The sequence below is a fragment of the Mustelus asterias genome, chromosome 12 (assembly GCF_964213995.1).
Source record: "Mustelus asterias chromosome 12, sMusAst1.hap1.1, whole genome shotgun sequence".
Lineage (NCBI taxonomy): Eukaryota > Metazoa > Chordata > Chondrichthyes > Carcharhiniformes > Triakidae > Mustelus > Mustelus asterias.
Window position 1 is genome coordinate 78240517 of NC_135812.1, and position 121896 is coordinate 78362412.

At 42.7% G+C, this 121896-nt stretch overlaps 2 protein-coding genes and 2 non-coding genes across 4 annotated transcripts; 2 read left to right on the plus strand and 2 right to left on the minus strand.

Annotated features, from left to right (window-relative positions):
- Positions 1-31676: 31676 nt before the first annotated feature.
- Positions 31677-90444, minus strand: cfap52 (cilia and flagella associated protein 52). The gene is made up of 14 exons (XM_078225989.1): positions 90384-90444; positions 88758-88957; positions 85208-85344; positions 83435-83563; positions 82550-82649; positions 79823-79939; positions 77091-77191; positions 71366-71536; positions 61549-61697; positions 61292-61437; positions 57175-57326; positions 53157-53259; positions 40412-40523; positions 31677-32336 (listed from the first exon to the last, which is right to left on the minus strand). Exons 1-14 carry the CDS (start codon positions 90442-90444, stop codon positions 32161-32163), a joined length of 1854 nt encoding a protein of 617 aa, XP_078082115.1. The 3' UTR covers positions 31677-32160.
- A 1379-nt stretch (positions 90445-91823) lies between these two features.
- On the plus strand, positions 91824-91895 carry trnaq-cug (transfer RNA glutamine (anticodon CUG)). Its single transcript has one exon. It is a non-coding gene; the product is annotated as a tRNA-Gln (tRNA).
- Positions 91896-92981: 1086 nt separating this feature from the next.
- Positions 92982-93053, plus strand: trnaq-cug (transfer RNA glutamine (anticodon CUG)). Its single transcript has one exon. It is a non-coding gene; the product is annotated as a tRNA-Gln (tRNA).
- A 2750-nt stretch (positions 93054-95803) lies between these two features.
- Positions 95804-121689, minus strand: narf (nuclear prelamin A recognition factor). Its single transcript, XM_078225474.1, has 12 exons — positions 121366-121689; positions 120943-121081; positions 120712-120795; positions 120488-120631; positions 115833-115965; positions 114529-114663; positions 109223-109341; positions 107002-107131; positions 103904-103976; positions 103657-103794; positions 101675-101832; positions 95804-97727 (listed from the first exon to the last, which is right to left on the minus strand). The coding sequence occupies exons 2-12, from the start codon at positions 120967-120969 to the stop codon at positions 97486-97488; spliced, it is 1383 nt and encodes a 460-aa protein (XP_078081600.1). The 5' UTR covers positions 120970-121081; positions 121366-121689; the 3' UTR covers positions 95804-97485.
- Positions 121690-121896: the final 207 nt, after the last annotated feature.

The following is a 121896-nucleotide window of genomic DNA, read 5'->3' on the forward strand; positions in this document are numbered from 1 at the left end:
TGAAGTTACTTCAGTCTCATCCAGTGATATGATAGGAGGGCAGACGTTCTGCAAATATTTTAGATTTTGCCAAATCCGAGATCAGTGCTTAATATGTTCCTCCTACCTTGTTATTTTGATCCATCCCTACAGCCTATGACCTATCGTTGATTTGCTTCCTGGGAGCCTGGCTTTTCCTTCGCAGTATCTTCAGTGGGCTTGCCGTACCTTTTAAGCTGTTTGGCTCATGTGCTGTTCTTCAAGTGCTCTTCAAACAGAGAAATAAAATGTCTTGCTATTCAGTTGCTCCTTCTAGAATTTGTACAATTATGTGCAACAAAGCAAAACATTTGGAAACAAATCATTTCTGTTTGAATAGCATTTTGTTCAAAAAGCCCACGACTAAAATGTTTTATCAGAGTGAGCCATGAATCATTTAATTAGATGTCAAGAACAGACATGTTCCTTTTTCTTCTTGCTCATAGACTCAAGGCAGAGCTATCAACATTGTTGAACGTTAGGAGTACGATCGTCATTAAAAAGAGTTGGATGGATTGCAGGCCCATTTAAACGTACAGAGTGGGGCTATTTGTTCAGCTAAGACGTCTCAAAAACAGGTTATATTGTTAAATAAGTAAGTCTCTCACCAAATGTGTGAAATGTGACAGGTCTTTCAATGTCATTATTACCAGGAAATGTTACCATGGAAACATCTAAGAGTTTTATTAATCGGGGACATTTTCTTGTTACAGCAATAATTTGAAACAATGTAGGTGATCATTACCACAGTTTATGTCAGCTTCACAACTTTGGTCTTTGTCAAGTTGAGTACAAGATGAAGTGTTGACCTCCTTCTACCTGTCCATCAGTGTGTTGTTGTGTTACAACCTTGTGATTATTTAGAGGAAGTATCTTGCTTGGCTGAATTATCTTGTACTTCCTGCCATTGAGTAGCTCTGTAGGTGATTTCATGACAGCTTTGAGAGGTGTGGCCCAGAATGACAATAAGGCAAGATTAGTGTCTTCCTTCATCTTCTGGCATGTCATGAGACTTCTCTTGACTGTCTGGACGTGTCTTTCTATAAACCTGTGTCCCCTTGGGTAATGTGGTGACGAGGTGATGGTGTTGAATCCATACTGTTTAGTAAATTCCTTAAATTCTTCAGAGGTGGACTGGGTTCCATCATCAGAGATTATTCTTTCAGGAATTCCTGGCTCAGCAAACAGCATACTAGTGAGGTGATTATTGTAGCTCTCAAATCTTTCACCTTTCTAATGAAAGAGAACTAATATTCTGCGACTGTGAGATGACATTCTTGACAGTGTGTGAATAAATTGGCTCCCACAGTACGCCATGGTCCAGCTAGTACTTCGGTAGCTATCATCTCTTTTTACCAAGTACTTCTGGCATACACAGCATGTAGATATGATCCTTTCGATATCTTTGTATTTGTCTATCCAGTACACAGCTGACCTGGCTCGGAGCTTACACTTATCCATTCCCACATGGCCTTTACGCACCTTCTGAGAATGTTGTCTCTGCATGGTATCCATTATGTTTATTCTGCACCTGGCTACCAGATCCAGTGGATGATGGCCACTCTCCATCATGAACTTTTTCCCACAGAGATATGTATGGAATTGCTCACATTTATATATGACTGACAAAAGCTCTCATTCTACGTTGGTACATCTGGTCTCATCTCATATTAGTGTTTTGGATGCGAATGCAATGGGATTTCCGTCTTGTAACAGGGCTTCTCCCAATCCTTTTGTAGAAGCTTCCATTTGGAGAGTGACAGGGCTGTTTCTGTTGTGGCATGACAGACTTGTCTCCTTGCGTTGTACCTTTCTGAATTTGCAGAAACTCCTCTCATGAGACTGACTACTGGTACTCCACATCTTCTCTCACCAACTCTTGTACGTTTTTGCTGTGTTCTGACATGTGAGGTATGAAAGAACTCATGCACTGGATCAAGTCAAGAAAACCTCAGCTCTTTCCTCTCTTTTGGAGCGTCCAGCTCATAGAATTATAGAATCCTTACAGTGCAGAAGGAGGTCATTCAGCCCATTGAGCCTGCTCTGACAACAATCCCACCCAGGTCCTATCCCAGTAACCCCATGTATTTACCCTGCTGATCCCCCTGACACTAAGGGGCAATATTTTAGCACAGTCAATCAACCTAACCCGCACATCTTTGGACTATGGGAGGAAACCGGAGCACCCAGAGGAAACCCACACAGACACAGAGAATCTGCAAACTCCACAAGGTCACCCAAGGCTGGAATTGAACCTGGGCCCCTAGTGCTGTGAGGCAGCAGTGCTCACCACTATGCCACTGTGCCGCCCAGAGGTTGCTGTGATATTTTTGGGACCTGGCTTCACTTCATCAGGTGTGTACACCATTCTGAAGAACTGGCATTCTGGCACTTACACAGCGCATTAGCTTCATCCCAGCTTTCCTGGTTCCTTTTTCCAAGGCTCACAGCTATGACTTTTTCATCTACACTGGGATGTTGTGGCAAACTCCCTACTTCTGGTCCAGAGGTTTATTCAGGGAATCAACAACTCAAGACTACCAACTTATTATTTGGACACAGCACATTTATTCAGCATTCCAAATTCTTACACTCAGTAAGACTTATACTCACATGTCCATGTGGGAAAGGCTGCTTGGGTTTGTCTGAGAATTGGAATGGAGTGAGTGATTAGTTCTCTCAAAGTAGCAAATCAGTCTACTTTGTCCTGAGCTAGCTAATTATTACCTTGGAGCACAATTTCTCCTGTTTCGCACTGTGCATGCTGCTCCAGTGATAGACTCTGAATAGGTTGAACCTGCTTTCTTGAGGCTCACTGATTGGCTAGTTGTCTGTTAAGAGACGCCATGAGGGGACAACATCAGCCACGGCCAGTTGGCCCTTTACTGGCTTTGTCATCCTCTTGGATATTGACAGTCTCAGCAAGTTTTGACTGCCTTGCGTAGCTAGTCCTTGTTCTTCAGCCCTTACATGATAAGACGTTAACTCATCTCCACCAACTTTTCGGTCTTCAAGTAACCATAACATATGGCACGTCAGTTACAAATTTAACCAAATATTTATCAATACTTTGATCACCTTGTTGATTCCAGACATTCACTTTCCTTGAGCAATAGCACAGTTACACCACGTTCCAGATTTGGCACAAAGACACTTGCTCCCTACACTCAGTTATTTATGTACATCCTTTCCTCTTTGCCAGGCTACATATAGCTCACGGGTTGGATGGTGGGGTCGCTTACAATCTGAATATAACCAGTTGCACCAACTGTTCCTTTGAATCCTTTGTGTGTGTCTCGTCTGCTTTGTGCTGGAACACATCCCAGCTCACTATAAGGCCAAAGATAGATGCAGGAATTTGTAGCATCCAAAGGGTTTGTTGAATGTTATCGACAGCAAAGATTTCTCATCAAGTATCACGTTCCAGTCAGCACATCTGGTGCGGGCTTGCTGTAAATGTTTTGCCTCTGCTGCAGTGCTGGTGTAATCTCCTCCAGTGTTGGAGTAGAGTAGCAAGTTCTGTTTATGGCTTAATTAAGCTCTTTGATCAAGTCAAATTCATAGCCATGTACTTGGCTTCTTTCTCACCACAATGGAATTTACTCCATCTGTAGGCTCTGCGAGTCTGGCAATCAATTTTAAGCTTTCCTTTTTAAAATTTTCTTTTGATAATTTACGTGGAGAATAAACCTCTGGCTCCTTCTCTGGATCAATGTAATACCACAAACCTTCAAAGCATCCAACCATCTCATTAAATCACTCGAAATACATTTGTACCACTTCTTCCTTTCTTCTGATCAGAGGGTACTTTTCTACAGACATACTACCTTCAACCTTTTAGTGATGCCTCCTTCATCTCATGAGATCAGCTGCAACTCTTTGCAACTATTCAACTCCGGGACAGCAGGACCATCTGATTCACTGACATAGAACACGCAGTTTTCATCTTTTCCCACTGATTTGGGTCCTTCCTAGTTACCAGCTCTCAGCTCCATCATCTGTCCCCAGCATGATACTGCCCAGTCTCCATGCATCTTTCTTTGGGGCATCTTTGGACTGTGGGAGGAAACCGGAGCACCCGGAGGAAGCCCAGGCAGACACGGGGAGAATGTGCAAACTCCACACAGACAGTGACCCAAGGCCAGAATCGAACCAGAGTTCTTGGCTCTGCGAGGCAGCAGTGCTAACCGCTGTGCCACCGTGCTGCCCCTCAGTTATTGAGAAGGTCTAAACCTATCTCCCTTACTCAGAGAAGGATGTAACTGAACCTTGTCTCTTCGGTGGTGCAATTTAGAAAATTATTGAGTACCAATCTGCACTTTTGTTTAGACTTCTCAAATGCCTCCATGACACCATCAGCCTTCCAATTCATCATGGCCCGGTGCTGTGCATTCATTGTTATGGTGGCCATTTTGTTTTTGCATGATTCCCTCAGGGGGGGATCTGTCTCTCTGGCACTAATTCAGGTTGATTTTTCTCAGTCTAATTCAGCATTTATTTCATTTACAATGCTTGGGTTTTACACACAGACACCTGCTGCCACCATGTGTCTGGTGTCTTGTGGTTTCCAGAAGTCTGATATAATCACAATTTTAGTGACAGATATCAGAGTTGACATCAAATGTATTCATCCAGATCTTTCCACATGCTGTGGAATGATACATTATTGCATTGGTACACTGGCCAGTGGAGTTGCAAGTGATGTGGCATTTTGTACATATGCCTACGCAAACCAATATAGTTTATAAATCGTTCTGGAATAATATGGCAATGTAACAGAGGTGATAAGCATTTGTGTACAGTAATTTCCTTCTGGAACAAACTCTATTTCAAAAGATACATGCAGAAGGCAAAAAAGACACTATTTTGCCTGAACTCTTTCTGGAAGCTTCTCTGATCAGGATCTTTCCAAAAGACAATGAGAGGCAAGGATTCCTCCGTGGAATCATAGAATCACAGAATCCCTACAGGGGCAGAAGGAGACCACTTGGCCCATCGAGTCTGCACCAACAACAATCCCACCCAGGCCCTATCCCCATAACCCTACATATTCACCCTGCTGATCCTGCTGACACTAAGGGTCAATTTAGCATGGCCAATCAACCTAACCTGCACATCTTTGGAGTATGAGAGGAAACCGGAGCACCCGGAGGAAATCCACGCAGACACAGGGAGAACACGCAAACTCCACACAGGCAGTGACCCGAGGCTGGAATTAAACCCGGGTCCCTGGAAAGGAGAAGGTGCAGAATGTAATATTACAGTCATAACTAGGGTGTAGAGAAAGATCAGCTTAACATAAGGTAGGTACAAATGTTACACGCTTGTTCACGGGCAGTGTTGAAGAGGTAACAGAGAGGATTGATGGTGTCAGTGCTGTTGATGTGGTGCACATAGACTTTAAAAGGCATTTGATACAGTGTTGCACAACAGGCTTGCAAAGTTATAGCTCCTGGAATAAAGGGCAGTAACATCATGGACACAGAATTGGCTGAGTGACAGGAAACAGGAGGTAATGGTTAATGGGTGATTCACAGGCTGGAGGAATTTGCATAGTGGAATTCTCCAGGGATCTGTATTGGGACCCTTGCTTTTCCTGATATATATGAATGACCTAGAACTTGCTGGATAGGGCACAATGTCAAAGTTTACGGATGGTATGAAACTCGGAAGCACTGTGAACAGTGAGGAGAACAGTGTAGAACTTCGAAAGGATATAGACAAGTTGGTGGAGTGGGCGGACAGGAGGCAGATAAAAATACTTCTAGACAGTAAAGTGTGGAGATTCATTTTCAATGGAAGAACATGGAGCGACAATATAAAAGAATTTCTAAAAGGGGTGTGTAGGAATGGAGAGACCTGGGTGTGTATGTGCATAAGTCACAGAATGTGGCAGGTCAGGTTGAGAGAGTGGTTAATAAAGCAAGCAGTATCCAGGGCTTTATTAATAGGGACATAAATTACAAGAGCAAGTAGGTTATGTTTTTGCTTAGATTTATTGTCACATATATTGGTATACAGTGAAAAGTATTATTTCTTGCATGCTATACAGATAAAGCATACCGTTCAAAGAATACATAGGGGAGAAGGAAAGGAGAGGGTGCAGAATGTTACAGACATAACTAGGGTGTGGAGAAAGATCAGCTTAATATAAGGTAGGTCCATTCGAAATCCTGATGGCAGCAGGGAAGAAGCTGTTCTTGAGTCAGTTGATACGTGACCTTAGACTTTTGTATCTTTGTCCCTGACGGAAGAAGGTGGAAGAGAGAATGTCCGGGGTTTGTCGGGTCCTTGATTATGCTGGCTGCTTTTCCAAGGCAGTGGGAAGTGTAGACAGTGTCAATGGCTGGGAGGCTGGTTTGTGTAATGGACTGTTCACAACCCTTTGTAGTTTCTTGCGGTCTTGGACAGAGCAGGAGCTAAGTTTAAGTTATGTTTAAGTTTATTTATTAGTTACAAGTAGGCTTACATCAACACTGCAATAAAGTTACTGTGAAAATCCCCTAGTTGCCACACTCCGGCACCTGTTGGGGTACACTGAGGGAGAATTTAGCATGGCCAATGCACCTAACCAGCACAGCTTTGGACTGTGGAAGGAAACCGGAGCACCCGGAGGAAACCCGCACAGACATGAGGAGAATGTACACACTCTGCACAGACAGTGGCCCAAGCCAGGAATCGAACCCGGGTCCCTGGGGCTGTGAGGCAGCAGTGCTAAGCACTGTGCTACTGTGCTGTGATCCATCCGGAAAGGATGCTTTCTATGGTGCATCTGTAAAAATTGGTGAGAGTTATAGCGAACATGCTGAATTTCCTTAGTCTCCTGAAAAAGTAGAGGCGTTGGTGGGCTTTCTTGAACTTCTATAGGACATTAATGCAGCCTCAGCTGTGTCCAGTTCTAGGCACCATGCCTAAGGAAGGATGTGAAGGTATTGGAGAGCGTGGAAAGAGGATTCTTGGGAATTGTTCCAAGAAGGAGAATGATGTACTATCAATCACGATACGAGGACTCCAGTGAGTGAGTGAAATTAACAGGCTTTTATTCACAAAGAACAGGAGCACACCGTTGTAGCTGACCTGGTCTAGACTGAGGTGAGGAGGAGGAACCATCACCTTTATACCTCGCTCTGGTGGAAAGGGAGGAGTCTCAGGTGGAAAGGGAGGAGTCTCGGGTCAGGTGCAGCATGGGTGTGTCCAGGCATACACATGTAGTTACAGTGGTTCACCACAGAGAACTTCAACCATAAAGATGGACTGGAGAAGTTAGGACTGCTTTTGTTGAAGAAAAGAAGGTTGAAATGAGATTTCATAGTGTTAAAAATCATGAGGGGTCAGGCAGAGTAAATAGGGAAAACTGTTTCCACTCATGAAAGGATCAAGAACGAGAAGGCACAGATTTAAAGAAATTAATGAAAGAAGCAAAAACAGTGAGTGGCTAACAGGTCAGGAATGCGCTGCCTGAGTGTTTGGTGCTGGCAGCTTCAATTGCAACATTCAAACATTGCTGCAAAGGAAGAATGTGCAGGATCAGGGGGAGAAGGAGGGAGAATGACACTAAATTAATTGTTCATTCAGAGAGCTGGTGCAGACATGATGGGCCGAACAGCCTCCTTATACGCTATAACAATTCTGTGATTCTGTGAATACATTCAGTTCGCCTGGGACTAGACAGGACCCAAGGAGGAATTGGAATATATTTCACAAGATGTAATGAATTCTGAGATGAAGAAGTCTTTGCAACTCTCACCACCCCACAGGGATTATCATAGCAACGCAGTAACGAAGCAAGCAAGAGAAGGTTTGAGTTAGGGGGAATGGCCATTTGCACACTTGCGGTGATCAATTGAATGATAATTGGGCAATTTTTTGGGGCTCACTCCAAACCCAACAAGAAGCTCAAGACAAGAAATACCTCAAAACTGTGTAGATGCTAAAAAGCATTAAGTTGATCTTTCTCCACTCCCTAGTTCCGACTGTGACACTACATTCTGCACTCTCTCATTTCCTTCTCTACGAATGATATGCTTTGTATAGCGCGCAAGAAACAATACTTTTCACTGAATACCAATACATGTGACAATAATAAATCAAATCAAATCGAAATCAAGCAAGAAACTTGACATTTTGCTTAGGTATAATACCCCTTCCATTCTATCATGTGCCATTAATGAAAGATAGAATTAATAAAACAAATGAGAGAACAGTTTCTCTGTGCCATGTGTACTTGTTCATGCAAAGTAGAAATCCCCTGAAGATATTTTTCTCCTCTCCCTGGAAACAATCAGTTTTCAGGAGTTTTCCATTCTTGTAATTGCTTTCTGCTCACTGTGGCCACGGACATGCCCATGCTTTGATTTAGTTGATGAAGCAAAGGGCATGTCATCTATGTTAATAACACTGGAAGATTTTGGAAGCACAAGGCAAACAAAGTAGGTTAGTTACACTGGGAAATGTACCATCCAGGCTTGTCTTCCATTTGCTTTTCACACAAACTCCCCAGAAGACAATGTGTGTGTATATTAATCACAGTTTTGCTCCTGGGACCATTTGAAGGATGCGGCATGCCGCGTTTCCACTGTTACTTTGTGTGCAACTTTTTAATTATTTATTGCACCAGTTGCTGTTGCTGCCACGTAAGGTGGAGAAACATAAATATGAACAATGTCACTCATATGCCTAAAGCCAGGCTCTTCGGATAGTAGCATGCAAACTTGTAAACCTCCCTCTCAACCTACAGTTTTCACTTTGCATTTGGTCATGTCTCACTCCTCTTTCAATTCTTGCCCAGTATCTTATCCCCTTGTGAATCACACGGAGGTGTTTTGTGTGAAATTAACATATGTTTGTTACAGTCATTGATTAATTCTTAGGAAGTTTCTTTCTCCAATATTTATCAGCCATGAAAACATTTGAAATAAATGAACCAAAGCCTCCATTAAAACAGCAGAATCTCCCATGAGCTAATTAATCATTGATTCACCAATATTTAGAAAACCTAACTAAAGATATAAGTGTAAAATAACAAGCAATAAGTTAAAGTTAATTTATTAGTCACAGGTAAGGCTTACATTAACACTGCAATGAAGTTACTGTGAGATTTCCCTAGTCGCCAAACGCTGGCACCTGTTCGGGTCACTGCGTCTAACCAGCACGTCTTTCAGACAGTGGGAGGAAACCAGAGAGCCTGGAAGAAATCCACGCAAGACACGGAGAGAACATGCAAACTCCACACAGACAGTGACCCAAGCAGGGAATCGAACTCAGATCCCTGACGCAGTGAGACAGCTGTGCTAACCACTACACCACCATGCCACCCCATTATACAACAGCAAATCTTGCTGGAGTGGGGCACTATTTATCTTTTTTTTGCACTCTTCAGCTTGACTGTACTGTGTACTATAACGTATTGAAAGCACAAACTGATAGGAAGGTAAGTGGGTCCCTAGGGAACAATGGGACCAATAGTGTATACCTTTTTTACCCAAAGTAAACCTGTATAAATTCTACCATTTTATTTGTAGCAAAGACATGTCGGTTAGGCAATGATAAATTGCCTGTGTATGTGTCCATTTGTGCAGTTTGTGAATGAGCATTTTCCAGCAGATCCTGCAGTCAAAACTGATGGCAAACATCATGCTTTGCACCCCTTTGGATCCCACCAGCAAGACTGATTCGCAATTGCTTCTTAAATGTTGCGAGAGTACCTGCCTCCACCACCTTCTCAGACAGTGCGTTCCATATTTCCACCACCGCCTGGGTGAAACTTTCTTTCCTCAGATCCCCTCTAAATCACTTACTCCTCCCCTTAATCCTGTGCCCTCTGGTCTTGGACACCTCTGCCATGGGGAAAGGATCCTTACGATCTACCCTATCTACGCCTCTCATAATTTTGTCTCCCTCTACCAGATTCCCCCTCTCAGCCTCCCCTGCTCCAGGGAAAACAAACCCAACCTATCCGGTCACCCTTCATCGCTGAAATTTTCCATCTCAGGCAACGTCCTGGTAAATCTCCTCTGCACCCTCTCCAGTGAAACCATGTCCTTCCGATAGTGTGGTGACCAGAACTGCACAGAATATTCCATCTGTGGCCTAACCAATGTTTTATAAAGTTGTACCAAGACCTCCCTGCTCCTATATTCTTTGCCCAGGCTAATGAAGACAAGCATTCCGTATGCCTTCTTCACTATCCTACCTACCTCTGCTGCCACCTTCAGGAATCTATGGACTTGTACCCTATGGTCCCTTTATTTCCCAATGCTCCCTAGGGACCTACCATTCATTGTGTATATCCTACCCATATTAAACCTCCCAAAATGCATCACCTCACACTTCTCGGAATTGAATTCCATCTGCCATTGCTCTGCCCAACTTACCAGCTGATGAATATTAGTCTGTAGCCTCAGAATCAACAACACCACCAATTTTTGTGACATCTGCAAACCTACTACTTACAGCTTCTACATTCACATCCAAGTTGTTAATGTACATAACAAAAAGCAAGGGTCCCAGCACCGATCCCTATGCTGCACTGCTGGTCACATGCTCCAATGGCAAAAGCAACATTCCCACCATCACCCTTTCCCTCCCATTAACAAGCTAATTTTAGATCCAATTTGCCAACTTGCCTTGGATCCCATGGGCTCTAACCTTTTGGACCAGCCTCCCACGTGGAACTTGTCAAAGGCCTTACTGAAGTCCATGTAAACCGCATCAACTGCACTACCCTCATCAATATATTCAGTTACCTTTTCAAAAAATTCAATTAAATTAGTTAGATAGAATTTCCCTCTAACAAATCCGTGCTAACTATCCCTGATCAATCCTTGCCTTTCCAAATGTTGATGAATCTTGACCCTCAGAATTATTTCCAATAATTTCCTTATCACTGATGTTAGACTAATTGGCCTGTAATTACCACATTAGCTATCCTCCAGTCATCTGGCACTACACCAGTGATGTGGAGATGCCGGCATTGGACTGGGGTATCTCTGCTCTGGAGCAGATATCCACTCCATCTGATGAAGGAGCAGCGCTCCGAAAGCTAATGGCATTTGCTACCAAATAAACCTGTTGGACTTTAACCTGTGTTGTTAAAACTCTTACTGTGACTACACCAGTGGCCAGCGAAGAATTAAATATCTCCATCGGGTCCCCTGCAATCTCCTCCCTTGCCTCCCATAGCAACTTGGGATACATCTCATCAGGCCATGGGGATTTATGCACTTTTATTCCTGCTAAAATATCTAATACCTCATCCTTATTAATTTTAACATGCTCTAGAACTTCACTGCACCAACTGAAATCTCCAGCTACAACGTCTTTCTTCTTAGTGAATACAGATGAAAAATATTCATTTAAGACCTCGCCCACATCCTCTGGTTCCACACACAGATTGCCCCTTTGGTCTCTAATTGGCCCACTCTTTCTCTGGTCATCCTCTTGCTCTTAATAAACTTTAAAAATGCTTAGGGGTTTTCCTTAATCTTATCTACCAAATATATTTCAAGGTCCCTCTTTGCCTTCCTAATTTCTTTTTAAGCACCCCCCTACACTCTCTATACTCCTGAAGGGGTGGCACGGTGGCACAGTGGTTAGCACTGCTGCCTCACAGTGCCAGGGACCCGGGTTCAATTCCGGCCTCAGGTGACTGTCTGTGTGGAGTTTGCACATTCTCCCCATGTCTGCGTGGGTTTCCTCTGGGTGCTCTGGTTTCCTCTCACACTCCAAAGCTGTGCGGGTTAGGTTTATTGGCCATGGTAAATTGACCCTGGCGTCAGGGGATTAGCAGGGTAAATATGCGGGGTTGTGGGAGTGGAGCCTGGGTGGGATTGTGGTTAGTGCAGACTCGATGGGCCAAGTGGCCTCCTTCTGCACTGTGGAGATTCTATGAAGGGCCTCCTCTCTTTTTAGTGGCCTATACCTACCATATGCTTTTTTTAAATCCAATGCCATCTATTGGAATATTTTTGAAACCCTGGTAGGGGTTCCTGCCTTTGCCTTCTTCAACAGATGTTTTAAGGTCTGCATGGTACTTTCCACCATTCCGTGGGATTGTGGATACTTGGGACTTGACACAGTGTGGCAAAACTCCTAGTCCTGCCACACTTAGTGCCTGAGAATTGTGGATCGTTGCCTGAGATGAGCACTTCAGGTATGCCATTGAAAGCAAGAATTGATTTCAAATGATATCTTACAATGATGCTCTTACTATCCTTTCTCAGCAGCACAGACTGGAGAAGCTTTGAGTAATAACCCACTGCTAGTAGGCACTCACTGTTTTCAAATGTGAACAAGTCCACTTTGATTTTCTGCCAGAACCCCAGTGATGGTGATTGATTTAGGTTTCTCCCTCCCTTTCAGCTTTTGATTTTCAAGTATCTTTGCAAAGTTTTCCAAGTCTTTTACAGTGAAGGCAGACACAAAATACCTGTTCAAAGCCTCCCCCATTTCTTTGCTTTCTATTACCAATTGTCTGGACTCACTCTCTGGGGGACCAACACTAGCTTTAGTTACTCTTTGCCTTTTAAATATTTAGTAGAAACTCCTACTACTTGATCAACTTTCTACTCAACTTTCTCCTGCTTAATTCTTTTCGTCATTCTTTGCTGGTTTTTAAAATCTATCCAATCTTTTGACCTACCATTGATCTTTGCAGATCTGTACAGTGTTTCTTTCAATTTGATCATGTCCTTAGCTTCCTTATTCAGGCATAGATGATGCATCCTTCTCAAAGTCTTTATTTCCTAGTGTTTTATTTTAATTAGTGTCACAGGTAGGCTTACATTAACACTATAATGAAGTTGCTGTGAAAATCCCCTAGTCGCCACACTCCGGTGCCTGTTCGGGTACACTGAGGGAGAATTTAGCATGGCCAATGCACCTAACCGGCACGTCTTTCGGACTGTGGGAGGAAACCGGAGCGCCCGGAGAAAACACACACAGACACAGGGAGAACGAGCAAACTCCGCACAGTGACACAAGCCGGGAATCAAACCCAGATCCCTGGAGCTGTGAGGCAGCAGTGCTAACCACTGTGCTACCATGAGGTAAGGAAAGTTGATCCTGTCGGAGATGTGAAGTTACATAATGAGCTTACTTGTGTGGTTAGATATCTTTGAGAGTACAAAGGCAAAGCTAACAATAAACATGAACCTAAATGGATTACTAAATTAGTTCAAAGTGAAATAAGGAGAGAAAACAAATCTTACAAAAACCCCTCAGGCGAAAAGGTAAGGGTGAATGTGGGTGAATTAAGGAAAACACAGAAATATGCTAAAAGTATGTCCATGGGGCACAGCAAGATCTAGATAAAGTATCTGGAGGATACAAAGCATAAAAGTAAGGCTTCTTTCATCATCAATAGTAGGAATAGTGTGTGACATGAGTTGGCAGCTATAAAAGAGGTAACTGGATCTGAAACAGAGATGAATGTTCTGGATGAATACTTCCTCCAAGTATTCACAAGGTGAGATATGAGTACCATTCCTTCCCGAAGCAGAGGTAACTCAAGTAGAATTAATTACCAGAAATAAGTCAGATGGAAGGCCTTACAGAAACTTAAGCTTCTATCACATTTCGTCATTGGCCATCTGCTTTTGCTTGAGATCAGTCTTCTGGTATTCTATGGCCTGCCCAGTTTAAGCAAATCTATTCTGTAGCACGATAACCAAAATTGAATACACTTCCGCCTAGTAACTTTGCGCCCACTGAAGATGGTGAACTCACAGCCAGAGATGTTGCCACTAAGCTCAATGTAAAAGCCCCTATCATTACTTCAGAATGCTGCAAATCTTCACCATTGATAAAATAGTTACTGTGAATCATAGCCCAGAACTTCCATTCCCCAGGAATGATGGTGGTACCCAGGATGCACTGGGGGAACCCTTGGATGTCTTGACGCATGGACTGCGCAGGAATTGACTGGAAAGTTTCAACTTCCCATTGGCAATGACCCTGCACTGTGAAACAACCAAAACTCAGAGATTTTAAATCAAAGACATTGGCTGGTTCATAGAATCATAGAATCCCTACAGTGCAGAAGGAGACCATTCAGCCCATTGAGTCTGCACTGACAACTATCCCACCCAGGCCCTATCCTTGTAACCACATAATCCCCCTAACACTAAAGGGCAATCCTATCCAGACCTGTTCCCAAGTATTTACCCTGCTAATCCCACTAACCTACACATCTTGGGACACTAAGGGGCAATTTAGCACGGCCAATCCACCTAACCTACACAACTTTGGACTGTGGGAGGAAACCAGAGCACCCAGAGGCAACTCACACAGACAGTCACCTGAGGCTGGAATTAAACCCAGGTCCCTGGTGCTGTGAGGCAGCAGTGCTAACCACTGTGCCACTGTGCCCCCCCAGTTCTGACTCTCTTTGCAGAATAGTTACCTAGAAAGAGTTGGAAGGATTAAAACCACTTCTAACTCCAAGGTTATATTACTGACTGTCCTAATCTACCACTGGACCCTCTGATTACACCTCCCACAACCCTGACTATTATCCCAAGCCTCTGACTCTCCTCGATCCATCCTAATCCCCCCGACCCATCCTATTCCATCCCTCCCCCACCGACTCATCCTATCCACTTACCTTACACACTTACCTTCTCCCTGGCTTCTCAGAGTAGTTGGCACCTTATATTGCAGGACTGGAAAAGGGTGATGGATCAAGGGAAGTGTGAGTCAGGATACAGGCAGTAGAGTTTTGGTTGAGCTCAGGTATATGAGGATGCAAGATAGGAGACTGGTAAGGAGAACATTGGATTAGTTGAGGTGAAAGTAACAAAGACATGGATAAGGATTTCGGCAGCGGATGAACTGATCAGGGTGGAGTCAGACAGTGTACAGTCTTGGTGATGGAGAGGAAATGGTGTGGGAAGCTCATCCCAGCGCCAGAAAGGATATCGTGGTTGTGACCTGCCTGGTTTATTTAGATGCTGAGAGGTTGTCTCCCCTTGTGGGAACGTCTATGACCAGAGGATATAATCTCAGAGTAAGGGGTCACCCATTTAAGACAAAGATGAGGAGGAATTTCCTCTCGGAGGGTAGTGAATCTGTGGAATTCTTTACCACAGAGAGCTGTGGAGGCTGGGTTGTTAAGATTGTTTGAGGCTGTGATAGACAGATTTTTAATCAGTAAGAGAATCAAGGGTTATGGGGATGAGATGGAAAAGTTCATTTGAGGATTATATCAGATTACTCCTGATCTCATTGAATGGTGCAGCAGACTTGATGGGCCAAATGGCCTATCCCTGCTCATATGTCTTATGGTCTCAGTAATGGGGTTTGTAGTGGGGACTGAAGACAATACCTTCAGTCTTTCCATTATTTAATTGAAGAAAATTTCAGTTAACCCAATACTAGATTTTGGACGAGGAGTGCGATAAATCTGAGGGTCAAGGGAGATGGGAATAAGGTTGAGTTAGAGGTCATAAATATACACTTTGAACTCGCCATTATGTTTTCAGATTATGTGACCAACAGTACCACAATTAAGTGATGAAAGAAGATAAATGAAATGATGAACGCACAGAAAAGTAGATGCGACCTAGAAAAGATGAAGATGGAAAAGGTTACAAAACTGTGCCACAGAATGGTTATAGGAGATCTTGTGGCGCAGGTCTGGTATCCCTGCTTTGGAGCCAGAAGCTCCAGAAGCTGATGGCCAAGGTGTGTTTGTAAGCCGGTCAAACAGTTTGACTGTGTCAACTTGCAAATCCTTCCAAAATGCCAATGGCTGGCAGTAGGAGTGGAAGAGACTCCTGGTCAGCCGTACCTGATGCGGAGTGGCGTCCTTCAAGCTCTGGCAACCTGTTCCCAGAATGATTAGCTATGGAAACAGACAAACGTCTGCCTTGGTGCACCACTAGGTACCGGATGGGAAGAGAATTGGGGGACTAGTAGTTATAAGGAGGCTCCCCTTGGAATTGACAAATCATTAGCTTGAACTAACCTATATGGAAATTCTTTGGATATAGAGATCTCTGACACTGCCTTTCCAGTAAAAATGTATTCCCTTTAGGAACAGAATTACCATCACTATAATTATCTTGGAATGTAAGTTTTCTGAGCATAGAAACCTCTGATCCAGTGTGACTATTATGCTGCAGTGAATTACAGAAACTCTTTGTTAAAGTCCATTCTCATGTTAAATACATCAGTGGGAAAATCCCATTGAATGAGCTCAAATAAATGTACTTGTGGTGATTATTGCCTCTGTGCTAAAGTCAAACAGCAGGCTATAAATGCTTTTGCCAAATTTGCAACACATACTTAGAGATGAAAATCAGGTGATAAGTTTTGTACCACACAAGCAGAAGAAGTTTCTATGGTTTTGAGAATTTATGACTCTGCATGAGTTAAAGAAGAAGATTTATCTTTGATACTGTTCCATTACAAACTTCTTTGTTCAAATGTACCTTCTGCTTTGGGGACGGCACGATGGCACAGTGGTTAGCACTGCTGCCTCACAGCGCTAGGGACCAAGGTTCAATTCCAGCCTTGGGTGACTGCGTGGAGTTTGTACGCTCCCCTCATGTCTGTGTGCTCTGGTTTCCTCCCACAGTCCAATGATGTGCAGGTTAGGTGGATTAGCCATGGCAAATGGGCAGGTTTACAGGGACAGGGCAGGTGTTTGTGCCTGGGTGGGATGGTCTTTCGGAGAGTCGGTGTAGACTCAATGGGCTGAATGGCCTCCTTCTGCACCGTAGGGATTCTTCTTTTTCCCAAATTCTTCCATTCATGGGAGACGTTCCCATGAGACGTGCCTACATCAACAGCATTATCCTTATCATCTCCTCAAAAAGCTCCAGCAAGCTAATTAAACATGATTTTCTTTTAATTAATCCATGCTGGCTTTCCATAATTATCCTGCACTTGTCGAAGTGACCATTGATTTTGTCCCGAACTATAGTTTCCAGAGGTTTCCTTACCACTGAAGTCAAACTGACTGTTCTGTAGTTGCTGGCTTTATCCTTGCTCCCATTTTTGAACAAGGATGTAACATTTGCAATTCTCCAGTACTCTGCCCTGTGACTAAGGAAGACTCTGAGATTATCATCAGTACCTCTGTAATTTCCACTCTCACTTCTCTCATTACCTTTCCCTCAGTTCCCTTAGTACCTACAGCAACTTCATTGCAATGTTAATGTAAGCCTACTTGTGACACTAATAAATAAACTTTAAACTTATTTGCATCTCATCCGGTCCTGGTGATTCATCGATTTAAAATAAAGATAGACCTTCTAACACCTCTTCCTTTTCAATTGTAAAGTTTACTAGTGTACCAGTCACCATCTCTTTCACTGTGGCCTGGGTAGCATCTTCTTCCTTTGTAAAGACAGATGCAAAGTATTTGTTTAATACCTGCGCTATTTCTCCTATCTCTATGTAGAAGTCCCCGTTTATTTTTATATCTCTAATTGGCCCTACTCTTTCTTTTACCACCTTTTATTATTTACATGTTGATAGAAGACCTTGGGACTTGCAAAGAAGATTTACGAGGATGTTGCCAGAACTAGTGGGCCTGGGTTATAGGGAGAGGTTGGCTAGGCTGGGACTTTATTCCTTGGAGCATAGGAGGACGAAGGGTGACCTTATTGAGGTGTATAAAATCATGAGGGGTATAGATAGGATGAACGCACATAAGGCAAAGTTTTACGGCCTTGTTTGTCCTGAAACTGTAAAATCAATGGACCTTCCCATTGTCTGCCCCTTGCCCGCTCTGATTCCTGTGGCAGGCAGGGCAGTAAAATTCCAGCCATAGTCTTTTTCCCAGGGAAGGAGAATTGAAAATTAGAGGGCTTATAGGAACATAGGAATTAGGAGATAGAGTAGGCAATTCAGTCCTTCGAGCCTCCTCCACCATTCTATATGATCATGGCTGATCTCCCTCTCATCCTAACTGCACTTCCCTGCCTTTTCCCCATAGCCCTTTATCCTGCTTTTGATCAAATATTTATCTTTCTCTTTCTTGAATCCACTGATTGATTCTGCATCCACTGCACTCTGGGGCAGTGAGTTCCATGGATTCACAACCCTCCGTGAGAAGTAGCTTCTTCTTATCTCTGTCTTGAACCTTCCCCCTTTTACTCTACAACTATGACCTCTTGTCCTAGAAGGGGGAACATTTGGTTAAAATTTACTTTATCAATCCCATAGAGTACGGGCGGCACGGTAGCACAGTGGTTAGCACTGCTGCTTCACAGCTCCAGGGACCTGGGTTCGATTCCCGGCTTGGGTCACTGTCTGTGTGGAGTTTGCACATTCTCCTCGTGTCTGCGTGGGTTTCCTCCGGGTGCTCCGGTTTCCTCCCACAGTCCAAAGATGTGCGGGTTAGGTTGATTGGCCATGCTAAAATTGTATCTTAGTGTCCTGAGATGCATAGGTTAGAGGGATTAGCGGGTAAATGTGTAGGGATATGGGGGTAGGGCGTGGGTGGGAATGTGGTCGGTGCAGACCCGATGGGTCGAATGGCCTGTTTCTGCACTGTAGGGTTTCTATGATTCTATGATTTCTACTTTCTGTAACTCAATCAAATCTCCCTTCATTCTTCTGCACTCCAGCGAGTACAAGCCCAAGCTACTCAACCGCTCCTCATACGACAGCCCCTTCAAACCTGGAGTCAATCTAGTGAACCTTTTCTGAACCTCCTCCAGTGCCACCACATTCTTCCTCAAAGAAGGTGACCAAAACTGAACACAATATCCCAAGTGTGGTCTCACCAATGAATTGTAATGAATTGCAATGAATTGTAACACTTCTCTACTTTTATACTCTAGGCCCTTTGCAATAAATGCCAAGAATCTATTTGCCTTCCTTATAACATTCTGCACCTGCGTACCCACTTTCTGAAATGTGCACAGAGACACCCAGATCCCTCTGCACAGACACCTTTTGAATCTGTTTCCCATTTAAATAGTATTTTGCCCTTTTATTTTTCTGGCCAAAATGGATAACCTCACATTTATCCACATTAAACTCCATCTGCCAGATTGTGGTCCATTTCCCCTAGCCTGTCAATGTCCATTTGTAAACTTATTATCTCCTCAGCACAGCCTGCTTTCCCACCTGCTTTCGTGTCATCAGCAAATTTTGTTATGTTACACTCTGTCCCTGCTAGTAGATCATTGATATTGATTGTAAATAGTTGTGGTCCGAGAACTGAACCCTGCGGGACCCCACTAGTTACAGATCGCCAACTGGAGAAGGACCCATTTTATCCCAACCCTCTGTTTTCTATCAGTCAGCCAATCCTCAATCCAAGCCACTACACTACCCCCAACCCCTTGGGATCTAACCTTCTCGATCAGTCTCTTGTGTGACACCTTATCAAATCCCTTCTGGAAGTCCAGATAGATCACATACACAGGGTCCCTGTTATCTACCTTGCTGGTTACATCCACAAAGAACTCTTGCAAGTTTGTCAAACAAGACTTGCCCTTCACAAAACTTCTAAAGTAGCCAGTTCTCTGGTTGGCTCCATAACATGCTGCTCTAAGGAACAGCATGACAGCTGACACTGGTGAATTGAGCTTTGCATTTCCAGCCGCTCAGTCACCTCCTCCTCAATGATTGACTCCAACAGCTTTCCCACCACAGAGGCCAAGCTGACTGGTCTATAGTTTCCCACTTTTTGCCTCTCAACTTTCTTGAATAAGAGCGTCACATTAGCATGTTTCCAATCTACCGTTACCTTTCCGGAATCCAGGGAATTTTGGAATATCATAACTAATGCATCGACTGCTGCTGCTGTCACCTCCTTTAACACTGTAGTGTGTAGGCCATCAGGTCCCGGGGACTTATCTACTTTTAAACCCTTCAGTTTACTGAGTACCTTCTCCCTGATTATATAATTTCACCAAGTTCCACTGTATTAACTGTAGTTTTTGGGACAGAATTATTATCTTCCACTGTGAAGACAGAGACAAAGTATTGGTTTATTGCACCTGCTGTTGCCGAGTTTCCCATTATTGCACCAAAAGAGAAAATGCTGGAAAATCTCAGCAGGTCTGGCAGCATCTGTAAGGAGAGAAAAGAGCTGACGTTTCGAGTCCAGATGACCCTTTGTCAAAGCTTTGACAAAGGGTCATCTCTGGACTCGCAATGTTAGCCCCACTTGGGCCAACATAATCCTTAGGCCTGCATAATTACCCTTGCCCAATGCTAAAACTCGAGTATGTGATTCTGTCCTCTTATGTCCAACCTGAATTTGGAATTCTATCATGCTGTAATCACTCCTTCCAAATGGATCCTTAACCATAAGGCCGTTAATCAATCCTCCCTCATTAGATAATATCAGATCTAAAGTAGCCAGTTCTCTGGTTGGCTCCATAACATGCTGCTCTAAGGAACAGTCCCTCATACACTTTATGAACCATTCCTCAAGGCTATCCTTGCCAAGTTGGTTAATCCAGTCAATATGCATACCAATAATTACTGTTGTGCCTTTTTTCAAGTCCTCCTCATTTCCTGTTTTATAGAATTGAATTATAGAATCCCTACAGTGCAGAAGGAGGTCATTCGGCCCATTGAGTCTACAACGACCCAGACCCTACTCCCATAACCCCACATTTTTACTCTGCTAATCCCTGACACTAGGGTCAATTTAGCATGGCCAACCAACTGAACCCGCACACCTCTGGACTGTGGGAGTAAACCAGAGCACCCGGAGGAACCCCACGCAGACACAGGGGGAATGTGCAAACTCCGCACAGACAGTGACCCGAGGCCGGAATTGAACCCAGGTCCCTGGCACTGTGAGGCAGCAGTGCTAACCACTGTACCACCAAGCTTATACTATGCCCTACTTCTAAAGTACTGTTCAGGGGCCTGTAAATTACTCCCAGCAATGTTTTCTTTCCTTGCTTCTTATTTCTACCCAGACTGACTCAACATTTGGGTCTCCAGTGCCAATATCATTTCTGAATACAGTCTTCATTAATCCTTAACCAATAGAGCAACTCCGCCTCCTACTCCTTGTTGCCTGTCCTTTTGGAATTCTGACTGTTCTTGGACACTGAACTCCCAGTCCTGATTCTCTTGTAACCATGTTTCAGTAATCCCCAACAGGTCATACCCATTCGCCACTATTTCTTCTGTCAGCTCATCAACATTGTTTCGTATACTGCGTGCATTTAGGTGTTTAAGGTGAGAGGGAAAATATTTAAAAAGACACCTTAGGGGCAACTCTCAACTGTCCTCTGAAATAGAGGTTTGTGGGTGTTGCTGGCTGAGCACAGCATTTATTGCCCATCCCTAACTGCCCTCTGAAATAGAATGCCCTCTTTAAGTACATAAGAACATAAGAAATAGGAGCAAGAGTAGGCTATCTAGCCCCTCGAGCCTGCCCTGCCATTCAATAAGATCATGGCTGATCTGATAGTGGTTTAGTTCCACTTACCCGCCCGCTCCCCATAACCCTTAATTCCCTTATTGATCAGAAATCTATCTACCTGTGTCTTAAACATATTTAACGAGGTAGCCTCCACTGCTTCAATGGGCAGAGAATTCCAGAGATTCACTACCCTCTGAGAGAAGAAGTTCCTCCTCAACTCTGTTCTAAACTGACTCCCCCTTATTTTGAGGCTGTGTCCTCTAGTTCTTGTTTCCTTTCTAAGTGGAAAGAATCTCTCTGCCTCTACCCTGTCTAGCCCCTTCATTATCTTATATATCTCTATAAGATCTCCCCTCAGCCTTCTAAACTCCAACGAGTACAGGTCCAATCTACTAAATCTCTCCTCATAAGCTAACCCCCTCATCTCCGGTATCAACCTGCTGAACCTTTTCTGTACTCCCTCCAAGGCCAATATATCCTTTCGCAAACAAGGACCAAAATTGCACATAGTACTCTAGTTGCGGCCTCACCAGTACCTTGTACAATTGCAGCAAGACCTCCCTGCCTTTATACTCCATCCCCTTCTTTGGATGTCTTGTGCTCACCAGGGAAGTGTGTGGTGACAGTGGGGAATAGAACACCCTCATCTTAAGCAGCTTAAGACAGCATTAGTTAGGGATGGGCAATAAATTCTGGGCCCAGCCAGCAACGCCCACATCCTGTAAAATGATTAAAGAGAAAGAAATTTAAAGCAGGAATCATAGGACACCCAGTTTAAAGTAAATTAGATACAACTCTGTATCAGTTGTACTTTATTTTTTGTATTATTTTGTCTTGCACTCTCCTCAAATGCAGGCCTTGAACCGTCATTAGGGCATGGTTTTGCAATTGCCAATTGCTTTCTCAGCCTTAGCCAAGGGACAATTATTCACAAGTGAACCTTGACAGTGGCGTTCAGCAGGACACATGACTGTGGAGGGCATCAAAGCGGATCTTGATCATGTTCTCATTCAGCATCCACATATGCTCGCCTCCAGCAGAGGTCACTGCATAGCTATCAACAGGAAGAAATAAAAATAGAACATTCTGCACAGGTACAGAAGGCCAGTCAACATGGGCAGGACAGATTAGGAGTCATCAGGCTTTCATCAGTCACACATCAAGATGCAAATCCTTCAAACTAACCAACAAGCAGCTGAGTGAAAAATGAGGCTTGCGAAATGCACCCTACATCTCAAAGATGACAACTGAATTATAAACAAAACTATTGTTTTGCTATACTTGTGTGGTATCTTACAGGAACTGTCCTGGAACATTTTTCAAGGAAATGGTAGCTTCTAAAAATATGAAAAATACTCTTTGGAAGACTTATTTACTCTTGTGCTCAGCAGGGAGGCGTGCGGTGACAGTGGGGAATAGAACGCCCTCTTTTAAGCAGCTTAAGACAGCATCAGTCAATGTTCAATCAATCACAGTAGATGCAGAATGATGCTCTCTCTATTTGGCCCCAGGCCTGCAACAGCCTTTCCTCCTTCTGATCTCTGCGAGTGAGATTGTAAGTTATGTTGTGGACTAGAAACCCGATTAATTCTGAGAAAACTTAATTTTAAATAAAACTTTTTACAGTCAGTGCACATTCATGCTGAATGAGAACGTGATCAAGGTCCGCTTGGATGTCTTCCACAGTTCTATGTCCTGCTGAACGCAAGGTTCACTTGTGAAAAATTGTCCCTTGTCCAGAGCTGAGAAAACAATTGGCAATTGCTAAACCATGCCCCAATGAGGGTTCAAGGCCTGCATTAGAGGAGAGTGCAAGACAAAATAATACAAAAAAGTACAACTGATACAGATTTGTATCTAATTTACTTTACACTCGGTGCCCTATGATTCCTGCTTTAAATTTACTTTTCTTTAAACATTTTACAGGATGTGGGCATCACTGGCTGGACCCAGCATTTATTGCCCATCCATAACTGATGCCCATCCATAATTGCCCTCTATTTCAGAGGGCAGTTGAGAGTCAATCACAGTGCTATGAGTCTGGAGTCATACGTAGGTCAGACTGGTTAAGAACAGCAGATTTCCTTTCCTAAAGGGCATTAGTTCCATTAGCTAGGGCTGGACTTAAAAAGTACTTACCCCAGCGGGAAGCCTTAGCACCAATTCTCAGCACGGTAACTCATGCATCACACAGTTCCCTATGGTGCATATTTTCTTCAACCAGACATTTGTGTTAATCACTGATAGTGTTTTCCACATTGTTATTTATTATTTTCCGATTCTTCCTTTCACAAATCTCATAATATATTATTTTATCATTAACATTATCCTGTTTCATAATGAAGCTGTTCAAATGAGAGATCATTTCGCCATTTAGTTCGCCTGATGACATTTTAAGGAGTCAGATCCAGAGCTGGTGTCTTGAATGCTATTTTTCAATTCTTCATCAACCTATTTCGTACCTAATTTAGGAGGCATTTCTGTTTTCTGCATCTAAACAAAGGCTTTAATGAGTTTAAAGGGGCAGGGGGTGGCATGGTGGCATGGTGGTTAGCACTGCTGCCTCATAGCGACAGCGACCTGGGTTCAATCGCTTCTCGGCCTTTTGGCTAAGATCAAGTGTGGTCTGCAGATGCTGCACTTGGTCGTGGCCATTGGGTTGCATTTAAACTTCATTTTCATATGAAGTAATTTTTAAAAGTGGCATCCCGGCCTTTTAGCTAAGATGCAAATGAGCTCAAGCCTTGGAGGAGGAAACCTCCCCCTACTCCAATCAGCTTGGCTCATGTAGATCAGGCCCAGGACAGGGTAAAGGGTTGCTTACCCTGTCTTGTCAGCTTGGATCGGAAATGTCTTGACTTGTTGAGACTCTGAATTGGATTTGATTTGATTGAATTGGAAAAGTATATTAAAAAAAAATTCCCAGCTTGGGTCACTGTCTGTGTGGAGTTTGCATGTTCCCCCCGTGTCTGCATGGGTTTCCTCCGGGTGCACCGGTTTCCTCTGAAAGACGTGCTGGTTAGGTGCATTGACCCAAACAGGCACTGGAAATGTGGCAACAAGGGGAATTTCACAGTAACTTCATTGCAGTGTTAATGTAAGCCTTACTTGTAACTAATAAATAAACTTTAGCCAAGAAACCCATGGCCAATTCTATCATAGAATCATATCATAGTGCAGAAAGAGGCCATTTGGCCCATCGAGTCTGCACCGACCACAATCCCACCCAGGCCCTACTCCCATATCCCTACACATTTTACCCGCTAATCCCTCTAACCTACACATCTCAGGACGCTAAGGTGCAATTTTAGCATGGCCAATCAACCTAACCCGCACATCTTTGGACTGTGGGAGGAAACCAGAGCACCCGGAGGAAACCCATGCAAACACGAGGAGAATGTGCAAACTCCACACAGACAGTGATCCAAGCCGGGAATCGAACCCAGGTCCCTGGAGCTGTGAAGCAGCAGTGCTAGCCATTGTGCTACCGTGCCGCCCATTAACTATCGTTAGAGATTCAATCAGCTGGATTTAAAGTTTTTTTAAATTCATTCATGAGATGTGGACGTCACTGGCTAGGCCTGAAGTTATTGCCCATCCCTAATTGCCCTTGTTCACAGGCCATTTAAGAGTCAACCACTTTGCTGTGGGTCTGGAGTCACATGAAGGTAAGGATGGCAGGTCTCCTACCTGAAGGACTTTAGTGAATCAGGTATGTTTTTACAGAAATGGTTTCAAAATTAGACTTTTAATTTAATTGAATTTAAATTTCACCATCTTTCGTGGTGGAATTTGAGCCCTGGTCCCCAGAGCATTACCCTGGGTCCTCTGGATTACTGGTCCAGTGACAATACCACTACACCATCACTTCCCTTGTCTTAGTCAAGTTGTTTCTAATCCCTGTATCTATTGCATTTTGTGGGCAGACGGGCTCAAACAGACTCACAGGAAAAGACCACACTGTTAATGAACTCAACTAAAAGCACAAGGTCAGCCACCAAATTTTGTCCTCTGTAAACTGGGTCTTATTCAAAACTTCACTGCTGGTGTTCTAACTCACACCAAATCCAATTCACCTTGCGTTTGTTGATCCACATTAGCTCCCAGTTAAGCAACACCTAGGCCATGATCTGACCATTTTGCTCTGCCGGCCGATGGGCGGGGTGAGCCAGTAAGATCACGAGAGAGCCAATAAATTGGGTTCACACTCAATTTCTCACCTCTCGTGATCTTACCGGCACTGGATATCCGGCGAGATCAGCCTTGCAACCAAAAAGGGCACGAGGCTGATCTCAGTATTGAAATTCTATTCAAAATAGAATTTAAATATTACAAGTGAGCCCGGGAGGCAATCGTCCAAGCTCACTTGCCTCTGTGGCCTCGCCAGTGAAGGTTACACCAGCAAGGATCACGCCTGGTCCGCATCAACAGGACCTGTTGTGATGGCCTCACGGGTGGGAATGGAGGCCATTGTGGCCCCTTCTGGAAGGTCAGGGCGGAGGGGGGTGCCCCTTGGGTCGTGCCAGGCTGGCAGTGCCAGGCACCAGGCAGTGCCAAGGGAGCATGGCCTGAGGGGTGGGGCCAACTGGAAGGGGGTGGGGCCTAAATGGGCAGACCAATCTAGAGGTGGGGATCATCTGTGGAGCGGGGAGGGAGGGCATGTGACGGGGTGGGGGGCGGAAATCGGACAGCCCGTGTGTGGTGTGGGGGTCATCAATCCGGCAGAACACAGAGATCTGCATATGCGCAATGACGCCCTCTGCTGCAGTCTGCCGGCTTTCAGCGAGCTTAGGCTCTGCCCCTTCCCCTGCTGGTGGGAAACAGATCTTGTTTTACTTCTTTCACAGAGTGAGGTAAGATTCCATTTTTTTACTCGCGCAAAAAAACTACGTTATTCTCTCCTGCCAGAGTGACGCTGGAGATCAGAACTCTTTCTCTGTCTCCTCCCTGGCCAGCTCGAGTGCTCTGTCCTCAAATTGCATGAGGGTTCTGAGCTCCAGCATTACTCCGGCTGGGTGTGCTTGCTCATACTTGCTGTGGTTGACTTTGTCCTGCAATGACACATATAGGGAGAGTTTGGGCCGGACTATCGACATTTAAGATGATGATGAGGTGTGCCAGGCATGGGTCTTGAGTGGCAGCTGGAGTGTGAGGAGTATGGCAGTGAGTAGGGGGAAACATAGTGATTTGGGGAGGGGGAGGAGCATCTGCAGACAAGTGTTGGCAAGTGTCGAAGTGGCTGGGTGAGAGATTAATGTGGAGATGGGAGGGGTGTGCAATGGGAGCCAGAAAATGATGGCATGAGGTTGACTTACCCTGGCTGAGCTCAGAAGATTGTTCATCTTCTCTTCGGCACTGCTGCCCCATCCTCCTCTGCAGCGAGCTTGCACTCACCAGGGCTGCCAGTGCATCCCAGGCAGGATGGTGAGCTTGGTGGGAGGCCTTCTCCTGGAGCAGAGGTAGAGTGCATCCCGCCTCTGCTGCACTCCAAAGATGTCCAAAGATGTGCTGGTTAGGTGGACTGGCCATGCTAAATTCTTCCTCAATGTACCCGAACAGGCGCCAGAGTGTGGCGACTAGGGGATTTTGAAAGTAACTTCATTGCAGTGTTAATGTAAGTTTACTTGTGACTAATAAATAAACTAACATAACTCCATCCAGAAGTCTGTTGAGGGCTATCTGGCTGCAACCCCCTGCAGTCACTGTGGAACAAATGCTGGGGAGTAATGGGGAGCTGTTTGCATCCAGCTCCCCAGTGATTGGCATGATTAAGTTCAGCCGTGGCAGGCAAAACAGAGGGAGGCCACCACGGGCGTGGTGTTATTTTGTTGGCCATAAAAACCTTTGTCAATGAGGCTCAAGATTTGGTCAGATATTGTGTCGGAATCGTAGGTGCAATTCACTCCATTTTTCTTGTGGGAACCAGCACTTTGCCAAATTCTGGTAAGCTTGCTCCCTTAGTCATTTTTTCAGGAAAATTACGCCCTATGTAATCATTCTAATGATTTTCAAGGACCCATTCTGATACATGCTTTCAAGTCAGTGGCTGCTCCCTGTTCTCATGGTGCATTAGGTCTTGGGCATCTCGTTGAGGGCAGATTCCTTCTTCCATTCTCACACTAGTTTTCACTAATATTGAATTCTGATACTGCAGCAGTGATTTGACAAATTCACAAATGTTACGACTTTTAGCTTGAAATCAGATTCACACTTCATTCTTTTTGCAGGAACAACATTTCTTTTTGTTGGTCACTATATGCAGCCTGCTCTGTGTGGGCATGTCTTAAACTCCTGCGCACCTTCTTGGAAACATAGCTCATGTTGTCCGCTTCATGCCATGTGCTGACTTATACATATGAACATATGAAATAGGAGCAGGAGTAGGCCACTCGGCCCCTCGAGATTGTGCTTCCATCCTATAAAATCATGGCTGATCTAATTTCAACCTCAAATTCACATTCTAGCCTACCCCCAATAACCTTTCACCCCTTTGCTTATTAAGAATCTACCTACTTCTGCTTAAAGATATTGGCCAAAACCCTACCACCTTACTCCTCCCGGAATCGGGGCAGGCGAGGTACCCAGAACAGAAATCTCTGTTGGCCTCAGGCGGGATTTTATGATCTCGCCCAAGTGAGGTTGTAAAATCCCGCCCATTGAAAGAATCTGTCTCGACCAGCTTTCGAGGAAGAGAATTCCAAAGTCTCACAACCTTCTGAAAGAATTTTTGTTTCCCTCATATCTATCTTAAATGGGCTACCCCTTATTTTTAAACAGTGGTGCCTAGTTCTAGATTCTCCGACTGAAAAATTGAGGCTGACTCCTAATGTGAGCATTTTTAAAATTCATTCGTGGGACATGGGCGTCACTGGCTGGCCAGCATTTATTGCCCATCCCTCGTTGCCCTTGGAAGGCAGTTTAGAGTCAACCAGATTGCTGTGGCTCTGGAGTCACATGAAGGTCAGACCAGGTAAGGACAGCAGCCCTAAAGGACATTAATGAACCAGATGGGTTTTTCTGACAATTGACAATGGTTTCATGGTCATCAGTAGATTCTTAATTCCAGATATTTTTTATTGAATTCAAATTCCACTAACTGCCATGGGGGGAATTTGAACCCGGGTCCCCGGAACATTAGCTGAGTTTCTGGATTAATAGTCCAGCGTTAATATCACTAAGCCATTCGCCTCCCCTCATCCCAAACTTGCATTTATTAGATGAAAAATGGGTGTTCAATTTTATACATCGTACAAAGGCCCAAACGTGCTGTTCGGCACTGGAAAATGGGGTTGGCCTATATGCCGGGTTGACTCATACCTAGTGATGTGCGGTATTATAAAAGTTGTAATGAACTCTGTTATAATTATTCTTTTGTGAACAATGTTGGTTTTCAACCAATTATGTACCATGACGGAATTGCAGCAGCCAATTCCACGCTAAATCTCAGACTGAAATGCTTAATTTTTATCATGCTGATATCCCATTAATTATTCATTGCGATTTCCAAATAAATGCAGGCAAGTGTTGAAGAAAGCTGAATGAGGGCAGCATGGTGGCACAGTGGTTAGCATTGCTGCCTCACAGTGCCAGGGACCCGGGTTCGATTCCTGGCTTGGGTCACTGTCTGTGCGGAGTCTGCACGTTCTCCCCATTTTTGCGTTTGTTTCCTCCGGGTGCTCCCATTTCCTCCCACAGTCCGAAAGACGTGCTGGTTAGGTGCATTGGCTATGCTAAATTCTCCCTTAGTGTACCCGAACAGGCGTCAGAGTGTGATGACGAGGGGATTTTCACAGTAACTTCATTGCAGTGTTAATGCAAGCCTACTTGCAACACTAATAAATAGACTTTAAACTGTCTCTCACAACCGAGGCAGATTTTGATATTGTCTGGTCAGTGTTCTGGTATTGTCAAGAGATGTATGGTTTTTCGTCACTGCAAATAGAGAGCACCATGAATGCGATGTGCTGATCTGAATATTTAATGTGTCCGCAATTTCGACAAAACATGCTGTGAGGCTCACTTCACAAAGTTTACCCAAGAATGTGTTACACGCGCCCATTGACTATTTAGAGGTCAACCGGATTAAGGGTGTTCTCTACTAAGCTTGAATTTGAATATAAAATATTGGGTATCATTCTCAACGTGTGGTCTCCAAATCTCAACATCATTATGCATCATTAACAGTTTTTGTTAAGATTTAATGTCAAAGAAAAGTACCACCATTACCTACTCCATAGTAAATCAAACTGCAAAATCATAGTTTCTAATTGTGAAGGGCTCACATCTGCGATGTGAACTGCTCAAAAGACAATGGAACAGTTTGCAATCTAATTTTCCCACTGTGGCACAAAACTTGGTTATATTCTGAATTGGAAAAATAAAGTCAATTGCCTATCCTGAATTGCAATTTACATGCTGTCTGCACCTCATATTTCTGCTGAAAGTTATCCTGAATCAAATGCCAGAGCTCTTTATAAAATATTTACGTGTATATAAACTACACCAAGGAACATGCAAGTTCTGACAACATTCCCAAACTACATGAGTTTTGTTATTAGTTGCATGAGCCAACGATTTGAAACATTCCCACCGGAAACGGATTGCAACAGTAATTGGCTTTACAGGCCAGAAGCAAGTTCCTTCATTAGACTCGCAATTTAGGTGCCCTACCAGGGTTTGCTTATTAACGATTTCAGCCACAGACCAGACTGTATATATGTATATTAAGCAAGTGACTAAAATATTCCTGACCACGACATGAATATGTTGTATTTACAACTTTTGCTTTTGCACTGAATCCACAAGGAAGTTCTGGAACCGGAGGTTCTTGTTACATCTGTGAAATGGGTGCGTTTAGTCATGGGGTTTTAAACCATACTGTCACTCCATTAAAACACCGTGGAATTTTGCCAAATAGCCAAGTTAAATTCTGCCTTAGCAGTACTTGAAGTAGCGTGGTAACTTGTCTTGTGACAAGGATATGTTTCCTATATAATAAAAGGCCACCAAATCAAAGCATCTGACAACCAATATTTAAGTATCTCATAATACTCTGTAGTTGCTTTAATACAATTTACTAATGGTCATATTTGTTCTCAGTAAATATTACAATACCTTTGAATTGAATTCAGTAAATAAAAATGTGACACAAACATTGGCTTCTACTATTTTCTTGTGCAGCGACAGTTATCTGTGAAGAATTTGGGATATTCCTCAAAGTTAGATATGGATCTCAAACCAGACATTAAATAAAGCATACATTTCTCAAAGTATGTAAAAGAATTGAAACAATTTATGATAATGCACAGAACATGAAACACTTCATAGGCAGACAGATCAAAAGTGATTTGAGCTTGAATCTGACAGATTAAAATTTCTTCTCCAGAATGTCAATGATGTACATTTATTGCGGTTAAAAGAGCATTTCCATGTTTCAATCATTCCTATAACATATTTCGGGAATCTTGCAAAATTAAGTAAATACAAACATTTTAAAATTATTTACACTACTCACTAATGAAAATAATAAAAGGCAAATTAGCCTAAAGTTTCCTGGATTGATTATCAGCATTTTGTTCAGTTGGTCTTTGATGGAGAGGCAACTTCCAGCAGTATCTTGTTATAAGCTGTGCACTGCCTGAAGGTTTGTGGAACAGACATGAGAAGCTTAAGTGTGTCCCCCATAAGCTAAGTCAGCTGTGAGCACATGTAAGAAGTAAAATTTAACTTGTTCAGTAAAGGGAGTAAATGTTAAGGTACTTTTTGAGAACATTCAATCATGATGTTGGGACCTGATTTTGGGGCCCTGGGTTGCTCAAATATGTGTTTATTGATCGAATACATGCCAACATTTACCATAGCAAAGTTACAAGGCACTTAAGGTTAACCAGGTTGAGGTGATATGTGGGTTGCCATTCCTGGGGCTGATAATTTGCAGTCTCATTCCATTTTTGCAACTCATCCATCCTGAATCATGTGACTATCCCCTTCAACAAGGATAGGCGGCTGAACTATTGCAACAAAATGAATCGTTTTAGGTAATTGAGATATATAGGTCGCAGATCAATACAGCCTAATACTTCATTAAAATAGTTTATCAGCTATTTTCTTCAAGCCTTTGCTCCATTCCCCATGGAGATTGCAAGAAGGCAATAACTTTGCAAGGGTACATTCCTTTCTGCACTCTAAGAAAGTCCATTCTTTAAAACTGGGTTAGGCTTTATTACACGTAATGGGCAGAGGAATTATTTTGCCACAAGTTTATAATTCATTTTTAAAAACTTTGATATTATTTAAAGATACCAGGTGTGGTGCTGTCAAATTATGTTTTTATTTCTTCTATAAGTTACAGTGTATTAAAAAATTTTGCATTATTCAATATCATCAGTACATTGAAACAGACAGATGTGGAAGATGCTACTTAAAAGGTAATGCATAACTGCACGGATATCAATTTTTACTGATTTTACACAGTTAAAAGTTATTAAAGTGGATGCATTAATTGAACTCAGTTTTTACAGAATCACAAAATATTTAATGTATTTAAACTTCAAGTCATTTACACCTCTGGAAAAAAGGATTTCTCCCAAAATTATTTGATTTCCATTTTAACAATTAAAGATGCTAAATTTTCATTAATGCCTAAGGGAAGGAAGTATTTGAGAAAGGTACCAACAGAACGGCCAAGTCTACTTCTCTGAAAGCCGATATCATGAAAATCTATCACTGAAACTTAAAAAGTCAAAGATGGAATTCTGAAGCAATACTGTTTTGTGCCAATAAAAGTGTGCTGCAAATTAGTTTGTATGAGGATATCTCCATCGCAGAATAGCTCCATCAGAACTCACACTGATCATGTGTCTCATGGAGGGAGAGATCTTAATACGGTTGATGGTTCCACTGTGACCCACTCCAATGTGCGTAACCTCACCTTCGTTGTACCCCCAGAATTTTATCAGTTTATCCTCACCTCCTGATTTGAAAAAAAACATGAAGATTCAAGTAAATAATCAGAACAAGCATGATATATTATGTGGACATTCATTATACTGTGGTAATGATTTACAAATTACACAGAATATTAACAGGCTCAGACGAGTATAATTTAGAGGAATATTGTGGAGCATCAATAAATAGAATGTTTTATTCATGTTGCACCTATTGTAGATCCTTCTGGTGTGCTTAATACACTTTACCTAGAAGGCCATTAATACAATAATTAGATTAGAAAATACATTGGAGTAAGCAAGTTGTTGCAGTTCCAAATTGTAGTGTCTCTGACAAACAAACTGGGCCTATGTTTGATGGGTTTCAGGGAGCTTGCAAAGCAAAGGTTAGCTGCTTTCAAACAAGAAGGAGGCTAAAAATAGAGAGTGGGAGTGAGTCATCTTGGCTGTTCTTTTATAGCTATCATAGCAGGTAGGCACAAACCTGGGTACAGGACATCTGTCTGTATTCTAAAACAAGCAATGATGTTCTACATCATCTACATACACTGTGAGAAACTCACAGCAGGATATGTAATGGATACATTAAAAAGCAAGGCTGTCAAGTGTAAATGTCTTGTATATTAATTCTTTTTAACACAATGGGTGGGATTTTCTGGCCTCATCCCGAAACCATAAAATCCCACCCAAGGTCAACAGACCTTTCCATGCGCCACCCCTCACCCGCTCCAGTTCCCGTGGCAGGCCGGGCGATAAAATTCCAGGCAATATAACTGAAATATTTTTATGTGATTAGTTGCTTACCTACTTGATGCCAGATTTAAGATGGCAGATTTAAACAGAGAAAGAGATTGTCAAAGAAAGTGAGAGAGAGAGACCTGTTTCACTGCAATTTATTGGGAGACTGCCCCAAGAAGGGCATGAACCTGATTAACGTGAATTTGAATCTATTAGCATCTACTTAGCCTGGTTAACGTTGCATCTTTGACCCTCATTGAATCTTCCCACCCACAAGACGTGACGTCTCGCCGGCGTGATTTACTACTGCTTTTCAAAAACAGGAACCAGATGCCTTGATCTCCGAGAGGGAGGAAGGAGGTGAGCACCACTGTCTCCACTGAGCACCAGGGAGTCCATGGGCAACTCTGGGAAGTGGGGTATGGGGGGGATGTTCAGGTGGCTCAGGGGTGGCCAGGGTAGGGGGAGGGGTGTCAAGGGTGTCTGAGGTGGGGGGGGGGGTGAGAGAAAGGGGAGGGCAGCTGCCAGGGGTATAACGTTGTCCTGCGGGGTGGGGTTCATCGTTAGTGTTGGTGGTCCTGGAGTCCACTTTCAATGCTGTGTGAGTATGCAGTCTGTGACATGGGAGTCTGGGGCAGGGGTGGCTGCTGGGCACATGGAGTGGGAGGGTGGGGTGTGATGAGAGTCATAGAGCCAAGCCTAATAGGCTGAGTGGGTGACATTCATGAGACTCGTGCTCAGGGCACTAATTGGCCATCAAGAATTAACCTTATGTTAATCTTTGTCTCGTCACTGGACACAGGTGAGGTCCCAGAGGATTGGAGGATAGCCAATGTGGTCCCGTTATTTAAGAAGGGTAGGAAGGATAACCCGGGTAATTATAGGCCGGTGAGCTTGAGCTTCCGTGGTGGGGAAGTTGTTGGAGAAGATTCTTAAAGATAGGATGTATGCGCATTTAGAAAGGAATAAACTCATTAACGATAGTCAGCATGGTTTTGTGAGAGGGAGGTCATGCCTCACTAACCTGGTGGTGTTTTTTGAAGAAGTGACCAAAATGGTTGACGAAGGAAGGGCCGTGGATGTTGTCTATATGGACTTTAGTAAAGCGTTTGACAAAGTCCCTCATGGTAGGCTAGTGAAAAAGGTTGGATCCCATGGGATAAAGGGGGAGGTGGCTAGATGGGTGGAGAACTGGCTTGGTCATAGAAGACAGAGGGTGGTAGTGGAAGGGTCTTTTTCCGGCTGGAGGCCTGTGACTAGTGGTGTACCGCAGGGCTCTGTATTGGGACCTCTGCTGTTTGTGATTTATATAAATGATCTGGAAGAAGGAGTAACTGGGGTGATCAGTAAGTTTGCGGACGACACAAAACTGGCAGGACTTGCAGATAGTGAGGAACATTGTCAGAGGCTACAGAAGGATATAGATAGGCTGGAAATTTGGGCAAGGAAATGGCAGATGGAGTTCAATCCTGATAAATGCGAAGTGATGCATTTTGGTGGGAATAATGTAGGGAGGAGCTACACGATAAATGGAAGAACCATAAAGGGTGTAGAGACGCAGAGGGACCTGGGTGTGCAAGTCCACAGATCTTTGAAGGTGACGTCACAGGTGGAGAAGGTGGTGAAGAAGGCATATGGCATGCTTGCCTTTATAGGACGGGGCATAGAGTATAAGAGTTGGGGTCAGATGTTGCAGATGTATAGAACGTTGGTTCGGCCACATTTGGAATACTGCGTCCAGTTCTGGTCGCCACACTACCAGAAGGACGTGGAGGCTTTGGAGAGAGTACAGAGGAGGTTTACCAGGATGTTGCCTGGTATGGAGGGGCTTGGTTATGAGGAGAGATTGGGGAAACTGGGGTTGTTCTCCTTGGAAAGACGGAGGATGAGGGGAGACTTAATAGAGGTGTATAAAATTATGAAAGGCATAGATAGGGTGAACGGTGGGAAGCTTTTCCCCGGGTCGGTGGTGACGTTCACGAGGGGTCATAGGTTCAAGGTGAAGGGGGGGAGGTTTAACACAGATATCAGAAGGACATATTTTACACAGAGGGTCGTGGGGGCCTGGAATGTGTTGCCGGGCAAGGTGGTGGAGGCGGACACACTGGGAACGTTTAAGACTTATCTAGACAGCTATATGAACGGAGTGGGAATGGAGGGATACAAAAGAGTGGTCTAGTTTGGACCAGGGAGCGGCGCGGGCTAATTGTTCCTTGTTTCTCGTTTCAAGGCTTCATTCTATGATCATCTTGCTGGTGCCAGTACAGAGCGAGACTGCGGATAGTTGGGAACCTGTCTCGGGGGCAGGGAATTCATATGGTGTTCGTGGAAGTGGAAATGAATAGGGTTGGGAAGCATTTTCCGATCAGGGCCAGGGTGATCTCCTGGACTCGTTTCGATCGCCTCAGGGGGTCGGAGAGGAATTTCCCACATTTTTTTTTCCCCATATTGGCCCTGGGGTTTTCACTCTGGGTTTTCGCCTCTCCCTGGAGATCACATGGTCTGGAATGGGGGGGTGGGGGTGAGTTAATAGGTTGTGATGAACAAAGCATCGTAGCTGTGAGGGACAGCTCGGTGGATAGGATATTGGTATGTAGATAGGCTGGAAAATTGGGCGGGGATCCTGGATTCAGGATTCAATCCTGGACCGGGGAGCGGCGCGGGCTTGGAGGGCCAAAGGGCCTGTTCCTGTGCTGTATTGTTCTTTGTTCTTTGTTTGTTCTTTGTTCTTACCGGTGTCAGCTCCCCACAATCTCATATTGAAGGATTGGGATGAATCCTCAGGGTTTAGGGCTCAAAGTTTGGTGGCACAGGATCAAGAGGCAATGGGGTCACTTCTCTGCCAGGACCCCAACAACTGCCAGTCAGGATCCAGCAGCCCCTGCAAGGTGAGCATAGCCATCCAGTTAACCTTGGCCAGTCAGGGTGAGGGAGCACAGGGCCCTCCTGTAAGAACCCCCGGTGAGGTTAAGGGAGGGGAGATCCAAACAGAAGGGTACAGGCAAGTCAGAGTGGGTGAGGTTCTGTCATGTTCTGGAGATGGGAGGGCACCCGAGTTGTGAGTGTGTGATCACTGCTGGCGAAGCTTTGGGACTGGCTGCCGATAGGTCAGGAAAGTCAATCGGTCAGGGGAGATAATGATGGTCAGTAGCTGTGACACCAAGCACTCTCTCTCTCTCTGTCAACCCTCGCAGGATTGTGTGCAATGCCAGGATGGAGTCAGTGGAGCTAGCTATCTTACTAATCACTGTGCTGGAGGAGCACAGACTCCAGCAGCACTGTGCAGTGGCTCTGAGAGGAGACCCTGTAGAACAAGAGCTGCAGGGCACGATCAGGGGCTGGGGGGAGCACAATCTGTGTGAGGGCACAAAGGCGCTGAAGAACACAAAGCGTCTACCCCTTCACGGAGCTGTCCAACACCTTCTGCCGTCAAAGACTCCGCCTTACAAAGGAGACTGTGTGGCACTTATTTCAAATAAATTTCCTAATAGGTTTAAAATCAGCACAGCTTACTCAGTCTGATGTTCTATGCGAATCTTATATTCCCTTATCAATGAGTTCCTGCTGCTGAGACTGGTATAACACAGTAGTTTTACACTGACATCACATATATGCCACACAGGTCGATAAACAGCTGTAGAGCAGCCCAGAATGCAATTTGTTCAATAGAATGAAAAAGATTTTGATCAGTAAAGACGTTAAGTAGCTTTTCAGTAAAATAAACAAAAGATAGAAAGAATAAAAAGGTTGAAGCAAATCTAAAACATTACTGTGAATCAATAGAGAGGATGTCATCCCCAATCTAAGTGAAGAATAAACAATTTATACACAATAAAAATACAAGAAATTGGAGCAGGAGTAGCCATTTGGCCCCTCGAGCCTGCTTCACCATACAATAAGATCATGGTTGATCTGGCTGTGGGCTTAACCCCTTTTGCTGCCTGACCCCAACCACTGTTGACTCACTTGTTAGCAAAAATCTGTCTAACTCAGCCTTGAATAAATTCAACGGTCCAACCTCCACTGCTCTCTGTGGAAGAGAATTCCAAACATGAATAACCCTTTGAGGGTACAAATTCTTCCTCATCTCCATTTTAAATGGGAGACATCTTATTTTAAACTGTCCTCCCTTGTTCTAGATTTCCCCACCAGGGGAAACACCCTCTCAGCATTTACCCCATCAAGCCACCTCAGAATGTTACAAGTTTCAGTAAGATCACTTCTCATTCTTCTAAACTCCAATGAGGATAGGCCCAAACCCATCAATCTTTCCTCAAAAGACAACACCTTCGTCATCCAGGAATCAGTGAACCTTCTCTGAATCAGTTCCAATTAAGTATATTGTTAAATAAGGAGAACAAAGCTGCACACAGTACTCTAGGTGAGGTCGCACCAATGCCCTCGACAGTTATCACAATGCTTTTCTACTATTATATTCCATCCCCCTTGCAATAAAGGCCAGCACTCCATTTGCCTTCCTAATACTCGCTGTACTTGCATGCTAACTTTTTATGATTGATGTGCAAGGATACCCAAATCACACTGTACCACAGCATTCTGCAGTATTTCTCCATTTAAGTAATATTCTGTTTTCCAATTCTTTCTGCCAAAGTGGACAACCTTGCATCTTCCCACATTATACTCCATCTGCCAAACTTTGTCTACCTATCTATATAATTTTGCAGATTCTTTGTATTCTCCTCACAACTTGCTTTCCTATGTATTTTTGTATCATCAGCAGATTTGACTACAATTCAGTCTGCTCTTCATCCATGTTATTATGACAGAGTGTAAATATTTGAGGCTCCAGTACTGACTCCTGTGGCACTCTACTAAGTAAAGTTTAACCAAGCTGAAAGTGACCCATTTATCTCAACTCTCCAGTTGCTGTTAAATAACAAGTCCTCTGTCCATGCTATAATGTAGTATATCCTCCACAACACCGTGAGTTCTTGTGTGGTAACCTTGTATGTGGTAGCTTACCAAATGCCTTTTTGAAATCAAATACTCTTCAGCTGGGATCCTCCGATTTCATTCACCCCGGCACCACTGCCAGTGAGATCACAGAATTTGGTACTTCGCCAAAACTGCATTCGCTGCAGCGGGACTGGAGAATCCCAGCTTCAGGCGAGCTCGGAGAATTCCGGCCAACATGTACTGGTTTTGTTTCATCCACTCTGTGCGTTACATTCTCAAAGAATCCTAATAAATTTATCAAACACAATTTCCCTTTCACTAAAACATGTTGACTCTGCCTAATTGTGTTATGATTTCTAAATATCCTGCTCCTACATGCTTAATAATGGATTCCAGCACTTTCCCAATGGCAGGAATTGGGCCAACTGGCCTATGGATTCCTGCTTTCTGTTTCCCATCTTTCTTGAGTAGAGGTGTTACATTTGCAGTTTTCCAATCCAGAATCAAGGGGATTTTGGAAGTTGTACTACCAATGCATCGACCATCACCTAGGATACAGGCCATCAGAGACAGGCGAGCTGTCAGCCTTTAGTCCCATTAGTTTTGTCAGTATATCTTTCTCTGGTGACAGTGATTATTTTCAATTTCTCACTCCCTTTTGCCTTCCGATTTTCTGCTATTTTTGGGATACCTTTTGTGTCTTCTACTGTGAAAACAGAGACAAAATACTTATTCAAAGTCTCTGCCATTTCCTTGTTTCCCATTATTAATTCTTCACTCTCAACCTCTTAGAGACCAATGCTCACTGGAGTTACTCTTTTTGTTTTTAAATATTTTTAGAGACTGTTCCTGTTTGTTTTTCTATATTCCTTGCTAATTTTCTCTCATACTCTTCTTTAGTCATCCTTTCCTGGTTTTAAAAATATTCCCAATTTTCCCCTAATCTTCACAGCATTATAAACCTTTTCTTTCGATTTGATACTGCATTTAACTTTAGCCATGGAGAGTGCATCTTTCCCAGAGTTTTTCTTTTTTAGTGGAATATATCTTGGTGCCTTCAACACTGAGATTAGATCAACATCTTAAAGTACATCCTTGTTATCAGTAGTTTTTTTCCAACGATGTGAAGTTTAATTTTATGAGGTCTTTATTGAGATTTGTGTTTACGGTGCAAAGGTGAATCTATTCCCTGTTATTGATTTATAAAGATGAGTGTATTGTAGGATTGCATTTTGATGTTGTTGCTTTCCAGACTATTGAGAAATAATTTAGATGTGATCACTGAAAACTTATTTCACAATTGTTCGCACTTCAATTTAAAAATCATCATGTACCAATAGCATAGATTATTTTGCAATCGCTGTATACATTAAGCACTGCTGTTAGTTAATAGCAGAAACAAAGCAGAGAAAAACTGTTCATTATGTTAACAACAGACACATATCCATAATGGCATACCCTGCCTGGCAGGCAGCAATCTAGAAATATATGGTCACTTCAAAACTGCTTTTTGAGGTTATTCCATGAACACAAGACATATGGGGCAAAATCTTACCAAAAAATGGCCGTGTTGTTTCTGGCAAGAAAGCCGGCGTACTTCTCTCCAGAGAAACACGCTGGTTTTCTCTCCAGGTTTAAAACACTCTGCCTCAAAAAATCAAGGGGGCATGTTTCATACCGTCATGCGGTGGGGAGGGGGGGGGGGGGGCAGTGAGACCTCAGCACACAGACAAAATCCGGCTGCACTGAGATCGGGGCACCATCTTCAAAGGACGCCCCAATCAGAACAGCAATAAACCTCCCTCCAGCCCCAGCCCACCATGGAAGTCTCAGGGGCTCCTCTCAACCCACCCCCAAGTGGGGCTGACACTTGACCCCCCCATCCACCGATTGGAGCCGGCACTCAACCACACCATCCCTCCCTCCCCCCCCCACAACAGTTAGTACTGGCACCTACTCCTCTTTCCCCCGATCATCGGCTCCTTCCCCCAGCCCCACCCCCAACACCAGCCATCACCGGCCTTGCACATTCCACGGCCACTGCCTGGCCATGTTCCCCTCACCCGGGAGCTATACTTGCCTTTATGCCCCCAAGGAGACCCCTATGACAGATTCACATCTCGGTGAATCTGTTGTAAACATGTCGGCGCAGTGTCAATATACGGCAGGGGTCAATATGTGGTGAGGGGGCAGGTTAATGATATTAAAGTTTATTGAGACCATGTAAAGCAGGTTCATGCCTATTATGGGTGTGAACCTGATGATGTTGTCGAGGGGTGGGGAAGATACAAAATCGCGATCTTGCCAGCGAGATCTGCCACTTCCATATCTTGAGCCCCCACAGGCATTCACATGGATGGTGAGCATGGGCTCAAGATCACCCCCATAGAAAATTACTTCTTAGATGATCATTTTCAGCCAAATCATGGTTGGAGATTTTTCTTACCAGTAACAAAGCAGTCACCAGTTGCTGTGATGTCCATTCCATTAACAGAACCTGATAAGGAACCATCCAGTTCTCTGATAGCTGATCCATCATACACTTCCCAATAACCAATCTGAAATAAATAGCAGCACTGTAGTACTTCTCCAACTGGAACAAAAACACTTTCAAACATGTATAAGCTAGCCATTAATTCAGCATTATTTCACTTTAAACTGTAAATAATTCCTCACACATATATGGAGTGGCAGTTTTCCACAAAACAGCATTTTTCCTTACTAAAAATCTGTCTTTCTGCCAGTTCTCCTTGGAACAGTTCTCAGTTTAATAACATGAAATGGAATTACCACCTCTTATCTCATGAAGAGGAGCTACATCATAAAACGCAGTGGTTAGAACGGTCGGAGGAGAGATGCAATGTAATAAAGCTTCAAATGCAAAGCTCAGAAAAGTTGGGTTGGGTTTAAATTCAAGTTCTTTCTTCTTCTAAACTGATGACAGAATTAAACGACATATGCTTTATTTCCCTCCGGAGTAGAAAATAAGGGCACCAGCCTTTTCTTAGTTTGAATCAATTGCCCCTTAGTCTCCTATTGTGGTTTAGTTCCAAGTAATTCAAAATAATATTTTTTTATATTGTTTATCACTTTATCTCTGCAATATTCCACTCCGGCTTCCTATAAAGTTTGTTTCATTGTTTATAACATAAGTCAGCATTGCATCTGTTTTCCAGATTACCTCCAAACTTGTATCTGACTGACCAGAACTCCACTCCCATCATTATTTCCTACACCAGCTCTCTTTGTATAGGAGAATGCCAATTCAGGGCTGACAGTCCCGTACTTTCACGTAATATTGGCTGCTATTTGTTGCTGCGCTGGGTTTACTTGCTTGAATTCCCTGCTTTTTTTCCTCAGTTTTTAAAATTTTAGAAATAGCCATGAGGATTTCTAAATCTACTTTATCAAAAATATACAGGATAAGGCCTTCATCCCCCTCACGAATTGAAGAGATCAAGAGTGGCTTGCAAATCTGGTGCAGAGTGTCATCCTCAAACTGTAGACCATGTATGTCCATGGTGGTCAGTTTAGTTTTAGTATGACGGCGAAGAATTTTCCGTCTAGGTTGTATTTAGTTCTGACACCAGGGGGCAGTTGATTTTGATGAGTCACGGTCAGATAGATTGTAAATAGTATGGAGCTATCACACAGCATTGCTTGACGCCAGTCTGGACTTTGAAGGTGTTTGTTTCAGACCTCTCACTCAAGGCAGTTGCAGTCATGAAGCATGATCCTAGCATATCCAGTCATGAATGGTGGTGGACAAGTTAAGCATTTAACCAGCAGAGGAGGGTCCACAAATATCCCCATGCTCAATGAAAGGGAAACCAAGCCTCAGTGTAAATGGTAAGACTGAAGCATTTGCAGTCAATGTCAGCCAGAAGTGTCTAAAAATGATCCATTTCAACCCTTTCCTGGGGTTCTCAATATCAGGATGACATACTTCCACTAATTCAATTCACTCCATGTGATATGAAGAAATGGCTTGCAAGCAATGAATACACTGTCCATAGTCTTTTTGTTTTATTCACTCATGGGATATGGGTGTCGCTGGCTGGCCAGCATTTATTATCCATCCCTGGTTGCTCTTGAGAAGGTGGTGGTGAGCTGCCTTCTTGAAACGCTGCAGTCCACGTGCTGTGGGTTGACTCACAATGCCGTCTGGGAGGGAATTTCAGCATTTTGACCCTGCGACTGTGAAGGAACGGTGATATATTTCCAAGTCAGGATGGTGAGTGGCTTGGAGGGCAACTTGCAGGTGGTGGTGTTCCCACGTATCTGCTGCCCTTGTCCTTCTAGATGGAAGTGGTTGTAGGTTTGGAAGGTGCTGTCTAAGCAATTGGTGAATTGCTGCAGTGCATCTTGTAGATAGCGTTGGTGGTGGAGGGAATGGATGTTTGTGGATGTGGTAACAATCAAGCGGGCTGCTTTGTCCTGGATGGTGTCGAACTTCTTGAGTGTTGTTGGAGCTGTACCCATCCAGGCAAGTGGGGAGTATTCCATCACACTCCTGACTTGTGCCTTGTAGATGGTGGATAGGCTTTGGGGAGTCAGGAGGTGAGTTACGCGCTGCAGTATTCCTAACTTCTGATCTGCTCTTATAGCCACTGTGTTTATGTGGCGAGTCCAGTTGAGTTTCTGGTCAATGCTAACCCCAAGGATGTTGACAGTGGGGGAATTCAGTGATGGTAACACCTTGAATATCAAGGGGCAGTGGTTAGATTGTCTCTTATTGATGATGACTATTGCCTGACATTTGTGTGGTGCAAATGTCACTTGCTACTTATCAGGTCAAGCTGGATATTCTTCAGACCATGTTGCATTTGAACATGGACTGCATCAGTCTCTGAGGAGTCGCAAATAGTGCTGAACATTGTGCAATCATCGGTGAACATCCCCACGTCTGACCTTATGACTGAGGGAAGGTCATTGATAAGCAGCTGAAGATGATTGGGCCTAGGACACTACCCTGAGGGACTCCAGCAAAGATGTCCTGGAGCTGAGATGACTGACCCCGCACAACCACAACTATTTTCCTATGTGCCAGGTATGACTCCAACCAGTGGAGTGTTTGTCCCCTGATACCCATTGATTCCAGTTTAGCTGGGGCTCCTTGATGCCACACTCGGTCGAATGCGGCCTTAATGTCAAGGGCTGTCACTCTCACCTTACCTCTGGAATTCAGCTCTTTTGTCCATGTTTGAACCGAGGCTGTAATGAGGTCAGGAGCTGAGTGACCCTGGCGAAACCCAAACTGGGCGTCACTGAGCAGGTTATTACTGAGCAGATGCTGCTTGATAGCATTGTTGATGACCCCTTCCATCACTTCACTGATGATCGAGGGTAGACTGATGGGGCGGTAATTGGCTGGGTTGGATTTTTCCTGCTTTTTGTGTACAGGACATACCTGGGCAATTTTCAACATTGTTGGGTAGATGCCGGTGTTGTAACTGTGCTGGAAGAGCTTGTCTAGAGGAGCAGCGAGTTCTGAAGCACAAGTCTTCAGTATTATTGCCGGAATGTTGTAAGGGCCCATCACCATTGCAGTATCCAGTGCCTCCAACCTTTTCTTGATATCACGTGGAGAGAATCGAATTGGCTGGAGACTGGCATCTGAGATACTTGGGACCACTGGAGGAGACCGAGATTAATCATCCTCTTGGGACTTCTGGCTGAAGATTACTGCGAATGCTTCAGCATTATCTTTTGCACTGATGTGCTGGGCTCCTCCATCACTGAGGATGGGGACATTTGTCGAGCCTCCTCCTCCACTGAGTTGTTTAATTGTCCACCACCATTCATTACGGGATGTGGCAGGACTACAGAGCATGGATATGATCTGTTGGTTGTGGGATCACTTAGCTCTGTCTATCATTTGCTGCTTATGCTGTTTGGCATGCAAGTAGTCCTGTTTGGTAGCTTCACTAGGTTGACACCTCATTTTAGGTATGCCTGGTGCTGCTCCTGGCATGCCCTCCTGCACCCTCTATTGAACCCCAGGGTTGAACCCCTGCCTTGATACTAATGGTTGAGGGAGGATATGCTGGGCCATGAGGTTGCAGATTATGCTGGAGTACAGTTCTCATGGTAGTTATCCAAACATCTTCAGCTCCTTTGTCAATGATCTACCATCTAGCATAAGCTTACAACCATCTTGTCAAAGACCATTAGCAATGGGCAACAAAACATGCTTGATGAGCAAATGAAAAAAAAATATATCTAATCCTCTATAAACCTGCCATTCTTATCTGGTCTGGTGTGACTCCAGAGCCACAGCAATGCGGTTGAGTCTCAACTGCTCTCTGAAATGCCTAGCAAGCCACTCAGTTGTACCAATTACTACAACATCTCAACAAAGAAATGACATCAAGACATTTAACTGAGTGCAGTATTAAGGAGCCATAGCAAAAATTGAAGTCAACCCAGCCCTCGGACATCACTGTAAGAATTCCTCAGAGTAGTTATCCAAATATCTCCAGCTCCTTTATCAACGATCTACCATCTAGCATAAGTTTACAACCTCTTGTCAAAGACTATTAGGGACGGGCGATAAAACATATCTGATGAGCAAATGAGAAAAAGATATATCATAGCCTTTCCGAACCTGGCCTTGTGCGAATCCCTGATTTTATTCCTCCAGCCTTGGCTACTGTGCTTCCAGCTGCCTGGGTCTAAGCACTATCGCTTACCCTTTTTGTCTCTCTTTATCTCTTTCTTTCATTAAGACATTCATTAAAACCTAGCTCTTTGACCAAGCTTTTGATAATCAACTAGTACTTTATGTGGTTCAGTGTCAAATATTGTTCGAAAACACTCTTGTGAAGCACCTTGGAACATTTTACTATATTAAAGGTGCTATGTAAATGCAAGTTGTTGTTGTATATAAATTTTAAGCTTTCCTCAATGTCAAACTGTTTCATATAGTTTTAATTTGATGCACTAAATGAATTTGTTTCAAAGATTCATATGGTCACAGCACAATTTTTAGTGTGAATTCTTATTAAATACAACTCCAGGCTAGCAATAATACATATAGACAACAGTTCAATAGTATTTAGTCATGGCCATCAATGGCATTCTACTTCCAAAGCTACCTCTAACAACAGGATTCCAAGTAAAAGAAAATTTAAAAAATCAACCAAATCTAAATTTTAAATCAGCAATCATCTGGAAACCACATTTTGAAGGTCATACAATTAGAGATGGCAAGTAGCTAAAACTAATTTATTTAACTGCATTTCTGTCCATTTATAAAAACATCAAAGGAGTGACCTTTTTAAATTTCAGATGAGAGACCTGACTGACAATGTTAAATCATCTACAAAGTTACAGGTAAGCAATTTCCTGGACCGTATGCCAGAATTCATGCAAATCTAGCTGATGGGAACTTAGGCTGACAACTCCAGAGAAGCTTGTGACCGTGCCAGAATATAAAAGTCATTGTGTAAGATAATTTCAATGTAACCAAGAGGGGCCCCAGAAAATCTGGACAGAGGATTACAAAAGCATGGGAAAAGACCATTCCTGAGAGTGAGGTTTGGGAATTGAATCAAATTAGCTGACTGCTTGCTCTCCATCTTTTGTTAAAAAATAAAGTCCTTCATTCAATTGTCATTCTACTATCTCAAAAGCATAGAGAGAATTAAGCAGCCAAGAGAAGTCTCGCAGGAGATGGGCCTGTCATTCTAAGGAAGAGCACCTGCAGACCCTCTCAGAAGACGTAGAAACCAGGTGAGACTACATCCCGACAGCAGGAAGGGCAAGCTAGCCGAGGAACCTTGAGGAAAGTGGCATGACCAATGAATGCTATTTGCATTAGCCAAAGAACATTGGAGCAGTGGTGTAGAATATTCAATGAGCTAACCAGGTCAACAAATCAATAAACATCATGAAAGAAAAATTGCTGTGAAGTTGCAGGAATCGAGCCACAACGTTTGGTAATACCTCCAAATCTGAAACTTCAATCAAAGCAAAAGATTGCAGAAGCTGGAATATGAAACAAAAACAAATGCTGGAAAATCAGGTTTGAGCACTAAAGAAAAGTCATACGGACTCGAAATGTTAACCCTGAAACTTCAAGTGACTCTTTGTAATTCCCACCTTTGCCTAATTTGCTTCAGCGACAACTGGCCGGTCACTTGTGTTGGTAATAAGTCAGTATCACAGTGGATAGCAGCAGATTTTTGGCTGAATCCCCAAATGTGCTGGTGCCTGCAACCAAAGCCATCTCAGCTCCAAACATGCAATCAGCCCTGCCTTGCTTAGATATGTCATGGAGGCTTAAGCATGTGAGGCCATTACATCTGATCAAACCACTGTTCAGATGGAGTTGTTCATTGGCACTGGTCTTCAAAGCCTCCGTCAGAAACCTCCATCTCAAAACTTGAGCCTCTCCTTGGAAATTAACCCTGGGACGCATGATAGGATTTCTTGCATAGTTTGCTACTATACAACACTTCACATCTCAAACGAGTATTCCTTCTATAGCTGCAGCAAAAGGTTTGACTGTTTTGTGGTGGAAAGGCAGTCCAGTGAAAGCTTTATACTTGGGAATGCTACCTCTGTGGGGAACTGCAGAGTTGTGTAGTGTTGCATGGACCAGTGGGTTCAAATATCATGTTGAGCCTTTTTAAGACTACCAGGATGCATCCAGTTCTTTGGTCAACAGTACAGATTGGTGGATGTCCTTGTGGGTCTGGCTTGGCCAAATGAGGTGCACAGAAATTCAAGGTGAGTAGGATTTGAAGGGAGGTTTTTTCTGACTGCTTGCCTCTGCTTTGCAATCTGTGTGCATCTGGGTGGCCTCAAAGAATGTTCAGTAGCTTCCATGATCACCGAGCATTGCAAATTAATTGTATCATGAATGAAACAATAAAATTATCGCTTCATTTTTATTTATATTGTGCATACATACCAATAGCTTAATGGAATGTTGACCTGTATCTCAAAGAGGTAGAAACTATGGCCAGAATGTTACCGCCATTCACACCAGCTGCTGCAGTGAACAGAGATTTGGCTGGATGTCAAATTCTCCGACCTCGCTGCAGTGGGAACATGGCGTGAACGGCCAGTAAGATCATGCCCTAGCTTTCAGTTGTACGGAGGTTTGTGACCTCACCAGGAGTTGTGCATTTAAATAGGTGCAATAGGATCAGGATATTGCTTTAGATGATCAGCCAGGATCAAAATGAATAGCGGAGCAGGCTCGAAGGGCCGAATGGCCTACTCCTGCTTCTAGTTTCTATGTTTTGCTACTGCGGATGTTGGAGTTCTGAAACAAAAACAGAAAGTGCTGGAAAACACCGCAGGTCTGGTCGTTTCTGATGAAGAGTCATATTGGACACGCAACGTTAACTCTGTTTTTTTCTTCATTGATGCTGCCAGTTTGTTGAGTTTTCCAACACTTTCTATTTTTATTCCTGCATTTATGTTAGGCAGGCATTGCACTTCAGGAAGGATTTAGGGCCCTTGGCAGTGCTACAGTATAGAATCAAGAGTAATACCAAGCTTCAAGGTGTAAATTACAAGGGTAGATTGCATATCCATGACTTGCACTCCTATGAAGGTTGAAGGAAGAATTGAAGCATTTAAATGATAAAGGCATCTGATTTCTCTGTCTTTATCCTATTTCTTCTGGTGGGCCAAGCAGAATAGTGGTATGTAATCTCCAACTAAAGTTGGCCATTCAGGACTGAATGGGCTGTATTTGCTGCCAACTCAGTGCATGTGCAACTGTATTGTTTACTCTGTGACGTTATAGGGAGTGAGGGAGTAGGCAGCAGCCAGGACAGAAATAAAGGAAAATAAACTGCTATGATATCTTTGGTGAGGAATCTAGGATTTAGCCTCTGGACAAGGTTCAGCGTTCTGACCCACTAACCCGAGCTTCTACACAAATGCTGCAGGATCTGCTCATTCTACCCAACATTTTCTGTTTATAGGTTATTCTTTCTGTATTTTACCCTTTTGCATGCTTTGTTATTGAGGAAAATTACGTCAGGCAACTGGAGAGCTAGCACAGACTAATAAAAATTCTGCAGTATTCAGTGTGCAATGTTGTGGGATGTTTTACAGCTTAAGTCTACACTACAGCTAGTCTCTGTGGGACCGGTTTATATTCGGATTTCTTACCTGTATGACTGCAGTTCTCCACTCACTTTATTGATCATGCCATATTAATTTATAATGGTGTTTTATAATTTTAAAATAGACCCTGACACAGCTCAAGTTTGGAAGAACAAAATCCATTAGTGGTTTTCTGTGCATGTGCAGACAAAAGTGCCTGCACAGATGGGTATTGGTGGTCATCTTTGTGGCCATCTTTCATTGGCAGGAGACACAGTGATTAAGATGCACTATTTCACAGAGGATAGTGGAACTGTGGAACACATTTCCTTAAAAGGCTTTGTATGGTTAGTCAAATTGAAATTTTGAAGACTGAGACTGATAGATTTTTATTAGATAAGGTTCTCATATCTGGAGAACCTGGGCAGCACAGTGACACAGTAGCACTGCTGCCTCACAGCACCAGGGACCCAAGTTCAATTCCAGCCTTGGGTGACTGTCTGTGTGGAGTTTGCACATTGTAAGCGTGGATTTCCTCCGAGTGCTCTGGTTTCCTTCTATTTTTATTTTATTTGATTTGATTTATGATTGTCACATGTATTAGCATACAGTGAAAAGTATTGTTTCTTGCGTGCTATACAGACAAAACATACTATTCATAGAGAAGAAAATGAGAGAGTGCAGAATGTAGTGTTACAGTCATAGCCAGGGTGTAGGGAAAGAGCAACTTGATGCAAGGTAAGTCCATTCAAAAGTCTGACAGCAGCAGGGAGGATGCTGTTCTTGAGTCGGTTGGTACCTGACCTCAGACTTTTGTATCTTTCTCCTGATGGAAGAAGGTGGAAGAGAGAATGTCCAGGGGTGCGTAGGGTCCTTAATTATGCTGTCTGCTTTGCTGAGGCAGCGGGAAGTGTAGACAGAGTCAATGGATGGGAGGCTGGTTTGAGTGATTCCACATTCCAAAGATGTGCAACTTAGGTGGATTGGCCATGCTAAATTGCCCCTCAAGTGTTCCAAAATGAGTAGATTAGATGGATTAGCCATGGTAAATGATGGGATTGCGGGGATAGGATGGGGGAGAGGGCCTGAGTTAAATACTCTGGCAGAGAGTCGGTGCAGACTCAATGGGCTGAATGTACTGGGCAACTGCAAATAGTCTAAGGCTAAAACCGCTGGATCACAGCAAAACTGATAATACAGACATTTCTCGTAGGCCACAATTTTTGTGTGTTAATCTATGCCAGCCTATTATTTTGAGGAAGCACTGGGGGCAGAGCTATATTAATGAGTGAGTGGCTGAGAAGTTTAGTAGACATATCTCAGAAGCATCACAAAAATATCAAGGTATTTCAGAATTTTATTGTATAAATGGCATTAATCAGTTTTGTGCAAAAATTATGCAATTATGCTTTTATGCTACTGTCATATCAGAACGTTCTTGGAAATTTTGGACCTAAATGTTTCATTTATGGTTCGGGTAAAATTTGGTTTGAGCTATACTAAAGCAATATGTTCAAATTATCTCCCACTATACCAGCAAATTGTAATTACTTTTCATTTTAAATTTATAGACAGGTAATGTCAAGATGTCAGGATATCAACAACATTCTGCGAAGCAGATAATTTGAGCAAGGCAGACATAATGATGGAATCATCTTATTAAAAACATAAGTTTCAGTGAACACAATTAAATGTGTGGAGGCTTTGGGGATTACTTAAAATCACCAGTCATTGTTAATTAATTGTTGAAATTGTAACATGTGTCATTCCTTCAAATAAAATTCAGTTATCCTATACTCCCTGGTGGAAACTACTTTGAAGGGACATGGAGGCAAAGTTATAACACTGTACCACTGATGCTCCAAGCATGCTCCCTACATGCATTATATTACCGAAGTTACACCAATCAGTGAGGATGATCTTTATTGGAGCAGTCTTGAAAGAATTACTCTGGGAGTTGAATTAGCTTGCACAGGCACCCAAACCATATCTTCAGCTCCCCGACCATTCTTAGGCTCAGTAACTCCTCCAAATTAGTTCAATTATCTAACAAGCACGTTATCAAGCTAACATCATAAAACAATGGGATGCAATATACATAAAATGAGTCCGCCTTCTTTTCAATCGTTTCAGTCAGCAGCTTCATCCAGTAAGAACAGAACAGAGAGGTTGTGGTCTTGATCACTAGTTTTAATGGGGTTATCTGATATTTGCAAAGGTAAAGGAGTGGGGCAAATAAGGACAGGCAAGGGGCAAGGCTGAGGTATTAAATGAATACTTTACATTTCTCTTTACCAAGGAAGATGATGCTGCCCAGATTATGGTGAAATTTGAGATAATTCAGACACTTGAAATTGATAAGGATGGGGTATTGGATAAACTATCTGTACTTAAAGGCACCAAGATTGGATAAGATGTGTCCAAGGATACTGAAGAGAGCAGAAATCACCAAGGCACTGACCATAATTTTCCAGTGTTTCTTAGATCCAGAGGTGATGTCAGATGACCAGAGAATTGCAAGTGTTAAAGGGTGCAAAGATCATCCCAACAGCCACAAGACAGTCAGGTTAATTTACGTCATGGGGAAGATTCGGAAAAAAACAATGCAGGAAAAAATTAATAGTCACTCGGGTAAATTTAAGGAAAACCTGCATAGATTTGTTAAGGGCAAATCATGTTTCTCTAACTTACTGGAGTTTTTTGATGAGATAATGCTGTTGATGCCTGTACATGGACTTCCAGAAGGCATGGACTTCCAGAAGGACACCTTTGTCAGGCTCCTATTTATTGACTACAGCTCAGCCTTCAACACCATTATTCCCAAGAAACTCATCTCCAAACTCCGTGGTCTGGGCCTCGGCACCTCCCTCTGTGACTGGATCCTAAACTTCCTAACTCACAGACCATAATCAGTAAGGATAGGCAACAACACTTCCTCCACGATCATCCTCAACACCGGTGCCCCACAAGATTGTGTTCTCAGCCCCCTACTATACTCCTTATACACCTATGACTGTGTGGCCAAATTCCCCTCCAATTCAATTTTCAAGTTTGCTGACGACACCACCGTGGTGGGTCGGATCTCAAACAATGATGAGACAGACTACAGGAATGAGATAGAGAATCTGGTGAACTGGTGCGGCAACAATAATCTCTCCCTCAATGTCAACAAAACGGAGGAGATTGTCATCGACTTCAGGAGGCGTAAAGGAGAACATGCCCTTGTCTACATCGTAAGAAGTTTAACAACACCAGGTTAAAGTCCAACAGGTTTATTTGGTAGCAAAAGCCACACAAGCTTTCGAGGCTCTGAGCCCCTTCTTCAAAAGCTCCTCGAAAGCTTGTGTGGCTTTTGCTACCAAATAAACCTGTTGGACTTTAACCTGGTGTTGTTAAACTTCTTACTGTGTTTACCCCAGTCCAACGCCGGCATCTCCACATCTTGTCTACATCAACAGGGATGAAGTAGAAAGGGTCGAGAGCTTCAAGTTTTTAGGTGTCCAGATCACCAACAACCTGTCCTGGTCCCCCCATGCCGACACTATAGTTAAGAAAGCCCACCAACGCCTCTACTTTCTCAGAAGACTAAAGAAATTTGGCATGTCAGCTACGACTCTAACAAACTTTTACAGATGCATCATAGAAAGCATTCTTTCTGGTTGTATCACAGCTTGGTATGGCTCCTGCTCTGCCCAAGACCGCAAGGAACTACAAAATGTAGCCCAATCCATCATGCAAACCAGCCTCCCATCCATTGTCTCTGTCTACACTTCCCGCTGCCTCGGCAAAACAACCAGCATAATTAAGGACCCCGCACACCCCGGACATTCTCTCTTCCACCTTCTTCCTTCGGGAAAAAGATACAAAAGTCTGAGGTCACGTAACAACCAACTGAAGGACAGCTTCTTCTCTGCTGCTGTCAGACTTTTGAATGGACTTACCTTTGCATTAAGTTGATCTTTCTCTACACCCTAGCTATGACTGTAACACTACATTCTGCACTCTCTCGTTTCCTTCTTTATGAACGGTATGTTTTGTCTGTATAGCGCGCAAGAAACAATACTTTTCATTGTATGTTAATACATGTGACAATAATAAATCAAATCAAATCATTTGATAAAGTGCCACACAACAGACTTGTGGGCAAAGTTAGAGCACATGGAATAAAAAGGACAGTAGCATCATGAATACAAAATAAACTGAGCGACAGGAAACAGAGTAGTGATTAATGGATGTTTTTGGGTTGGAGGAATGTTTGTAGTCTAATCCCCCAGTGTTCAGTGTTCGGACGCATGCTCCTCCCAATATATATTACTGACAAAACCTTGGTGTATAGAGCACAATTTCAAAATTTGCGGATGATATGAAACTTGGAAGCATTGTGAACTGTGAGAAGGATAGCGTAGAACTTCAAAAGGATTTGGACAGGTTGGTGGGCAGATAGGAAGCAAATAAAATTCGATACAGTAAAGTGTGGAGTGATTCATTTGGGTTGGAAATATGTGGAGAGACAATATAACATAAAAGGTACATTTCTAAAGGGGTGTAGGAGCAGAGGGACCTGGATGTATATAAGCATAGGTCACTGAAGATGGCAGGTTGTGAGGGCATTTAATAAAGGATATTGTGGCTTTATTAATAGGGGTATAGAGTACCCAAGCAAGGAGGTTATGTTAAACTGATATAAAACACTGGTCCGGCCTCGTGGAGTATTGAGTCCAGGTCTGAACACTGTACTTTAGCAAATATGGCATTAGGGAGAGTGCAGAAGAGATTCAGGAGAATAGTCCCAGGGATGAGGGAGCTTCTGTGGAGAAGAGAAGGTTGAGTGAAGATTTGATAGAGATATTATTCAAGTCACGAGGGGTCTGGACAGAGATAATTGGGAAAAACTGTTCACGTTGGTTGAAAGATTGAAAACAAGAGGGCAGAAATTTCATGTAACTGGCAAAACGGAAGCAATGGAGACATGAGGAGGAACTTTCACACACAGCGAGCGGTTAAGATCTGGAATGCAACACATGAGAGTGGTGGAGGCACGCTCAATCGAGGCATTCAGGAGGAAATTGGATTATTTTCTGAAAAGGAAGAAGGTGCAGGTCTCCATGTACAAATCTTCTTACCTTCCTATCTTTTCCACTTGTTATTATTTGATATTCCTCAGGATGGTAACACACACATTTAAAAAGGGTGTTTGCCAAAATCATTTGATTTCTTGCATAGCGTCTGTAGGTAATAAGCAACATGTAATTTAGGGATTAACAATAAGTACACTCACTTTTCAAAGGTAAGGCTGGGTTTAAGATTCATCAGGGATAATAAAAAAGCTCCACTTACCCTATCCCCTTCAACCTTTCTCTTTTTACCCCTAAGAATTCTGACTAGTACAATGTTACAGTTCAAGCCCACAATCCACACTCGAGTGATGAAGCACAGGCTCTGAATGTTTGGCTATGTGCTGCACATTTTGAACATGATCTCCATGCAAGCTTTTTAATATTCAGTCCCTAAATAATAATCATTCACAGGAATTCTTTAGTACAACTTTGCCTTTATAGTGCAGGAGTCATACACAGCATGCCAATCAAAGTACTCCTGCTCCAAGTAAAATCTAGAAATGACTTCTAGACTAAAGTTTGAATAAGGCAATGCTTCCAGACTGGTACATGTGTTCACCAACAGAATCATTGGATTTCTACAAATGCAGAATGCCAAACTATTCACAATTCATATTATAAAGCCAACACCACCATCTGCTGGTAGATAAGTGTGAATACAATTTCTCAGTTGCATTTGCCGCATAAATAAAATAATTGTTATTCCAAGGGAGAAAACATGGTTGCAGAGGTTGGAATTCTCTGGGGGTAAGGGGGATGGAGTGGGTTCTATGACAAGATGATAGAGTTTAGATTCAGCAGCAAAGATGACTCAAAAAGGTCTTTTTATCTTGACAGGAAAGCTATTCAGTACCATCAGGTTAGAAGAGTCTTGAAAAGCAGAATCTTCACAAATTAGACTTGTTACTTTTATTTTTAAACAAAACACAGGGGATTGTGTCAACTTGGTTCATTGCTAGCACTTCACCTATGAATCACAATGGTGCAGAATCAAAACTGACTCCAGAGGACTCAGTTCATAATCTTAGCTGGCAATCTAACTGCACTGAGAGAGTAGTGAATGCCACCTTTCAGATAAAACATTAAACCAAGGACTGTCTACCCTCTCCAGTGCATGTAAAATCATTCAAAAAGAACAAGGAGATCTCCTTTATTCTTCAACAAACATAATTAAAAACACATTAACTGACCATGGGCGGAATTTTCCACCCCTCTGCCCCCCTCCCCACCTCTCCCCCCCTGCCCCGCCCCGCCCTGCCCGCCCCCCCCTGCCCCCCCACCCCCCCTCTCCCCCTCACCTCCCCCCCCCTCCCCCCCAAGACCAGAAATTCCCACCCGAGGTCGATGGACCTTTAAACAGTCTGCCAAATTTTCTGTCCCACCCACAATGATTCCCATTGGGATGGGAAATTTCCGGCCCCGATACCTTGCTGTTGTTGTGGGATGTGCTTGTGAACAAATTGACTGTCAGGTTTGTCTATACAGCAACAGTGAGTACATTTTAAGTGCACTTCATTGGCTGTGAAACACTTTGGGATATCCTACTGATGTGAAAGGCACTATATCGATAGAAATTTGTTCTTTCAAGTATCAACAATTTATAGAAACTGGTGAATTTTGCCATTTGAAAAATTTCCACTCCCAAGTTTTCTTTTTCAATTTATCAAAGATATCTCTCTCTTGTACGCATAGTCAAAAGCTATTTTTGATTACTTTGATCTCATTCTATTGACATTCTTTGTCTTACTGTCACATCTGACCTGAAATGGAATTACAGCATCATCCAATGGTAAACCTGTCTCCAAGGATTTTGATTTCAGCATCAAGATCTAATTGTCTCTGGATATATTTCTACATTCCTGACTACGAAAAAAGGAAATAAAATGCATTTCACTGCTATCCCATTTAATTGTCCAAACTGTCTATCTCTTAGCTGCAGCTTTTCTTAAGTCTTGCTCCTTTGAACTGAACACTAAAATGGTCACTTCCTCTCTCCTTTCACCCCACCATTGGCAGCTTTACTTTCAGCCATCTAGACTCAGTTGGCAGAAGTTTCCTGTCCCGCCCGCCACGGGAATCGTAGCAGGTGGGACAGAAAGTTCGGCAGACCATGCAAAGGTCTGTTGACCTCAGGTGGGAACGTCCAGTCTTGGGGCGAGCATGGCCGGAAAATCCCACCCAATGACTTGGAATTTTCTCCCTACACTCCTCCATCTTTCTATCTCCTCTTCTTTTAATACCATTCTCGAATCTCATGGGGCGAATTTTCCTGTTCCGCCTGCCACGGGAATCATAGCAGGTGAGGGGCAGACCATGGAAAGGCCTGTTGGCCTTGGGTGGGATTTTCTGGTTTCGGGGGAAGGCGGCCAGAAAATCCCACCCCATATCCTTAAAAAAGCTTTTAGTCACCCCCTCCTAAAGCAGCCATTTTTGTCTCATCACACCTCTGTGAAGCACCTTGGGATGGTTTTTGATGTATATAAATAAAGGCTACTGCTGTTTCTGATCTTAAATAACTATTAAAGATTGAGAAACACATTACAAATGCAGAATACATGATAACCTTTGTCCCAATGCACAGGAATATCATACATGCTAACTCTTTCAATTACTGCAAAAAAAAACAAAGATAGCGTAACTTCTCAAAAGGTGTGTGAGAAACAAACTGAGTTTTAACAATTACTTTAAAAGTTCAAAGACTGACTGAATTTTGAACCTCAAATGTATATTAAGATATAAATCTCCAAAAGTCTATAAATCTCCCAAAGTGTGATCTTAGTTCACTCAAATCCATCCTCTTTCACAGTGTTAAAATCAGAGTTAGAATAGAACTAAGTCTATTTTCCAACCATGCAGTGGTGAATTTTGCTTCTTGGCCCTGATCAACTACCTGGACCATAATTTTAAACGCCCCCTCTGCCTCACCCCACCCAGTCGGAAGGCTATGCTGAAGGGGTGAAAATTTTAGAAAATGTGGTGGAACACCATGTAAGAGTCCTGGTTGATAGAGATTGGTAACAGGTAACTGATTGGGATGGGCAAAGGTGCAGTCAATTGAGCAGTGACTGAGGCTAGTGGTTCAGTTGATAGGATATGCTTCTGATGATACATCCACTGATCATTCATGCTCAGTCATTGAATTTCTTGCGATAACATACCCAGGTCTTTGAGAGGTTTGACTTCCAACTATCTGTTCCTAATCCGTTCTGAGAATGTGGCTGGAGGGCCTCTTGGTTCCTCTCCTCCTCTCAAATGACTTCTCTCCTCCTTTTCGTCTCCTCTTGTAAGGTCTCCTGTGCTGTGTCCAAAACCTTAGAGCTAGCTGCCATTCAACAATGTCTCCCAGGTCAAAGTCACTTCCAGCATGACTCCAACCCCAACCACAGTACACTTGAAGAGGTGCCTGCCAGTTTTAAGCAGTGCAGGCAAGCTTTAAATGGTGCTCACCGCTTATATTGGCCTCCTGCTGATACATCGAACAAGGCTAGTGATGGCTGGACACTAAAATCATTGAAGTAAGCAGGCAGAGCAGTGTTGATGTGTTGCCTGTTTCACAATCAATGGGCGCAGGTGAATCCTGCATTGCTTCCTGGTGCTACTGAATTTAGATCTCAGAGCCTTTTATTTGAAGTCAATTGAGAGCCTCTCAAAATTGTAGAATCCAGAAAGTAACATACAATGAATGCAAGACTCTCAGCCTAATGCAGTCTACAATACTATGTTGTTATTTTACTAAATAGTTTTGCAAAGATTAGAGACAAGTTTTTGTGAAGTAGGGACAGACAATTGGAACAAGTTGAAAATGGGATAGCACTTATATTGTTTTTATGTTTGTAAGTAATGGGAATCAAAAAATATTGCCCAAAACCGTAGATTTTTGGAGCCTCAAAATTACTATTGCTGTACAAATGGTGACTTAAGGAAACCCAATGAGAGCAGGACCATGAAGTGGGGATACTGAATGTGCACATTGCTCATAGAGTCTTATACATTTGAGAATGATGTTACATTTTCAAAAACTTACATTATATCCCAGATGATACAAGTGCCATCAAAACTTGCCGTTACACATTCTTGGTCATTTTTCTTCATTTTAATGCAGGACACAGTTGATGTGTGCTCCTTCAGGCCCGCAGTAAACTTCTGACTCTTTGGTGTAATTTCCCATACCCGCACCTAAAATCAGAAATGTAAAGATAGTTTTGAAATGGGTAATTAGAATGGTTAATCATTTGGAGATGGGGAGGCAGAATCTACATGAGTGGAATTCAGTGGAATATAGACATAACTGAAATGCAGAAGAATATGGAGTGTAAACTCAACAAAGGCTGTAATATGTGAGCATTGTGTTATCACCTGGCCAACAACTGCTATTGCTGTTTGTAAGGTTATTGGGTGGTATGGACATGACAAACCATTTCCCACAGAAGCTACTTCAGCAAACCGTTAAATTCTGCTCCAGTGTCAGTTTCGAATTTAAGTTTTGCACTGCTGTGAGCAATATTTAATTTAGCAGAAATGTCACCTTTCCCCAGTCTTGCAGTAGAATGTTTTCAGAGGCTCAGTGCTTTGGCTGCTGTGATTGACCTTCAGTTCATTGACTCTGTTCATGTTCCAAACATTGGAGGAGCAGCCAGTTGCAATGTGGCTAGTGGTAGTGGCGGGTTGCTGTGACTTGGACCTGCAACAGTTGGCAAATCGATTCCATTTGCCACAATTGTCGCACCGTCCATTAAATGCGAAGCACGTGCTCCTCTTTTGTGCCACCACAGTTCGGGCAGGGTGTGTTCTGTATCGCGAAAACTTCTGTTTCCCGTCTTAGTTCCTTGGTGCTTCTCTCTAACTTTTCACTTATCATGCAGATACTGATGGCGGACTCTAACATGAGATTTCTTTCTCAGAGCAACTGTTTGTGCACAGCATCAATATGTATTTTACAGACCACGTGGCCTCTCACGAGTTAGTCGGTGAGGGTACTTAAAGTGCACTTTTTCGCCAGGATTTTCAAAGTCGCAGTATATGATTGTACAGACTTGTCGGGTTCCTGGTTAGAGGTGTTAAAAAACATGTCTGTCCAAGATTATGGGGGTGATTATCCCAGTCCGCTGCGCTGCTCGGAGGCCGTTTCATGGGTTTCCCGCTGGGCGCCATGGCCTCTACTCGTCTCCGAGACTATGTTTTTTGCCGTAATTTGCTCCATGTCAGAAATCAGCATGGAGCTGATTATCATATGGAAATATGATAATCATATCATTATTATCATATGTTCATAAATGTAATCAAATGGATTGAGTGTCAACCTGCAAATCCTTCCAACATGCCAATGGCTCGTGGTAAGAGCAGGAGAGACTCCTGGTCAGCCATGGTACCCCTCAAGCTATAAGCTCCTGGCAACAGACTAGCAACCTGTTTCAGGAATTACTAACTATGGAAACAGGCAAAAGTCTGCCTTAGTGCACAGATGTGGGAAGAGAATTGAAATTGGAAGGAGAATTTTAGTTGTGTGCAAATGTGTGGGAGCAGCATCATAATACCACTTTCAATAAATTCTGCTGGGCAACTGTGTGGAGAGAATGACCACACAAAATGGAAGTAGGTTTTGTGGGACAGCCAACAACTTGCTTTTGGCACAACTGGGCAGCAGTCTGACATTGCAGACACTGACAATGCTCTTCCTGATAACTCTCCTCAGAATTTACACCACTGCCATGCACAATTTCCCTTTGATTTGGAATGGGCTTAAATTAAAAGGTGAAAGTCTCACCCAGCAGTTGTTCAACAAGTAAACAGCAGCTAAATAAAAAATAAAGGCCGACATTTTCCAGCCATACTCGCCAGTGGGATCTTCCAGTTCCCGGCAGTAGGGGGATGCATAGAATGGGAAACCCCATTGATAGCGGATCAAAAGATCCCGCCATCAATCATCAACCGATGGCAGGCAGCCTCCGCAGCCGCGGATCATGCCACGGGAGATATGGAAAATCCTGCCCAAAGTCTCTTCTAATTATTTTAGCTATCTAAAGTTAGCTGTAAAGTACGGTACCCGAATAGGGCAAATTAAAAGTAGTAATTGAAAAGGAAAACCCAGTTTGACACTACATGCACAAAGAGGAGGACAAATCCAATCCAGTTGTTTACTGCCCCATCAATCGTCAGCAATGTGATAAAAGGTCAGGGGGTCATCTGCACCCGAAACGTCAACTCTTCTCTCTCGTTACAGATGCTGCCAGACCTGCTGAGATTTTCCAGCATTTTCTCTTTTGGTGATAAAAGGTGCTGTTGACAGTGCTGTTAAGGGACACTTAATCACCATTAACCTGCTCACTGATGTTCAGTTTGAATTCCACCAGGCCAATTTGGTTTCAGACCTGACTATAACCTTGATCGAAGCATGGACAAAAGAGCTGAATGCCAGGGGTGAGCTGAGGTGAGAATGTCTGCTCTTGACATCAAGGCAACATTTGATCAAGGTGGCATTTTGAAAATGTAATTTGTTCATGTGACATTAGCATCACTGACAAGGCCAACGTTTATTGCCTGTCTGGGTTCCTCCATAATTGAGGATGGATATGTTCGTGGAGTCTCCTCCTGTTAGTTGTTTAATTGTCCACCACTAATAACAACAGGATGTGGCACAACTGCAGAGCTTTGATCTGATCTATTGGTTGTGGAACCACTTCGCTCTGTCTATTGAATGCTGTTTTTGCTGTTTAGCATGCACTGGCACGGAGGCACAGTGGTTAACGCTGCTGCCTCACAGCACCAGGGACCTGGGTTCAATTCCTGGCTTGGATCACTATATGTGTGGAGTTTGCACATTCTCCCTGTGTCTGTGTGCGTTTATTCCAGGTGCTCTGGTTTGCTCCCACAGTTCAAAGATGTGCGGGTTAGGTGGATTGGCCATGCTAAGTTACCCCTTAGTGTCAGGGGGATTAGCAGGGTAAATACGTGGGGTTACGGGGATAGGGCCTGGGTGGGATTGTGGTTGGTGCAGACTTGATGGGCCGAATGGCCTCCTTCTGCACTGTAGGATTTGATGATAATCCTGTGTTGTAGTTTTGCCAGATTGGCATCTCATTTTTAGGTATGCCATGTCATGCTCTTCTACACTCCTCATTGAACCACGGTTCATGGTAATGGTACAGTGAGGAATAAAGCTACAGACTGTGATGCCATACAATTCTGCTCCTGTTGATGGCTCACAATGCCTTATGAACTACAAGATATATTCTGAATCTGGGATTGCTCTCCTTAGAGCACAGAAGGCTGTTGTTATGGATAGTTGTTCAAAATTGTCTATGCTTTTGATAGAGCAATTAAGGCAAAATTGTTTCCACTAATAGAAGGGTCAGTCAGTCATGAGAGAATGCAGAAAATGGACAAAAGGACCAAAAGGGAAAATACTTTTTTCCTTACACAGCAAGTTGTTATGATCTTGAATTCATTTCACTTTAGAAGGGAACAAGTACTTGAAAAATAAATAAAAATGCAGGGCTATGGGGAAAAAGCACAGAAGAGGGACTGATTGTTTAAAAGTTTTAAGTTTATTTTATTTTTTTATTAGCGCCACAAGTAGGTTTACATTAACACTGCAATGAAGTTACTGTGAAAATCCCCTAGTCACCACACTTCGGCATGTTCAGGTACACACAGGGAGAATTTAGCATGACCAATGCACCTAACCAGCTCATCTTCCAGACTGTGGGAGGAAACTGGAGCACCCGGAGGAAACCCACGCAGACACGGGGAGAATGAGCAGACTCTGCACAGACAGTGACCCAAGCCGGGAATCGAACCTGGGTCCCTGGCGCTGTGAGGCAGCAGTGCAAACCATGCCACCCAGAGTGTGGAGAGCTCTTTCAGAGAGCTAACATATGCATGATAGGTGGACTGGCCTCCTTCCGTGCTATAAGATTGTCCATCTATTGCTTACTTATTCTGTGCCACAAAATGGAGGACAGGCAGGCAACAGTTTTAAGAAGTTAATCAAAACCACCAGTTAGCTGTACTTCAATATCATCCTGTAATATTGGAACCCAGTAAATTATAATGGCAAACCTCTATTGTGTTATGCAGCAGTACATCAAGCACAACCCAATCATAAAGACATATATTATTAGACTGTGACATGTTGTACATACCTGTCCTTCACCACCTCCACTGATGATTTTCTTGCAGTCACTAGTGGCAGTAATTGCTGTGACACCATCTGGATGAGCATTGTGGATTGTATACATTAATTTGCCTGTCTCTGGTGTAAAAGCACGAATTTTCCCATCATTCCATGCTATGAAAAGTTCAAATCGGAAAATAACTCAAAATAAGACAAAATGTTCCAAATGTAGGAGGATGAAATTCTAATGGCTTTAACAGTTTGGAAAAAAATACTAGTACCTACCGCTAATAATGCTTCTTCCATCTTGCATAAAATCAATGGCATTGCAAATCATATTTGGCACAACAATTCGCAGAAGTTCTTTATTGGTGGGGGTATGCCAGATTCTTATTTCACCCTTAGAGCATGTTCCAAACAGGTCTGAGGTTCCACTATATTTGGAACAAAGAGACAGTAACATAAAGAAGTCTTCCTTCAAGGTTTTCTTTCAATATTAGCTGCAAAAAATCATGATTAATTGAAGAAAATATCCTGTACAATTCATTTGGCTTTTTTGTACATTTACGATCTGCAAAGAGAGCGATAACTATTAAACGGAAATCTGAACTTCCAGTTATGAGAGGAAAGAATGCCACGCGACAAGATATCACATTTCAAAACTTTTACTGAGACAAATGGAACAAAATACTATTAACTAAACACTATTTTCATTTCGCAGGCAACTTGTATTTAAATTACCGAACAGAATGTGCTTCTACTTTAAATGACATCTGAAAACTCCAATTTTGTTACATTACTTGGTCTCTTTAGTATACATCCAATTCTCCTGGAACCAATCCAATGTAATTTACAGCTCCCAAGGGTTTATTTCTGTTCTTTCCCATCTTATCCTACAGAGTGAAACATTTTCGACGGAATTCCCTTTAGCTCCAGCTAGGAAAAGCCTCTTGTTTTAACTCCTCACAAACTTGATCTTCAAACTCTGCGTGTGCATGTACCTGCGTTCTGTATGAATTCAGCATAATGAAGGACCCCACGCACCCTGGACATTCTCTCTTCCACCTTCTTCCGTCAGGAAAAAAAAACAAAAGTCTGAGGTCACGTACCAACCGACTCAAGAACAGTTTCTTCTGTGCTGCCATCAGACCTTTGAGTGGACCTACCTCGCACTAAGTTGATCTTTCTCTACACCCTGTAACACTACATTCTGCACTCTCTCCTTCCTTCTCTATGAATGGTATGCTTTGTCTGTATAGCATGCAAGAAACAACACTTTTCACTGTATATTAATACATGTGACAATAATAAATCAAATCAATTCTTGGGTCAGAATTTTCTCTGCTTAAAGTGCAGGTCTGACTGACTCTATTTCTTTTGCTTCTCACCTCCCAGCTGGTTATGGACCAAACAAGACCAACTGCTTCCCGTCTGTGATTTTCTTTTGGTTTTATAGGGAACCCTGATCTGAACATACCTTCCTTTCCCTGTGGCAACGGAAAACATACGAGTCCTGTATGAAATTTTGAATGTTAATTAACTATCTCTGATCACAACTGCCTTTTATCTGAGAAACAAAGGGACAGTTTCCAGCACAACTGCCTACAGCCTGATATTTAGGAGACTTAGGGTCTCCTCATTGTGAACTTGGAAACAGTAATCATTGTCCCCAAATGGAAATACCTGGCACCTTTCTCTCAACAAAACAATCTGGATCTCACTGTCAGGCGGATCCCTGCATAGGTCACATGATGCCTTTCATGTACTCTAAATTTAAAGATTCAGCTCCAACTAAAACACTCTATAAACCACAAAATACAGCCCTGAAACAAAATAATCCAATCAACCTCACAATTGTAACAGTACATTTTGTTTTACCACATTAATAGCTTGGAAGAGATATTGAAACAATAAATAATGTACAAGGGGTTGTATTAATATAGTTTAATTTATACTGTTTGTCATTTCAGAGAGCATTTTAAGAGTCAACCACATGCTGTGGATCTGGAGTTATATGTAGGCCAGATCAGTAAGGATGGCAGATTTCTTTTCCGAAAGGACACTAGTGAACCAGTTGGGCTTTTACAACAATCATGGTCATCATTAGACTTTTAATTGAATTCAAAGTTCACTGTCCGCCATGGTGGGATTTGAACCCAGGTCCCCAGGTTACTGGGTCTTTGAATTACTAGTCCAGTGACAATACCACATCACCCCTGGTGATGCCAACATGCACCAGTTTGCAGGGCATAAGGAAAAAGGATACAGACCTGTAAGTGAGGACTTTCTCACCGCATTGCTCACTTCCAATGCATCCTCTTAAAGTGTGACCTGTCTCCGATTGGGCTGCTGATTGGCAGCAAACTTTGTGCACAACTCCCAATCCTGCAGAAGAAACTTCAGCAACCAAGGACTATCTAAGACAAACAAGCAAGAGGGCAATTCTATAGACAGAAGCAAGCTTCTGCCTACAACAGGTGGCATTGCACCAGACACTTGTCACAGCTGCAGAAGGGTGACATGGTCTGGATCATTGACCTTGGGAGACAAGGAACAGTCCTCAAATGGAACGAGGACCAACCGTGGTCCTGCCAAATTAGCACCGTAGAGGGCACAGTCAGACGTAATAGGAGGAGTCTCCACTTTCTTGCGAGACAGTCTTCCTCCATTGCACATTGGAATACAATTGGTGAGGATACCCAAACACTAGCCCAACCTCCAAGCCAACAGCAAGGACCAGAACCAACAGAGCCTACCACTCTTCTAACAGAATGGCAAACGAGATGTGGAAGGATTATAAGACCTCCAGGCTGCCTGAATCTCTAACTTCAAGGACTTGAAGGGTGGGAAGATGGAATAGTGAGAATGTTGTTAATACTAATACTGTATTAGCAATAATGTTAGAATTGCATTAAAGTTGTAGCAATAAGGTAAATTCATAAGCCTTATAACAATGTAAGACTTGAAGTAAATTGAAGTAATTCTATATCCATAGGATAAAGACTTGGGGGGAGGTGTAGTATAATGGTCTGGTATATACAGGGTTAACATGGGCTGAGAACAGTACTGCCCACACAGTGATGTAAGAAGGCATATGATTCAGTAAGGGTCAATGTGGCATTGAGCAGAGACATGTTAAGATCTGGACATGGAGCAAGTTCCTTGCCTGTACTTTTTAGCGTATATATGTACATAGTTACAAGGCGTTAAAAAAGATTTGCTGTCATAATACAGAAGATTACAAAGACTTCCTTTACAGATGCATTCTGTCACAAACTGCATTACAATACAAGGAGTTGAAATTACAAACTATATTATACTGCTTCTTGCTCTTGTCTGAATCCACAGTCTTTCCTGATGGGTGAGGCTGATTTTCCTCACCACAATGCCAATGTGCATTAGTATAAGGAAGAAAGAGTAGAGACATGTAACATCCTGCCTTATTTTTCCATTCCATGCATTTCTGGTGGGTTAAGTGGAGGCAGGTCCTCTATGGCACAGTTGAGAGATTCACTCTCATGTTTAAACAACACAGGAACGTTGCGCTGTTATCTCCTGTATCTTCTTCTATCCTTAACGCTTGTTCATGGCAACTCCAATCAATGCTCAATTTAATTAGGCACCGAGGGCTGCCGTTTAGAGGCCGTTCCTAATCCACATTTTTGAATCTTGTTTTTGTGCTCCATCTGCTGGCATTTGGTTGTTATGAGCCTTTGAGCCAATTGTTTTACTATTTTGTTCTGTAGCACCACTATTGATATAAATGGCTGATGTCGGTGGCGCACACCCTACTGAGGAAGCTGTACCAGCTGATCTTCAGACAATGAGTCTGTGATTGCAATGTTACGTCTGTTGCCCAAGCACTAATTATCTCTACTCTCTTTCACATGCACCACAGCCAAGTGTCCCAGGGACACAGGAAGCCAGCCCCAAATCTCCAGCCCCAAGGGCACCACAGATGAAGATTTTGAGGACTTACTCGTCAAGGATCTGTCACAGCACTCACCAACACCAGCGCAGAGACACACACCATGGTGGAACCTAGATGTAGAGCAGACTTGGTCTAACAATCTGGAGAGTACAGCTCAGATTCTGGTCCTTGTGATCTTCCCAGGGACCACCCTGAGAGGGCAGTTGTCCTTTGGAGTGTGCAGCGATTAAAACTGCAAAAAAGACCTGTGTTCCCTGATGCCTGTCCGTGGAATGAGTTCTTGAAGATACTCATTAGAATTTAGCAGTTTCCCTGTCTATTACTCTCAGTCCTCTGTCTGTAATCCTTGATCTCATTGTTATGGTTGTTTCTATCTCTGTTAGCCTCTGAGTCGTATCAGGTGGATATTCCTATGCCCCATGTAGAATTTACTCCTCCCCATCTTGAGGCCCATTGTATCGTGACAGATAGAGACCCTCACATGGGGCCATTGAGTGCCCATCCTTACACTACCTGTTCCCAATCTACAGCCTGCAGATGCTTCCTCTGATTGTGACTGTGCCATCTGCGGCTGAGTATTAAGCCAGAAACCCCCAGACCACTGTGTGTGAGGTAATGACTACACCCTGCACATCCTGCACACATTATGCTGATCACCAGTGATAGTGGACTAACATCCCTCCCCTGCTGGACTGGGAAAGGACTGTCTCTGGAAACTCAGTAATGTAGGCTGAAACACATCTTCACTCTGCAATCCTCCCACTCTGGCACCAACTCACGTACGTCCTTCTGTAAAAGACTTCCACTCAATTTTTCTTTATTCATTTGTGGGACATGGGTGTCACTGGCTGGCCAGCATTTATTGCCCATCTCTAGTTGCCCGAGGACAGTTAAGAGTCAACCATATTGCTGTGGCTTTGGAGTCACATGTAGGCCAGACCAGGTAAGGACAGCAGATTTCCTTCCCTAAAGGACGTTAGTGAACCAGGTGGGTTTTTCCGACAGTCGACAATGGTTTCATGGTCACCAGTAGATTCTTAATTCCAGATTTTTTTTATTGAATTCAAGTTGCACCATCTGCCATGGGGGGATTCGAACCCGGGTCCCCAGAACATGAGCTGAGTTTCTGAATGAATAATCCAGCGAAGCCACCGCCTGTCCTAGGACCCCAACTTGCTTATGTCCTTCTGTAACAGACTCTCTCCCAATTCAGGCTCAGAGGACGCTTCCCCCCTGCACAGCCCCTTCCCCTACCCCAGTCAATACCTGAATGCACCCTTTTCCTGTCTTCTTCCGCAGTTGTGTGTCTGAGTGCAACCTTTCCCAGTCTTCACTCCTCCCACCAGTTGTGCCATGTCCTCCAGCCCCTTCCATTTCCTCTGCCTTGTTCTCTCCTCACCCTTTGTCGGGCCTTTGCCCTGCAGCACATTATAACCCACCCCTGCCTTACTGCTGGTCTGGTATATACAGCCTTGCCTCTGTAACCGCTCTTGGAAGCAAAGTGGTATTGCCAGCGAAGCCAGCAATGAATCTGAAGTGCTGCGAGCGCTGAACAATACAAGGTAAGCAAACAAATCTCAAAGTCATGAGGGAAGTGCAGGTTGCCAGGTACACGTCATTTATATATAGCTGCTCACTGGTCCAATTAGACACAGGGGTGAGCTGTTGATACAGCGTGGGGACATGATTCCAGTGAGCTGCCCTGATAATAAGCATTCATGATATTCTAATATATTCAAAAGGCGATTCCAACAAGGCATGGTGGGATAAGAGTGCCTCCATTGAGGGCAAGAGCAGATGATTGCAACCTGTTTTATAAGCCGATGGGGAACTCTCATCCAATATTTACTCCCACAATATTTTCCTCTCCCACCTGCCATTATGGCCACTTGACATTTGGAAAAATTAACTGATAGGTTAAGATGTCTGTTGTGTCTTTCTGAAAGCTTTCAAATGTTGCCACTGTGGCGTGCCTCTTTATTGATCTCACTCCTTTAAATTTCACTTGGATACAACTGTACTGTCCCAAAAGTAGCATAAATTCTGCAGAGACTAATTCACCTCCTGACTCTGAAACCTGTCCACAATCTACAAGGCTCAAGTCGGGAATAAGAACAAAGAACAAAGATAAAGAACAATACAGCACAGGAACAGGCCCTTCGGCCCTCCAAGCCCGCGCCGCTCCCCGGTCCAGGATTGAATCCTGAATCCAGGATCCCCGCCCAATTTTCCAGCCTATCTACATACCAATATCCTATCCACCGAGCTGTCCCTCACAGCTACGATGCTTTGTTCATCACAACCTATTAACTCACCCCCACCCCCCCATTCCAGACCATGTGATCTCCAGGGAGAGGCGAAAACCCAGAGTGAAAACCCCAGGGCCAATATGGGGAAAATAAATCTGGGAAATTCCTCTCCGACCCCCTTAGGCGATCGAAACGAGTCCAGGAGATCACACCGGCCCTGATCGGAAAATGCTTCCCAACCCTAGTCATTTCCACTTCTGCTTTACGAACACCATCTGAATTCCCTGCCCCCGAGACAGGTTCCCAACTATCCGCAGTCTCGCTCAGTACTGGCACCAGCAAGATGATCATAGAATGAAGCCTTGAAACGGGAAACAAAGAACAATTAGCCCGCGCCGCTCCCTGGTCCAAACTAGACCACTCTTTTGTATCCCTCCATTCCCACTCCGTTCATATAGCTGTCTAGATAAGTCTTAAACGTTCCCAGTGTGTCCGCCTCCACCACCTTGCCCGGCAACACATTCCAGGCCCCCACGACCCTCTGTGTAAAATATGTCCTTCTGATATCTGTGTTAAACCTCCCCCCCTTCACCTTGAACCTATGACCCCTCGTGAACGTCACCACCGACCCGGGGAAAAGCTTCCCACCGTTCACCCTATCTATGCCTTTCATAATTTTATACACCTCTATTAAGTCTCCCCTCATCCTCCGTCTTTCCAAGGAGAACAACCCCAGTTTCCCCAATCTCTCCTCATAACCAAGCCCCTCCATACCAGGCAACATCCTGGTAAACCTCCTCTGTACTCTCTCCAAAGCCTCCACGTCCTTCTGGTAGTGTGGCGACCAGAACTGGACGCAGTATTCCAAATGCGGCCGAACCAACGTTCTATACATCTGCAACATCTGACCCCAACTTTTATACTCTATGCCCCGTCCTATAAAGGCAAGCATGCCATACGCCTTCTTCACCACCTTCTCCACCTGTGACGTCACCTTCAAAGATCTGTGGACTTGCACACCCAGGTCCCTCTGCGTCTCTACACCCTTTATGGTTCTTCCATTTATCGTGTAGCTCCTCCCTACATTATTCCCACCAAAATGCATCACTTCGCATTTATCAGGATTGAACTCCATCTGCCATTTCCTTGCCCAAATTTCCAGCCTATCTATATCCTTCTGTAGCCTCTGACAATGTTCCTCACTATCTGCAAGTCCTGCCAGTTTTGTGTCGTCCGCAAACTTACTGATCACCCCAGTTACTCCTTCTTCCAGATCATTTATATAAATCACAAACAGCAGAGGTCCCAATACAGAGCCCTGCGGTACACCACTAGTCACAGGCCTCCAGCCGGAAAAAGACCCTTCCACTACCACCCTCTGTCTTCTATGACCAAGTCAGTTCTCCACCCATCTAGCCACCTCCCCCTTTATCCCATGAGATCCAACCTTTTTCACTAGCCTACCATGAGGGACTTTGTCAAACGCTTTACTAAAGTCCATATAGACAACATCCACGGCCCTTCCTTCGTCAACCATTTTGGTCACTTCTTCAAAAAACACCACCAGGTTAGTGAGGCATGACCTCCCTCTCACAAAACCATGCTGACTATCGTTAATGAGCTTATTCCATTCTAAATGCGCATACATCCTATCTCTAAGAATCCTCTCCAACAACTTCCCCACCACGGACGTCAAGCTCACCGGCCTATAATTACCCGGGTTATCCTTCCTACCCTTCTTAAATAACGGGACCACATTGGCTATCCTCCAATCCTCTGGGACCTCACCTGCGTCCAGTGACGAGACAAAGATTTGCGTCAGAGGCCCAACGATTTCACCTCTCGTCTCCCTGAGCAGCCTTGGATAGATTCCATCAGGCCCTGGGGATTTGTCAGTCTTTATATTCTCTAATATGTGGTGTGGTGGAATATTCTCCACTCGCCTGGATGAGTGCAGTCACAACAACTCAAGAAACTCAACATAATCCAGGACGAAGCAGCTCACTTAATTGACACCTTGTCCACCACCTTCAACATGCATTCCCCTCGCCACCAACGCGCAGTGGCAGGAGTATGTACCATCTACAAGAAGCCCTGCAGCAACTCACCAAAGGCTCCTTTGACAGCATCTTCCAAACCCACGACTCTACCACCAAGAAGGGTAAAGGCAGCAGGTGCATGGGAACACCATCACCTGTAAGATCCCTTCCAAATCACACCCTAGAGCTATATCACTATTCCTTCACCATTGCAAAGTCAAAATCATGAAACTCCCTCCCTAAAGCACTGTGAGTGTACCTACAGCACATGGACTGTTGTAGACTGTGGAGGGCTGTTGTAGGCTGCAAAGAGACATAGATAGGATGCAAAGCTGAGCTGAAAAATGGCAGATGGAGTTTAACCCTGATAAATGTGAGGTGATTCATTTTGGTAGGACAAATTTAAATGTGGATTGCAGGGTCAAAGGTAGGGTAATGAAGACTGTGGAGGAACAGAGAGATCTTGGGGTCCATATCCACAGATCTCTGAAGGTTGCCACTCAAGTGGATAGAGCTGTGAAGAAGCCTATAGTGTGTTAGCTTTTATTAACAGGGGGTTGGAGTTTAAGAGCCGTGGGGTTATGCTACAACTGTACAGGACCTTGGTGAGACCACATTTGGAATATTGTGTGCAGTTCTGGGCACCTCACTATAAGAAGGATGTGGAACTGCTGGAAAGAGTGCAAAGGAGATTTACCAGGATGCTGCCTGATTTGGAGGGTAGGTCTTATGAGGAAAGGTTGAGGGAGCTAGGGCTGTTCTCTCTGGAGCGGAGGAGGTTGAGGGGAGACTTAATAGAGGTTTATAAAATGATGAAGGGGATAGATAAGAGTGAACGTTCAAAAACTATTTCCTCGGGTGGATGGAGCTATTACAAGGGGGCATAACTATAGGGTTCATGATGGGAGATATAGGAAGGATGTCCGAGGTAGGTTCTTTACTCAGAGAGTGGTTGGGGTGTGGAATGGACTGCCTGCAGTGATAGTGGAGTCAGACACTTTAGGAACATTTAAGCGGTTATTGGATAGGCACATGGAGCACACCAGGATGATAGGGAGTGGGATAGCTTGATCTTGGTTTCAGATAAAGCTTGGCACAACATCGTGGGCCAAAGGGCCTGTTCTGTGCTGTCCTGTTCTATGTTCTATGACTGCAGTAGTTCAAGAAGGTGGCTCAGCACCACCTTCTCAAGGGCAATTAGGGTTGGACAATAAAAATGCTGGAGCTAGCGACACAAACATTCCATGAAGGAATTTTTAAAAAGCTTGCTCTAAGCTGCACTTCAATCTGTGATTTTGACACAAATGAACTAATCCGGTAAATGTGACTGCTATTTGTGCTATGCCATTCAGGTAAAACTGCATCATGTTGTTCACCTTTTAAACATGACTTTCACCTGCAGAGGAAAGTTGCCCCCCTCGTCTGTAGTCCTGCTATTTCTTAGAGATCTGGGACTCTGCCACAACATTTCTACTTCCACCAGAATAATTCATTTTTAAAAAATATCTTTGAAACTTGGTAACATAGAGAGCGGAATCTTTGAATATTTTTAAGGCAGAGCTAGATAGATTCTTGATCAACAAGGGAACGAAAGGTTATTGTGGGGGGGGGGTGGGTTAGGCAGGAATGTGGGGTTGAGGTTACAATCAGATCAGCCATGACCTTATCGAATGGCAGGGCAGGCTCAAGGGGCCGAGTGGTCTGCTCCTGCTCCTAATTCATGTGTTCGTTGGCAACTGAATGAAATCTTATGTTAGTTTCAAGTAGCGTTTGCTATAAGATTTTGAAAATGAAGTATTTTGATAACGATTTTTTATTTCATAATGTAGCTAAATGACAAAGTGGCCAAACATCCATAAATATCACAAGTTCCACAAACTTACCAGGGAAATGCTATATCGAGAACAGCGTCAGAGTGACATGTAGTGATCAGTTCCTCTTTGAATTCGGTGAAGTTAAATCGATATATCTGGGAAGTAATGGTGCCAACAAAGAACTGGTGTCCTTGACCACGAAGGCTGATTGAAGTAATACCACCTTCCACCAGCACTTTTCTGGAATGAAAACAAAGGTTCTCCCATTGTGGTCTTAAAATAATTGGTTAAATGTACAAATTATAACTACATACTGAATTAAATAGACATTATTAGACAGAATGTTGTGTACATTGCATGACAAATAATTTCATCTGATTTCTTTAGTATCCATTATGATGGCCATGGGGGATCATCAATAGATCTCCCCATTGGTCTTGTAGAACACAAGCTCCCTTATGAGGCAAATGGAGGCTCGCCCAAGAGAGAAGGAACAACAGGGGGGTTTAAAACCAGCTGGCTCCACTCAGGCTGGCAGTCAAAAGACTTTGGGGCTGACCTGTACTTTTTGGTCGCTGAGTGGCCCATTACATTGTAAATAAAGGGTGATGGTGATGGAAGACTGGCCTCTGTAAGATTATTACATTGGCGACAAGGAATAACGCGAATATTTTTTGCCTTCTTCCAGACCATCTTTACTGTTGAGAAAAGTAATCCGTCTGGTAAGATGCCTAGGAAGCATTGTAGATGCCAGATGGTGGACTATTGCAGAAGATCACAACTGAGGCAAAGACTGAGGGACAATGAAAGTGCATGCAATTTTGAAAAAAGGCCAAGGCCAGTACCAGACTGTAACTTGCAGGTATGCCCACAACCAGATACAGCGACAACACAATTAAATCGCACCTCCACAGCAAACATTGCCCCCATAATGGTGGAGTTGTTAGTAAATAGTCACCCATTAAAAATGAAAGTGGATACAAGGGCTCTGGTCTCCATTATCAGGGAGCAGACCTATGATCACCTCCGGGCTGGCATTCAGCTCCTCAACTTAGAAAACACAAAGGCCAAGCTGGCCACCCACACGGGGGAACCATTGCAGATAAAGGGTATCACGGCGACCCTAATGACTGACAGGCAGCAGTCAGCTAAACAAGGACCTAATGGGGAGAGACTGGCTGCAACACATCAGACTGGACTGGCTGGAGATCTTCATCTGGGCATGGGGGGGGGGGCTATATGAAGTCATCAATATCTATCCCCAAGTTTTCCAGGAAGGGCTTGGAAAAATAAGGGGAACCAAAGCTAAGATCTACGTTAATCCGGATGCTACGCCTAAGTATTTTAGAGTGAGATCAATTCCATACTCTCTATTGGAAAAAGTAGAGTCGGAACTGGAACTCCTGGAAAAGCTGCCCATAATACGACCCGCGAGTGAGCCACACCTGTTGGTCCTGTCCTTAAGCTGGATAATTTGATTCACAATTTGTGGAAGTTATAAGCCTACTGTCAACATAGTTTCTAAATTTGACAGATATTCCATGTGCTGGATTGAAGACCTGTACGCCCGGTTAACTGGGGACCAAGCATTTAGACATGAGCCATACATATCTCCAACTTGAATTGGATGAACCTTCCCTAAAGTATATGACAATTAATATGGAGAAAGACCTATGTGAGTACTCTCGCCTGCCCTTTGAGGTTTCATCTGCATGCACTATATTTCAATGGGTCATGGAGAACATATTCCAAGGGTTATCTCAGGTAGCGGTGTACCTGGATGACATCTTGGTCACAGGAACTTCAGAAGGTGAACATCTAGCAAACCTGGGTGAGGTTTTATGGCGATTCTCAGAGGTCGGGGTACACATGAAAAGGGAAAAATGTGTCTTCCCAGCAAGTGCGCTGACCTATTTTGTTTATTGGGTAGATGGCAAGGGTCTTCATCTGGTGGAGGACAAGGTGAGGGCCACTAAGTAGGACATTCAACTCCAAAGAATCCCACGGAATTAAAATCCTTCCTGGGGTTAGTGAATTATTACGGGTAGCTTATTCCGAACTTAGCTTCTTTACTAGCCCCTTTGCACACCCAACTATGGAAACACCAATGGTGGTCTTGAGGGTGTCACAGCTGAAAGCCTTCAACAGCGTTAAACAGCAACTTTTGTCCTCTAACCTATCGGCCCATTTTGACTCCAAAAAGGACATTATCTTGACATGTGATGCCTCTGCTCACGGGTTTGGGGCGGTACTGGCATATCGCTGCAGAGATGGAACAGAGAAGCCTATTGTGTATACATCCAGGATCCTCTCGGACACTGAGTGGAGGTATTCCCAGATCGAGAAAGAGAGATTGGCAGTTGTCTTCAACTTTAAAAATTCCATCAATAAGATTATGGTGGACGCTTCATCATAGTAACTGATCATAAACCATTGCTGGGACTTTTTAAAGGAGACAAGGCAATATTTGCCATGGCCTCCCCTGAATACAGCAATCGGCCTTGTTACTGGCGGGTTATGAATACCTCTTAGAGCACCACCCCGGGACCCAGATAGCTAACGCCGATACAATGAGTTGTCTGCTGTTGCCCATAAGCCCGGCTTTGTGACCAGTTGTGGAAGAGGTCATGATGATCCTCAATGTTTTGGACAACTTGCCAGTATCTGCAAGATAAATCAAGGCCTGGACACAAAGGACCAATCCTATCTAAATTTAAACATATATGCCAGAATTCTACCGCTCCGCCTGATACGGAATCAGAGTAGGCGAGAGGCGGACAATGGAAATGTCCGTTGACCTTGGGTGTGATTTTCCAGTCTCGCTCAAGTGAGGCTGTAAAATCCCTCCCATAATATCACATGGGGGGTTTCAGAGGACAGCTCTCAAATGAAATAAAACACTACTTGACGAAGAAAGTAATGTGGATGGCATCATTCCCTGGGGTTCTCGCGTAGATGTCCCTTGCCCAGGGCGATGTCTGATACTTATGGAATTACACCATTGCCATTGTGGGATTTCACAGATGAAAATGCTAGCCAGGAGCTATGTATGGTGGCCCAGCCTTGATGCAGGCATTACCGACATGGTCAATCAGTGTGAGTCGTGCCAAAAAAATCAAAAACTCCCCTCCTTAGCCTCCCTACAGCCATGGGAGGGTCTGGCAGGCCCTGGGTGCAAGTGCATCTGGACTTTGTCAGGTCTTTTTTGGGTTCCATGTTCTTAATTAGGTTGAAGTGCGCTCCAAATAGTTGGAGATACGTTGCATCAGTTCCACCACTTCCCATTGAGAAACTATGACAAAGTTTCTGCACACTTGGGACACCAAAAGTCCTGGTCTCTGACAATGGCACTGCCTTTAAAAGCACCGAGTTTCAGAACTTCATGCTTTCCAATGGAATTAAACACTTTAGGGCAGCACCCTATCACCCGTCATCGAATGTGTTGGCTAAATGGGCAATGCAGACACCTAAACTTAGCCTGAAGAAGCACCCCGCAGTGTCCACAGAAACCAAACTGGTTTGATTTTTATTTGACAATAGGACTACTCCTCACACAATGACAAGAATCTCCCCAGCGGAACTGTTGGTGGGACAGAGGCTTCAGACAAGATTAAGCTTACTGTTCCCAGGGAGGATGGAGTCCCAAATAGAGAACCAGAAGAAGAACTATGATTCTGCAAGGACAGAAACTACATTCAAAACCGGCGACCCAGTCCATGTGAGGAACTTCGGGGATGTCCTCATTTGGGTCCCTGGGATCATAACGTAAAAAACGGGGCCCATGTCTTATGAAGTAAAAGTGAAGGGCAAAATTGTCAGGAAGTACCTGGACATCTCAGGAGTAGAGAGCCCATGCCAGTGCAGGCTTCATTAGCAGCCATGGGGATGACCACTGCCAACATCGGGCAACGACTAGAGGCCGACCCTATACCTGTCCTTCCGGATGATGAGGACACAAATTCTGAGATGGAAAAGGAAAAGACCGGAACCCCACCTGAAGCGAGACCTCAGGAAGAACCAGCGTCAGTGGTTTTACAACACTCCCTTCAGAAGTGAAGATCTCCAATCCCTTTCACACCCCCTGACCTGATCATACCTCCAATCGACTGCAGGCCAATTACTAAGCGGCAGAAAAGGTCCTCTTGTGCCAAGGGTGTTACGGAAGAAATGGAATTGAGGGGGGAAGGGATGATGGGAATTCATCAATAGATCTCCACATGGGCCTTGTGGAATATGAACTCTCCTATTAGATGAGTGCAGGCTCGCCCAAATAGAGAAGGAGTGGTGGGGGTTTTAAACTAGCTGGCTCCACTCAGGCCAGCAGTCAAAAGACTTTGGGGCTGACTTGTACTCTGTAGCCGCTGAGTGGCACTTTGACCATGTTGTAAATATAGGGTGACGGTGACGGAAGATTAGCCTCGGTAAGATTATTATTTCAGTGTTGATTGGGCTGGATTTTGCTGTAGTAATGGCACCAAAACTGTCAGCATTTACTGTCATTGCTCCTCTGAAGCTGACAGCAGCTTTTGGTGTCCACATATGTGCAGTTGAACATAGAAATCCAAAAGTTGTCAGTGGTTCTATGCTTCCCCGTATGATGTGCTGTTGAAGTTGCACCCAGCCCCACAGGGCAAAAAGATTGCACTTAGACTTTCATTCGTCTCACTATAAAAATCCATGAAAAAGTCACACCCTGTAGAATGAGGAGTAACTGGGTCTTTTAATGCCAATTAAAACTTATAATTGCTGCTAAGTACCCTCACTGGCCCTGAAAACAGTAATTATATTTGTTGATTCTCCATTATAAAATATATTAATGATATATATGCTAAAATTTTATTTGCAACTCCAGTTTCTAACTTAATCCCACAAGTATGTCCCAAATATTTATTTTGCTCTTTGTTAAGTTTTAATTAAAAGTGAAAAATTCAGTGCATTTTACTTCCTGGTTTACCTGTTCACAATGAAGTGCGTGCTTTAGCTGTAAGTGAGAGCAGCTGTTATTCATTGGAGAAAGGTTAAGAAATTGTTCTTAAGTGTTTATAAAAAGATGTTTCCACCTCTGTGGGAAGAACGAAAAGGGAACTGGGGTTTTGTGAACAAACCTGTGTTAAGGAAAGACTATCTCCAGATTCGTTCAGTACCCAATAAATGAGCAGGAATTTCTAATATGACTGTCTGTGAAAATAACTTCAACACAATTGGCAACTCACCCTATCAGATAATACCACTGTTGTTGGACGTCTGAAGATCCCCTCAACGTAGCACCAAATTCAAACTGGCGCTGCAAAAGGGGAAATCCAGAGATCGTTCAATCATTGTGGCCAGCTTTCTTCGAGGTCAGCAGTGAACGCGATTGCTTTGCTGCTGACTACAAAATTCAGGCCAAAATTCATTGAGGTTATTCCATCAAGGCTAATCAATCATGTCAATGATATCGATAGAAGAGTATTGGAAATATTTCAGAGAGGTTGAAATGAAACTATTTCAAAAACTTTGCATGCAGTTTACTATAGTTAGGGTTATAGTACAATGGAGACACTTGACACTAAAATTAGAAGAGTTTTCAAAGCTAATCTTTCGGGAGAATGTCAATCAAATGTTATGGACATCTTTAAAATTAACGGATGGAAAGTCATTGCTTGTGCCATTTTTACAACAAAATGCTGCTGCCCTAAACTCTATTTTTATCAATTTTGCAATTCCTCTCTGAAACATTTCTTAAACCATTACAAGTTGGAATTTGTTAGCACATATGGTTAATAAAGAGATATTTAAATACATTCAAACGTACTTGAGTGGCTTGAAATTTGGTGCTTTGCATAGAGCTACAACACCATCTCCTGATCCAACAAGGATGTCCCCTGATCTTAGCTCTACCAATGCATTGATTCCCTGTAGATGACATGTGAGATGGAGCATTCAAATTCTTATGTCGCTTCAGTATGATTCTTGTACAATAAATACCAACTTAAAGCATGGAAATTACAAAATCTAAGCTCTTAAAATATCTGAAATCACTCCAGTTAACTGGATAACATTTTTAAAAAGACCAATCCCCTATTTTTTCTTGATTCCTCCATACTGGTCTGTTTTGGGTTTAAAGACAACAGTGCTTAATCAGTGTCTTTTCAGCGGGAGTCTTTATTGAACTGTTCAGAAATGGCAGTCTGCAGAGAGCTTGCCTCATGCCAGAGTCATGTTGCCAAGTCAAACGTCACATTAGACTGATTACATTTTACAACCCAAACATCCCCTTTTCCATATCGAACAAAGGATACAAACCATTCCTAGTTTTACTAGGAACTGTTCCCAGTGAACAAAATACACATTTGCATGCACAATCCTGTGTGACTGTGAGTTGTCCACATTATTCACTATACACCCACTGTTCTCATGCATTAACAGCTATTCTGTCCTACATTTCACACAGGGGTGAAATTTTTCGATTTTTCCTGTAAGTGCTGATTCTGTTGAGAAAACTGGTGGGCAACTCCCAGGGTGCACAGCTGGCTTTTCTCTCCAGATAATGCTGGTGACACAGGGTCTGATGGAGCCAATCTGTGTTAAAAAATACTTAGCCTGCTTGGATAAATCACCTGGCCCAGATGAGATGTATTCGAGACTGCGGTGGGAGGTAAGTGAGGAGATTGCAGGGGCTGTGACACTGATTTTTAAATCCTCTCCAGCCACAGGCGAGGTGCCAGAGGGCTGGAGGACAACGAGTGTGGTACCATTATTCAAGAAGGGAAGTAGGGAAAAAAACAGATAATTACAATCAGTGAGTCTAACATCTGTGGTTGGGAAACAATTAGAAAAAGATCTGAGGGATAGTTAGCATGGCTTTGTCAGGGAAAGAACATGTCTGACAAATTTGATTGAATTTTTCGAGGAGGTAACCAGGTGAGTAGATGAGGACAGTGCAGCTGATGTAGTCTACGTAGACTTCAGTAAGGTTTTTGACAAAGTGCCATATGGGAGACAGATTAGGAAGATAAGAGCCCATTTAGCAAATTGGATCTAAGATTGGCAAAGTGGCAGGAGGTAGAGACAGATGGTCACAGGTTGTTTTTGTGACTGGAAGCCTGTGTTCAGTGATGTACCGCAGGGATTGATGCTGGGTTCCTTGCCGTTTGGAGTGTACATTAATGATCTAGATATGAATGTGGAGATAAGATCAGTAGGTTTCCAGGGGACATGAAAATTGGTGGTGTGGTAAATAGGGAGAGGGAAAGCCTCAGGATTACAGGACAATATAGACAAGCTAGTCAGATGGGCAGAACAGTGGTAAATGGAATTTAACCCTGAAAAGTGTGAGGTGATGGCATTTTGGGAGGACTAACAAGGCAAGGGAATACACAATGAATGGCAGGATGCTAGGATGTACAGAGCTCCAGAGGGGTTTTGAAGTCCAAAGATCCTTGAAGACAGCAGGCACAGGCACAATGGGCTGAAGGGCCTCTTTCTGTACTGTAGAGCTTTATGACTCTATGAATTGCTCTCATTGAGGGGTTCCTCGCACTTAATACTAATCTACCCTTAATTAGATCATCTTTTAGCTGGCCAAATTCACATGATTCTGCAAGCTGGAATGCTGAGTCATGTACTGATCGAGAATCTCCGTCACGCCATGAGCTCATGTTGAATACATTACATTTATACATAACATTCACTCACAGTTCAAAATATGTGTTCAAGGTGTTCAAAATTTCTGCTGTCTTTTTTCTTAATTCTTTGGTTAGATTTAGGGTGGTATACAGTTTATAGAAATCTCTTCCCAGCAGTTTTAGAAGTGTGGTTACTCTTATCAGTTCAGGCTTGTTCATTAAGTCTAAATCTTCTGAATTCACCATTTAAAGTGTTCGTTATTGCCAGATGGTTAACTCTTGCAGAAACTAATTTGATTTACAACTAGGGAGTTATCGCAAACAATCTGAACCCATAAATCTTGTTAAAACAGTGATAAAATGGGGAAATGTGACTGACTGTACAGTTGTAAAGAGGGCCGAATGGCCTCCTTCTCTGCTGTAATAACCGTACGACACTACCACCTGCTGTGGCAACCACTACCCCACTACCAAGACTGAAAAGTAAATATTTAACTGAAATAGTGGAACATAAGGATATCTGGCATAGCAAGGGTTAATGTGGAACTGGGAAACTGTACCACCCAGGGGTGATAACCTAAGATTAAAGTCAGTTGTGGACTGGACAGAGATTTGTGTAGAAGCAAGCATGGAGTAGTTCATCGTTTGGGCTGTGCTCTGTATATTTCTACATTGTTGTCTGTTATCAATCAACAGTCAACGTTCAACCATACAAGACTCAGAACCTCCTTGTGAGACCTACTGAACATACAATATTCATCAAAACAGGACATTTCTGAACATTAATTTAGCACTCGGATATTATCAAATTACTTGCCTATTTTCCTTGTTGCTTTATTCAATGCAATACTATCTGAAGATGCCATTGGACACCTTGGTACCCGATAAACTATACCCTCTGTTCAAGTTCCCAGCTTACCAAACTAAATTTATTCTTTATTGGTCCGTAATTGTTAAGAAGTCCAGTTTTCATGCTGATCATCAAAATATCACCAGTAGTCGTTCCACAGTAGAAGAAGCTATCATCTTTTGTTACCTATCAATGGAGGTGTGAATAAACCATGAGATCAACTGATTTTTGCAAAAAGCACATTTATGGTAAAAGTAGTCAAAATTCCAGGGAGTCACTAGCTAAAAACTATAACAAGACTGACGTTTGGTAATACTTTGCGACTAAGCTAATTTTACAGCTCTTTTCTTTTAAACAGGATTGAGGACTTGATTGCAACAAAATGCCCTCTAACACCAGGGTGGCACAGTGGCAAAGTGGTTAGCACTGTTGCCTCACAGCACCACGGACCCGGGTTCGATTCCCGGCTTGGGTCACTGTCTGTGCAGAGTCTGCACGTTCTCCCTGTGTCTGTTGATTGCAACAAAATACCCTCTAACACTGGGGTGGCACAGTGGTTAACACTGCTGCCTCACAGCGCCAGGGACTCAGGTTCGATTCCCGGCTTGGGTCATTGTCTGTGCGGAGTCTGCATGTTCTCCCTGTGTCTGCATGGGTTTCCTCCGGGTGCGCCGGTTTCCTCCCACAGTCCGAAAGATGTGCTGGTTAGGTGCATTGGCCATGCCAAATTCTCCTTCAGTGTACCTGAATAGGTGCCAAAGCGTGGCAACTCAGGGATTTTCACAGTAACTTCATTGCAGTGTTAAGGTAAGCCTACTTGTGACACTAATAAATGAACTTTGAAACTTTTAAAGGTTCAGTGGCAACTTCACTAAGAGACATTTGATCCTGGAGCATTCTCCATGCAGCCTGTACTTGAGCTGCAACAATTCTGGATATCTTAGGGACAGAAGTCCCTAAGATATGAATATATATCTGGATATATAGGGACAGAAGTAGGCCATACAGCCCCTCAAGCCAGCTGATCTGTTCCTCAACTCCATTTTAAACAGCCAATGGGCAAAATAATTGTTTAAATTCTAAGTGAATGGTTAAAGAATTTTAAAAACAGGCCAATTGAAGCTGGTTCAACTTGTCTTGTAATTCTGTTCATTTGGCTGGAGACAATTGTGAGTGATAAAATATTTTTGGCATTTATCTTGGGTTCAATTTGAGTTCTTGAAGTTTTACCTGAATCACTTCATTAAAACTGTGGTTGTATCTCCTACTAAATGAAAGGAGAAAGAAAGGTCTATAATATACAAATCCATCTTCCAAAATGTTGGTGGCTGTCTGATAATAATGGATGCTGCTAGCTTAAAGAATTATAATGTTTGTGTTTGTTTGTGGAAGCAGAACATTTCATTCTGAGGTGCACAATACTTTGAGGGAACAGCCTGAACAGATTTGTTTTGTAAGTTGGTTGTAGCGATATTTCCCACTGGCGTGAAGATGGGTATTTGTGGTTGATCTATCATAAGAAGATGGGCTTATTGGACCTAACTATTCTTCAACTGTTGTAGATATTGGGGGCAATTCTCCGATCTTGCCATGCCTGGCACAGATTGCGCCGATCCCGGAGAATAGCGCGTGGGCCTAAAAATCGGTTTTGAGTCTGGCGCCAAACAATTTGCAATCATCCTGGCCCCTTTCTAACGGCGTGAACTGGGTCGCGCCCAAAAAGAGCACAAGGCCGATTTGTATGAGATTGACTGGATTTCAATCTCATTAGCGAGTTTGGCACGCAAGTGTCCCTGCTCCCGGAATGCTCCCACCCCTGCCGTGGGAGGTCATCCAGCCAAATGAACAGAATTACAAGACAAGTTGAACCAGCTTCAATTGGCCTGTTTTAAAAATTCTTTAACCATTCACTTAGAATTTAAACAATTATTTTGCCCATTGGCTGTTTAAAATGCAGTTGAGGAACAGATCAGCTGGTCCCCTGGCGCAATAGTCACACAGGGAGCCCAGAGGTCATTAAAGCTCCCGGGTGGCTGAGGGCATGGCCGGGTGGTGCCCCTTGGGCGGTGTCCACTTGGCGGTGCCCACCAGACAGCCGGGCAGTGCCCATCAGATATCCCAGCTGTGCCCACCAGACACCCCAGCTGTGCCAGTTGGGCACCCGCCAGTGTGCCAGAGGCAGTGCCAAGGGGCAAGGCCTGAGTGGGGACTGTAACGTGGGACTATGCAAGACTGATGTTTGGAAATATTTAATGACAGAGCGGGCTATGCAGGCGTGGTCATGCAGGGGTGGATCATGTCAGGGGTTCTAATGGACGGGGTCATATTGAGGGTACTGATTGGGGGGGGGGCATGTCGGGGATCATAATGGAGGACCTATCGGGAGGGCCCTGATGCCCTGATGCTGGCAACCCGTGTCACAGAGGGGGTGGGTGAACGTGCTGCCGATGAATGGTGGGGGGAGGGAAGAGGTCTCCCAGTGCACCGTGAGATCGGGGCGCCCTTGCAAAATGGTGCCAGAGCATTCTGAAGCTGGGCTCACTGGTTTGCCCCCAACCCCCTCACAGCACCAGCGCGCAGCTCACCACTCTCCAAAGTGGTGACTGAGTGTGGGATGACTGCAGTGCGGCATGCGCCTGCAAGACCGTCACGGAATGCTCCTGTTTTATCGCCATTATGACAGTCAGTCGTTTTTTTCGGAGAATTCCGCCCATCGTTCTCCTTCAAGATGTTATTACCAGTATCGAAAATATAGCTGTACTGGGAAGGAACTGAGCAATAAAAAGTGAGACTCACTTCGATACAGTTGATCATCCTTTTCAAAGATCCAGTTTGGCAATCAGTGGGACGAATCTTTCTGTTGGGTAAATCTAGGAGCCAGAGACGTAGTGTACCACTACAAAAAGGGAAACAAATACTCTAGAAGAATATCAGTTTATTCAATTTCCTTCCTTCCATGATGTTTCAGTTGTATACCCTCTGAGCCAGTATATTAAACAGGAATTTCCTGGAATGTTTCAGTGTAATTACAGCACAAGAGTGGAGATGTATCATTTTTTTACCTCAGGAAATTTACATCGAAGTGACTTGCACCTAAATATCATTACGTGTGAATTTCTACTATTATTTTTCTCTGAGCAAGGTATGCTGAAACCGTTCTCCATGTCTTACAATGAAATAGACAGTACCAGTTTCCGGTGCTTACACCAAAGATGCATAAATTTAAACTCAAATTTTTTTAGATTTCTGGATCTGATGTCACTATTTCTGGACTTTATTTCAATGTTTTTTGCACTCTTTTATTTTACATTACTGTGATCTGCACTATGTTCTATATATTTGAATGTTTATGGCATCAGAATCTGTCACATTAAAGACCAATGTTTCTATCATTTCTTAAAAACTCTGTTTAACGTGAATAAGTGATAATTTGATGGCTCCAACCCTTAATTTTCATAACATCAATAAGGTATAAAGTGACTTAAGTAAGGAGGATGGTGTATGTTATGTGCTGGGTTCCTCAATTTGATTTCCACTTGCTTAAAGGTGCTTTTTATGTTTTGGTATATGCTAACGAGATTCTCAATAAAGCTCAGTGCAAGGTCAATGTAGAAAGAGGCATAGACTTGAGCCATTTCGGTACTAAGTCCAGTCAAGTCTCAATCTTCTTTTCCAACTTACCTTCCTCCTGTAATAAAGGTATCATCCATATTGTTGGCGAATTTTACAGTTTGTGCATTTCCTGCAGTAGCAACACAAGCAGGGCTGCCACAGATGGATGACTTTGTTGCAACATTCCAGATGACGACACTGTAATTGTGAGAAAGCAAAAAAGATTAATGTGTTCCATAATAATTGTGAAGTCTGACAGAAATCAAAAGTCATTCTTTTGAACAGCATGAGCAGCAGCAAATAGGGGACTGGATGACACAATGATTGTTCTTTCATCACTGAAACTTGCTTTAAATCCTCAACCAACATCCACATGCACACTGTTCAAAATGGAATAGTATTAGAACTGCAGTGGGATCAATACTCTGACAAAAATATTGATCAAGGGCACTAGATGAATCTTAACCCATTCATCTTCTTTGTCATTGAAACTATCAGGGACTTAGCTTATGCTTAGGAGTTAATGATGCTCAACAATAACTTATGAAACTATTTTACATCAACCAGTTTGGATTGTGTGAACGTTTACACTGCCAACTTCCCATCAGGATGTGCACAAGCTATTGAGTGAGTGAATTAACCTTTACTGGTATTATCAGAGAAAAGGTTATACAACAAAGTTGTTAACTGTTAATTAATCAGAGAATCGCTAAAATAAATTGCAAGGTTACAAGAACTCCTGAGCTTTCTGATAAATTAACAGAATTAGATATCCACATTATTGAGTCTATAAGCTTGGACTTAGAAAGATTTTTCATTATTTATCTGGCAGCATTATTATGAGCTGACATCAACACCTTGCCTTCCTTTGGAAGGATGGTGTTATACTTCAGGGACATCAAAGTGATGAATCTGTACCTGTAGAGCTGCTGTAGCTCTCGCATCATCTGTTGCTGATAGTTGTATCTTACCTAGCTGTCCTAAACCTTGATCTTCTAGGTGACATATCTGCTTGTACTGTCTGGTATAGCTATACAATCCTAACTTCTGTAATATCTCTTTTGCTCTCTTTCTTTCTGTTGGTGATGCACTGATTTAACAGAAACATCTTTCTACATGTAATAGACAAACAACTCCTTCCATTACAAGAAATAGTATTCATTGATGAAACCGCTGAAGATAGTTGGGCCTAGGACATGTCCCTGAGGAGCTTGGCTTGGGCTGAGATGATTAGCCTCCAATAGCCACAATCACCTTCCTTTGTAAGAGCAAATAATTTTGGATGCTGGAGAATTGAAATAAAAACAGAAAATGCCGGAACTACTTAGCAGGTAGTTACTGTGATGTCATCGACCTGAAATCATAGAATCATGGAATCCCTACAGTGCAGAAGGAGGCCATTTGGCCCATTGAACCTGCACTGACAACAATCCCACTCAGACCCTATCCCCACAACCCCTGGTATTTACCCTGCTAGTCCCCCTGACTCTAAGGGGCAATTTAGCATGGCTAATCTACCTAACCTGCACATCTTTGGACTGTGGAAAGAAACCAGAGCACCCGGAGGAAACCCACCCAGACACAGGGAGAACATGCAAACTCCACACAGACAGTCACCTGAGACGGAATAGAATCCAGGTCCCTGGTGCTGTGAGGCAGCAGTACTAATCACTGTGCCACCGTGCGCCCCATATTAACTCTATTTCTCTCTCCACAAATATGACCAGAGCTACTGAATATTTGCAGCATTTTAAATTAACATTTTCCTTTGCGCTCGGTAATGGAGAGTTTTCCCCTTATCCCCACTGACTTCACTTTTGCTAGGTTCTTAATTTATGTTACCTTCCATCATCCTGACCTCCGAGGGATACCAAATAGAGATCATTTGGGGAAAATGCCAGTGCTTCAACTTTGGCTTGGTGAAGAGTCATGTTTGCATGAACTACTTTCTCAACATAGTTATAGATGATGATATCAGCCTGCAAAGATATACAATGCTCAGCTTTCAGTCTAGATCACAACAAGTACTACTCATTACAATGCAAAAATTTGGCACAGTGCATCTTTCACTTGTTCTTTCTTATGGACATTTTAAATGGTCACAAAATCTTTATTGGAGAGGATTCCAAAATAAACTTTCCAGTTTAGAATTTTTTTAAAACTCCAACCATAACAGCTATTATTCTTGTGTTAAGTTAAAGATAATTTTAGACTCCCACCTGAAGTTATTTGTCCTTAAAATAAATACAATATGTTGCACTTCTGATAGAAATATTAATTACTTTTAATTCCTGGGTTGGTTTAAAAAGACTCATGCATGTATATTTGTGAATTAAAGCCAATATTGTACTATTGCAGGACAATAACTCTTTTCGGTGCTGTTCTGTTTCTGTGTTAAGGTGGCATTTCATCCATTTTCTGTGGCTTATAATGTATGGTCAATGCTTCGGTTGAGCTGTAAATGTAGCAGAATGATTTCAAATATTTCTAGGAAACATTTTGTCACAATATTGCTCTTATCATCACCGCTGGTACTGTTGCCTGAGAATAATAATCTAACTCCATGTTATCAAACAAAAAGATTAAACTGCATGAGTTTCCGCTTCTGGTGATCTGGTTATCTCTTTGAAAAAGAAAGACTTGCACTTAAATAGTACTTTTCATGAACAAGTCTCAAAGTGATTGACAGCTAATGAAGTACTTTTTGAAGTGTAGTCACTATTGTGATGTCGGAAACATATTTGCATCAGCAAACTCCTATAAACAGCAATGAGTTAATGAACTGATAATCCAATATTTGTGATGTTGATTGGGGGATAAATATTGGCCAGGACATTAGGGATTACCTTCCTGCTCTTTTCTGAAATAATGCCATGACATCTTCTACATCCTCCCTGGGCAGGCAGATGGCGCCTCAGTTTAATGTCTTATCCAAAAGATGGCAGATGGCAGTTTCCAGCCGTTCCTGCCGGCAGGATCTTCTGGTCCTGCCAATGGCAACAATCCAGCACTGGCTCTCCAGTGGCAGAGGGTGTGAACAGTGGGAAACCCCCATTGACAATGGTGTGGCTGGAAGATCCCACCGCCAACCAACGGTGGACCGCCTCCGCCTCCACAAAAATATGCTATGGGGGGAGGGGTGGGGTTGGAAAATTCTTCCCAATATTGCCATATTGCCAAGAGCGCAGCACTCCCTCAGAGTGGAAGTGGATGTTGAACTAGGAACCTTTTGGGTGAGAATTGTTTCCGCAATCTGATTCGTCTGTGGTAAGCATGTTCCCATGCCTCCATCAATGATTTGACTGGAAATAACTTTCAATGATGTGTTTTCCAGAATCGTGTCTCAGTAAGCTTTGATGGTTATAGAGAAATTGAAGAGGGAAATGTGGGATGAGGCACTATAGCCACAGTCTCAGAAGATGCCATGCTGAATTTGATTAGGGCTATTTCACTATTGTGATATGGCAGTTGGGAGTGATTAAAATATGAAATTATCGGAAAGATCGATTGGGAAGAAGCTACATGTTTAAGAAAATTATAGAGAGAAAATGGTTAGAGATGGAGCAGTAGTTTGTAAGGACAGAAAGGCCGAGAGTGGATTTTATATGGAAACCAGAGTAATCCGTTCAGCCCCTAGAGTCTGTTCTGTCATTTAATTCAATGAAAAATTGTTTGGCAAGGGTATTAAAGATGGAGATAATGATGGCAGTTCTGAAAGGAACAGGGGCATGACCTGTCCTTTTCACAATTAAGATCAGCAAGTACAGGGCCCAGAAAGAATGATCACCGGTTTCGTGGAATATGGGTCAAAGGAAAAAGGTATAGGTCTCATTGACAATATGAGCTCTGAAACAGCATGAGAGAAAGCTGGCAAAAGCTGCAACTTCAGGGATAGGGCACCGAGGGCCATGAGAGTTACAAGAAAGTGGACATGGATGGCCTATTATAATCTGTGGGGGGTGGGGGGGGGAACAATTGGTTAAGAGAAGCTCTGCAAGATAACAAGGTTGAGAGTGTGGGTGGAAAGTTAATATGCAGGGAGGAATTTAGGGAGAACAGGAGGTCAGTAAATTCAGAGTAGAGTGAACAAAGAAAGCTGACATGAAGATTTAATTACTCTGGCTAAGGGTCTCATGCTGCAGAGGTTAATTACGTAAAGGAAAAAGCATATCTCAGCGAGAAACAGAGTTAAGGTTTGGGAAATGAGAATTTAAATGAGTGTGTTGCGGTAGCACAGTGATTAGCACTGCTGCTTCACAGCGCCAGAGACCCGGGTTCAATTCCGGTCTTGAGTGTCTGTCTATGTGGAGTTTGCCTGTTCTCCCCACATCTGCGTGGGTTTACTCCGGGTGCTCTGGTTTCCACCTACAGTTCAAAGATATGCAGGTTAGGTGGATTGGCCATGCAAAATTGCCCCTTACTGTCCCAAGATGTGTAGGTTAGTGGGCTGAATTTGTGGGCTTACAGGGATAAGACCTGGGTGGGATGCTCTGTTTAAGTTTATCTTAATACTCACAAGTAGGCTTCCATTAACATTGCAATGAAGTTACTGTGAAAATCCCCTAGTCGATACACTCCAGCGCCTGTTCAGGTACACTGAGAGAGAATTTAGCATGGCCAATGCACCGAACCAGCACGTCTTTCAGACTGTGGGAGGAAACCGGAGCACCCGGAGGAAACCCACTCACAGACACGGGAAAAACGTGCAGACTCCATCCAGACAGTGACCCAAGTGGGAATCAAACCTGGGTCCCTGGAGCCGTGAAGCAGCAGTGCTAACAACTGTGCCACCATGCCACCCAAGAGTCGGTGCAGATTCGATGGTCTGAATGACCTCTTTCTGCACTGTAGGGAATTCTATGAGTGGTGAAACAAAGTGAATAAGTGATCAAAGATGGAGAAGGTGCAGTAGGAATAGAGAAGGTAAAGTAGGGATTTGTGGCATTGGGAACACTGTCACCCTGGTGGTTTGAGCAGGGCAAATGATGGAGAGTATAATTAGACAGAGGCTTTCAGTAAGGAGCAGGGTGTTGCCACCCATGAGTTAAGGCTTTGCCAAAATTATTATGTCAATGTAATCATCCACAATCTTATTGTGGATGTAAAGGGCCTTGTCCACAAGTGAATGCAAAAATGGGCAGTGATAGCTGACTAAGCCCAAGGCCACAGTGACAATTGGAATGAATGGGAGACGAAAGGAGGTCGGAAAATATTGCCTAATGCGTACACAAGATAAAAAGGTGAAAAGTTGCTGCTGCTCATAAGTAGCAAGCAATGGGTGCTTTGATGGGCCTTTCAGAGAATTCCAAGAGAAGCTTATAGCACAGTTGTGGTCTAATCCAGAACGAATCAAGCCTGAGTCAAAACCTGTAAAATGATACATTTTTCTTACCTTGAAACCCATGTACGTGACTTGTCCTGTTGCAATATATTTCCCACTCCTACTGACTGCAACAAAGGAGATATTGTTGGTATGGCTTTCTAGGAAAGCCTGATTGCTGGTCTTCAGGTTTTGTACGACAGTTGTACATCCCAGAGGATAAATTATATTTTCACAATCAGGATGCACGGTTAAACCAAAAGGTACTTTCCCTGTAAACACAGCAAAACAATCTGAGTTCAAACTGCACCAGAATTTAGTAAAATGCTATGTTTTGCAATATGCTGTGCTCTCAAAGCATTGAATGCTTGTTGTGGAGTGGCTTATCCCTTGCGTATACAGACGGTTAGATTGTCACTTATCTTGTACCATTCTTCTATAGAACACTGCATGCAGAATATGCAATGCTTTAAAACGCTGGGCCTAAATATTTCTCAATAAATTTATAATATTATAAACTATTAACAGCTTTATGGAAATGTCAACACTCAAGAAAAGATTTAAAGTTATCTGATCAGAAGCAAAAATGAAGAAAATCAATATTTCGTTTTATAGCACCTTAATTAAAGATCATTGCAAAGAGCAGCGAGCAAATACAGTATTAGATTCATGCTTCATCACAAGGTGATCCCTCAATGGCAAATGGCCATGCGGGGGAAAGCATTTAGATCTGTTAATGCCTAACACCATAACATTTCACCTTTTCTCATTCAGCTGTCCCAGTCCTCAAGGTCTTGACCCCCTTGCTGGGCATACCTTGGCACCTTGCCACTGTTGACAAGGGATACCACAACAACAGGCATTTATACTGCAACTTTATGTTGTAAAATATCCCAAGGCACTTCACAGGAGCTTCGTCAAACACAGTTTCACACCATAGCACACAAGGACATATTAGATCAGGATAGTCAAAAGCTTAATTAAAATTGTGAGTTTAAGGAACAGCTTAAAGAAGGAAAGAGAGTTACAGAGGCAGAGAGCAAGTGAGAAGTAATTCACGAGTGTTGTGGCCAATAGTAGAACGCTTTAAATTGGGGATGCTCAAGAGGCTAGAGTTGGAGAAGTGTAGATGTCTGGGAGGGTTGTGGGGCTGGGGAAGATTAGAGACAAGGAAGGACAATTGATTGTGAACCAATGTAGGTCAGCAAGTGCAGGAGTGGTAGGGGAGCGGAACTTGGTACGAGTTAGTGCATGAGCAACAGGGTTTTGGAATGACCTCAACTTTATATGCAACTCGAGTGCAATGAAATAAGCAAAATACTGCAGATGCTAGAATCTGAAACAAGAACAGAGGACGCTGGAAAAACTCATAAGGTCTGTCAGCATCTGTCAGGAGAGAAACAGGGTTGATGTTTCGAGTCCACACTCTTCATCAGAGCTGAAAGGACAAAGAGTCTGAATTTGAAACATTAACTCTGTTTCTCTCCAAAGATCGATGTGCAATTAAGTTATTTAAAGTGCTGGCACCGTCTGCTTAAAGACTTGCTGTTGGCAGGGATGTTTAAAAAGTGAGTCCAGACCCATGTATGAGCCTATTTTAGAGAATGTGTGCTCCTCAGAGTGAGGATGCAGGGACATGGCCCCCTGCAGACAGCTGGCACCATGGATCCTGTATCTGCCTGAGCTCCCATCTCTTACCATTAAACCCAATAATGGATTCCAGCTGGAGTTGGGAGAAGTCTTCGCTCTCTTGGGCCATGACTTGTCGCCTTTGAGAGATTCCCCTCACTTTCAACCCAAGAAGCTCAACAGCAACTGGGCTGTGTACAAGCCGTCGCTAAGAGACCGACAATGACATGCGCACTGAGGGGAACGTTCCTGGTGATGACATGCGCACTGAGGGGGAGCGATCCTGGGGATGACATGCGCATTGAGGGGGAGCGATCCTGGGGATGACATGCGCATTGAAGGGAGCAATCCAGGGATGACATGCGCAATGAAGGGGGAGAGGTCCTGGGGATGACATACGCACTGAGGGGGGGGGGGGGGGGGAGTGATTCCGGCGATGACATGCGCACTGAGGGTGAGCGATCCTGGGGATGACATGCGCATTGAGGGGGAGCGATCCCGGGGATGACATGCGCACTGAGGGAAGCGTTCCTGGGGATGACATGCGCACTGAGGGGGGAGTGATTCCAGCGATGACATGCGCATTGAGGGGGAGCAATTCCGGGGATGACATGCGCACTGAGGGAGAGCGATCCGAGCGATGACATGCGCACTGAAGGGGTGTGATTCCGGCGATGACATGCGCATTGAGGGGGAGTGATGCCGGGGATGACATGAGCGCTGAGGGGGTGTGATTCCGGCGATGACATGCGCATTGAGGGGGAGTGATGCCGAGGATGACATGCGCACTGAGGACAGTCAGTCAGATGTTGCAATATCTGAGTGAAGGATTACAGAGGAAATTATTTAATGAGCAACATTTACACCCAACTCATAAAAGTTGATTTACAATTTATCAATAAATGGGCAAAAACCATTTTTTCTAGTCGATGCTTAATGTTTGATAGCTGTGTCTGCTGAACATTCTGCAGGTTATAGTATTTGCGAGCTAGGTTATCTTACAAAGAAATACAAACTTACAGTATGGGAGAATGTATGATTCAGTGAATATAGTTTACAGACTATGGGGTTTGAATTGATTCAATTAATTCAAGATAACCATCAAAGCGAGAACATGAAGTTGCAGTGAGCCATATCAAATCCTCTGCCTGTCATTGAAATATTTCTTTTAAAGGATTTTCACGAATTTCTAAAGGAATAAACACGTGGCACCGAAAATGAATGGTTTAATTCACGTATCAGACAACTGAGGGTTCTGTTCATTGTCTCCTGACGTTTCATGATTGAATCAATCATAGAATTAGTTAGCACTTTTAATCCACAAATCTTATAATGGAATTTTTATAGTGAGTTTTAATTGCGATAGAAATTGTCTGGCATAACGTGTTATACCTGATGAATAAAATTAGATCAACAAAATAGCTACATTATACATTCAATTACATTATACACTCGCACTAAATAGTGCCGTCCTAAGGAAATGATACATTGATGTGTTGCCTAATTGTGGGTTCCATGGTGTAATGGTTAGCACTCTGGACTCTGAATCCAGCGATCCGAGTTCAAATCTCGGTGGGACCTTGTTATGTTGCTTTTGTGCAACTCCGACTTTATGTATATATATAGAAATAACATACTTCTAATAAATACTTCTGCAGGCATGATGTGTAATTCCTTCCTGGATATTAAATCTATGGCCCGAGCGAATTGTAAAGTATTTCAAGCAGTCCCATGCCAGTGCACCGTGAAAACGTAAAGGAGTTCAACAGTGAGAGAGACGGCATATCTATAAAAGGGGAGATGTAAAAATAGATACGAGATGTTCCTTTTCTTTGCCGCGTCCAATAAATATTTCGACGGACACAGAATAACACAGCCCAGAGGTTGATGCATTGAATCTACTGCAACAGTTTATATCATACAATAACCGCAAGGCATCATTCACTTTTATTCATTTTGATAATAGACATAGGCTACATTGAAATGTAAGATAAAAGGGACGTGAGTATCACGAAATAAAGCGAAAACAACAGTAGATCGACATAATTGGGGTTAAGTGCTGTCAGGCTGGTTTAACAAGAGTGGATTTTCCAGCATTTTCTGTTACAGCAAAAGTGGAGTGCACTTTCTGTTTCTGGTTTAGTTTGATAATTGTGGCCAAAGTGCACTTGAAAGTTGTGCAGATTGGATTAAAGTTCAAGTGTCCACTCAATTCCATTTCCATAATCACAAATCTATGGTGCTAACCATTATGCCATAGAACCCCATTAGTGGAGACATTTCGTCCTTGGGTTATGATTACTATTCAGTGCGGAATCTAGAATGTAGTAATTTATCCCTAAATCTGTCATATATCAATGCACAATTGAAACCAATTGTTATACTTTTCCTTCTATTAAAAAGTATTCCTCCACGTATTTAAGATTCTTTCCCTAGTGTAGTTTCGTTAAAACGTTTGAAAATGTGTTTATGAGTCCAAAGATTTGCAGGTTAGATGGATTGGCTATGCTAAATTGCATCTTGTGTAGGTTACATGGATTAGCCATGATAGAACGTACAAAATATATAATATAGATAAAATTACATCAATAACATATTATGCAATCGCACTAAATAAGGCCGTCCTAATATGAGGAAATGATACATTGACGTTTCCACTGAGTGGAAGGTTCCATGGTGTAATGGTTAGCACTCTGGACTCTGAATCCAGCGATCCGAGTTCAAATCTCGGTGGGACCTACATTATGTTGCTTTTGTGCAACTCCCACTATATATATATATATATATGTTTGTGTGTCTATAGAAACAGCATGTTTAATAAATACTTCTGCAGGCAGGATGTTCAATTCCTTCCTGAGTATTAGATCTATAGCTCAAGCGAATGCAATTGTAAAGCATTTCAAGCAGTCCCGTGCCTGTGTACGGTTACAACCCGAGTAAGACACCCTGTCAGAGTCAATGCGGCCTCTTCTGCACTGTAGGGATTCTGTGATTCTATTGTGGGTTTTCCCCCCTGCTCCAGTTAAGAGTAGTAAGAAGTCTCACAACACCAGGTTAAAGTCCAACATGTTTATTTGGTAGCACAAGCCACTCGCTTTTGGAGCGCTGCCCCTTCGTCAGGTGAGTGGGAGTTCCGTTCACAAACAGGGCATAAAAAGACACAAACTCGATTTATAAAATAATGGTTGGAATGCGAGCCTTTACAGGTAATCAAGTCTTAAAGGTACAGACAATGTGAGTGGACAGAGGGTTAAAGAGGTTAAAGAGATGTGTATTGTCTCCAGCCAGGACAGTTAGTGAGATTTTGCAAGCTCAGGCAAGTCGTGGGGGTTACAGATAGTTTGACATGAACCCAAGATCCCAGTTGAGGCCGTCCTCAAGTGTGCAGAACTTGGCTATCAGTCTTTTCTCAGCAGAGTCTCTGCGTTGTCATGTGCCATGAAGGCCACCTTGGAGAACGCTTATCCGAAGATCAGAGGCCAAATGCCCGTGACCGCTGAAGTGTTCCCCAACAGGAAGAGAACATTCTTGCCTGGTGATTGTTGAGCGGTGTTCATTCATCCGTTGTCGTAGCATCTGCATGGTCTCCCCAACGTACTATGCTTCGGGACATCCTTTCCTGCAGCGTATCAGGTAGACAACATTGGCCGAGTTGCAAGTGTATGTACCGCGTACCTGGTGGATGCTGTTCTCACGTGAGATGATGGCATCTGTGTCGATGATCCGATACGTCTTACAGAGGTTGCTGTGGCAGGGTTGTGTGGTGTCATGGTCACTGTTCTCCTGAAGGCTGGGTAGTTTGTTGTGGACAATGGTCTGTTTGAGGTTGTGCGATTGTTTGAAGGCAAGAAGTGGGGACGGCTTTGGCGAGATGTTCGTCTTCATCAATGACATGTTGAAGGCTCTGGAGAAGATGTCATAGCTTCTCCGCTCCGGGGAAGTACTGGACGACGGAGGATACTCTGTCCTCCGTTGTTCCGTGTTTGTCTTCTGAGGAGGTCAGTGCGGTTTTCACTGTGGTGCATCAGAACTGTCGATCAATGAGTCAAGCGCCATATACTGTTCTTATGAGGGCATCTTTCAGCATCTGGACGTGTCTATTGCGATCCTCCTCATCTGAGCAGATCCTGTGTATACGGAGGGCTTGTCTATAGGAGATAGCTATTTTAACGTGTTTAGGGTGGAAGCTGGAGAAGTGGAGTATCGTGAGGTTAAGAGTAACCAGATTTACAGTTATTTGAATAAAATACTTAAACATGTAAAAAAAACTAGTCGATTTCAGAATGAATTAAATATATTTTGGACACGGAAACTATTAAAAGATGCCTGCATTGTGATGCACGCTGAAGAAAATTAGCACAATTTTCAGAGCTTTCCTGAACAAACTCATTCCATAATTTTGACCAGAAAGGTGGTCAGTATTCATAAAATCTCTACATTGCAGAAAAGCAGCCATTCTGTCCATCATGTTTGCACTGACACTCCAGCAGAGCAACTTACCCAGGCCCATCCCCTCCCCATAATCCCCGAACAAAGGGAAAGGCGGGGGGCAGAGAGAAAAGACATCAGAGTGGCACAGTGGTTTGCACCCAGGTTCGATTCCAACCTTGGGTGACTATGTGGAGCTTGCACATTCTCCCCTTGTCTACATGGGTTCTCTCTCCTGAAGGCGAATCAGCCTACTTTGACTTTGACAGTGACATGTTTATCATTAGGATAGTGTCTTAGGTAGTTAGTGATAGTCAAGCCTGATGGCTTGGATGTTAGAGTGACATGTATATTTTATGTTCTGCAGAGGTCCAATAAACACAAAAGTCACACATCTTTGTGGCTGAATATGTGAATGTATACCCACGTATCTAAGGATGTTAACACTTAAGTTTTATGCTGTGAACCCACCACCATTCCAAACTAAAGATGCTTACAGGAGATTGCCAGAAATCATGTTTGAATTGGACATGAATCAAATGTTGAAAAGTCTGGATCTAATCCATTGTATTGTCACTGGACTTGCATTCTAAAGACCGAGGGTAATGTTCTGGGGATCCAGGCTCAAATCCGACCATGGCAGATAGTGAAATTTGAATCTAGGATTAAAAACTCTAATGACTGCAAAACTATTGCCAACTGTTGTAAAAACCCATCGAGTTCACTAGTGTCCTTTAGGGAAGGAAATCTGCTGTCCTTACCTGGTCTGGCCAACTTGTGACTCCAGGCTAGGTAAGATCAGCATTGTGGTCAACTCTTAACTGCCCTCCAAACCAGGGCAATTCAGGATGGGCAAACAAATGCTGACCTAGCCGGCAATGCCCATATTCCAAGAACGAATAAAAAAAGATACTCTTGAAAAATCAACTGAAAGAAAAGATCAGCATGTTTTCAGGAGTAAGGATAGATGCACTTCATACCAGACATGTGGACGCGCAGCCTATCCTCTGAAGAATCAGCAAACCCCACCATAGCATTAATGACAAAGGCAGGAAGACCAATTTAGTTTGACATGAATTTGTGTTTTATATGAACTTATCAGGTATATTAAAACAATGCTATTTCTCATTAAGTATTTACAAATGAACAAAAAACAAATGTTTTATTATCACAGGGTAGCAACACATGCACAAACTGCTGTTGAGTTTACCGAGAACTTTACAGTCTTCACAATCACATTTGACATGGGATATACATGGTTACAGCTCCAACAGGAATATTTAACTTCAGGAACTGTGTCCGATATGTTGAAGTGTCTGATTCAATTTCTTAACATTAGCACCAATGTAAATTTCAAAGCTTTGATCAGGATAGAATTAGTTATTACATCAGGTCAACAAATGTTAATTCATAGAATTATGACAATCATAATAGTATATATGCAATAACTTACAACATTGATTCCTCTGTGTGGGGGGACGGATAGATTACTTACTTTTAGCCAAGGGCAAAGCAAATTATTTCACTTTTAAAGATTACACTCTTCATCAAAAGATTGAAGAGGTTCTGTTCCTGGGTGGAATTAGCTGTGTATTTTGATAAGAAAGACTTGATTTGTTAAAGTTCAATAAGTGAAGTCAAATTAAAAGTGTTCTTCTAGTATTTTTCTTCCATCTGCTTGTATCTAAATGTTATTGTTACCGTTCAGTTGATTGGAAAGTTATACAATATCTGTTAATCAAATAACTCACTGAAGATTTGTTTACCATGACGACCATGAAAGAGCACCAGCTTTCAGAAATAAGAAAAGTTTCACAAAGACTGCTGGAGGGAAAGGTAATGTTTGAGTTGAAAAGATGAAAGCCAAAAAAAGGGACTTGTTTTTTTTTTAAAAACAAGAGAAATTTTCTTCATTATACAATAGAAATTCCTAGATTTATTCAAAAGGTGCTCAAAGTACCCTTTGCTTGAACCATTACCATTTAATTTTCAATAAATGCATTCATTAGTTTAGCATGTAAAGTCCTCATCTGTTTGGAGTATGCACCATTTCAAAGAGTTTGATAGTAGAGTTATGAGACTACATTCAATTAAGTCAGCAGACTATTGCGAGTATAGTAATTGATAAACTTCAGAAATGCACCTTTACATTTGAGATTATAGAAAAAGCCCATGACAGGAATGGCATAACTGTTAAGAAGTTTGCTTTAAAATCTTAAACCAGCCATAATTATTCAAATTTCCAGTAACATGTTCAGAATAGAGCTGCATCAAACAAAATATGGACTTAATATTTGAACAGAAGTAACCTTGTGCGTTCTCAATCATGAAGTACTGTGTCAGAACAGATATATGCAAAGCTAGAGTTACAGAAAAGAATCTTCAAAGTACGATTTTTAACGTCGCTGAAAAAACTTCATTCCTCATCTGAGAAAAAAAAGCTGGGTTTGTGAATTAAGTTATGGCCTTATGCATTTGGAAGCAAGCGCAAAGAATGGAAACATTCATCAAGTGGCTTCAAATTCGAGGATACCTCTTAAAGATATCCATGAAGAACAAAGTACTGGATAATGACAAAGTCTATATTCCTTGCAATGACAAAACATTACATTTTAATATCTCAGTGGCTGAAGGTTTGTGGTCTGAATTGCACCTTTTAGTACAAAGAGTACCAATGTTCCCTGGGGAAATTGTGAATTCCGAATTGGGATTCCAAAAATGTCGTGGTCCAGCATCAGATGGCCTACCACTTGATATCTATGCTGTTTGACATCTCGCTCAACGTGTGGTACTTTCTGTGCAGAACCTCTTGAACTTTGGCAGAATTTCTTCCCTCCAACCACTCCTGATAAAGCATTTGTACATGCATGTTGGCTTCTGGGAGTTGGACAGGCAGACTGGTGTACATTCCCTCCATTTGATGTAGTAAATCCTTATCCATTTTTCTATCTTCTGTCATTGCTTGACCTTTTCCATTGAGGCACCCTTTCAATCAACCCAAAAATAAATTCATTTTAGTAATCATTGAAAGCATGATTTTGATATAATCAAGTTAGTCTAGCGCCATCAAATGGGTTTATAACATATGCATCAAATGTCATAATCAATTTTCCACAGCTTAAGTTTATTTATTAGTGTCACAAGTGCGCTTACGTTAACACAGCAATGAATTTACTGTGAAAATCCCCTAGTCGCCACACTCCGGCAGCTGTTCAGGTACACCGAGGGAGAATTTAGCATGGCCAATCCACCGAGCCAGGACATTTTTCAGACTGTGGGAGGAAACTGGAGCACCCGGAGGAAACCCACACAGACAGAGAAAAATGTAAAGACTCCACAGTGACCCAAGCCAGGAATCAAGCCTGGGTCCCTGGCACTGTGAATGCTAACCACTGCGCCACCTCCACTCAATTACTTAATTCACCTGGTCAGAAACATTCAATTTTTTGAACCTTAATTGTTCAGTTGTTTTGCACACAGTGTCAATATTAAAAGCAGCATTCAAAAATGAAGAGGTAGCGAAAGAAAAGGAAGGGGGACAAGACGGGGAATGGGAAGTAAATGCAGGAAAGCTTCCTCAGCTGGGGTGGGGGTAAACTATGTTGACACATTTTCTTTAAATCGTAATTGAATGACGTAATTAAGTTGTTTCAATGACATTCATCACTGGTCGCACCACCCGATTTAGACAAATGTTGACTCATCTCTTGCAGACTGTGGCTCACTAATTTACCCAAGGCAAGGATCAACCAGCTCCAACTGATTTATTTACTGTCAATGTGAATAAAAACCCTTCCTCCACTCATCTTTTAGGCTGGGGTAAGCAGGAAAAAGGAGTTTCCCTTAACGCTAAAGGAAAATTAATCTGGTATTAAGTTTCACGTTCAAGAGGCATTAAAACAAAAAAAGCCTACTGATTGCGAATTATGTAGGATATTAGAATGCAACACCAAGTTGTACAAAGAACAATACAGCACAGGAACAGGCCCTTTGGCCTCCCAAGTCTGTGCTGACACAGATGCCTCTCTTATCCAATATTTTCTTGCCTCCACATAGTCCATATCCCTTGATTCCCTGCTTATTCATGCATCTATCTAGATGCATCTTGAACGTAGTTATAGAATCTGCTTCCAGCACCTCCTCCGACAGCACGTTCTAGGTATCCACTACCCTCTGTGCCTCTTGCATCTTTTTTATACTCCCCCCCCCCCATGCCCCCAAATAACTGACCCTTTGATCCTGGAAAAAAGACTGACTATCCAGTCTATCCAAGCCTGTCATAATCTTGTAAACCACTATCAGGTCCCCCCTCATCCTCCGAAGCTCCAATGAAAACAATCCAAGTTTGTTCAACCTTTCTTCATAGTCCATATCCTCCCATTCAGGCAACATCCTGGTAAATCTCTTCTGCACAAAAGGAATTCCAGTCTATATTGGGGAAGTTAAAATTGCCCATCACAACAACCCTGTTGTTTTTACATTTTTCCATAATCTGCTGACACATCAGTGCCTCCACTTCACGCTGGCTGTTGGGAGGTCTGTAGCACAACCCCAACAATATGATTGCACGGCTTCTGCTCCCGAGTTCTACCCATGTGGCCTCCCTGCATGATCCCACCAAGGTGTCCTCTCACTCTATAGCTGTGACATTCTCCCTAATCATTAAAGCAACACTCCCACCTCTTTTAGTCACCCTCTCCATCTCACCTGAAGCATCCAAATCCTGGAATGCTAAGCTGCCAGTCTTGCCCTACTTTCATCTAAGTTTTTGTAATTGCCACAACATCATAGTTCCGTATAGTAATCCAAGCTTTAAGTTCATCTGCCTTATCAATCATACTCCTTGCGTTAAAGCAAACACATCTCAGACTATCTGTCCGGTCATGTTTTGTACACTGCCATGTTTTATTTCTCTTAGCCTTACTGGACCATTCGCTGTGTCCTGCCCAGGTGCAGACTGTCCAATTTGTACTGGTCCCACCTCCCCCAGAATCAGTTCCAATGTTCCAGGAGCCCTCAAGCCACATAATTCATCCTAGCTATCCTGACATTCCTACTTTACAGGATTGCTGGAAGCAAAAGGCCCAAATTGAGCCACTATCTACGACAACTACTGAGGAGAATGCTGGACCATGACCCACTTTGCCTCTATGACCGTAGTGAAAGTTGGTATTGTGACAAGCATGCTTTTAAATATTGCTGTGCCTCTGGCTACACTTTAAATATACCTTTATTGATTTGAGTGAGATGTGGTAACAGCAGCATCAAGCTGTTAATCATTGTAAACTAACCTGTATACCTTTGAGAAAATGTGGTGGGCCTCCAGGCAGCATGGAGGAGAAGTTGGTATGACAGCCACCAAGAAGCACATTTATTTATTGCATTGACTAGTTTAGGTTCAAATAACTAATGCCATTAATTCTCATCAATACTCTGATTCAGCCAAACAGATTCACTTGCTGACTTCACATAGGTGCTGTTTAATACTGAACAAGTGTTGCATTACAGATTAATATTAACCTGATGGCCCTTTTATCATTATAAACGCTTATCACAGAATCATCTACAGTCCTCAAGTATAACTGTTATATGATGACACTTCTAAATTCAATTTTGTTACAGGCTGAGTTATACAAGAACTTTCAATGGCGATTAAAGTGGAATGTTGTCGTTCACTCAATGCTTAATGTATATTAGGTTGCACAAGCGATGGTTTTAAATTGCATTAAAACAAATGGGAAACTGAAGTCGATTGGAATTAGGCACAAATACAAAAAAAAGGACCATGGATGGAAAGCCTGCATTAAAATTAAATGCCATACAGAATAAAATGAACTTCATCCCAGAATACAATAAAGCAAGCTTTACAATATTGGAAAGTACATTCACTTCATTGTCCAAACAGTTGCTATATGAAGCAATACATTCCTTTGCCCTGTTCACACTTGTACAACAGAAAAATGAAAATAATTAATAGTTTAAAAACCCAGATCGAGTAGCACTATTAGTGTAAAGAATTTTGTAATGGCTTCAAAACTAAACTGCAATTTTATATATCCGAAGGTGTCAAAATCAACTAAACTGTCACCCAAACAAATATATATATTGTAAATACTGATGCTGGCACATGACCCCAGTGCCTATTTTACACGCGAGCTTCGACACAATGTTGGCAGGACATCCAATCATTGGGAAGATTAATGGCCAAACCTGATCCTGCCCGATGTTCATGCGGCAAGAACGACTGGACAGCAATTAGGAACAGTGACCCTGGTCAATTTTCCCATCCTCAAACTGGAGACATTAATGCTAAATTGCGTACCCCTATCACTGCCCTGGCTGAAATCAGGCACGTTAAAGACTGGAAAATAAGACCTGGAAACTACTGGTGTGCATTGCTGCTGTTACAAAAAAGCAGTATTTAGGTACCTATGTGTAACTTAACCTGCTAAAATGTGATTTTCAAACAAAATCTATTAGCCAACAGCAGTGTAGACCCGTTTGTCTGTTACTAGCTTGTCATTTTGTAAACTCCTTGTTCCGTCCTCCTTGGTCCAGTATTAGAATATTCTGGCGGATTATTCTTTGCGTCAAAACTCTGCTTCTTTAAGCTTTTTATACTGAATAATTTTAAAAACAAGTTTTGCTCAGAGGAGAAATAATTCTGGGAGGTGCAGAGTTTACAGCAAAATGATCCAGAGTGAGTGAAAAGGTCTCATTATCGGATTCCAATTTGCCTATTCTATTCATCATCTTATTCAAACTCTCCCATCCCATGCGTTCCCCAATCAATAAATTCCACTGAGCTGCGTAGACTGCGATTGTTCCTCAGCATTTAATAACATCACTCAGGTAAGAAAAACAAGTCGAAAACCATCGACTGCCATCACTAAAACATTACATTGAATGGCTTAAAAGTAGAAATGTGTTACCTCCTGGACATGCAAGAACTTCAACAAAGTTATAAGGAAATTTTCCTTTCTTCAGTTTGTAAACCATATTTTGAATATTCCTGAATCCGTAGGTAGCTGCAAATCGTAAAACTACCTCACCATCTTTTTCCAAAGTAACTTCTTGAAAGTCTTTATTCCTAAACAGAAAATAAAAGCAGAATTTAAAAAAATTGTTTGGTAGTAAGAGAACTTGAATATTGCGGAAGAGAGAGACATGGAGACATGTTATCGAAGCTTTTGTTGTTGTCAATGTATCAGGACATACACAGCAATGCCAAATTTCCAATGATCAGTTTAAACTTAAAGTTTATTTATTAGTCACAAGTAAGGCTTACATTAACACTGCAATGAAGTTACTGTGAAATTCCCCTACTCGCCACAGTCCGGCACCTGTTCAGGTCAATGCAGTTAACTTGCATGTCTTTCAGACTGTGGGAGGAAACTGGAGCACCCAGAGGAAACCCACGCAGATGCAGGGAGAATGTGCAAACTCCACACAGACAATGACCCAAGCCGGGAATCGAACCCAGATCCCTGGCCCTGAGAGGCAGCAGTGCTAACCACTGTGCCACTCTACTGCCCTTCAAGAGAATAGAGTGGTGACTGGCCGGCATATTGCCATGGAAAAAGCTACAGGGAGCAAAGCTTCTCCAAGCTCCCGAGTAATTCAATAAAAGGCGCAAGACTTGAATATATTCCTTTTCTTTGCCGAGAATGGTCCCTCTGTGCAATGCATGTTGCTTCATGCAAGTCTAAATGAATCACTTATGGGCTGAACTGATCTTTAATTAGCACACTCAATGTTTTTCAGCAAGTGCTGTCCAATCACCGGATCACATTGAACAGTCGATGCTTTGTTTTGGGTTTTGTAAGCACAGATCGATAGAGTACAATCTACGCTCTAAACCAAGGCACATGCAGTTTGATTCGATCAGTCAATCATTGAGACAAGCTCCCTACACATCTGGCATCACACTGGCACTGAAATTCACACCATGTTGCTCAATTGTGTGATAGACAATGTCTTTCTCGGCTGCCGGCAGATCCACTCGTGTACCCATTGCTTAGCAGCAGTGTGAAAAGGTAGCTTAAATTATTTAACTTTACCATGCCAGGGTAATTTGTGGTGGGCGGGGCATTTTTCAAGTCTAGAAGTGGCCACCTTTGGCCCATTTGCAAATTTGCATGATACAAAGCTTTAGCAACATATCTCTCTCCCCAGCACTTAAGACCTACTCTGCTCCACAAAAGCTGGCCAAATAGCCCAGATTAAACTGGAGTAAATTGTCCCAAAGTTTATGAAAAGATGTTCAAATACATTAGTCTCTGTTTAATACATCCATAGCTGCATATTCATGATGTCCTTTATTTACATGTTGTGCTGTTTTTAAAGAGGGCCTACAAGGAAAACTTATTGGAAAAATGTTCTAAATAGGTGCTAGTAGCTAGATGCCTCACTGCTGCCAATGCAAAATATGGAAACATGGGCACACTGGACCATCATTTTCTGATTAGGGTATTGGCAGCAAGCAAGGTTTCCCATCACCATGATGCACTCAGACTTTAGGCCTGTGGCCATGTCTTTGAACTCTGAAATACAGGCAAGAACCAGAAGATGCCCAGAAGGAAATGCCCAGAAGACCCCCTCTGCTGAAGAGTCATCCTGACTTGAAACATTGGCTCTGTTCTCTCTCCACAGATGCTGTCAGACCTGCTGAGATTTTTCAGCATTTTCTCTTTTTGTTTGTGAAGGAAATGTGCTTGGCTAGCCTGACTCCAATCCTAGTGGATAGAAGTGCGCAGCTCAAAGTCACCTAGTGTGAATCTCACTCAGATACATCATAAAGAACAGCTGAATGTGAGGTGTTAACGGTTTCTTTGGTAGAAAGGGCAACAGCCCATCACTTCTTACACAATTACAACTGATGATTTTAGCACGCTTGTAAACCATCCATACGCACCTGAGTGTCCTGTAGGTGATCTCCCTGACCTCGATGCCAAAGATCTCCTTAGCAGCATACTTAAAAATGTGTTCAAGGAAGCCATCAGAGCCCCTCCCATCATGCCTTACGATACACACATCACCTATTTCTTCAAATCTTCACCGAAAATAAAACACGGGGGAAAAAAATGAATAAATAAAGAAGTTTGCATTTCTTTAAAAAGAACAGCATTATAGATGTATAAAGTTAAAAATGGAGACCTTACATATTGTCTAAGGCTGCTGGTTCCACTGTCGTCAACAGAAGACCTTTTTGTTCCATTATCTGCATTATTTCACCTGGAACAATAGGAAGGTACATTGAATTATTCTTGAAATGCATGCAAACATTTTGAAGGATAAAATACTTGCATTAAAAAAGAACTCAACAAAACATGCAATTTCTATCTCCGATAATAAAAATTAGCTTTCATTTGTAAGTGTAATAAAACTAATCCGTATTTCCCACACTTCGTTTTGGCACCAGCATACAAATATGTCAGCATTTGTTTCCTCCAACCTACATTTCTTCTCCAGCACGCCACCTTTCTGTCACAATTAATTCACTAAATACCCCAAACATGTCACGCTAACTGCTGATCGAGTCATATGCAGATTTTACTTCCTTATTTCTGATCTATATTTCAAAATTGAGCGCTATAAATTGATCATAAATGTAGCCACATATCTGACAGGAACTCAGATGACAGATGCACCTGAGGAGATCAAACAAGGCAAAGGATCACACAATTAGAGGCAGGACACAGAGGTTGAGAGGAAATGAGGGGCCTTGGAGCGAATGTCCACAGATCCCTGAAGGCAGCAGGACCGGTTGATAAGCTGGTCAGGAAGGTGGATACTTTCATTATTTAGCCAATGCACAGGGAACAAAAGATGCTGGAACTATACAGAACGTGAATTAAGGCCACAAACTGAGTGTGTAGTTCTGGTCAACTCATTATAGAAAGGATGTAATGGCACTGAGAAGGTGCAGAGGAGATTTCTGAGGATGTTGCCAGGACTAGAAAATGGCAGCCACGGGGAAAGATTGGATAGGCTGAGATTGTTCTCCTTGGAGCAGCGGAGGCGGAGGCGAGATTTGATTGAGATGAAAATTGTGAGGGACCTTGATAGAATGAATGGGAAGAGCCTATTTACTTTAGCAGAGAGAGGTCAGTGACTTGGGGGGTGCAAATTTAAAGCAACTGGTAGAAGGATTAAAGGGGAGATGAGGAAAATTCTTTTTCACCAGAGGGTTGTGGGGGTCTGGAACTCACTGCCTGAAAGGGTAGTAGAGGCAGAAATCCTCAACTCATTTAAAAGGTGTCTGGATATGCAACTGAAGTGCCGTGACCTGCAGGGCTACAGACCAAATGATGGAAAGTGCAATTAGGCTAGGTGACTCATCCGTTGTGCAGGCACAATGGATCAAGTGGCATCCTTCTATGCAGCAAGTTTCCTAGGATTCTAAACAATTACAATTACTATAGGAAAGGACGCCTACACAGAGTCATTAAAGGAATGCCCTGCACTCTTTCATTCTTCTGTTGCTGTGAGCAAACACTAATCAATTCTACTGATGGCTCCAGTTTCTTTCAGCTCTGACCTCCTATCAAATTTGTGCTTTTTAAACTGACTCCACAGCCAACTTTCAGCTGAAGGTGCTGTTGATTCTCTCCAACCATCCATTTAATTCCTGTTGCCCAAGGTTCGAGTCCCTATTTGAACTTGCAACAGTTTTTATGCCTTTTATGGTACATGCGGACATGCCTCATCACCCAACTGTGTCCTTAATTCCAAATCAACATTTGTCACTCTTTTACAGCAAGTGCTTCACGTTCATCGTTTCCCAACATTCCTCAAAGTTTATTCATGATTTTGCTTTTTAAAATTGCACATCATAAACCTGCACCATATGTTACATATTAAATCCCCAAATTCTCTTTCCAATAATTTCTCATCAACCTCACACCAACCTTCGTCACCATCGTGCTTCCATGGTGCCACCATGTAGGGGAAATCTTTGGCGGAGGATGGTGTCAGTCTGGGTGTTTACAATAGCTACCCAGAAGTTAGAAGAGGTTTTAATTCTAACTTTGCGGGGTGGGGGGGGTAACTATTGGCAAAACCCTGGCCAAACCATCCAAAGTTTGCGATCTATAATCGCATTTTCGGAAGCTTCCTAATGCCGGATAATTATCCAGAGGAAGTTAGCTTTCTCGGGATGTGGGTCAATTGTGAGGTCAGCATTTATTGCCCATCCTAACTGCCCTCAAGGAGGGAGATGCTGCAGTCCCATACTTGGGAACTTCCGAGAGGGATTCCTCAATGCATCTTTGGGATACCTCCCAAAAATGAGACCCTAGGGAGCTCATAGGTTACATCCCATTATATAGTTTCTGACGTGCAGGGTGGGATTTTCCAACCACGCTCGCCCCAAAGTCTGAAAATCCCACCTGATGTCAATGGGCCTTTGCATGGTCCGCCCCCTGTCTATGATTCCCGTGGCAGGTGGGAAAATTCCACCCCCCCGCACCACCACCTCAGTATTCTGGGCACAACATACATAGAAACATAGAAACCCTACAGTGCAGAAAGAGGCCATTTGGCCCATCGAGTCTGCACCGATCACAATCCCACCCAGGCCGTACCCCTATATCCCTACATATTTCCCTGTTAATCCCTCTAACCTACGCATCTCAGGACACTAAGGGGCATTTTTTAGCATAGCCAATCAACCTAACCCGCACATCTTTGGACTGTGGGAGGAAACCGGAGCACCCGGAGGAGACCCACGCAGACACGAGGAGAATGTGCAAACTCCACACAGACAGTGACCCAAGCCGGGAATCAAACCCAGGTCCCTGGAGCTATGAAGTAGCAGTGCTAACCACTGTGCTACCGTGCCACCCTAAACTGAAACATGACTTCTGCCCAGTTCTCTTGAAGGATAAAATTTCAATGAGCTTTTAATCATCTTCTTGCGCCTGTCCACTAGCTTCTCATGATATCTGTACATTTACAGTGGTTTTTCTGATACTCCACAGTTCCTCATCATTTAGAAATGATCACTAGTAGATTCTCCCAAAAATCTAAAAGTAATGAAACATTGTAGGCGCTGAAAATCCAAAACAACAGAAAATGACGGAGACATTTAGCAGATCCAAAAGCATCAATGGAGAGAGAATATTTTGCGTTTAACCCTATTATTTAAACATTTCATGTTCTTCACCTAACCACATTACATCTCATGTTTTTTTTTTCCTTGTTTAGTGTGCTCACACACTTTCCGGATCAAACTTCCAAAAATCTGTTGTAGTGTTACCTGAAGTTAATACACAGTCGACACCCTGTATCTGGTTTACGCTGCTGTAAAAGTCTTCTCCAAGTGCCTCCAATTTTTTATCGTAACAAGGCGTTATAACTACATGGAAGATTTTCTCAGGGGACAGTTGCTGGAAAGAAAAGAGCCAAAAAATGCCGAAACAAGTCAGTGCTTAAGCTTCTAACATACTCAGTGCTGAAATTTGCTTATAGTTCTTAAATATTTACTGGGCACAGGTGGAATTATTTCTCAATAGGCTGAGCTGCAAGTTAAAAATTTATATCTCATCATTTATAATTAGTGATATTTTCTACCCTATTTGCTGATTGAAGGATTGTATTAAAAGGAACATTCTTCTTGAAGAAATTTGCAGCATTTTAATAGTGCAATCCTCACATGAAAACATATAAATGGTTATAGCACAGGAGACAGCCATTTATACCATGTATATATGTGCTAGTGCCCGCGGCAGCAATTCGAGTATCACTCCCTGGCCTTTTCCCTAGAATTTTCCACTCACCTGAAGAAGGGGCTCAGAGCCTCGAAAGCTTGTGTGGCTTTTGCTACCAAATAAACCTGTTGGACTTTAACCTGGTGTTGTTAAACTTCTTACTGTGTTTACCCCAGTCCAACGCCGGCATCTCCACATCATGACTTTTCCCTAGAGCCATGCAAACCTTCTCTTTTCAGATAATGATCCAACGCCCTATTAAAAGTCTCAACTGACCCTGCCTCCACCACACTCAGGCAGAGAACTCCAGACCGTAACCACATGCTGCATGAAAACATTTCTCCTCATGCTCCTTATATTTCCTTTGCCAATTAATCCATGCCCTCTGCTTCTCAATCCTACCACCAACAGGAACCGTTCCTCCCCATTATTTTCGACCACAGATGTAAACCATTTCTTTTGAGGTTTGATTGCATTTAGAACACTCTTACATTTTGGGATTTTTTTGTTCAAAGAGATGACCAATGGCCTACTTCACCTTGAAATGCAAACAAAGGATGTCTGCATAAAGATGTGCAGGGTAGAAATAAATAATAAGCCAATTGGTCAATGTTGCACTGTTCAACATGCTGACAGTTTCTAAATTTTGCTAATAAATGAGCCATTACAGTTCTAACTTCTGCCTTTTCTCAGCAGAGTCCTTCAGAAGAAATCATTCATCTTGTGGAAAATACCTTCATAGAATCCTTTCAGTACAAAAGGAGGCCATTCGGCCCATCGAGCCTGCACCGACAACAATCCCACCCTACCCCCTAACTCTACATACTTTCCTTGCTAATCTCACCAAAACTAGGGTCAATTTAGCATGGCCAATTAACCTAACCAGCACATCTTTGGATTGTGGAAGGAAACCCACGCAGACACGGGGAGAACGTGCAAACTCCACTCAGACCTTGGGCAGGTCCTGCAGCCCAAAATGACTGGGGTAAATAGATTGCCATTCGCGGGAGCACAGCAAAGTGCCATTAGCCAGGCGAGTGAAGAAAGCTATTAGTCTTATTCAGAATTGTTTTGGCTGTCAAAAGGTGCTCAGCAATGAGTAGGTTCCATGAAAAAATGGCAAGGCACTTTTCATGTCTCACATTGAAAATGATTCATGGCATGAAAGCAATGTTCAGTGACATGTTGACCAACACACCAGTATTTTGTGCCAACAAGTTTCCACCAATAGTAGATACGAGATGACGGAAGTCAATTTGTTTTCTTTTTAAGCTTTGCTCAAGTGCGGATTGTTAGCCAGGGCAACATGAACCCCAAAATCCACGTTGACGGTCAAAGTCCTATCGCGGAGGGGGAGATAGTGATGTTGTGGTAATGTCATTGAACTAGCATTCCAAAGGCTCAAGCTAGTGCTCTGGGACACAGGTTCAAATCCTACCATGGCAGCTGGTGGAATTTAAACTAAATTAATGAATCTGGAATATGAAACTAGTTTCAATAATGGGACCATAACAATTGTTATAAAGATCATCTGGCTCACTAAGAATATCTGCTAACCTTACCAGTCTGGTCTACCGGTGACTCCAAATCAACAACAGTGTGGTTGACTCTCAACTGTCCTCCAAAATGGTCTAGCAAGCCAATCAGTTCAAGGGCAATTAGGGAATGCTGGTCTTGCCAGTGACATTTGCATCCCATGAAACAATAAAAGCAAAACAAAAAGGGAACTGTGATCAAGGCTAACACTTCAATCAATCACACCATTATTACCTGCTTTTTGGCAAAATAGTCCTTTATCAGAGACCCCATGATCTGCTGGGGGGATTTAGCAGTGCAGATGTGGGGAAGTACAAGGCTGCCAAGGGCTTTTTCAGCATAACGAATCCAGCCTGCAAAAGATTAGATTACACTTTTTAGATCAATAGCTGCAAGAGTTTGTTGTACCACTTTCCAGGAACAGTGATGGCGGCAACATTTGGGGATCTAATAGTGAAGGGCTCTTTGGTTGCTCATTTGACTATTCTTTTATACTAGCTCACAGGGATGTGTCATCACATGCCAATTATTACTTCCCTGTAGTCAAATAACCTGCTTTATTTAATTGGATTGATTTTAGATTGGAATTATTGAGTGAGCCGATTCCCATCTCTCTTTCCCTACCAGCCACCCTTCCTAGATATTCAATGTGCATTACGTCTCCTTCAGAATGCTAATAGTTGGGATTGCTTAATGCCCCACTAGACTTCAATGAGCCACCAACACCGATATTTAAACACCTTATCACCTTCAGGAGAAGACAGAAACCAGGGCAACTCTCATTGGTATTGTCTTCTTTGAGATGCAACGTAATATTTTACAAAGTGCACTAAGAACAGAACTGCAGCTACTAACTGCATCACTTGTTGATAAGCTTAAACACGAGGGGGAAAAAGTGTGCTTACCTCATGCCTTCACCCAGTCAGAACCAGAAAATTAAGGAAAAATAAAATGACTCATTAATAGGAAGTGTAACACATGTTTATTGCTCACAAGGAGGAATTGAATTACTGAGATTAGATTATCACTGTGACTCAGTACATTCACTTCCTTCTGTAAAATAAACCAGCTTAACCTCTCTAAAGTGTTTTGACTCCACCCAAGCACAGTGCAAGACATGCAGTTTAGATGACAAACATGTAATTGATATACTTTTTGGATATATGATTAATCAGAGGTACACTTCCCACCATGTGATGATTAGACGTCTTTCGGGAAGCAGTGATGCTGAACTCCGCAGAATATTTAAAGCAGAACTGAAAATTGTAATGCATGCAATATTAAGAGTCATGTACAAGATAAACGTAATCTCAATCACTTCCCCTTCAGTAGCCCCTTAAGATTGAGGATGGACTTGCCTCCATTCTGGTTTTGACATGGCTGTATGACCTACAGATCTGTCACATACAGGGCTCGTGTTAGGTGAAGGATTAGGTGGTTTCTGCACCCTCCTCGGCATCTCAACTTTACATCTGCATGTTCCTGACAAAGTCTCTCAATGTGTTAGGCGCCTTCCCAAATCCCAAGCATTCCCGCCAACTGAAGGGAGTCCCTGGCTCGTGACCTTCTCCATCTTGGTTGGTCACTCCCATGAGTTGGCAGGAATTTTTGCCCTCATCGGACATGCTGTGAGGAAGGTAATTCCACTGTTCTGAGAGTTTCCCGCAGTGATTGTGTTCCAAAACGAGCATTATTTTGGGGTCTGATATCAGGCACACAAGTAACACGTCCTGCCCATTGGGGCTGGTTTTGAGTGATTAGCGCTGTTATAAAACCATGCTTTTTATCACAAATGACTTGTATACTGGGTTGGCTGAACCCACCAGACAAAACAGACAGCAGCATTTTAAGTGACCTGAAGAGCAGTTCTTAAGATGGCCAAGTATTTGCATAACTTCACCGTGCAATTAAAAAGCAATCAGAAAGGAGTTATTCTGTCTGGAAATAGCCCACCAGGACAGTCATCTTGAACAAGTTTAAATGGCCCATCCCCTGTACTGCTCACAAACATCCAGGCATATTGGGTGGGATTTTAGAGCCCCACATCCCAAAACCATAAAATCCCGCCCGAGGTCAACAAACTTTTCAATAGTCCATCCCTTGCCCGCTCCAATTCCTGTGGTGGACGGGATGGTAAAATTCCAGCCAATCTTTTTATTTAGGTGGGTGTGGACCGAGTTGTCCAACTTACTTTGGACAACAGACTAGCCGAGAAGGGGACCTCACCGACTGCTTAGCCTAATCACTGGATATGGAGTGAGGGTGCCCCAGCTTGCTGACTATATTTAGTAACTGGCTCATTGGTCAATGGAGATCATGCGATAGGAAACTAATGAGAGAGAGAGAGAAAAGCAATCTCTGTTCCAGGGTCAGAGTCTGACAGACTGTGAGCGGAACACAATGAGAAGACAACTTGTGGACCCTCTCCAGCTGTTCTGCAAGTGGGTGTCCAGCCTGGGTCTGACCAGCCAAAACAGCACGCTGCCCTCATCCAGGCAGCTGCTGACTTGAGGAAAAGACCAAGATTGTCCAAGACTAAGTTACATCTGCGCAGAATCCAGAAACATCACTGAACAAGACCCAAAACCATCCAACACATCAACCAACCAGATCCATACATGACTGACTTTCTTTGGGCAGTTAAACAATTTAACCTCCCTCCTTGTCGCCTACTTCTATGTGCCAGTCTCTTGGTGCATGCAAGTGTTTTTATTATTCTCATCTAAAAGTGTGTTAAGAATAAAAATTATTTCCTGTTCGTCATTTTAAAAAAACTTCCAAGAAAAATTGTCCGTGTGGGTCTTTTACAATCACAGCACTTAGCAAATTCTTTTTAAAACAAAACACTTGCTGCAGTCAACTGAGAGAGAGGGGCGATTGGAAAAACTATCATTGTCTTACAGATACAATAATCATTTCTGCTGAATCATGGTTGGGTGCAGGATTGAGGAAACAAACTCCTCACTAGTTTTGGTTTAAAAACAACATTATTGAATTGACTTCTCAATTCTGTTTTTTTTAAATAAAAACTTTACATGAAAGGCAGAAAACTATTCTACACAATTTAAAAACTTTAGTCCATTGGAAATGATTTATTTTTCAGTAAAGGTGTGCCCCATTTGAAGTGTTTTCTAATAATGAGTCTTGCTTTAACACGATTGGTAAATTAGGGATGTTCCCCAACAGCACTTGCTGCCATTTTCATTTTAACATGGTTACTGAGTCTGTTCAATTTCTTTAGAAGAATCACACCCACTGCTCATTGACCCTCCCTCGCTTGTTCCCTCCCTTTTGTTACCCCTCTCCTGAGCCCTGACTCTCTGAGAGGGAATGGTGGTGGTTGGGGTGTGGTGGAGGAGGGGGGTGTGGTGGAGGAGGGGGGTGTGTGGAGTCAGCGAGTGGGAGTGAAGAGGCAAATCAGGAGAGACAGCAAGGTGGAGCAGCGAGTCTGGAAAGGCAGTGAGTGGGAGATACTGTGAGCTGGAGGTGGGAGGTGGTGAGCAGCAGTTAATTTGAAAGAGTTAGAGAGAGAATATTTTGCCGCCAAGTTCAAAGCAGCCAATAGGTTTTTAAATTTAAAAGACAGTTCAGGAAAGTAATGCAAACTTAATATACATTTTCTTCTGGGAAAGTGATTTTCATTTCGCATGTTATTTTTTAGGAACACAATAGGAATGCTTAATGAGGGATTTCCTCTCCTTCAAGCAATGGTTCTTGGACAGGAACATCTAACTCTGTCTATGAGTACATCAGTAGCACTCCTTATTTAATCCAGTATTTATATTGTTTAAGACAAGACCGCTCAAATTTATCAGACAGGCTACAACATAAATGTCAAATCACACAGGGAATACAACCAGGCTTTCCTGGATCAAAATCAACATAAATTTAATTCTGCCTTTCAGTAAATACATGTCAAGACTGAGTCTTTCAGCTGATCTTGAAAACTGTCAGGCATTCATACCATAGCGATAGCAAAGCACGGATTCACCAGCATATTACCAGGGATCATGGAATTATAGAGGAGATGTTTTTAAACATAGAGGCTACCTTCTTTGGAGCAGAGAAACTCAAGATGATTTAAGTGTTTTTTCTAAAGTGAAGAAGGGTTTTAAAAGAGGAAGATTATTTCTCTATTTTAAAGAATGTGACAAGGAGCTTTCAATTTAAAATACCAATAAGTGGGCATAAGGAATGGGTTTGAATAAATGACTTTATGCTGGGAGTTGTTAAAGTGTATAAAGGTTTGCCCCAGGGAAGTCACTGAAGTAGAGACCACTACACTTCTAAGGGAAGCTTGGTTACACATTCGAAATGGAGAAAAATACAGGTTGATGAGAGGAGAACAGAACACTAGGATTAGTTTTGGATTGACATGGATAAGAGTTCACAGACTGTCATGATGAGCTGAATAGCCTCCCTGTTTGCTCCAAATTTCTCATTTGGGGAATATGCTTCGATAATCAGATATTTTCCCAAGGGTGTCATCTGTGTCATTTTGTGTCATCTGATCATGGTATGCATATAACTCAATGATAAATAATAATATAGCTCAAAATCAAACAGCATTAACCATTGTCTCATGAGACATGAAGGCTGCCCATGGTACCAATGATAAAAGATATCAACTTACAGGATGTACTAGCCAATTTTAAAATTTAAAGTAAAAGTTAAAGTTTATTTATTGGTCACAAGAAAGGCTTACATTAACATTGCAATGAAAATAAAATGCAGCCTGCCTTAAAATATTCTCTATCCTAAATGAGTGTTTGGAATTTTCTTCCTCGGGGCAGTGGGGCTGGATCATTGAATATATTCAAGGCAGAGTTGGACAGATTGGGTGTTTGACAAGGGAGTCAAACGTTATGGGGTCAGGCAGGAAAGTGGAGTTAAGGCCATAATCTTACTGAATGACAGACCAGCCTCGAGGGCATGAATGCCATTTTCTTAATGTTCCCAAGTACACTACATCAACCATGAAGTCAAAGTTCTGGACCTGTATTTTGTGAAGACAAAAGGCAAGTGTACACAAGTTGGAGAGTATGGGGCAGAAGGGAATATTTATATACAGAAATGAGACTGATGACCATTGTTGATGCCACCAGTGTGAAACAAAAAAGGTCACTACAGGAATGACATTTAACATATCCTAGTGGCAGTTGATATTATGGGTCTACTTATCTTAACCACTTCTTGACTAGGCAACCACTGTGTGTACTGATAACAGGGTGGGACATGTTGCAGCCCTACTGTAAAACCAAGCCGACATCTCATTTTCTGCTTCGATATGTTTCATGAGTTTCAAGTGGTTTTACAAATGGATGGTGTCATAAAATGCAAAAATACATATTTGAACAAAAATTGTACTAATCGAGCAGAACTATACAATTTACAGTTCATTCACATTTATGAATGAAACACACTTACTGATACCAGAGACATTGATATACTGGAGAGATGTTTGGTGGCACCAAAAGTTTTAAATGCAGTTATGTATCTGTTCCTTCAGCAACACATTTTTAAATTATGAAGTGGATTACCTGGGCAAGCAGAGGCAAACATTGGTAAAGCTTGTTGGTCTTGGCTTCTCTGGTAAAAACGCTGAACGAATTCTCTTTGACTCTCAAGAAGGCTGAAATCAGCTGCCAATGTCATATCAAAGACATAATGCACTCCTGAAAAACAAAATATATAACATTAATTGTGAGCAATAGTCAATTTATCTTGCTGCACAGAATCCCAGAAAATTCCAAACAATTTATCCTGCTGCACAGTGAAGATACCATTCGGTCCAGAGGCTGCACCAACTCTCTGACAGAGCATCTTATCCCGGCCCTCTCCCCCACCCCATCCCGTAACCCCACACGTTTCCCATGGCTAACTCATCTAACCTATGTATCTTGGGACTTGTGGGAGGAAATCGGAGCACCCAGAGAAAACCCACGCAGACAAGGAGGGGGGAAAATGTGAAAACTCCACACAAAGAAGTCTGTAAAACTTCAGTTGAAGTACTTTATAGTACTGAACTAATTACATAGAATCTGATGCGACAGTAATTAGATTTTCCATTTGGAAATATATAATCTCTTCACTGTGTCTACTTATCCTGATTGCACACTTAAACTGATGAACAACAGAGTGGGAAGTTTAGTTCAAAGGAACAGCTACTAGCCTCAGGCAGAGAGACGTGTAACTGCACATTTGTTTTCAATGCGAGATTGAAGTACTAATGAGAAGCTACTTCACTTTAAAACTGGTTTTTGCTCAGAAGCTCAAATATAGGATAGGTACCAAATAGCGGCACTGTTAAGCATTGCACAATTTTCCGGTGTACTCTTTTAAACTTGCAATTTGCCTTGATCTGCAAACAGTGCATTGGGTTAAAAAGAACCTTCTTGGCAATGTTGATGGTGAGACTGTGGGAACCTTTGGCGAGGATAGGTGCTAACTGTTCAGAAGTAGCACACTAGAATGTCACAGATTATCTCAGATATAAAAACAGAAGATGCTGGAAAATCTCAGCAGGTTAGATAGCATCTGTGGAGCAAGAATAGAGCCAAAGTTTTGAGTCTCCTCCTATTGCTGTCAGACCTGCTGAGATTTTCCAGCATTTTCTATTTTTGTCTCAGATTCCAGCATCACGGCCTTTTATTTTTCTCTCAGATATGTTTTCTTACAAAATAATTTACTCAAGAAAAAATTCTTGAAAATAGAAAGAAAATCGATAATTTCCATTTTCCAATTGAACATTTAAGGGCTACTGTAGCTTCCATTTTGATTGCATTTCACAATCAATCTGATCTAAGCCAATTAAAGCCAAATATTAAAAACAAAATTTACTCACCAAGACCTTTCAAGAATCCAGAAAGTCTTTGGATTACATCAGTAATGTTTACACAATGCTTTGCAGCAAAATAGGGCACTGACTGAGGGGAAATTGAAACGACCAGCACTTTGTGTTTGGACACATCACATCTCTACATAAAAAGGAAAGGACATATCCATTAGTCAAACCCATTAAATCAATAAGTAGTTACTTTATACTTAAAGGCCTGCTGTAATTGCATTCCATAGGCTCCAAACTTATTGAGAACTGGTATGTAGAGCATTGAAGAAGTGGCGTCTATAGCGAAAGCATGAATAAAGCTTTCAGTAACGGGGTGGGTGAAGCAGCAGAAAAGGCAGGTCATATCGTGAAGGTGCAAGTAATGGATAGGATTGGGTATCTGAAATGCAGCTCAAAGACTTGGGTGGCACTCCACTCATTTAGCACTGAGCAGTCTGGGAAGAAATGGGGTAACTGAAGTTTGGTAGAATTAATTCACATTGACTGAAGGAGATGTTTGGCAAAGGTTAAGTCAAATTACATTTCTAAAACCTTTTGAGTCAGATGATCTCTGCGGGACATTGGTGGGGATGCAAATGGTCTGGATACTGCTGGGACAGGATGAGAACACAAGATCCATGGGTGCTCAGTTAGATCAGAATCATTGAGTCATTGTGTGATCTGAGAATTAGCCTCAACTATGGTGCCCACCAGTAGACAAATAATTGACAACCCGATATAACCTCAACACATGGAGTTGGCATCCAGAAATCATCATCTTCTTCTGGAAGAGATGTGGAAAAAATTGAAAAATAATTTGCTGTATTTGATGCCTGCATTCAATTTCCATATACACAGTACAAGACATTACTTTGCCAATAAAACAACATAATACCCAAATTACAGACTGAATGCAAAATGTGGGACAATAATCACAAAGCAATCTTGACAGCATAAATAACTCATTCAAATGTTGACGATAAGAGCTTTTCGTCATGGAAACACCTCCACCAGTAGTCTGTAAATTACGATATTCCAGCTTTACCTGTAAATCGCTGAGTGACACCCACTCAAGAACATTTCAATGACAATTTAGCAAACATTTCTAACGACTTAATTTTGTTAATGTCATCACAAATCAACCAACCATGAATATGCGGGCATTTAAATATCTGGGATCTTTGTAGAAGCAAATCCTTTGAATGCGAAATGGGCATTTCTTTGCTTTTTCCCCCAAAACTCTTGATTGTAATTCGTATTTTTCACATTAAATTCTGTATACCTTTCGCAAACAATGGTTTGGCAAATGAGGTACAATAAATGCCTAACTTAAAATTTAAGAACTTAATTAATTGAAATGTATTAAACTTAATTGAATACTTAGGTAGGTTTTTGATTCTTGGATGTTCTTAATGAAAGCACATCAAGGTTCAGATCAGCATTTTCATGTTCATTCCTAGATATCCTACATGGACTGAAGTGCTTTCTTTATTCATTCGTGGAACATAGGCATCGCTGGCTGGCCAGCTTTATTGCCCATCCCTAGTTGCCCTTGAGAAGGTGCGATTGATACTAAGTGGTGTGCTAAGCCATTTCAGAGGGTAGTTGAAAGTCAACCATATTGCTGTGGCACTGGAGTCACACATAGGCCAGGCCAGGCAAGAACAGCAGATTTCCTTCACTAAAAGGCTATTAGTGAACTAGAAGGGTTTTTCTAACAATGGTTTTAATTGAATTCAAATTCCACCATCTGCTGTATCATTTCAAATCAAACTACTTCAGAACTGACGGACAATAGAGGTGTTGGGTGGGCATTGAACTATAGTTAAGACAGTTAGTGGGCTTATAATGAATATTAGTCAACAGTCTCTATCACAAATGGAGACAGAAATGAAGAAATGGACCATGTGAAAAGGCAAGAGTAAGGTGAAAACTGGAAGCAAATTTGATGGTCAGTTTTGGGCAAGAGCAGAAAATGGCACCTATATGGTCATCAAGCTACCAGTAAAAGAATTGGGAGAGGTGATCAGATTAGGAATGGAACAAAGAATGCTCCACATACCCCACAAAAGGAAAGGCATAGCTAGGACCCATGCAAGCCTATTCTCCACACCATCTGGAAAGCACAGAGAAAACAACAGAAAACTGCTCCAGTTTCATACCACAGGCAGCACCATTTGAACCTGCAACAATTACCACCTAGAAGGAGCAGGTGCAAGGGAACACCATCACACAGAGGTTTCTCTTCAAAGTCATACACCATCCTAACTTGGAACCACATCAGCATTCTTTCACTGGAACCGGGTCAAAACCCTAGAATTCCCTTCCTAGCATTGAAAATGTGCTACAAAAGGAGACTCACCACCACCTGCTCAAAGGCAATTAGGGAGGGTCAACAAATACAGACCTTGACAACAATGCTCACATCCCATGGAAGAATAAAACAAAATTCGAGTTGACAAACATTAACATACTCATTGCACCCAAAAAACCTCAGAGCACATGTTCTGATGTGGTATTAATGTATAGGTATAGAATAGAATATTACATCAATAGGCTTGTTCAGAGTCATGCACTAAAAGTAGTCAACTTGACATGGAACTAAAACTATCCCACTTATTTCGTGAAGATTCAGCAAGTTCTAAACAACATCAGTGTATTGTGCCTTTCAACTGTCACCCCTCTGTAATGATCAGGGTAAAATCTGTACAAACCAAGCCTTGAAGAATACATTTTGATTTGTCACATGTATTAACAGTGAAAAGTATTGTTTCTTGCATGCGAGACAGACAAAACATACCATTCATACAGAAGGAAACGAGAGAGCGCAGAATGTAGCGTCACAGTCATAGCTAGGATGTAGAGAAAGATCAACTTAATGCAAGGCAAGTCCACTCAAAAGTCTGACACTGCAGGGACACAAACTGTTTTTGAGTCGGTTGATACGTGACCTCAGAGTTTTGTATCTTTTTCCCCAAAGGAAGGTGGTGGAAGAGAGAATGTCGGGGTGCGTGGGCTCCTTAGCCGAGGAAGCGGGAAGTATAGACACAGGCAATGGATGGGAAGCTGGTTTGCGTGATGGTCCATTTACCCAACTTGACTGGAGCCAAGAAGGTGAAATCTCTGACAGTACAATAACAGACTGCATCTAACATTCAAACTCATGAATGTTTTAGGTCAGCCAAAATCAATGGACCCAATCTTTGCCCACAGGTGCCAACCCTTGGGAAAATCTTTAATTTTCAAAGGGATTTAAATTCAACTACAATAAAACACTAATGGATATTTTAGGTAGAAATTTAATTTGGAAAATTAACTCTGTGAAACCAGCAAACAAACAGCAGAAACAAAATCCCAGCAGAAATTAAAGTTCAAACTCAATTTTAGACTTTGATTCAGGTGGTGTCCTACATAGCTTTGAGGTTGACCTTTTGAAGATTCATGCATCAATTCCCTCTGTCCTTATCTGAGTAAATAATACAAAGAACCTCCCACGTTAATGGGTACAACTAGATCATTTTCAACTTTGCTCCCACTAGCCTTTAAACACATCTCACAATCCATGTAATCAACTCACTTGTGAAAGAACTTGAACTGTAATCTGTATCATAAGAGGTGTGTATGTATATACAATGAGTCAAGCACCTTTGCCCCAACAGTTCTTAGAAGGAAGACTGGGTTATCAGAGGACATGCTACAGATGGTGCCAGGCTGTTGCACATATACTTGTGCATGTCTGTGTATATTATACTAAGATTAAGCACTGAAATTGGAAATAAAACATGCCTAGGAGCAAACCTGCACATTTTGTTGCACAGTCACTACATATATTGAAAATTCACAGGTGTTCATGTTGGTGTTCTGTGGTAGACCACGAACTCAAAAGATTTGAGCTATACTACTGCCTTATTGCAGAAAGGCTACAAAGGTAACTTGTCTGACACTGAACTTCAATGGTTAGATGCACGCTTGGCTATCTCTCAATTCCTAGTTGACACAACTTTGAAATTACTATGGCTGAGAATTTAGTGCAATATGGCACCTCTGTTAAACATCATGAGCTGGATTCCACACCCCTCCGACCTTCTGTTCCAAACAGTGCAAATGGATAAGAGCATGACAAGGGCAAGAGGACAGCTAGGACCTTGGTGAAGAATGCAACCAATAGTCTATCCGTTTATCCAAGGACCAGGAGAGAGAAACATAATGGACAACACAGTAGGAAATAGGGGGCACTCAAATCAAATAAAAAGAGATTGGAAGAAACACTAAGAGACAGGAAGGGCAATTTTGGAAGACAAATTTAAAAAGTTAAAACGTCCAGAGAAAATTTACTATCAATGGGAGTCAGACTGCACTGTTCTGGTTCTCCAAGGTCGAGTGGCACAGCAGGAACAGAAATCTGGTCTTGAAAAGGGTCCTTAAGCCGTGCAATGTCAGCAGTAACTTTGTGATAGGTTTAAACTATATTCCCAATGCAAATCCAGCAATTGCTTGGAACACGGTGAGATTGATAGCAAGATTAAGTCTGCAGCAATCTGTGGCGATTTGCAATTCATGACATTTATGCCTAGTCATAAAACTGGTGGATTTTTCTTTTGGACACCAACACACCTTTAAACTCGCCATAGTAATAGCCAATACAAACGCCTTTGCTGTCCAATTTATTTTACCTGGTTGAGGTTGAGAACAGTGAAAAACTCCTCTTGACACTGTTGGGCAATCTGCCGACTTTCTGTCGATGTCACGCAGTTATCACAGGCCAGGCAGTCACTGAGAAATATTTTGGCATTGGCTAGCTTATGAAATTCACTTTCCTGTTTTAAAAATAAAGTGCAGTCAGTAATAGATCATTTATTAACAAACAACAAGATTAGCCTCTCTCTAGGTGCCTCACCTCATCTATTTCGCTGGTGGTGCCGCTCTTCGTGTCGTTGACCAGACTTTCATTTTCATTATTTTTCTGTTTTTTAGTGCATTTCTAAATTCAAATACAAAAAAAATTCAGTGCGGAATCCGGCTCGTCAAAAAGGTCTTGTACAAAATAATAAAATCCCTGAAACCAACTCAGCATTGTTACAAGCGCAAGAAAATGAAACTAAGCCAGGGACAAAGGGATTTTCCTTACATTTTTAGTGCATTTATCACACTTCATGTCTACGCAAGGGGCCTTTTCTGTCCCCTCTCCTCTCGCTCTGTTGTTCCTCTCTCTTCCACGGCGTGGGTCTGGTCCGGGGAGTTCTTCCTTCACTGTTTTAGCCACCAAGCTGTGGATACAAAGAGGCCGCTTTGAAGTTGAAGAGAGTTCACACAGCCCCAGATATTTAACACCACGAGACACTGCTCACTTCTCCAAATGACCCCCAAGCCTACCTCCAAAAATTGCAGCTAATATACCCCCTTACATCCTCCATTCCCCTCCCCTGGGGGTGGGGGACTCAGGGAGAGGGTTAAACCAACCACATCCCCCAGAACAAAACCCAAAAGACAGTCCGAGCAACAACAGTAAAAAAAATGATGTTAGATCCACACCGACAAAAAAATAAATCACCTTAATTTTCTTTCGCTGACTTCCTAAGCGGAGTGAGCAGCTGATATCCACCGACAGCCTTCTGTAGGTCAAAACCAGACAGAGATTGCACCGGCATGTCAGAAAGCAGCATTTGCTGCTAATGCCATCTCTTCTTTCTTGTTAATCCTCCTTCCTTTCAGTTTGTGAGTCCTCCCCGAGTGTCACAGCCTCCGCTATGACTCAGTCAGCCTGGCTGCCGCAAGATGCCCCGTCCTTCATATTGGTGCCGCCTCCTCTCTGAACAGCGACATTGCGAACCTGACAAGCAGCACGTATTGGCCGCACACACTCCAGCTGGGAGCCAGAGGGAGGAGGCAGCTATCTTCACTATAACAATGCTTCCGCCTCTTACCCGCACTGTGTCACCGCCCCTTCCCACAGCTAAATAAAAACACTTTCTCTGTTTTACTTTTTAAAAAAAAACCCGACAGCTTCAAATTGAAAATTAAATCGACCTGAAGCTGTTCATTTCAAAGCGCACTTTACAGAAAAGTGATACCCTCCCCGGGT

What these genes read in the sequence shown, in the direction of transcription:
- narf (XM_078225474.1), bottom strand. Translation starts at nt 120,969, where the DNA reads ATGAAGTGTGATAAATGCACTAAAAAT. An exon ending in CCACCAGCGAAATAGATGAG is followed by an intron (nt 120,632 to 120,711) that starts GTGAGGCACCTA and finishes TTTTTAAAACAG; the next exon opens with GAAAGTGAATTTCATAAGCT. An exon ending in TGGATTCTTGAAAGGTCTTG is followed by an intron (nt 114,664 to 115,832) that starts GTGAGTAAATTT and finishes TTTGTTTTTCAG; the next exon opens with GAGTGCATTATGTCTTTGAT.
- cfap52 (XM_078225989.1), bottom strand. Translation starts at nt 90,444, where the DNA reads ATGGCCCAAGAGAGCGAAGACTTCTCCCAACTCCAGCTGGAATCCATT. An exon ending in GGAGGTCAGGATGATGGAAG is followed by an intron (nt 83,564 to 85,207) that starts GTAACATAAATT and finishes TCACAATTACAG; the next exon opens with TGTCGTCATCTGGAATGTTG. An exon ending in CTCGATATAGCATTTCCCTG is followed by an intron (nt 61,698 to 71,365) that starts GTAAGTTTGTGG and finishes TTCCAAATATAG; the next exon opens with TGGAACCTCAGACCTGTTTG.